We start from the raw sequence: 144,179 nt of genomic DNA, 5'->3' as shown, positions 1-144,179 counted from the left end.
TCTTTGAGGACAGGTACTTTTTACCTCTTATTATATCCCTAATGCTTACCACAGTAACTGGAAAATAGTAGGTGCTTAATAAATGTTTATTGATTGATTTTTTTTAAAGCATGGAAGACAAAGAGAATGTTTCAGTTACCTGAAGAGATTACACTATTTTTGTGTTTCTCTCAGTACCAAGTTGCAGCTACACTTGAATAAATATAGATTGCTCTCTGCAGCAGAGAATGTGAAAGGGTAGAAAGAAAGCAACTCTAGCTCTCATATTATCATAAACAATGAGTTTTTCTTTGAAGAAATGGAAGAATGATTTTAAGGAGGAAATGAAGAATAAAATGAACATAAAGAGACAGTGTAATTCTATAGAAGGAAGGAAAGAAGGACCATTGAATATTTGAACGTGTTAGATTTTTCCTACAGAGGGAGAAGCCTGGACCATCTCAGAAGAAAGCAGCTTCCTATAGTCTAAGGAATGATGAGGAGAATATACAAGGAAAATCTCATGAAAGGACTAGTAAACATAAATGAAGGAAGAGGAATAGTGGTTGTTGATTCTATTAAGGCAGTTACTTGTCAATCTGATATAAACCCATGCAAATTATATGTATTCTAGGTGAATGCATCCAAAGTGTAATGTGATGAATATTTTAAAATAAGTCAAGCCTTATTACCACTATCTATAATTCATGTGGAGACAAACAAGAAGGAATCTAGAAAGCATTGCTAAAGATTATAGAAGTATTGGGCAAGAAAATCCAAAGACATTTTGGGGGTACCTACTTTCATTACTACCAACAGTGGAAGATATGGGGTTCAGAAAAGAAAGGAAGATAGGGAATAAGTGGCCAATAATAAATTGCTAAGAAAATAGGATCTTAACAACTACATACCTCTCAGTTTGGCTACGATGACAGGAAAAGATAATGATGAATGTTGGAGGGGATGCAGGAAAACTGGGAGACTGATACATTGTTGGTGGAATTGTGAATGGATCCAGCCATTCTGGAGAGCAATTTGGAACTATGCTCAAAGTTGCTATCAAACTGTGCATCCCCTTTGGTCCAGCAGTGATATTACTGGGCTTATCTCCCAAAAAGTTCTTAAAGGAAGGAAAGGAACCCACATGTGCAAAAATGTTTGTGGCAGCTCTTTTTGTAGTGGCCAGAAACTGGAAACTGAGTAGATGCCCATCAATTGGAGGATGGTTGAATAAACTATGGTATATGAATGTTATGGAATATTACTGTTCTATAAGAAGTGATCAGTTAGGATGATTTCAGAAAGGCCTGGAGAGATTTATATGAATTGATGCTAAGTGAAATGAGCAGAACCAGGAGGTCATTGTACATGACAATAGCAAGATTATATGAGGATCAATTCTGATGGACATGGCTTTTTTCAACAATGGGATGATTCAGGACAATTCCAATGATCTTGTGATGATGAGAGCCATCTACATCCAGGAAGAGGACTGTAGGAACTGAGTATGGATCACAACATAGCATTTTCATTTCTTTTGTCATTGTTTGCTTGAATTTTATTTTCTTTCTTATTTTTTTCCTTTTTGATCTGATTTTTCTTGTGAAGCAAGATAATTGTATAAATATGTGTGCCTATACTGGATTTACATATATTTTCCATATATTTTACCATGTTTAATATATATTGGATTACTTGTCATCTGGGGGAAGATGGAAGAAAGGGGGGAAATTGAAACACAAGGTTTTGCAAGGGTCAATGTTGAAAAATTATCCTTGTATATGTTTTGCAAATAAAAAGCTTCAATAAAACAGATGGTACCTTAGAACAAGATTTCAATTTCTAGTCCATAGATTAAAATTATAGAGTACTTAGAGGCTCTTGGTCAAGAATGGAGGATTCTGCTTAATCATAATAACATATTTATCTGCGTCTTGTAAGCACAAATCAATATATCAAGTTAAAAAGCTTTAGTACAAACAAAAATAATGCAGACAAGATTAGAAGGGAAGCAATAAACTAGGAAAACATCTTTACAGTTAAATGGTCTGATAAAGACCCTTTTCCAAAATATATAGAGAATTGATTTAAATTTATAAGAAATCAAGCCATTCTCCAATTGATAAATGGTCAAAGGATATGAACAGACAATTTTCAGATGATGAAATTGAAACTATTTCTACTCATATGAAAGAGTGTTCCAAATAATTAATGATCAGAGAAAGGCAAATTAAGACAACTTTGAGATACCACTACACACCTGTCAGATTGGCTAAGATGACAGAAAAAGATGGTGACAAATGTTGGAGGGGATGTGGGGAAACTGGGACACTGATGCATTGTTGGTGGAGTTGTGAATGGATCCAACCATTCTGGAGAGCAATCTGGAATTATGCCCAAAAAGTTATCAAACTGTGCATACCTTTTAATCCCTCAGTGTAACTACTAGGCTTATCTCCCAAAGAGATCTTAAAGAAGGGAAAGGGACCTGTATGTGCCAAAATGTTTGTGGCAGCTCTGTTTGTAGTGGCCAGAAACTGGAAACTGAGTAGATGCCCATCAATTGGAGATTGGCTAAATAAATTGTGGTATATGAATGTTATGGAATATTATTGTTCTGTAAGAAATGACCAGCAGGATGAATATAGGGAGGCTTGGAGAGACTTATGTGAACTGCTGCTAAGTGAAATGAACAGGACCAGGAGATCATTATATATTTCAACAACAATACTATATGAGGATCAGTTCTGAGGGACGTGGCCCTCTTCAACAATGAGATGAACCAAATCAGTTCCAATTGATCAGTAATGAACAGTACGAACTATACCCAGCAAAAGAACATTGGGAAATGAGTGTGGACCACAACATAGCATTTACACTCTTTTTGTTATTGTTTGCTTGCATTTTTGTTTTTCTTCCCAGTTTATTTTTAACTTCTTTCTAGATCTGATTTTTGTTGTATAGTAAGACAACTGTGTAAATATGTATACATATATTGTATTTAACATATATTTTAACATATTTAACATATATTGGACTACCTGCCATCTAGGGGAGGGGTGGAGGAAAGGAGGGGAAAAGTTGGAACAGAAGTTTTTGCAAGGTCAATGTTGAAAAATTACCCATGCATATGATTTGTCAATAAAAAGCTATAATAATTTTTTTAAAAAAGCATGATCAAGAAGGCTTTTATCTTAGAAGGGAGGATAAGGGGAAATTGGTCACATAATTTAACAAGTTTTGTACACTAGTGCAGGTACAATAGGTACAAACAAGAAGTGTAAGAAGCTGAATGGAACCAGTAATTCATTGAAGAAAAAAATCTAAGAAGAAAGACAGTGATAAAATTCATGACTTCAGATTCAAATGCACACAGTAGAAATAATAAACAAAGTGAATTAATGATGCTTAAGAAGGAAGAAAATTTCTCCTCCCAGGTGTGAAAGCATACTGAAACCATCCTTCTTCCCTTTGTTATATTACAATAATAATATTAGGACAGTACTTTGGTCTGAAATCCTTGACCTTATCTGAATGTGAAACCCTTTAACTATCAATTCCAAAACAAAGTCCTACACTGAAATTCTTGAAAAAATATTCCTTATTGAAAGCATATTTAGTTCCTAAAGAGAAAGGTTTAATCAACTTAGGTAAAACTCCTCAAATTTTTTAGTCATAATGATCATAGTTTGAGTAATAAAAGTATTTCTTTAATTTAATTTTAACTGGGCTTAAGTAATACTGTTCAAAGGGATTAGTGAAAGGATTGAATAATTTTAGAAAAATCCTTCTTGTAATGGAATACTATTGGGTTGTAAGAAATAATGAACAGATAGATTTCATAAAAACCTGGAAAGACTTTTCAAACTGATAGAATATGAAATGAGCAGAACAAGGAAAATATTGTACACAATTTCTGTGACATTGTGTGATAATCAATTGTGACTGACTCTCCTTTTCTCAACCATACAATGATCCAAGACTAGAAAAATACTTCTCCAAGGAACTTCTCCAAGTTATTTCTAGGTGTTCTGTTGGATGAATCAATAACTCCTAAATGAATTTACACCTGAACTCTATAACTGTTTCATGTTATTGTGGAATCTATCTCTTGTTTGGAAATACAGTAAATTGTGAGTGGAAATGACTTGAATGAGAGAAATTTACAGAAATATGGGCAAAATCTTTCCCTTTCAGATTTTTCTCTGTTTAAAAAGAGATGCTTAGAATTGGGTGACTTAATTAACAAATATGTCTCTGGCAAATTTATGCCTCCCAAACAGAATAAAAGAATATTTTCTTCCAAACCCATGTCATTATGACTTGTTGGCATAAAATGTGTGACTACAATTGGACTATGGAAGGATGCACCATATTCAAAAAGAGAGGAGAAAAACTAATATACTTTACCTAAGGTAAAGTATATTAGAAGATATATTCTATAAGTAAAATCAGGAAACAGAAGAAAAATGTGATGGAATGCATTTGGGTAAGAACCAAAAGAAAGAAGAAGAAATGTAAGTCATGTAATGCTATTTACCACCAGTGCAACTTTTGGTTTATCATTTAACTACTCCGGGTTTCATTTTCTCACGTGTAAAAGAAGGGAGTAGAATGACACGTCCTCAGAGGCCCCTTCTTTATCTACCATCAATGATCTGTGATCATATGGATTCCACTGGAGAGAAAGAAAAAACTGGATTTTAGAAAATAGATCACATAATAATGACATAATATCATGACACTATAGTGATGAAAAATTTCAACTGCATACATTTTGCCTGGAGTTCTCCCTTTGTCAAAAGGAAACCAGCTAATAAATTCTTCAGCCTTATTAACAATAATTTCATACTTCAACAGGTAAGGAAAGCAACCAAAAAACTGCTGGGCTTGAGTCTGTCCAAAAAAGAAAAACAAGATACCAAAATAGAAATGATGGGACCCTTTGGAGCAAATAAATACCACTTCATGGATTTAATGATAAAGAATGAAAGGACAGCTGAAGTATAACTGAACAACTGATACAAATCTTAGATTTTCTTGTAGATGTATTTCAAATGGCTCGGATTATATATAGATAGAATTGAAAGTCCAAAACATTTGAGAGGAAATTAAACTAAGAGAGATAGGGAACTGTCAAAAATGAAATTCTGAAAGCATAAGCTAAAATTATTCCATTGGAAAAAAAAAAGCAAAGTGTAGGGAATAGCCTAAAGATAACGAAGTGGCTACTCATATTTAAAACATATCAGATTTTTAAAATACATGTATAATAAAATACAACCATTCCTATTAAAAACAGTTGAAAGCATAGATATAAATGGATTTTTCCTTAAAATGGTAACAAGTATCTACCTAAAATTACCAGCAAGCGTTATTTGTAATAGGAATAAGCTAGAAACCTTCCCAATAAGATCAGGAGTGAAACAAGGATCCCCATTGTCACCAATGTTATTCAACATTGTATTAGAAATGCTACTAATAGAAATTAAAAGAAAAAGGAATTGAAGGAATCAGAATGAACAATGGTATCTTATTGCAGATGATATGATGATATACTTGGAAAATTGTAAATATCCAACTAAAAAGTTAGCTGAAATAATAATTTTAGCAAAGTAGCAGAATATAAAATAGATCCATATAAATCATCAACATTTCTATAGATCACTAACAATCCTGAAAGAAGAGATATAATAGATATTCCATTTAAAATAACTTCATAAAATATGAAATATCCAGAAGTGTATCTATTTTTAAAAATCTAAAAACTATAGGGACATAATTATAAAACACATTTTGTGCAGTCAGATTTAAATAATTGGAGAATTATTAATTATTCCAAGTAGGCAGAGTAATATAATAAAAATGACAATTTTATCTAAATGAAGTCATTCAATGCCTTCATGATTAAAATACCAAAAACATTTAGAAGAAAAAAAGGACAAGTATATCAAAGGAATTAATGAAAAATTTAAAGAAAATTTAGCAGTAGCTTAGATCTTAAACTATAAGGCAATAATTATCAAAACTGTTACTGAGTTAGAAATATAAATGTAGATCAGTGTTACAGAGTAGATATACAGTACACAGTAGTCATGATTATATAATTTAACAAATATAAATATTTAAGCTTTGGGGACAAGAATTTAATATTTAATTTTTAAAAGTATAGGGAAAGCTGGAGGACAGTCTGGAAGAAATTAGGCATATACCTTACAATATTTATCAAGATGAGGCAAAATGCATACATGGCCTAGATATAAAGGAAGATATCACAGGAAAATTAGAAAACCATGAAACATACTACCTATGTGGATTATGGATATAATAATTTATGAATAAATGAGAGAGAGTATTGTAAGGTATAAAATAATTTTAAGTAAATTTAAGTAATTTAAGTTTATTAAGTAAATTAAATTTAATAGGGTTTGTGCAAGTAAAAGCAATATAGCCAAGATTAAACGCACGCGCGCGCGCACACACACACATATACTTATTTGTATCTAACAATATCCTTTTCTAAAGTGGGAGCAGGGAGGGAGGGAGAACAAAATTTAAGTGTACAACAAAGAACAAAAGAAAACTTAGAAGCACAAAAAAGCAGAATAGCTTTGAAAATGATGTGTAGTATTTATACATAGTTTTTCAAAAAAGTTAAACAGTGTTAAATGGCAATTTTTGGTTTTATGTTGAATCATCTTTTATGCTATACTGCATGCATAGAAAATTTTTTGTATTTTTGTATTTAAGTTCAAAATGAATGTTTCAAAAAAATTTAAATGTATAGAAAATAGGAGTGAGAACAAATAAACTATGAAGTGCTAGAAAAATAGAGTCAAGAGTATCACATCTTGCAATGAGTTGACTTTGTAAATGAATGTTAAGTACAATATAAATATTTTTATTTTTTAGCTATGTTGGGAACAAGAGGAATAACCATACTTAAAAGATGAGATGATGATAATGGATGACAGTGAGGATGATGCATCACTCATTTCTTCTTTTGCTTCTCCTATCTCTTCCAAGAAGAATTATCAATGGAAGATAAAGAAAACAAACATGTCAAGATAGAATGGATTGTGGACAGCATCAAACACAACAAGAGACATCAAAAACAAATTCATTGAAAAGACCATTGTATCAGACATGAAGGAAATCGGTGATGACTTTGAAAAGTCGCTGTAGTAGAAAGGTGAGTATTTAACCCAAATCAAGGATTTCACAAGGGAATATCATAGAGGCCAATGTGTAATATACTAGAGATTCATTGTCCACATAAAATACCTGTTCTAAAGTAAGCTGAAATTTGTTTCTAATGCTCCCACTCTCCTCTCTGTACTTCATACCACCTTCTGTTCATCTTTCTTTCTCTAAACCTGACTCAATACTCTAATGCCAACTTAGGGTTCCCCCATTATGATACTCTACATAGGCTTCTACTATTGAAAAACAACCCACAGTAGAGCTTCAATAACTCTCACCTCTGTCTCATTTCCATTTAGATAAAAAAAATTCAAGTGGTATATGTGTCCTCTTAATTCATTTAAAATGTCTTCTTCTTTGTTGCTCTACATTCAATGTTATATCCCTTTCTCCTTACATTTGTATTGACTGTTTCCTTCCATGACAGAATAATCTCTCTCCTCATCTCTCCTCTTTAATAGCTCAAGCATCACTTCCTACATGAAACCTTTCTTGATCCTACTCCCAACTACTAGTGCTAACCCCAACTGCACTATATTTATTCTGTAAATAAGTATATGCATATATATAATATTCATTATTTCATCTAATAGAATATAAATTCCTTGAGAGGAGAGATTTCATTCTTTGTATTTATGTCCCAGTGCTTACTTAGCACAGTGCCTGATATATAGTAGGTACTTAATATATGATTGATTGATTCCTATTCTTGAGGGAGCCTTATCCATGCCAGTGACTGGAGCAATCACTATCTCTAAAAATAAAGCTTTCTTCCCTGGGGAAAAGAGGGCATAATGTATAAGTATAAAACTGGAGTCAGCTGGAGTCAGCACCTTAGTTTCTTGGGAATGCTAAATCCCAAGGTGCCATCTTGGAAGCAGAAAGCCAAGGACTAGAGTGGAGATTTCAGCTATGGAAGATCTGTACAGTATCAGAATGTCAGGAATATAGTGGTTTGTTTGACTCATTATCCCTTGCCAAAGCTCCTTCAAGGAGGCAGTATATATATATACACATATATATGTATATATATATATACACATATATATGTATGTATGTATATATATAACATATTATATATACATATAAATGTACAAATTATATAGGGATAAATAAAAATCTGTGATTTCACTGCTATACAATGGCATGCAAATTAACTGGGAGAAAAGTAATATGATTAAATCTGGCATACAATAAATTTTATAACTTCTCTGAATCTTTAAATTTTTGTTATATGCAGTATGCCCTCTTTTTCCTTCAGTTACTTGTTTTTCACAATTTGGCATTAATTTTAGCATATATTTAATTTGTCATCAAGAAATTACATTTATCACATTTGATATTTGTTTGACAAATAGTCTAATTTTTAGAAACCATAAATCAAAATCAAAAAAAAATTAAAGAAGATGTGAAATAGCTCTTTGTAAAAGAGCTTTTTTGTAAATATTGTAAAGGCTAGCTTTCTGGAGGGCCTTGGGATCAGCCTTGGTCACAGCAGAATAATCACCACGAGAATAGTCAGGAATCAAGTCCAAAGTCTTTATTGTCTCCTTCACAGTCTGTGTCTGTCATAGTTTGACCCAGTCTCCTCTGCCAGCATTCTGCTAGTCTGCCACTCTGATCTTAGTGCAGGAAGCAGGAGAGCCACCACAAGGATGATTAAAGATAGAATGTCTTCTTCCAGTCCTTGTTGGCCCTTATATACCTTATTGTAATTACATCATTATAGCATACTGATTATGTGTGAACTTAGAGAACCATTACATCACCATGCTGAATACTAAGTATAAATATGAACTAGAGAATCATCATCTCATCAATTCCATTGAGTTAACACCTTGTTTCAAGTATACTTCGCCAGAGTTCGGCCCTCTACATCTCTTTGGAAAAATAACTGACTTGGGAAATAAATTGTGTAGAGATAATTTTAGAATTATTGGACTACATGAAAGGCACAATTCAAAAAAAAAAGAGTCTGGACATCATATTTCAAGAAATTGTTAAGGAAAATTTCCATGATATTCTAGAACCAGAGGGCAAAAGAGAAATGAAATAATTCACCAATTACTTCCTGAAACAGAATCCCAAATGAAAACTCCCAGGAATATCATAACCAAATTCCAGAATTACTAGGTCAAGGACACAATATTGCAAGTAGCCAGAAAGAAACAATTCAAATGTTGTAGAGCCACAATCAGAATAACATGATATTTAACAACTTCTATATTATTTTTTAAATTTTAGTTGAGATAATATGTGAAATTTATTCAATAAACCCCAGTTCTTTGATGGACAGTCATAAAGGAAGTAAGGTGCTTAGAATATAATGTTATTTTCTCTTTTTTTCTTTTCCCTGTATATTATTTTTAATTAAAGCTTTTTTATTTTAAAAATACATACATGGATTATTTTCAGCATTAACTTTTACAAAACATTATGTTCTAAATTTTTCCCTCCCTTCTCCCTACCCTGTCTGTCCCCTAGATAGCAAGTAATCCAGTACATATTAAACATGTACAATTCTTCTATACATAGTTCCACAAATATGCAGCACAAGAAAAATCAGATCAAACAGGGAAAAAATGAGAAAGAAAACAAAATGCAAGCAAATAGCAACAAAAAGAGTGAAAATACTATGTTGTAATCTACACTCAGTTACTACAATCCTGTCTGGGTGCAGATGGCTCTCTTCATTACAAAACCATTGCAACTGGTGAATCATCTCATTGATGAAGAGATCCATGTCCATGAGAATTGCTTATCATATTATCTTGCTATTGCCATGTATAATGATCTCCTGGTTCTGCTCATTTCACTTAGCATCAGTTCATGTAAGATCTGAAATCATCCTATTGATCATTTCTTATAAAATAATAATATTCCATTAAATTCATATGCCATAATTTATTCAGTCATTCTCTAGCTGATGGGCATCCACTCAGTTTTCAGTTTCTAGCCACTACAAAAAGGGCTGCTATAAATATTTTTGCACATGTGGATCCTTTTTCCTTTTTTACGATCACTTTGGGATACAGGTCCAGTAGAGACACTGCTGTATCAAAGGATATGCACAGTTTGATAGCCTTTGAGCATAGCTCCAAATTTCTCTCCAGAATGGTTGGATCATTTCACACCACCACCAACAATTGTATCAGTGTCCCAGTTTTCCCACTTCCCCTCCAACATTTGTCATTTTCTTTTCCTGTCATCTTATCCAATCTGAGAGGTGTGTAATGATATCTCAGAGTTGTCTTAATTTGCATTTCTCTGATCAATAAAGATTTGGAGCATCTTTTCATATGACTAGAAGTGGTTTTAATTTCATCTGAAAATTTTCTATTCACATCCTTTGACTACTTATCAATTGGAGAATGGCTCTAATTCTTATAAATTTGAGTCAATTCTCTATATATTTTAGAAATGAAATTTCTAAATTTTATTTATTGCTTCCCTTCTAATTTTGTCTTTATAAGTTTTGTTTGTACAAAAACTTTTTAAACTTAATATAATTAAAATCATCCATTTTGTTTAGTAATGTACACCTGTTTTTTTGGGCCGCTGATCCCTTCCTTATCCACAGATCTGAGAGGTAAACTATTCTTGGTTCTTCTGATTTTCTTATAGTATCATGTCTATGATGTCTAAATCATGAACCCATTTCAACCTTATCTTGGGATAAGGTGTTAGGTATGGGTCAGGGCCTAATTTCTGCCGTACTAATTTCCAATTTTCCCAGCAGTTTTTGTCAAATGGTGAGTTCTTATCAAAAAGCTGAGGTCTTCAGTTTTTTCAAACAGTGACAATTTTGTCCTGTGAACCTAACCTACTGATTATTCTATTTCTTAGCTAGTACCAAATGGTTTTGATGACCTAGTTTCTATATTAAAGGATCAGAGGGCTTAGAATATGATATTATAAAAGACAAGGAAGCCAGGATTACAATCAAGAATAACTTACCCAAAAAACCTATGAGTAAGGCTGAGCCAATAGGAAAATATTAAATATTATAATCATATAACAATAAATAATTCAAGAGTAAATATTATAAAATAGCAAACATGACAGTTCTACATGAATAAACTTATTTATTTAGTGTCATACTAATAAAACTTTCAAAAATCATTTTGTAGAGCTAGAAAAATAGCAAAAAACATCTGAAAGAATAAAAGATCAAGAACATCAAAGCAATTAATGAATAAAATGAAAGGTAGCCTACCTATGCAGATTTCACACTGTATTTATTATAAAGTGGTAATGATCAAAATAATCTTGTATTGCCTAAGCAATGGCATGATGGATCAGTGGAATATATTGGGCACACAATAAACACTAGATAATGACCAAAATAGTCTAGTGTTTCATAAATTTAAAGATCCCAGCTTTTTGGTGAAGTACTCACCATTTGACAAAAAAGTACTGAGAAAACTGGAAAGCAGTTTGGCAGAAACTAGGTATAGAACAACATCCCACACCATATGCCAAGATAATGTCAAAACAATTATATGATTTCTACATAAAGAGTGATACTAAAGTAAATTAGAGTGTGGAATAATTTACCTGACAAATCTACAGAAAATTTTCTGAACAAACAAGAAATAGAGAGCATTAGAAGAAGTAAGCTGGATAATATTTATTATATTAAATTGAAAAGATTTTGCACACACAAAACCAATGCAACACAGATTAGAAGGAACACAGAAAATCAAGGGGGGAGGAGAGAATTTATACCAAATGTTTATGATAAAAGTTTCATTTCCCAAATATATAGAGAACTGAATCAAATTGATAAGAATATGAATCAATTGATAAGGGATCAAAGGACCAGGCAATTTTTAGGTAAATAAATAAAAATTATCCATAGTCATATAAAGATGCTCTAAATCACTGTTGAATATTGTTGTTAAATTGTTTCAGTTGTGTCCATTCAGTTGTGTCCTATTTGTGACACTTTCTGGAGTTTTTTTGGCAAACATTGGATTTTTGCAATTTTGCAGTTTTTGCAATTTTTTTTTGCAATTTCTTTCTCTAAATCATTTTTACAGTGAGGAACTGAGATAAACAGAGTTAAGTATTTTGCACAGAATCACACAACTAATAAGTTTCTGAGGCCAGATTTGAACTCATGAAGATGAGTCTTTTTTATTTCATACCTGGTGTTCTATCTACTTTTACTATTGATTAAAGAGTACAAATTAAAACAACTTTGAGGTATCACTTCACACCTATCAGATTGGCTAAAATAACCAAAAAAGAAGGGAAATGACAAATGTTGGAGCAGATATGAGAAAATTGGGACACTAATGTTGTATTGGTGGAATTGTGAAATAATCCAATTTCTCTGAAAAGCAATTTGGAACTATGTTCAAAGGGTTATGAAATTTTTCATGCCCTTTGATTCACTAATACCACTACTAAGTCTGTACCTCAAAGACAATTTTTTTTAAAAAAGTGAACAGAACCTAAATGTGCAAAAATATTTATAGTAGCTCTTTTTGTGGTGTCAAAGAATTAGAAATTGAGTATATGTCCATCAATTGTGTAATGACTAAAAAATTGTGATACATGATTGTGATAGAATTAATGCTGTGCTATAAGAAATAATAAATATGATGCTCTCAGAAAAACCTGAAAAGACTTACATACTTCACAGGAGAACATTATACACAGTAACAACAATATTGTAAGATAATTAACTATGAATGACTTAGCTCTTCTCAGCAACACACGATTTAAGACAATTCCAAAGGACTTTTGATGAAAAATGCTATCCAAATCCAGAGAAAGAACTGATGAAATCTGAATGCAGATTAAAGCATACTATTTTAAATTTTTTTCTTATAAGGTTTGTTTTTAGTTTGTGTTTTCTTTTACAACATGCCTAATGAGGAAATATGTTTTGCCTGACTGCACAGGTATATCAAATCATTTGCCACTTAAGGGAAGAAAGAGAGAGAATTTGAAACTCAATTTAAAAAAAATAATAAATTGTTTTTTACATGTAAATTGGGGGGAGGGATTTAAAAAGGAGTTTGTTTAAGTAATTAGAGAGGAACCAGTAGGTGGGAGACAGAAAAGACTTCATATAAAAGGTAGCATTCAAAGCCAGTTTTGAAGAAAACAAGTTTTAGGCAGAAGTGAGGATGGAATATAATTCAGATTTCAGGGACCACTCAAAGACATGGAGAAGAAAAATAGAATCTCATGATCAGAATGGAAAACAAAGATCAATATTGCTAAAATTCAGAGTCCAAGAAGGAGAAAAACATGCTGCAAGGTTGGAAGGGTAGGTTAGACCAAGTTTTGAAAGCCAAGAAGAGGACACCTATATTTTGTCAGAAAAACAAGAGGGAATCATGAAAATGTATTAAGTAGTAGAATAATATGGTAAGAAGTTACATTGTAAGAAATAAATGATTTTATAGGAAAAGCAGTTATGTGAAGGATGAGTTGGATTAGGAAGAGACTTGGGATAGTTAGGAGTTTATTGCAGTACAGTTCAGAGGTGATGGGGGAATAAGTATATGAACAGAGAGAAGGATGTAGACACTAGAAATGTTGTGGAGCAAGAATTGCCAAGAAATGGCAATTAAATTTGTGGAATTAGGGAGAGTAAGGAGTCAAGGATGATGTCAAAGTTGTGAATTTGGGTGCTGAGAAGAGTAGTGGTATATAGAATATTGTGGTAATAGGTATAAAGACTGATTTTCATCTGTTCGTGTAAGATTTCATGTAACATTCAAGACTTTATTGTATGACACTGGGGAAACAAGTGGATGGACATTCTTTATATCTATTCAAAGATAGTAGAATACTATTCTGAATTTGGGATATAGATTGTAAGGAGGGGGGAAGGAAGAAAGGGGAAAAAAATGCAGTCCTCCCTATTTGTCCAAGAGAGCAATTGCAAACAGGAGGAAATGTGTAACCTTGGATTCTCTAGTCTTGCCAGGTCTAACATGGAGACCCTATTGAGGAGCCTCTTGAACACACCCACTTTGCCTAACACGGAGCCTGCTTTGTTCTCTACCACATGAGTGAGGGTAATCTTTGATTAGCTGCCTGCATCTTTAAAACTCTTTTACTCTCTTCAGCCACTTTTCTCTACCACTCTCTCTCCGCTGCTCTCTTATCAGCTGTTTTCAGAGCATGAAAATCTTACAGTGAAGATTCCATGAACTAAATCAGTGAGAGGGGAGAAAGTTCCTTCCCTGCTCCCTCTCTTTTACCCGGGCTCTGAGAAATGAGACAGAGGTTGTGCCTTTCTATTCTGCATTGTTTGTTCTCCTCAGTTTCAGATGCCAGATTTGATCCTCAAGGAATCTGGGAGTTTGAGATATGGTGACTTTGGAGCCAGGATTGCATGTGGGATAGTGAGCCAGCCAGCCCAGCATGGAAGTCCTCAGAAGCCAGGGTACCCTAGATTCAAGCTTAAAGCATTTTGGACTTGGAACTGGGATTGTGTTCTATGGGAATCGATCTAAGTAATGAACCTATTCCCTTTCCCACCTTTTTTTAGATGGCATAAAGGTAGGAGGATTGTGCCTTCCATATATTGGGGACCTTTATTTAATGTATATGGGAGATAGAAGGGGAGAAGATGTGTTCTCCACAGCAACCTTGTCTCATGGAGTAAATTCAGATTCTAATTCCTATAGATCCAGGGATATTCAAGGAGGAGATGAAGTATACTTTTTTGCAGATCATTAAATGTACTTTCTACTTAGGAATATTCTTAAAGTATATGAGATCAGATATATGAGATATGAGGATCTAAGAATAAAGTAGCAGTAACAGCCTACACTACCAAGAAATTAAGGCAGGTCTTTCTTCCATGGAGTATAGCAAGACCATTAAAGTATGATCTTTATCTGGCTTTCACAGATCCAACCAGAAGTCCCCATAGACCCTCCCACAAGCTTTAGAACTCCATCACCTTATCAAAGTAGTTTCTCTCTGATACAGCAAACATCTGGTTCTAGGTTAGGTACTGGAGGAGGGATCCTTTTTTCTGTATGTCTTGGACTCCTTTGACAGCCTGGGTAACCTTTACAGAGTAATGAGACCCTTTACAGAATAATGTTTTTAAATGATTGAGGAGGATGTTAAATTTTAATTAGAGGTCAGTGAAAAAATATAATTGTTTCCTGTCCAAGTTCATGAGTCCCTGAAAATCTATTAATACAATCTGTGGGAATCCATAGACCCTAAATGAAGAATCCCTGCTCTAGAGAATGGTTCAGACCACTTCTCTTTACTGGGAATGATCTAAGAAGTGCAAGAAATTAATTTTAAAATAGTTTCTCCCTTCCTCTCCTCTCCTCCCCCAGGATTTGTAAGTCCTGAACTTGTTGATGATGATGATGATTGGTCATTTCAGTTGTGTCCAACTCTTTGTGACCCCCATGTGAGGTTTTGTGGGCAAGATACTGGAATGGTTTGACATTTCCTTCCCCAGTTCATTTTACAGATGAGAATACTGAGGCAATGGGGTTAAATGATTTGCCCAGGGTCACATAGTTGGTCTGGAAAGTTCTTGTTTCATGTGTTCCATATGTACACTGGATTGTATGTATCCAGAGTTCCATTTGGTGAAGACCAACAACTCTTTCCATTTTGTCCATCGGGTTGAATATCAAGGATAATAAGACACCAGTTTCAGATGGTGGCAACAATTTAATGCTCTGTAATTATAGCAGTCATAATTCCTTATTCATTTTTTTAAAACTAGTACTAGGCTCCAGTAGGCGAGATGGAAAACCAGAAAGAAAATAAGCAGAATAGTGTGCACATCCACCTGCATTCATTCATCATAGATTTATGGAACCAAATCCTCCAAAAGGTGATCAGTCAAGGCAAGGAATGTTTGTTACCTGCCAGTTTCTGACTTAAGAAATGCGCGCTGATATGTTCTGCTATGGTTATTGCCCTTCCCTGGAGCCAGCCGACCTATCCATTGGATCTAAGGGGAAAGGCCATGTCAAAAGCCTCCTTGGTTTTGAAAAATAAGAAGCTGTTTTTATATTTTAAAAGTATCCTTGGGCTCCAGATCCTTTTGATGGTCTGCTAAAGCCTATGAGCCTCTTCTCAGAATAATGTTTTAAAATGTTGAAGGTAAGGAGGCAGCTATTTGATGCAGTGGATAGAGCACCAGTCAGGAGGACCTGAGTTCAAATCTAGCCTCAGACACTTAACACTTTTTAGCTGTGTGACCCTGGGCAAGTCACTTAACCCCAATTGCCTCAGGGAAATAAAGAAGAAGAAGAAGAAGCAGAAGAAGAAGCAGAAGCAGAAGCAGAAGCAGAAGCAGAAGCAGAAGCAGAAGCAGAAGCAGAAGCAGAAGAAGAAGAAGAAGAAGAAGAAGAAGAAGAAGAAGAAGAAGAAAAGAAGAAGAAGAAGAGAGAAGAAGAAGAAGAAGAAAGAAGAAGAAGAAGAAGAAAAGAAGAAGAAGAAAAGAAGAAGAAGAGAAGAAGAAGAGAAGAAGAAAAGAAGAAAAGAAGAAGAAAAGAAGAAGAAAAAAAGAAGAAAAGAAGAAGAAGAAAAGAAGAAGAAGAAGAAGAAGAAGAAGAAGAAGAAGAAGAAGAAGAAGAAGAAGAAGAAGAAGAAGGAAATAAATAAAGGTCAATGAAAATAATAATGTAATTTTCTTTCCATTCAAGTTCATGGGATCCCTGAAATCTAGCCACAGAATTTTCAAATCATTCCATATGTAGCCCTATTCTGCTAAGTAGGGATTGATTGCCCAGTGACCTGTCTAAGTGGTTTGCTGGGGAAAATCTTCAGCTGAGGAGGTCCCTGATAAATTTGTACTAGAACCCAGAGAGGGCCTCTACCTGCCAAGTCACGATCTAGAGAGCACCAAGAGCCTTCCCATTCATTCATGAGCTTTCTGTGAGGTGGGAAATGTATCTCTGAGCATAGCCAGGTACTCAGAGAATGATTCTAATTGTAACTGCAGCCTTCTGGAGTCCCCTGCTGGGCGGTTGTGATACAGCAAGTATCTTGGCTCTGCTTCCTCTTATTTTTAAAAAAGTATCAAATAATATTATTTCCCTAGAATGGATTAAAGAAAAAAAGACAAATAAGATCTAAGTCCAGTTTCAAAGGAACATAAACCCATTATTGGGCATTTTTAGGAGCTAGGGTTTCTCAGATTTCTAAAATGCACAGGACTGAGAAGGAACTAGACAGCAAAGGGTAGGAACAGAGATCATGGAATCACAGCTTTAGATCTGAAAGGGTCCTTACAGGTCATCAATCTAATCTCCGAATTTTGCACCTGTGGAAAAGGAAAAAATTAAGCAATTCTTTCGAGGGGAAAGAGCAATGAACAGAACGGGACTCAAACCCAAATCCTTGACTCCAAATTCCACATCATTCCGCAGATTTCACAACCTAACAGAATCTCAGAATCAGAATGGATCTCATTAACCATGTAATCCAAACTATAGCCCTCCACCCAAAAATAATCCCCATTACAACAGGTCTGAGAAGGAAGTATTCAATTTTTTATGTCCCTTTTTTTCCTCTGTGGGCTAGACATGATTAATTTCTCCAAAGAGGGAAAAAGATGGGATTTATTAAGTATAAACTATGTGTCAGACACTTAACAAATACTATTTCATTTAATGCTCACCTATGAGATAGGTGCTATTTTTACCCTCATTTCACAGTTAAGGAAACAGAGGCAGAGATTAAATGACCTGCCCAGGATCACACAGCTAGGAATTATCTGAGGCCAAATTTGAACTCCCGTCTCTTGGACTCCTGGCCCAGGATTCTGTGCACTCGGATGCCATCTTTCTGTCAAAGAGATATCAATAACATTTTTTTATCTAGAGGCAAAAACAGTTAGCAAGGTATTCAGGTTGGGTGAAGGATGGGCAATGGTAAAACACAGGATAATGCAACCACAGGCACCCTAACCTTGGGAAAGGGGTCAGTCCAACCTCCATTTCCACAAGGATTATGGACAGTTGAAAGCTGACTGTGCTGGACAACAAATTGGCTGCTGGAGGCAAGTCACAAGGAGAACAGTCACCCCAGACAGGAAGGATGTCCACACAGATGTTGGAGCCCTGAGATAAAGTCCCTTGTTAGTTATACCTCCTGTCTAGTCTTTGGGGGAAAACAAAATTCGCACATGAAGAAAAGTAGTAAATGAGACCAGCTGGTATATAATTAAGTGTTAAATTACATGGCACAAAGTAGCCACAGATTGTATATGTATGCCCTATAAGTCCAAATTACATACAAAGTAATGTGGGAATTTCAAGCTGTGAAATGCCTTTCCCAGCATCCAGAGACCTTTATCTGTCTGGAACATGATATGATTTTAGGGGGATCTTAAAATATTCCTTAGATTGTGAAATTTCATCACCAAAAATCATTCTTTTTAAGCATAACATTTAATGGTAATTTAATAAAATTTTTACATTATTAGAATGCCTGTACACATAGGACAGATAACACATGAAGCCTTTTTCAGATAGTAACAGCTTTTTTGTATTGACAGGTATTTTAGCGACTACCAGATAGGTACCCAGAACAGTGCTAAGAAGATACCAAGAGTTGGGATTCTGGGGCAGCTGGATGGCACAGCAGAAAGAACACTGACCTGGAATTAAGAGGACCTGAGAACAAATCTGGCCTCAGATATTTAACACTTATTCACTGGATGACTCTGAGCATGTCACCAAAACCCCATTTACCTCTCAAAAAAAAAAAAAGCCAAGAACTGGGATTCTACTTGTTGAGTCTTTGCTCAATTTCATTTTTTAAAATGAGTGGATTGAACTCAAGATTCTCTCCAAGATTTTTTTCTAGCTCTAACATTCTACTCCTCTCCAGACTCACTTCTAATTCTTCTGATCTTTCTCCACAAGGTCTCAAAAACCTCTTCATAGTGGAGCTCACTGATCCTCCCAGGGGTCCTCAAGCTTTTTAAATAGGGGGCCAGTTCACTGTCCTTCAGACTGTTGGAGGGCCGGACTATAGTAAAAACAAAAACTTTGTTTTGTGGGCTTTTAAATAAAGAAACTTCATAGCCCTGGGTGAGGGGTATAAACATCCTCAGCTGCCGCATCTGGCCGCGGGCCGTAGTTTGAGGACCCCTGCCCGGGACTAATCTTTTGTATACTAAGGGTGCCCTCCTTGTAGCCTCTTCCTGTGTTTGGCTAGTTCCTCCCAGAACTTCTCATTTAAAAAAGGCACAAGCCACCCATATCTTCATTCTCTCTAAACTATAATCCTGACTCCCACTGGACTTTGGATACACTTTCATTTAATTCCTCTTTTCCCCTTTTTAGCTCACTTTTACATGTTGTCTCTTATGACATCCCCCCGCATACCAATGTAAGCTGGAAAGAAGGGACTGTCTTTATTTCTACTTATATTTATATTCTCAGAGCTTAACCAGTATCTGATATACCATAAGAGATAAATAAGTGTTTGTTGACTTCATTTGTGGTTTAATCAGAAAGTTTGTCAGATTCTCTCCCTTGAATACTTCCTGATGGCCAAAGTCAAGTATTGCCTTTTTCTTTCCCAAAATTATTTTTAATGATAGCTAATACTTATATGACTCTTTAAGACTTGTGGAACATTGTGTATATATATACATATATATACAAAACACATATATATATACATATTTTTATACATTTGTATTATATATACTATATATAAATATATAATTTTATGTATAGATACTATGATATGTAATATATAATGTACTATATGTGTGTGTGTGCATTATACATAAACACTTATTATTTGTATGCTGTATCTTTGTTACATGTAAATAGTATATTATGAAGAGTATCTATATGTAATATAAATTTACAAGTATTTAGTTCAGTATGTATAGCATTTAAAGTGTATATTGTTACATGTATATAGTATATTATGTATGGTGTTTCTATATAATTCTATATAATTGTTAGTGTACACATAGTATGTGTTGTTAATAGGTGTATATATAATTATATATAGAGTAGTAAGTTATGTATATATAACATATATATGTAACATGTATATAGTACATTGTAAGTAGTGTTTCTATATGTGTGTGTGTTTGTGTATAAATCTAGTCTTCAGAACAATCCTATGAGGTACATGCTATTATTATCCCCATTTTATCTGGTCGGGAAACTGAGACTGAGATCAAGATTAAGTGACTTGTCCAGGGGCACCCGGTTATTAAGTGACAAAGGCAGGATATGAATTTAGTTCTTCCCTACTCCAATCAATCAGTCAGAAACATTGGTTAAGTTCTTACTGTATGCAAAGCACTGTATTTGAAACTCAAACTACAAAGAAAAACAAAAATCACACTGTGTTCAAGGAGTTTACATTCTAATGAGAGAGACAACATGAATAATCAGGTATATACAAGATGCATAGAGTATTCATAATGGAATCTTGGAAGGGAAGGTTCTAGCCTCTGGGATGATCAGAGATCTCCAAAAGGTGGTATTTGGACCGAGTCAAGTCAAGTCAGAGATTCTAGGAGGCAGAGATGAGGGAGGAGAGCTGTCCAGGTATGGAAATCAGCCAGAAGAAAGGCAAGAATCAGGAAATGGATTGCTGGATACCTAGGAACAGCAAAAGAGCCCATAGAATTGGACTGCATAGAAGGGCCAGGTCAGGAAGAACTTTAAATGTCAAACAAAGGATCTTTTATTGGATCCTGGAAGTAAGAGAGAGCCACTGGGGTTTGTGAAGTAACAGAGTCAGACCTATGCTTTAGGAAAATTACTTTAGCACTACATGGGAGATGAATTGGAGTGGGGAAAGGTTTGAAACAGGGAGACCAATTAGCTCTTGCGACAGTCCAGATGAGAAGTAAGGATGACTGTGCCAGGGTGACTCCTCTGTGAGCAGAGGAAGAGTACACAGAGGAAAGATATGATGATCACAGAGAGGATAAAATTAGGTAGCAAATTGAATATGGTATGAGTAAGACTGAGCACCCAGAGATGTCCCTGAGGTTGCGAACCCAAACAACTGGAAAGATGATTATGGTCTCAGCAATTGGAGACTTGGGCAAGTGAATGGTTTGGGGGAAAGATAATGAGTTGTATCCTGGACACATAGAGTGTGAGATGCCTATGGGACATGCAGATGGAAATATCGACTAGGCAGCTGGTGATGTGAGAATGAAGTTTGGGGGAAAGCCTGGCACTAGAGAGATAGATCTGGGAATCAGCTGCGTAGAGATGATAATTAAACTCATGCTCATGACCAAGTTAGATGACCAAGTAAAAGCATAAAGAGAAAAAAGGAGAAAGTCCAGAATGGAGTGACAGTGAAATTCAAGTTTGACATGCTCTCTACTATACCAAACTAACTCTCTATCACCTTATATTGATCAGTTACAGAGCTGATTCAGAAGGGACCATCTGCTCCAACCCCCATATTTTACAAATGAGGAAATCGAGACCCAGAGATGCTGAGTGGCTTGCCCAAGCATTAACTGTCACAGGATTTCTACCTGTGGAAGTCCAAGTGCAGTGGTTTTTATCTACCTATTTATATGTGGAATACAAAGAAAAACTTCTTGAGGGAAAAAGTTTTATCCCCCAGTTGTAGTAGAACACTTTACACATTTAAAGGGCTTCATAAATATTTGTTGACTTGACTTGAATTTCCAACAGGACAGCTAAATGAGATCAGGACAATTATGCCGTCTGCTGGTCTTCAATGCAAGATATTCTAAGGAAAAGAGGCACAAAATTCGAAGCTCCTAAGAGCTGGGGCAAATGTGAGGGCAGTGGACTCCCAATGGTAGGCCTGATAAAAGGGGACATAGTTCAGCATATCAAAGGCAGATTCCAATGACTCATTTCACCGATGTTACCTGAGACTTCCTGTGCTCACAGAATGGAGCAAGGGCCTCTGGCTTACTCCAAATGCAATTAAGAATAATGGTTTTAAAAAAATAGTGGATGAGCTAGAAATCCATGCTCTACTATATGCCTTTGGGAAGAAGAAATCTAACAGAGACCCAGATATACTTACACATACACACAAATTGAGCTTAATTGAAGCTAATGGTTATCTCCTCCAGGCTGTATAAATACAAGTATTGAATAGGTGCGGGAATAAATTATTCCAAGACTGGTAGAAACTAATGAGGCAGAATATGGAACACTCTGTGCCATTTTCTTCTGTCTAAAAGATGAGCACCCTGAAAATTACCTAGAGAGAAAAAGCCTTCAGTCTGTGATTTCACAGTCCGTGCTACCAGAGTCCTTGTTTATAGCTTGGTTTCTCAGCAAAATATCTGATACAGGAACAAGAGACAATATCTTGGTGGGTTTAATTAACCTTTTCACTTCCAGAACGTCTATTCAACTGCCTCACTTGGCCCTCTATCTCAGATAAGACCCTAAAACTGTCTCATTTCCCTCCTTACTAAAGGACCATCTTTTCACCCATCAAATATCTTTCTGCTATAGAAGTATCCTCACTCCCTTATTACCACCTTTCCAATTCTCCATTTCTAGAACCATGATCAAATGAACTCAGCCTTCGCTGCTGGAAGGGCTCCTCATTCATCATCCTTTAGCTTTCTGAACCAAAGTGCCCCACTCTTGCCATCACTTCTATTAAATAGTAAGAGCTTTGAGGGCTCCTTATTTTTCATCTGTATCCCAGCTTTTGGCATATAGTAAGCACTTAGTAAATGTTTTTTTTTTAATTTATTTATTCATTTACTCTTAGCAGTACCTTATTCTTTAATCCCTTACTAAGGACTTTTACCCATTTTCCCCATTTACCATGTATGCTCACTATGAATGCTAAAAAGAAATAAATACCATTCACATAGCATTTTAGAATTAGTACAGTGTCTTAGATATTACATATACAGGTACAACAACTATTGAAGTTGAAAGTCCTGGGTTCAAATTTTGCTTGTGATACTACTACTGGACAAGTCACTTTTCCTCCCAATTTCTTCATCCATAAATCCAAGGATTTAGTCTCTGATACTCCTAGATTTATGATATTATTATATTTTACCCTTCTGAGAATATAGAAAACAATAAATGGCTTTTAGTAACTCATTAAAAATAACACAATTCTCTTCCCTCTCTGGTGAGTCCTACTTTCTGCCTTTGTTCATGAGATGCATATTGTCTCCAGATTCATAGACCCATCCTGTAGCTTTGACTTCCTTTCAAGTTCAAGACAACTTCTTGACATTCATCTTTGTCCCTCAGAATCTTTAGCTTCTTTTAAGACTCATCTTAAAGTACCATATCCTGTTGGACATCTTTCCTGATACTCTTAGTGGTTAATGCTCTCTCCTTCCTTAAATTAGATTTTATTTACTGATTTGTGTAAATGTCACAGCCCCCAAATGCCTGGAACAATAAATACCTTACACATAGTAGGTGCTTAACAAATGATAAATGAATTGAATCAACCATCAAAATGCCAGATGGGCCATTTTTAACTTGGCTTTTTCCTCTTTAAGACACAGTCTGTGTTTCTGTTTTAATGCCAGACTTGGGTATTAATTATTCTAATTCTCCATCATAGGGATTAGAAAGCAAGTTGTCAGAACTCCCCTAAAAGGAGCCTTCCTTTGGTTTCACTAGTCATTTGCCTGCATTCATTGATAGGACTATAGGTAAGAGCAAGTGCCCTATAAAGGTAAAAACTAACTAGTTCACACCTAGAAAAAGAAATAGGTCATTCCCTATTTCTCCACTCATATATTTCAGAGAATTCGCTATAACATCCTTTATCATTGCTACTCTTTCTCCTCTTAAGACTGGACAAAACCTTACATCCTACTCTCCCATTCAGGATGTGTTTTTCAAGGACAGGGAAATAAGTTTAGTCAGATATGTAACTCTAGGCTGAATGGAGGGGAAAAGTCCATCATTGCTCAGATTCCTCTAGTGATAAAATAGAAAATAAACTTTAAGGGGCAGCTAGATGGTGCAATAGATAGAGCACCAGTCTTGGAGTCATGGAAGCCTGACTTCAAAACTGGCCTCAGATACTTAACACTTGCTAGATATGTGAGCCTAGGCAAGTGACTTACCCCCAATTGCCTCCTCACCCAAAAAAAAATATGAAAAATATGCTTCATTAGGGCAAGGATGATCTCAATTTTGTCTTTGTATTTCCAGATTCTGGCCCAATGCCTTGTTGTGTCCATGGCTGCTTTCTCTCTGTTTCTTGCTATTTCTTACAATGATACTTCATTTGCTTTCTCAATGACTTTATACTGTCCATTTTCTATGACTGGAATAAATTCCTACCTCTCTCTGTCTAACAGAAATCCTTACTTGGCTTAAGATCTGACTTTAAGTATCACTGCCTTCTTCCTGATCCCAACTATTAATGCTATTCTCCCTAACCACCTTGTATGCAGAAGGATCCTTCAGCCAATTTGTCCCAGCTCCCAGACTGTTAAATTTTGAATGTGAGCATTTATAACCCAGATATTGGCAACCATTAAAAACACCTTAAGTTCTGGCCCAGAATGATGGCGCTGATCCTTCTTTTATGACTTTGAAAGAACAGAATTTCTTTATGGGTATCAGTTTATCTCTAGGTTTCTCACTGCAGATGGAGGGATATGGAGGCATGTGATGAACAGATCAATTTGCCTGAGTTTTATAGATCTGGATCTATAAATCTGAATCAACCCTCTAATTTTACAAATGAGGAAACTGAAGTTCAAGGAGTTGGGGCCATACTTATGGTCACATAGGTCAGTACTATGTCAGTCAGTCAACAATTGCCATGGTTTGTTTATTTATATATATATATATGTTTAGATATATATTTATATATAAAGTTTATATGCATATTATATATTAGTATACACTATTATTAGTATACACTATTATTAGTAAACACTATTACTATATTATAAGAGAAAACTGTTTTTGGAGAGAGGACAATCAGAGGAGAGCAAAAATGATGAAAAAAGATAATACATTATCAATGAAATACTAAAAAGAATTTTAATATAAAGAATATATATATATATATATATATATATATATATATATAAAGAAATATATAAAGAAACTGAGGTCCAAAAAAGTTACAGGGTTTGACCAAAGAACATAGAATTAAATCCAATTCCTCTGACTCCAAAATCAGCTCTTTTAACATCATCTCCTGCTAATTGGCAAACACTACTATTAAAAATAACACAACACTGAAAACCAGATATTAAGGAAAATTTATTAAAGAAGAATTTTAAGGAATCAATGTTTCTGGCCAGAAGCAGGTCCCACTCTTCTTCGGGAAGAGGGAGCACTAAGTACAGAAATGGGGAAATCTTTATACTTGCTCTGTGACGCAGCTCCTCCCTTCAGAGAAGGGATTGGTTTGTTTTATCAGAGTTATAGTCATTCTGATACACTATGTTTCCCCTTAATATGTATAAAACATGCCCCCCCATCATAATCCCATGTTCAAAAATGGCAGAAAACTCCTCCGCTGGGGTGTGTTGTTTAATATTCAATTAGCCTATTAGTAGTGATTTGGTCAAGTCTTGTCATTGACTCCAAGTTTGGGCCGGATTGGCTATTATCTTAAGTTTGTGGTTTTTCTAAAAATCACAAAGCTCTTTCTAATTGGTTGAATCCACCTGTGCCTTGTGGAGCACAACATGACATTTCCACTCTTTCTGTTATTGTCCACCTGCATTTTTGTTTTTCTTCCCAGGTTATTTTTGCCTTCTGTCTAAATCTGATTTTTCTTGTATAGCAAGACAACTGTATAAATATGCATACATATATTGTATTTAACACATATTTTAACATATTTAACATGTATTGGACTACCTGCCATCTAGGGGAGGGGGTGGGGGAAGGAGGGGAAAATTTGGAAGAAAAGGCTTTTGCAAGGGTCAAAGCTGAAAAATTACCCATGCATATGTTTTGTCGATAAAATGCTATAATTTAAAAAAAAAAAAGATTTACATCAACAATAGGATAAAGAAACATTTAAAAAGTCAAGGTAAAAATTGTAATCATGTTATACAAATAAGAGGCAGCGGTAGAATAGAAACAGAGGCATTAGAGGGGGAGGAGGGCTCATAGTTCAGAAAATCTACTCACATCGGGAATAGGTTCAATAGGCAACACTACATATATCTCATTAAGGGTATAGCACCCCCCCAAAAAAAAAGGATGGATAAGGGGAAGTAAAGGGTGAGGGAAGAAGACAAGGAAGGGATCCCTTGGTAGTGGTGGTGGGGAGAGATTAAGTAATAGTAAGCCAAATTATGGATCAGAATTTAATGAAAGAGTGAGCAGGGATAGGAAAGATGTGTTTATTTGGGGTATGAGTATATGAGTATGTGTGTATATATGTACATATAAATATATCTTTTCTTAACTGTAGTTTGTTTGGGAATAGGAGGGGATAAAAAGGAGATATGTGTATGTTTATGTATGTGTATGTATATATCCACATAGGTATATATAAATATATCTTTTTTAACTATAACTTGCTGGGTAGAAGGAATGAGAGGGTAAAAAAAGAGAACAAAAGCACAGTCAACAAAAGCAGAGAACAAAAGAACAGTTTACAAGGAAGTAAAGAAAAGACTGGCACTCATGAATATAATTTATTCTACATATATATATGTGTATATATATATATATATATATATATACTTTCTTAAATTGGTATTTGTTATTATATACCTTGAATCCTCCCTGATGTTCTGCTGTGCACATGATAATGTTCTCTTTTCTTTTGTTTTGTATTGCTTTTCTTTTTTTTTTCTTTTTTCTTCTGCTTCTTCAAATAAAATAAATTTGCAGGGGGTTGGGAAGCAAACTTAGTAAGGCAAGTAGGAATTGCTTTAATTTTGAGCCCACTCTGCCCAGGGACCAATGTGGTATAGAGTGTGTCCCAGTGTTTACTATTTCTTGAAAATAAATATCCCTCTGTAAAACAAGCAAACAACAAACCATACCTAAGTGGTGAAATGGATAGAGTGCTGGGTTTGGAGTTAGGAAGATTTTTCTGAGTTCAAATCTGGGCACAGACACTTACTAGATTGTGATCGTGGGCAAACTAATTGATCCTATTTGCCTCAATTGTCTCATCTGTAAAATGACCTGGAAAAATGGCAAACCACTTTGGTATCTCTGCCAAGAAACCCCAAATGGGGTCACAAAGAATCAGACGACATTGAATAACAACAAAATCCCTTTGTGAAAGCTAATTAATGTTAATTTGCTAAAAGGAACAAGAGTGTTAATTGCTGGAGGTTAACAGTGGGAAGAAACACACTGGAACAGAGGATCAATTAGAGAAATACACTTCCAACCCTAGAACCCTGAGGGGGAGAGAGTGAGTGAAAGTCTCACAACAAGCCTAATAAATGGCACCATAGCTAAAGTTTGACTGCGCTGGAAGGGGGCATGAGTGAGCTGTCCTTGACTATATTAATATGAAATAGCACTTATATAACACTTTAAGATTTACAGGCATTTAGCTTATTTTATTTGATCCACACAATAATGCTTTAAGGGAAGCATTGATTATTTCCCCCACTTTACAAAATTGGGATTCAGAAATACTCAGGAAATATACTAGGTCAAACTTATACTTAAGGATTCCAAATATGAAGTCTAATTTTTGGCACCTTTCACATATCTCTCCTGGTTCTTCTTATAAGGAAGCATGCCTAATCATTCTTAGTCCTAATAATGCTGAACATACTTAAACTGCCATCATCTTCCCTCCCCTCTAAGTATTCTGCTCTAGCTTTAGCATCCTCGTTTCCTTCAACCAATCACAATGTAGCCCATATAAATTCTGAAGAAAAAGAGCTTAATCCCCAATCCTAGAAATACATAAGGATCGTAGAGCAAGGCTATATCTCCCTCCCAGGATTCTAGGGATAGCCCCTGAGGAGTCAGGATAATTTTCTAAAGTCATCAATTCATACTTCCATCAGTGTGCTTCCCCTTCCTTCCCCAAAATCATCAATTGAGTGTCATTTTAGTCAGCCAGCTTTAATTTGCTTTTTAAAATATGGCACAGCATTTCTAGTCATATGAAAACGTGCTCTAAGTACTTATTGATTTGATATGCAAATTAAGATAACTCTGAGGTATCACTTTATTCCTCTCAGATTGGCTAAAAGGATAGGAAAAGACAATGATGAATGTTGGAGGGGATGTGGGAAAACTGGGATACTGATACATTGTTGGTAGAGGTGTGAAATGATCCAACCATTCTGGAGAACAATATGGAGCTGTGTCCAAAGGGCCATGAAACTGTGCATACCCTTTGATCCAGCAGTGTCTCTACTGGACCTGTATCCCAAAAAGAACTTTAAAAAAAAGGGAAAAGGGTTCACATATGCAAAAAGGTTTGTGGCAGCCCTTTTGGTAGAGCAAGGAATTGGAAACTGAGTGGATGCCCATCAGTTGGAGAATGGCTGAATAAGTTATAGGATATGAATGTTATGGAATATTATTGTTCTGTAAGAAATGATCAGCAGGATGATTTCAGAGAGGCCTGGAGAGACTTACATGTACTGATGCTAAATGAAGTGAGTAGAACCAAAAGAACATTGTACATGGCAACATCAATATTATGTGATGATCAACTGTGACAGACTCAACCCTTTTCAAAATTGAGGTAATCCAGGCCAATTCCAATAGATGGAGAGGGTCATCTGCAACCAGAAAGAGGTTTTATAAGAGTAAAAGTTGAAAACTCTTTACATGTATTTTGAAAAATAAAAAGCTATTATTATTATTTTTTAAAGGTGGCACAAGAAAAATGGTAAGTATAAAACATCCCTCCAAAAGTTAGTGACCTATTCTCTTACAAGTACATATAGAATCCAGGGGAAGGTAGACTCAAATTTAGAGAGCACACATAGAAAAGAGTTAACTCAGAGCTTTCTTTTCACTCATGCTGTGCTCAAGAAGTATCCCCTTGATACATTTTCTTTGCTGGGATCCTTGTGGAGCTATGAATCTATTGACAGTAAATACTGTTGTCTACTGATCTGAAAAGGCAGAAAAGCAGGACCCCAATAAGAAATCTAATATCCTCTGGACTCCTAAAACCTCATATGGTCCTCTTCTGATCAAAGAAAAGAGATCTGGGCTAAAGCTAATGCTGAGGTTGAGGCTTGGGGTTTTCCTCCCTGTCCCCAAGACGTTAATCTTCAGGAATTTTACTGCAAATTGTTCTAACCTCCTTAAAAATGCTGGTTCTAAACTAGCTTGATAATTTATACATGACCTATATGGTATGACTAAGTTTCCTAAGAATGATTTTCTAAGCAGGATTCCTTTTCCAAAATTTTCTCATGTATATTCTAAAGTCTAAGGTTGATTGAAACTAAACCCTATGACTGAGATTGATTGATGATTGTTTTCACCTGGCCAAGGATTTAGGTCCTCTTATTATTTACTGTAAGTGGGATGGTGTGATTTGATTAATAACTCGACCACTAATATGATGCTTTTTATATCTGGGGAATAAAAAATTCCTTATATCCAATTGTACTAGTAAAATAGATTTTGCCTTGTTAAAAACCTTGAGGTTTTTAATAAATGTAACACTTGGATACAGTTGGTAGTCAATCATCGGCAGTCCAAATGTGTCCCAAATGTTTAGCTCAAACCTCTCTAGACTACTTTAACTTAGAATAACTATCTGTGAAGCCATGTGAATTTCACAATCATGAGTTGAGAGATTTGTTGTGTTAATTTGGTAGTATCATTGTGTTTTTCAATTTGAAAATCATAAATCACCTAAAAAAACTTAATTAATTATTTTCCTAACTATTAATATGTGCCTGGTCTATCATTGAATAAATGGAATAGAACAGAGAACAATAGGATGGTTGACTAAAGGCCTAAGATGAATTTCTAATGTTCATCACTGACAGAGCTAACAGTCCCAAACATAACTTTTGAACTGAATATGATTATAATCTGGGATATGTAAAATCAAGGAATTGACTCATTTGGGGCATGAAAATAAATAGACAAAGAACTTTAACAACAAAGGATGTATTGAGGATGTATTCTGATGGAAGTGGATCTCTTCGACAAAGAGATCTAATTCAGTTTCAACTGATCAATGATGGACAGAAGCAGCTACACCCAAAGAAAGAACACTGGGAAATGAATATAAACTGCTTGCATTTGTTTTTCTTCCCGGGTTATTTATACCTTCTGAATCCAATTCTCCCTGTACAACAAGAGAACTGTTAGGTTCTGCACACATATACTGTATCTAGGATATACTGCAACATATCTAACAAATATAAGACTGCTTGCCATCTGGGGGAGGGGGTGGAAGGAGGGAGGGGAAAAATCGGAACAGAAGTGAGTGCAAGGGATAATGTTGTAAAAAATTACCCTGGCATGGGTTCTATCAATAAAAAGTTATTAAAAAAAGAATTATGTAATAAATGTCACTCAATTATTCCTACCTTTTGAAGTAGTGAAGAAACTCCTGGTCATATACTATAAAGTAGTCAATAGAAGAAAAAGAGGTCCCATATATCTTTAAAGTATTAATTTGTTGTTGTTGTTGTTCAGTTGTTTCAGCTGTACCAAACTCTTTGTGATCCCATTTGGAATTTTTTGGCAAAGATTCTAGAGTGTTTTGTCGTTTTCTTCTCTAGTCCATTTTATGGATGAGGAAACTGAAGCAAAAAGGGCAGAGACTTTTCCAGGGTCACACAGCTAATAAATGTCTTAGGTCAAATATAAACTCAGAAACATGAGTCTTCCCAACTCCAGGCCTACTGCTTTTTCTATGGCTCCATCCAGCTGCCCCAAAATATTGATAGCAAAATTTTTTATTTTACTACCACAAAAATATTAGTAAGCAGCATTCTTTCCAGTAGTGAAAAAAGGAGCAGGAATGTGCAGATCCACTAAAAAAAAAGGATGGATAGAGGGAGGTGGAACCAAAATGGCAAAATAAGGCAGGAACTCACCTGAACACTCACAAATTCACCTCCACTCAATTATAAATTAATACTTCAAATTGAATTATGGAGCAGCAGAAACAAAAAAATGAAAATGGTGAAACAATTTTCCACTTCAAGACAACTAAGAAAGTTGGCAGGGAAAGGTCTGTCTTATTCAGATAAAAAGGGAACAGTCCAATACAAGTGGTATACAGGGAAGCCTGCAGCAGGCCACACTCCAGCAAGCCAGATGCAAGTCAAGCTTTGGTACATGCCAGTGGCCTGGCCCCACAGCCCTGGCACAGCAGGTCAGTACAAAAGCCCCTTATCCTCCAGTAATGTAAGTTAAAAGTGAGGCCCCATACTTTTGGCACTAGAAGTTTGGGACAGTGTCCTCTCCACTCCAGGAATAGAGCCCAATCTTTAAAAAAAAAAATGAACTGTTGGGAAATGAGCAAAAAAAAAAAAAAAGAAAAAAGAACACATCTATAAAAAGCTACTATGGTGACAGGGAAGATCAAAATAAGTGATGCAAGAAAATCATGAAAAAAAGGACAAAAAATGGAAAAAGATATACAAAAATTCATTGAAAAGAAAAACAACTTTAAAAATAGATTTGGCCAAATGAAAAGAAGGTATCAAAAGCTCACTGAAGAAAAAAAATTCCTTAAAAATTAGAATTAGGCAAGTGGAAGCTAATGAATTCATAAGACATCAAGAAACAATAAAAGAAAACTAAAAGAATGACAAACTAGAATTAAATGTAAAATACCTCATTGGAAGAACAATTGATCTAAAAAACAGATCCATGAGAAACTTTTTTTTTTTTTTTTGCTGAGGCAATTGGGGTTAAGTGACTTGCCCAGGGTCACACAGCCAGGAAGTGTTAAGTGTCTTAAGGCCAAATTTAACAGGAGAGACAATTTTAGAAATATTTGGACTACCTGAAAGTATGATCAAAAAAGGTCCTAGACATCATATTTCTCTTTTCTTTCTTGTGTGTGTGTATGTGTGTGCATGTATGTGTAGCAATCAAGTTTCAGTGACTTGCTCAGGGTCACACAACTATTAAGTGTCAAGTGTGCAAGGCCAGATTTGAATTCAGGTCTTTGTGACTCCAGGGCCAGTGCTTTATCGACTGTGCTACCTGCCCCAATGTCATATTTCAAGAAATTATCAAGGAAAATTGCCTTGATTTACAATCCACTAATCACCCCCTGAAAGATTCTCTGTATGAAAATGATATTCCAGAAGGCAAAGGGTCTAGGATTACAACCAAGACTTGCCTATCCAGGAAAACTGAGCATAATCCTTCAGAGGACAAAATGGATATTCAATGAATAAAAAAGAATTTTCAAGCATTGCTTATGAAAAGACCAGAGCTGAATAGAAAATTGATTTTCAAATACAAAACTTAAGAGAAGCATTAAATGGGGCAGCTAAGTGGTGCAATGGATAGAGCACCAGCCCTGAAGTCAGGAGGACCTGAGTTCAAATCTGGCCTCAGACACTTAACACTTCCAAGCTGTGTGATCTTGGGCAAGTTACTTAACCCCAATTTCCTCAGCCCCCCCCCAAAAAAAAAAGCAGAATTAAAAGGCAAATCAGAAAGAGAAAAGAAGGCATTCAATAAGATTAAATTGTTTATATCCCTAAATGTGAAGCTGATGATGTAATTCTTTAAAACAATGTTACTATTAGCACATATATATATATATATATATATATATATATATATATATATATATATATATATATGGACAAAGAGTGTGGAAATAAGTTGGTTTTTATGGGATGATATAAAAAAATTAAAGGGTGAGAAAGAAGATTGCACTAGGAGAAGAGGGAATAGAGAGATGATATGGGGTAAATTATAAAATATGAAGAGACACAAAAGAGACAATGAAGGGAAAGATGGGCTGGATGGGCATGACTTGAATCTTATTCATTGGAATTGACTCCAAGATGGAATAACACATAAACTCCTTTGGGTATAGAAATCAATTTTACCTTATTAGGAAATATGAGGTAAGGGGAATAAAAGAAGGTGGGCAGAGACTGATAGAAGGGAAAGTAGACTGGGGAAGCAATGGTCAGAAACCAAATAGTTTTGAGGAGGAAACAAGTGAAAGGGAAGAGAGAGAGAAAGAGAGAGAGAGAGAGAGAGAGAGAGAGAGAGAGAGACAGAGAGACAGAGAGAGAGAGACAGAGAGAGAGACAGAGAGGAAGTTAAACAGAGGGGAAAATAGGATAAAGAAAAAACATACATTAATCATATCTATGAATTGTGAATGGGATAAAATCACCCATAAAATGGGAGCAAAATGGATTAAAAAATAGAATCCTGCAACATGTTATTTACCAAAAAACACATTTGAAACAGACATACAGAGAGTAAAGGCAAGGGACTAAAGCAGAATCTATTATATTTCAGCTGACATTTTTAAAAAGGCAAGGGTACCAATCGTGTTCTTAGACAAGGCAAAACCAAAACTAGATCCAATTAAAAGAGATGAAAAAGAAAACTACATTTTGCTAAAAGATACCATTGACACTGAAGTAATATCAATACTAAATATGTGCACCAAATGGTATAGTATTCACATTTAAAAAAAAAAAGAAATTAATTGAATTACAAAAGGAAATAGAGTACTATTGTAGTGAGAGATTTCAACTTTCCCCCTCAGAACTAGATAAATCTAACCAAGAAATAAACAAGAAAGAAGTTAAGGAGACACACACAGAATTTAGTTAGGATAGATCTCTGAAGAAAACTGAATAGGGATAAAAAGGAATATTTCTTTTTCTCAGTGGTACATGACACCTACACAAAAATTGACCATGTATTAGGTATAAAAAGCTCACAATCAAAGGTAGAAAGGCAGAAGTATTAAATGCATTTTTTAGATATTAATGCAATAAAATTTAATAAAAGGTCATGGAAAGAGATTAAAAATTAATTGGAAAATAAATAATCTAATCCTAAAGAATGAGTAGGTCAAAGAATAAATCTAAATCATAATAATAATCAATAATTTTATTAAATAAAACATGCGATAACATACAAAAATTTATGAGATGCAACCAAAGCAGTAGTTAGGGGAAATTTTATGTCTCTAAATGCTTATATTCTTAAAATAGAGAAAGAGCAAATTAGCAAAACATACAACTAAAAGAAACTAGAAAAAGAACAAATGAAAAAACCCCAGTTAAACACCAGATTGGAAATCCAGAAAACTCAAAGGAGACATTAGTAAAACTGAAAGTGATAAAATCGTTAAACTAATAAATAAAACTAGGAACCAGTTTTTCTTTGGGGGGGGGAGATAATAAAATAGGTAAACCGTTGCTTAATTTGATTAAAAAATAAGAAAATAAATTACCAACATCAAAAATGAAAAGGGCGAATTTCCCACCAATGAAGAAATTAAAGCAATAATTAAAAGCTATTTTGCTCAATGATGTTGTAATGAATACAATGTGACATAGATGAATATTTACAAACATATACATTGCCCAGATTAATAAGAGAAGAAATACAATACTTAAATAACCCCATCTTAGAAAAAAGAAATTGAACAAGCCATTAATGAACTGTCTTAGATAAAATCCCTAGGGTAAAGTTGATTCACAAATGAACTCTATCAAATATTTAAAGAACAATTAACTCCAATATTACGAAAACTATTTGGTAAAATAGGTAAAGGAGTCCTACCAAAATCATTTAATGACACAAATATAGTGTTTCTATTTAAACCAGGAAGAGTGAAAGCTACGGATTTATTTCCTAGTGGATACTGATGCAAAAAAAATTTTTTTTAAATACTGGCATGAAGATTATAACAATATATCACAAGGATCATACCCAGGTGGGATTTATACCAAGAATGCAGAGTTGGTTCAACATTAGGAAAACTATCAGAGATAATATGATGATCTCAATAGCTGCAGAAAAAGCTTTTGAGAAAATATATCATTCCTTTTAAAAAAAAACACTAGAAAGAATGGGAATAAATGGAGCTTTTCTTAAAATGACAAGTATTATCTCTTTAAAAGCATCAATAAGCATTATGTATAATGAGAATAAGCTAGAAGCCTTTCCAATAAGGTCAGAGATGGCTATCCATTCTTATTCACTATTACACTAGAAATGTTAGCTATAGCAATAAGGGAAGAAAAACAAATTAAAGGAAATGACAAAAAAACTTTCACTCTTTGTAGATTATATGATGGTATAATTAAGAGAATCCTAAAAATTAACTACAGAACTATTTGAAATAATTAACAATTTTAACAAAGTTGTGGGATATAATAACATAAACTCACATAAATCATCTGTATTTCTATATTTTGCCAACAAAGTCCATTAGTAAGAGATATAAAGAGCAATACCATTTAAAATAACTGTACTCAATATAAAATACCTGAGAGTCTACCTGTCAAGACAAACACAGGAACTATATGAATATAATTGCAAAACATTCACACAAATAAAATCCGATCTAAATAACTGGGGAAATGTCAGTTGTTTACAGGTAGACCAAGCCAATATAATAAAGGTGACAATTCTACCTAAATTAATTTACTTATTCAGTGCCATAACAAACTACCAAATGGTTACTTTATGGAACTAGAAAAAATAATAATAGAATTTACTTGAAAGAGCAAAAGGTCAAGAATATTGAGGAAATTAATGAAAAAAAAATGGGAAGGAAGGTGGCCTAGCTGTACCAAATCTTAAACAGTATTATATAGCACTAGTCATCAAAATAATCGGCTACTGGCTAATAGTGGTGGATCAATAAAATAAATTAGATATACAAAACACAGTAGTAAATGACCATAGGAATCTAGTGTTTGATGAACCCAAAGATTAATTTTTTGGAACAAAAATTTACTATTTGACAAAAACTTCTGGGAAAACTAGAAAACATTTTGGGAAAAACTAGATATAAGCCATCATCTTACATGACTTCGACATAAAAGGTGATAGATACCACAAATAAATTAGATCAATAGCCTGTCAATTCCATGGAGAAGAAATTTATAACCAAACAGATAGAGAGTATTATAGGAGGTAAAATAGATAATTTTGATTATATTAAATTAAAGGGTTTTTCTACACATAAAACCAATGCAAATAACATTAGAAGGAAAACAGAAAGCTGAGAAAAAAAATTTATTTCCAGGGTCTCTGATAAAGGCTTCATTTCTCAAATAGAAAATTGAGAAAAATTTATAAGTATGAGTCATTTCCCAACTAATAATATGCATAATTATGTACTATTAAATATCAGTCAAAATTTGAACCTAAGACTTATGATTTCAAATCCAATTCCTTTTCCACTCCTTCATGTTGTTGACATACAGAAGTGATATTAGGGACAAAAGGGAGGAATTAGAAGGAAAGGACCTGAAGATTTAGAAAGAGGAAGCAAAATGAGACCGTGAACAGTCTCTGAATGAATCGGGATATAGACCCCAGAAGTCTAGATTTATTTTGGCAATTTTATCTGCCACCTAGCCATAGAACCTTCAGCAGTGCAGAGGGGTCTTAAACCTCTATTTCTGCACCCATTTCCTTCCACCAAAGAAAACAAAACCTTCTCAGGATATAAGTCAACCTGAATTTCAGTGCCAAAATACCAGTTTCCTGCTATGTCCTCCATACAGGCTGACCCTCTTCCCAACTGAGAATTGTGGCAGCCAATAGATGCCACAACATCCCAGGATTTTGCTAGTTAAGCAGCTGCTTAAGCTGGAGCTCCAGGTGGTCTACACTCATTAGCAATTGCTTCATCCACGGAAGCAGGTGGTGATGGGGGGGAGAGGGAAGAGGAAAAGGGGTATCATGCCAGGAGTGCTGGCATGGAAGTAGACCTTAATTTCATAGCAGACTTTTTTTTAACCTTAAAAGATTGACTTATACAGCAGTCCAGAGAATAAGTAGAAACCTGGCTTTTGCTTTTCATTATGAATCCTCTAAATCAGATACAATTCTCTCCCCAGGAAAGTGAGAGAATCAGTTGAAGCTGCCAGGATTCAGCTGTCATTTCTTCAACACTCAGCTTCATAACTAGCTTAGATCTTTCCTTTCTGTGTCACAGCTTAGCCTTCTTTTCATTTTCTTTTCTCAATTTGTCCTTTTACCTATCACGCCTGTGCCACAGTTCTTTTCAGTTCACGGTCTTGAGGACCTAGTCTCATTGCCTTTGCTTCTTATCTTTTAGTGTCCCCATTCCTTATTCTCAATTCATATCTGACTATATTTGTGTCCTTTAAGAACTTACGAATGTGACTAAAATTCACCTTTCAACTTAAAATTTTAGGTAGTCCTAGTTTCTTTTTAGGATTAAGAGGGAATGAAGGCATATTTCTCTGGATTACAAATCCTAAAATGACAATCAGTTGTCAAATTCCTATTGAAAAATATTATTAAATATTTACAATGTGCTAAGAATTGTGCTAAATGTGGAAAACCACAAAGAAAAAGAAATGGTCTCTGATCTTAAGGAGCTCACCTTCTACTCAGGGGAGAAAATAAATGCAATAAGGACTTTTCCTGCAGGATAAATGGACCCATATTTATACCTTCTCAATTCAATTCTCCCTAAGCAACAAGAGAACTGTTCGGTTCTGCAAACATATATTGTATCTAGGATATACTGCAACATATCCAACATATAAAGGACTGCTTGCCATCTAGGGGAGGGGGTGGAGGGAGGGAGGGGAAAAAAAAATCGGAACAGAAACGAGTGTCAATATAAAGTAATTATTAAATAAAAAATTTAAAAATAAATAAATTAATTAAAAAAAAAAAAAAGGATAAATGGACCCAGAAATACAGAGGTAGCTACAGCAGGATCGATGGCAAGACCCAAGAATCCTATGCAGGATTGTCAGGCTCAATAGCAGGGGCGAAAAGACTGGAGGAGAAATCATCGAGGCAAATAAGAAGGTTTGGCGATCCCTTATCTTACTGGAAGATTTTTGTTGGTGATTTCCAATTCATACAAGTGTTATAAACATCCATGTTCACTCTATAAAAGAGATCCCAGAGGGGCTAGCTTACCATCACCCTAATGTCTAAGGATTCTGTCTTTGTAACTCCCCCTTTTTCAGTATTACTAGTTCACATAAACCTGGCCATATATTTGTTTGAAGTGGCCATATATTTATCAACTATTTTATTCTTTCTTATAATTTTGTATTTATTTTTGTCTTTCTTCTAAGGAATGAATTGTCAGACTAAAATTGAATGGCTGACTCAGAAATGGCTCCTAAATTGGTGTATCTTCTAAAATGTAGTCAATTTCATTTTTTATCATTTTATTTGATGTTTTGTACTACTTCATTATTCTCTTTGGAAGGAATATTTATGATATATAGGTAGGTGTGTTTTCAAGCTTTTCTCCTTTCTTACTTCTTACTCTTGAACCACATATTCCATCATATTTTTACCATCTTCCTTATGCTACCCTTGCACTGAAGACAACATATATTAAAATATATGTTAATTTAGTCAGCAGGATGCTATCAAGTTCTTCATAGAATTTCTCTACCTCTTTATCCTCTATGGCAAATTTTGGCATGTGAGCTACAATTCATTTCATAGTGGTATTTTTGCAAATCCTTATCATGAATATTACAATATAAGACCAAAAGTGTTCTATCAAACGACCTCAATTTTTTCATTTTAATGTATGTTTAATCCAAATTCTATCAACTTTTCTAAGGAAAACTTGTGAGCCGTCTTTTCCTTTAGCTGAGACTTCATTTTGTCTTGTTTCATTCATGGTGAGAAATTCAAGATTGTGGTAACTCAGTTTCTTCATTAGTATGACTACTTTTTGGTCCCTGAACTTGTATCTTACATTTAGAATATTAATCAGCTGTAACTAGGGACAGGAAACTAAAGACACGAGTTTCAACTAAAGGCCTTCTCATAGTGTTTAAATTCTTGCTTAAGGTAGGTTAACCTTACATAGCCTAGTTAATCAAAAGAAAGTAAACTCAAGCTTATCATCTAGATACAGAAGTATTCTGAAGCAAGTTCAAAGAGCTAAATTTTTAATGTGAGCATTTACTCCTCAAAATCTATACAATTCAGGGCTTGACTTATTGGGTTTTTTTTAACTATTTAGACTTAAGAAAGTGATGAATAAAAATGTTAATATTGAAGATTAAACTTTAAAAGTATCTCAGGATACTTCTCTCCTTGCTCACCCACCCAGAACTGGTTGTTATTAACTTTATCAGCACACCCTACCTAGAATTTGATTGGACCTCTATTATTTTGGATTAAAGGCTTGGAAACATGACCACAGTATGTAGCATCCTTTCTACTGGGAAATATGTTCTAAATTTCAAAAAGCAAGCTTAGAAAAGAAATTTGGAATTCTGCCCTTTTCAAAATTTTGGGACTTTCTTTTTTTATTGTTCACTCTCAGAAACTTTCAGAGATGAAGTAAATAGAAGAAATTTAAAGAAGCTTTAAGTAAAATGATCTAGGCACTGAAGGATAGGAAAGTAAAATATTTTTCTCTGTAAAGACAACTTGCACACATAGGTCTCAAGTATAATCTTTGTTTACAAGTATTTGAAGAATGAAGACAACAGAGAGAAACTAATTACATTGAGGGAAGAGGATATAATTGGAGTAATTTGATTAAAGGGGGAAGATTGAAACTTTTTGTCAGCAGAAAATTCTCAGCAGGGAAATCTAGAAAATAGAGAAAGAAATAGTTTCCTTCAGGAAAAGAGAAAGCAAGCTTGAATTTTGTTTTTAAGGCTATGGTTGCAGCTATAAAATGTTTCTTGTCATGAAGAAGCCAATGAATAGATCCCTCACTTATGTGATTCCTTGAGCATGTTGAGTTTTTCATTCAAGATTATTTAATATTTATATAAAAGCATTGCTTTAATCTCACAATTAATCCCCATGTGCCTGTGCATAAGGGGAAGTTTTATGCTAGGATTGATTTGCCATGTATACAGGACATAAAAGACAAACGTAAGAAAGGCACTTTCTAACAAAGGCATATGCTGGTCATTAAAGTCCAAGCTTATACAAATAAAAATATACTTGGAGAGCTCTGGAATCATTCTTCCAACCCATAATTGTATCAGGACCATTTTCCCTTGGGTAAACTAGAGCAGCAGTGTCAAACTCAATTAGAAATGGGGGAGAGAGGAGACAATGGGTCCTGGAGAGTTCAAATCTAGCCTCAGACATGATCCTTACTAGTTCTATGATCTTGAGTAGTTAACCGAAATTGTCTTGCCAAAAAGAAGGGGAAAAAATGGGATCACTGAATTATACATAAAGATCCCTATGGGTCACATATTGACTGAAAAAAACACATATTAACATTATTTATATTCTATTTTTTAATTTTGGTTTGATAAATATTTCCCAATTATATTTTGATATAGCTTGGGCCCACACTAGAGAACATTACAAGTCCATAATGCAGCCTTCAAAGCACATGTGTGTTTGGGATTGGGGTTTCTTAGTATTATTCAAAAGCCCTATCTGGTATGCTTCCCCCAATCTTAATGACTGTTAATATCTAAAATTGAGCCTATTATTTCTAAAACTATCCTGTTTGTCTGTGTTTCCTTTTGAATGGAAAGCACTTTGCAACTACTTCCTATTCTCCATTTACAGGCTAAATGGTTTATACCTCACCACAATAATGGAACAAAAGACATTATATAAGCCTAAGATTATATCAGCTAAAATTTTAGACACACAAATTATTCTTTAGATATCTTTTTAGATAACAAAATTAAATTACAAAAAGCTTTGCCAATTATTTTCTAGGCCTTGTTGCCACAAATAAGGGTATTACTGAACTGTATGATAAACTTTTATTTTCTTAACTTTAAATATTAGTTATAAAATTCCAAACATAGTGAAGGGAGGAGATAAATTAGTAAAAATCTCACAAGAGCTCTATTTGTATGCATATGTGATATGTATGCAAATGTGATAACATGTTTTCTTATTTGTTTATTTTCTTTTTTAGTTAGCCAGAGATGTTGCAATGCCTGGGTCATACATGTAAAGTGTCTGAGGCTAGATTTACAACCATTACATCACTGAAATTTTTGCTTTTCACTTTCTATGGAATTCAGAAATCTATAGCTAATAAAAATCTCTAAAACCACTTCCTAAACTATCCCTATTTTCAGAAAACCAAAAGTGGGACCTAGATCAATTTACTTTCATAAACTAAACAGTTCCGTTTTTCTAAAAAGAATTTAGATATATTATTTGGTGTATGTTTATTATTGTTATTAGTTCATAGTATGGTACCTGTCAGTAAAATGTCATTTCCCTGGCTCTCTTTTAATTAGATCTATTTTTATTGTTGCTTTGTCTGACATTATGATACTTTGCCTTTTTTACTTTAGTTGAAGTATAACAGATTTTGCTCTATCTCCTTAACTGTTTATCTTTCTGTTTCAGCTCTACTTAGCTCTGGCCTTTTCATCAGGAATGTTGGAAAGATCTCTATTGCATTTATAATCTATTTCCACATATCCCTCACCTCCTCCCCACCAAACAGTTTTACTGGTAAGTTATTCTTGATTGTAAGGCAAGATCTTTTGCCATTTGAAATATCACATTCTTCCTTCCTTCCTTTTTTCATTGTTAAATGTTGTTAAATTTTGTGTGATCCTAAGGTTCCTCACTACATAAATTCTTTTTTGCTTCTTATATATTTTTCTTTGATGAAAGAATTCTGGATTGGGGCTATAACATTCCCAGGAGCTTTCATTTGGGGATTTCTTTTAGGAGGTGATCAAATAATTCTTTACGTATCTTTAAATATCTCTGGCTTCAAAAGATACGGAGTTTTTTATTATGGTGTCTTGAAACAGCATATCTAGTACCTTTTCCCCGTTTTTTTCTTTTGTCATGATTGTCAAGTTAAATGATTCTTAAATGTTCTGATTTTTTTTTCCAAGTCAGTTGTTTTTGCTATGAAATACTTCCCACTTTCTTCTCTTTCAGTCTTTTGGCTTGTTTTTAATATTTGTTTTATGAAGTCATTAGCTTCTTCATTAGATAAAATTTTTCAACTTTTGTTCCAAGCTATTAATGTTTCTTTCAGATATTCAGAAGTTCTCATTAGTTGTGCCGTTTTTTTTTCTATTTTAATTTTTCTTAAATTTAGCTCTTATTAACTTTTATCTCTTATAGGAATTCTGGTTGGATTTGAGTTCAAGCTGTATTTTTCTTTAAGGTTTTGCTTTAAATGTTTTCAAATCATTCTGTGCCTTGAACTTCCCTGTCACCATAACAATTCTTTGTGATAGTTTTTTTTTTTTTTTTTGCTCATCCAGCTTAGATGTTAACTTTGGACTTTGTTAGTACTAGCTCAATGAACTTCCATGCTCACATTCTTGTTTTTACAGCTTAAATTGAGGACTGTTTTTTTAGTTTTCACAAAAGGACATAATCCAGGGTAAACTATGCTTACTGCTCTCCTGGTCTGAACCTTGCAAGTTCCTCACTCTGTTTTGGGTCTGTTTCTGATGTACTTAGTATATTGCTGCTGGAGTCACTACTAGGTCACTGATAGGTTCTGCAAGTTCAGTGACTGATTTGGAACTGCAGGTACCTCTTTGGTCTGATATTCTAGCACTCATTTTTCCCTTGTTTGGATATGAAGAACTGAGTCTTCATTCTGCTTCTAGAATTAGAATCACAAACCTGCTATATATTGTTTCTGAACCTGTTCCTTGTTCAGTACAGTTAGGGTCTGCTAGTGACTGCTTGCTGCCACTCCCATGTGCAGATACTCCTCTCAGTCCAACCTGGGACTGAATGTTGTATGACAGATCTTTTAGATGGCACTTTTTCCTGAACCATGCTAGTTCAGAAATACCCATGCTTTCTGCTCTGGTGCCTAGTTTCAGCGCTCAGTCTGTGAGTACTAGAATGCTCCTATTGTATATTCCTGCACAAATCCTGTTCCCAAAGTCTGTAGAACTCTCTCCAAGCCTATCTAGGCTAGAAAAAATGACTCACTGCAACCTTTTTATTTTTCTATAAAAATTCAGTCTGGTCTGTTTTCTAGATCTTTGTGGAGTTCTGGCACAGAAGCTGGATTGTGTTCCTTTTGGCTGTTCTTCCACTCTGACTCTTCTTCGTGCTCCTTGTCACTGTTGTGGATATTACCAACCCTATACCAGGCATACAACCTAGATGTCATCCTTCATCCCCGACTATTTCCCATCTCTCCTTTATACCTGGCTCTGGGAGGCTCTATCATGCTAAAAGAGTTTTCAAGTATGGTTCCAGTAGGACCAGACTTAGGGTAGCTAGGTGGCTTAGTGGATAGAGCACTGGCTTACTTAGGACCTGAATTCAAATACGCCCTCAGACATATATGTGTGATCTTGACTTTCTTTTTTTTAAGATAAAACTTTTTATTTTCAAAACATATACATGAGTAATTTTTAAACATTGACCCTTGAAAAACCTTGTGTTCCAATTTCCCCTCCTTCCTCCCACTCTCCTCCCCTAGATGGCAAGTAATCCAATATATGTTATACATGTTAAAAATGTTAATCCAACATATGCGTATTTATACAATTATCTTGCTGCACAAGAAAAACCAGGTCAAAAAGGAAAAAAAGAAAGAAAACAAACTGCAAGCAAACAACAAAAAAAGTGAAAATGCTATCTAGTGATCTGCACTGAGTTCCCACAGTCCTCTCTCAGAGTGCAGATGGCTCTCTTCATAACAAGATCATTGCAACTGGCCTGAATCATGTCATTGTTGAAAAGAGCCACGTCCATCAAAATTGATCATCATATAGTCTTCTTGTTGCCATGTATGATGATGTCCTGGTTCTGCTTGTTTCACTCAGCATCAGCTCATCTAAGTCTCTCCAAGCCTCTCTATATTCATCCTGCTGGTCGTTTCTTACAGAACAATAACATTCCATAACATTCATATACCACGATTTACTCAGCCATTCTCCAATTGATGGGCATCCATTCAGTTTCCAGTTTCTTGCCACTACAAAGAGGGCTGCCACAAACATTTTTGCACAGGTGGGTCTCTTTCCTTCCTTTATGATCTCTTTGAGATATAAAACTAATAGAATCACTACTAGGTCAAAGGGTATGCAGAGTTTGTTAACTTAGGTCCTCTGATTCCCAAATCAGTCATCTTTACGTTGTCTCATTAGTCAGCTGTTTTTTTTTTCCTTACTGTTTTTTCAAATAAAATAAATTGAAAAAGAAAAAAGGCAAAATAATTCAAGTAATGTATTTCAAATTTTAAAGGAAGACCTATTTATACTTCCATGTAGTTATATGGTTAAATGACTAATTTGCTATGCAAATAGAATCTCATTTGAGGATTTAAAAAAAATCTCAATTATTTGTTATAAGGGAAGATTCTGAGGAAGGAGGAAATCTAGTTGATGTAAAAATAAAAGATATTTAAAAAAACAATCAATAAAAATCTGTTTAAAAAAGAATGTCAGAATAGGTTTTAAACTTAAAACTGTGGGTTGATGCTGTTAAAAGAAAGCTGTTCTACATTTTCAATTCCCACAGAGATAAAATTTAGGTAAATGCTATTTGTATCTTATTGACAATTATCTTATTGTTTTCAATAGGAGAGGCTTGATAGGAAAACTTTCAGAAAGTTTGTTTTTCAAAGGAAAACTTTCAGAAAGTTTGTTTTTCAAAAACTAGTTACCCAATGTCAAAATGACATTTAAAATAGTCAGGAAATAAATATTACTACAGAAGCATAAATTGAAAAAATACAATAAAAAGCGAAAGCATAGTTTACAACAAACATGAAGCCCCACTTGAAGAAATAAATTTAACAGGCAATAATGAAACTAATAAAACAAGTTTAGGGAAGAGAAATGAGCTCAATGATGTTAGAAAAACATGGATATAGTCACATAAAATAATGCAGCACAAAACGAACAGAAATTGCTTTAGTAATAACTGCACAACTCAGTCATTTTGGCTATTATAAATACTCAAATTAACTATAAAGAACCTATGAAGGATGATGCTAGGAAAAGAACTGATACATATAAAATGGTTTTATGTATATATGCATATTTGTGTCAGATGGTAGCCATCTTGAGAAACAAAGTGAAGAAAAGAAAAAAGTCACATGATAACTTTATATATTTAAAAGGAATAGCAAGTTGTACATAACAGATTTACAGTTTAATGTACTTTTTGTTTTCTTAATCTATTATGTCATGGAAATGCTTGTTTTAGTTCTTAAGTTCAGACTAAAATTAAGAAAAAGAAAAAATAGAAAAAAGTCTACATAGCCAGACTATTTTCTTGTTCTGTTGTTCAAAGTAGCACATCCTATTCTACCCTGTTGAAGTTCTTCACTTTAAAGATTCCTCTGAACAAGGGTTCAAAATTCCAAATGTTTCAAAATGAATATCTGTATTTATTAGGAAGAATGTAATTTAAGGAAATCAAACAGAGAAAAATAAGTTCCCAAGCTATTAAATATTAGAATTCAAGACAATGTTGAATTGCCAAGACAGAAGAATTAATTATAAGGCAACATTTTACTTATACATCCAAGATAACCTTCTATGTAATCTTAAGGTATTTTGAAGTGCATAAGAGAAAAAATGAATTTAAACTATAGTCAAGAAAGGACTATGACAGTTTTGGCATCTAACTTGGTGGTTTCTTTTATTTTTCCTAAATCTTGTAGCCATTCTACTTATTTCATCCAATCAACAACATTTTTCCTATACTAAATGATCTTTCCAAAGGGGAATTAGTTGTACATTTCTATATATATGAAAATATTGGTCAATTCATGTCTGCAAACAAACATAGCAACAATGGGCACTAGAGCTTTTAAAAGAAACATGAAAAATAATTAGCACTGGTATAAGGGCTAAGGGTACAGTGGATGACATATTAATAATGAAAAAATTTGATGTGGTATAGTTTTTTTATTTTAAATTTATGAAAACAAGCAGTTCCCTAACATAGGATTAAAAGGTGATTACACATGAAGCTGCAAATTTATTATGTATAACTTGCTACTCCTTTTATATTTATAAATGTTATCATGTAACTTTTTTTCTTCTCTCTATCCTATCCTCTCCTGCAAGATTCTATATATACTTCTATTTGTCAATTCTTTCCCTAGGTACAGATAGCATCTTTCATTGTAGGTTTTCTGTAATTAATTTGTGTTTTTATATTAGCCAAAATGAGTGAGTTATGCAAATTGTTCTTAAACAATATTGCTATTAAATAATTCAATGTTTTCTTGATACGGGTCATTGCACTCTACATGATTTCATGCAAATCTATCATGTTTTTTCTAAAATCAATAAGCACATCATTCCATCATGATCATATACAATTTGTTCAGTTGTTCAATTGACCAGCTTCCTTTCAATTTCCAGTTGTAACCACAAAAAGAAGTGAAAGTTCTATCAACACACTTCCTTAGACTAGAAATTATTAGATTTTTGAAAAATAACTTTCAAGTAGAGAAACATTAAACATAATTCATTTGCTCATTATGTTTTTGTTTATCTTTTGTATTTGTGTTTTCTGTAATTAGTTTCCTAAGGCAAGTATATTATATTTTCTTTTCTATACCACTGACATTAAAAAATGTTTCTTTTAACTATATCATACAGATTTATATATGTATTTATATATAGGGAGATACAGAAATTACACAAATTTACTAAAGAAACTTTAATATCAATTGCAAGATAAAACATGAATTTTCTGCCTCCCCACATGGGTACAGATTCTTGAAAATGTAAATACAATATATACATTATATGTTTAAAATATTTTCTAAAATCAATGCTTTTTCTTCCTTTTTACACATTGGATAGATGATTCCTCATTTATACCTTCAAAAGTTCATCCAAAGTTCTAACAGAAGATTCATAAAGAGATCTGAAACAAAGAAAAAAGACTTAGTTGTAGAAAAATAAGTGATCACTAAAATGATTAAATGTAAAAATATGAACTAAGAGAATTCATTACAGCACTTTTAAAACATTTGTATTAACATCTTTTGTTTTTACATTACCTTCATTTTTTAATACATCTTTCACTCCTTTCCTACCCAGAGAGCTCTCTCAAGAAAGAAGGGGAGAAAAGACCAGTTCAGCAAAACCAATGAACACAACAATTTTATCTGATAATTAACCATTACACCCATAGTAGTTCATTTCTGCAAGAATGGAAAAGAGATAAATTTTTCCAACTCTTCTCTGGGACCAAACTTGATCATTATAATTATAAAGCTTTCAATTTTGTTTCTTTTTTACTTTCTTTGATTTACATTATTATAGTCATTGTTTCCCCTAGTCCCTTACTTTTTACTTTGCTGTATATGTCTTCTTTCTTTTTCTGAATTCTTTATTTTCATCATTTCTTATCATATAGTAATATTCCATATATAATCATGTGTTTAGTTAATTCCTAATTAAATTATTTTCTTTGTTTCCAGTTCTTTGTTATTGCAAACAGTGCTACTACAAGTGTTTTAGTCTATACGAGTTTTTTTGTCTTTAACTTCCCTATGACGCATGCCTGGCAAAGAGATCTCTAGTCAAAGGTTATGAGCATTTAGTTATAAGCATTTATCACATAATTTTTCAAATTTTTTTTTCAGGAGGATTTAATTAATTTGTATCTTCAACAGTCTTAGCATAACTTTTTCTGAAACATCTTTGATATTAATTATTCGACTATTGTCCTATTTTGTCATCTTTATCAATTTGTTGAATGTGAGATTTGTATTTCTCTTCCAAAAGTGATTTATAGCTCTCATAGTTGGTAAGTTTGCTTTTCTTTTGAAAATTGTTTTTAATGATTATATTCATGCAGAAGGTTTTCAGTTTTATATAATTACATTAACTTACTTTCTTTGTTCTTCAGTTAAGATTTTGGACCATCTTCCCAACTCCCCACTTTGTGAATGGTACCTAATCTAGGTTCTAATGTTACGAAGAGGTATTATTGAGCTCTATATGAAGTCTATATGCACTCACATTTCATCTTTCTCTTTTTGCTTTTTTAAAAGTCATTTACTTGAAATCAAAGAACTTTGAATCTCAGTTCCATAACTTTCCAAGTGTCAATTAGAATACATAATTCAATCACAGCAAATAAATATATTCTTAAGCAACTAATATGTTAAAGGAATAGCATTCTTCCCCCACACATACTTTTCAATAGTATTTTATTTTTCTAATTACATGTAACAAATTTCCAACAAGATTTTGAGTTCCATATTTTTTCCCTCATTCACCTTCCTTTTCCTCAAGAGAGTAAGCAATCTGATACAGGTTACACGTGTACAGTCCTTTTAAACATATTTCCATATTTATCATGTTGTATGAGAAAATTAAGATCAAAAATGAAAAATGAGAAAGAAAAGCAACCAGAGAGAAGAATGGGAGACTTGAAACCCAGGCATGTGGGATAAGCAAGTTGGAATGTCATGTATGAATTATTGAAAAGTTAAGTTTGATTGCATCACAGAGTATGGGAGGGAGAGTAATGCACAATGGGGTTGAAAAAAAAAAGCTGTAGCCAGGTTGTTTAGCACATTAAAAGTTAAACAGAGGAGTTTATACTTTATCCCATAAGTAACAGGAAGCCACTGGAAATTGCCAAGTAAGAGAGTCAGTCATACAGTCAGATGCTGTGCCTTAGAAGTACTTTGGCAACACTTTAAAGAATAGGAGGGTAGAAAAGGCTTGAAGCAGTGAGAGTAATTAGGAGGTGGTTGCAATAATTTACCAAAACACAACACCACTAACCTAAAGTATTAGCTATGTGAAGGGAGAGAAGAGTAGATTTTGAGAATGACAGATGGAGAAAGTAAATAGATATTTCAAAGGAGAAATGATTTGGAAAAAAATACAATGAAATCATTTTTGGATACTTTTAATGGGATGCTTGCAGAATATACAATTTGAAATATCCATTGGTATTAAGTGACTGATGCTTTTGGAAGAGAAAAATCGATTTCTTTTTTACAAATTTTAATCCATTCTGCATATGTCATTTTATTTAGATTATTTAATTCATTCAATTTTAAGTTATGATTAGATTCAGAGTTATTGTTCTAACACAGAAGAGGGATACTAGAACCAAATACTGAAATAGAAGAGGACTCAGGCACTCTGACCTTTATATGTTATATAAACCTATTATGATACAAGAAAGCAATATACAAATCCATAAGAAAATAACTCCAAAAGAGTTAAAAACACAATCTCAAAGAAAAACGCAGCTTGACCACAAGATTAATTTAAAAGTCTAGAAAAAATTAAGAGTTTCAAAGAGAAATTTAAAGTGATATTCTGAATGAAATGACAAAACTAGAGCATAAAACTGAAAAAGAAACTGTTGTCATTTAAAAAAAGACTCAGAAAAAGAAAAATGGTAAAAGGTATAAAATATTACCCAAGTAGTAAGATTCCTTAAAAATTAGAAATGGGCTAATGAGAAATTAATTATTCCACAAGAAAATAGGAAATATTAAAACAAATCAAAAGATTTAAAAAATAAAGAAAAAGATATGACATTTCATAACAAATAACCTAGAAAAGAGATAAAGGAAACATAATAACTAGCCTACATGAAAGTCATGACCAAAAGAGCCTAAATATCATATTTCAAGAAATCAAAAAAAAAAAAAAAAAAAAGAAAGAAAGAAAGAAAAAAAAGAAACCTTGCCCAGACATATCTGAAAAAGAGGACAAAATGAAAATAAATATAATTTACCAATCCAACAATATGTTGCTTAAAAAAAAAAACCAACAACCCTGAAATATAAAAAATTCATGCAGAGTTAAACCAAAAGGTTAGAGCAAAATCAATTATCAACTGAACTCAAAAAAGCAAGCAGCAACCTTAATTTAAGAAAACAGCAAAAACAGACTGAAACAGGAGAATAACATTTTACTGAAAGATACCATAAACAGTAATTTCATTTCAAAATTTAATATATATGCAGCATCTACTTAGATGGAACAACATTTACTTAGAGGAAAAACAAAGAATTCTAGGGAGACAGTAAAACAATATCAAAAAAATTCTAGAAATATGTGCAATGTTCCACACCTGTGGTCTTCCTGTGCAAAAGAATACATAAGTAGGGATGTTTTCTCATCTTTTCTTTAAAGCTATGCTTATTCTTTATAATTATACAATAATCATTTTTGATTATTTGTAGCAGTTATTTCTATTTACATTGTTGTCAATATCTTGTATATGGTTTTATTGGCCGCATCAGATCACTGCTAAATTCTAGAACAAATTCCCAAAGGAGGTTGTGAAAACATTTCCTGGTGAACCACAAAAGTGTGATAGATGTTAGAATTACTATAATATGATTAAGTGTTTGACAGCAGGAATATGTGTGGCCTGAACCTTAGTATCATGATACATCTAGGAGGCATTTAGTCTGCTAGTCTAATTTAGTTTAATAAAAAAATTATTTTTACAAAAGAGGAAACTGAGATCAGGAAAGGTCTGAAGAAGGTCTCACATTTAATAAAAAAGAGTCTTTAAACAGATGTTCTGACTTCAAATGCAGAACTTTTCCCATTACACCTTAATCATAACATTGTACATCATAAACATTACATCATAACAGTTTTGCCAGGCTTTAGTGTAAATTATTTGTTCAAGTGGTTATTTAACTTTTCAAAATAGGTAAATTTCTTGTATGCAATAAACCTAAGAACATAAAATATCTTGAGGAAGAACTTATGTGACAAGGATTGCTTGTTAAACTGGAAAGGAGTGTGGCAAAAATGATTTTAGACCTAAGCTACTTATACCATACACCACAATATAAGTGGATACTCACATAAGGGACATAATTTAAAAATTGGAAGAAAGTAGATAGAAACGTCTTTTACAAATTTGGCTAGATTTCTTAAGCAAACAAAGGAAGACTATAAAAGTGAAAACAAAAAATTATCATCACATGAAATTGAAAAGTCTTTGCATGAATAAAACTAATATAGCTAGGATAAGGAGGGAAACAATCCACTTGGGAGAAAAGTCTTTGCATCAAATACCTTTGATAAGAGATCGTCATCTTGTCATCTAAGATTATATATATGAATTACAAATATATAAGACCAATATATAAAGTTATCTAAGGATATAAGGAAACAACTCTCAAATGAAGATCTGCTAACTATCAACAACTGCACAAAAATTGCTTCAAGTAACTAATAAACAAGAGAAACTCCAACCAAAATAATTCAAAGTTTCACTGCTCATATAGTAAATTTTCAAAAATGAAAATAGATAAATACAGTCAATACTGTGGAGTCTGCAGGAAATCATATACACTTAATATATATTTTGGAATTGTAAATTAATTCAACCATTCTGGAAAGCTTATGAAACTCTGTATGCTAAGAGAGTTTCTAAAATTTCATATCCGTTGACCCAGAGATCTCATGACCAGGATATATGGATTATATATACATAAATATTCATAGCAACATCTTTTCTGGTAATAAAGTCTTGGAAACAAAATAATGTTTATTTTGAGGAATGATCAAATAGAGGTCCATAAAACGTAATGAAGATATTACTGTGCTGTGAGAAATGACAATCATGAAGAATTCAAAGGAGTGAGATACAACTTATATGAACTGACAAAGAGTGAAGTATAAACAGCACAGGAAAATATACAGAATAACCACAATATAAATGGAAATAAACAAAACTGAATGGTGGGTAAAGTGACCAAATTTGTCCCTAGGGAAAAAAGTCGACAAAATATACCTCTCTCCAGTTAATGAGCAAGTAAAAGACTTGGCTTATGGAATATTTGTCATGTCCTCACACATGGCTAATTGTTCTGATTGATTTCACTGAACTTTTTCTCTTTTTAAAAAGATCTTTGTTACTAGAGTTTCTGGACTTAAACACAATCAGAAGAGAATGTAAGGTAAAAATAAAAAGCTATCAATTTCTTTTAAAAATGAATTTATAATTGCATTTAACATACACTTTAACATATTTAACATGTACTGGACTACCTGCCATTTAGGGAAGGGGGTAAGGGGAAGGAGGGGAAAGTGGGAACAGATGGTTTTGCAAGGGTCAATGTTGAAAAATTACCCATTCATATGTTTTATAAATAAAAAAGCTATAATAATAATAATTTTTAAAAATGAATTTATATCAAACATCATAAGGTAAAATGTCACTCCTGAACCCAACTTTAAATAACAACTACAATACATTGTAGTTTTGTCATTACTAAAATAATCCTGAATCTTATACACACTGGCTGTATGATCCTGGGAAAATGACTCATCCTTTTGGTGTCCTCAGGCAACTCTCAAAGACTGTTACAGAGAATATATCTGATAGGGGAAGTTCCTTACTTGTAACTCCCTATACATTTGAAATCAAAAATCTAATAAAAAACAAACAGGACACTAGTGAGAGTGATTTTTTCCAACCTAAAATGTATTCTTCTATTTCTGCTTTGTGGTTAGCTTCAAATAAAGGCATTTTCATCACATTAGAAGTTTTTACCAGTCCTTTTTTTTTTTTTTTTTGACATGTAGTACTCCCTCAAAGAGCCAGCTACAAAAAATAAAGCTTGAAGCTTATTCTTCACTACCAAAAAAAAAAAAAAAACCAAGAAAAAATGATTATTAATTGTTGCTTTATTAAAGAAATTAACTTCTTGACATAAAGTGTTTTTGCCTGAAATTTAGGACTGACTATAAAAAAAGTTAATAAACTCTTTCTACGAGTTAACCCCAAGGAAATGTTAACTGTCAAAGAACTTACTGCTTTCCTATGTCTCACAAATTTAAATTCCTATTGTTTTTTGACTAAAATTGAATCTTGTAGCTACAAAGAACTTTAGAAATCATATAGCTGACCAAGATTCTCTTCTATGACATTCCCAATAAATGGTCATAGAGACTCACCTTAAAGGTTTCCAGGGAAGAGGAGCCCATTACATCCTTTGGCAGCTCATGGCTAAATCTCTCTGCAACTTTAACCCACTGCTACTACTTCTGTTCTCTAGGGTCAAACGATATAAATTTAGTCCCATAAAATTATAATCTGAGAGTTGGAAAGGACCTCTATAGCCATGTAATTCAATCCATATAAGAAAGGAATTCAAGACAGCTATCTTTATTAAGATAATCCTTCATAAACCTGAAGACTGTCATCATCCTTCTATCATCCCCCATCATCCAGTTTTCCTTTCTTAAGGTAAAATATCTACATTTCCTCCTATAGAACATTGACTATAATGGTTTTCAATCTTCTCAAGTTCCAAATTGCCCTTTTCTAAATATGATCCAGTATTAATTCAATTCAGATCTATTTGTTGCAGTAAAATACTATTTGACATTTTTATTATAAACATAAAATATTACTATTTTATTATAAAGCAGATCACTAAATGCTTAGTAGGAACTTGTATTTCAGACTATATCACTTATGTTTAAAGGGCCACTTATTTTAAAATGCATTAGAAAAGAGATATTAGTTAAGCTAACATGCTAGCTCTGCACATAAGACTTTATATGAACATAAACAATTTTTGCATAATAAAATTAAGGTTATTTTGCTGATCCTAAAATGCTAATCAGTCTCACAGCACATTAATACATATTTGGACATCAGCACTTTGTTTTCTCTATGTCTGGTTTATACCTAGTACTGCTAAAAAAAAAAAATTGCACTGGATTATCTTCTCACTAATAATGATAACAATACACATAACTATCTGGCAATTAATTGTTATTGCATTAACAAGTGCATACTGCTTCTCTTGAGGAAATTTGCTCAATTTACAGCATTTTATTCTGAGTAAGGAAAAGTAAATGCATTGAACAGCAAATTTTTATCCAAAACCCAATAGGCCAATCCATGAACTGCCAACTCTGCTGAAAAGAAAATTAAATTACAGTTAAGGAAACATACTTTTTCCCTCCCAATTAATGTCTCATTCCTAGAATGATTAATTATGGATTAATATTCCAAAATATTAATGGATTAATATTCCAAAATAATCCTACATAATATGTATTTATTTCAACTTTATTTCTCAAATAAACATTAGGTTTATTACTTTTAAAAAATTATTTTGGAATAACATCACTATGGAAAAAAGTTGCTAATTATGTTGCCAGCTTCCATGAGAATAAATTTCCAAAGATGCTTCCTCTTATAATTTTTTTTGAAAAGTACTGACAATCACTAGGCATTGTTTTTCAGTCTTCATTATGAAGTATCCAAAATACTAATAAGTTCAACATTAAAAAGATAGTTATAATGAATATGATTGTTGAAATGAAAAAAAACTAAATCAGAAGAAAGCAAATGATTTGAAAAGCTAAACTGTATAGCATCATGTTAAGTGAAATATTAACTATTTACTACTAAGAATCGTTACTGAATGGATTTTTCTATATTTATTTATTTACATTCTTAGGAACATGTATCTAAAGACAAAAATATAAAATTTAAGTTTAAGATTACTTTTCCATAGACCAATGAGATCACAGTCTTGATCTGATGATCAACTTCCCTAATAAAATAATACTTAATAAAGATTAAATTTTATATAGCTACATGGCATAAAATAGTCTAAAGAACATATAAAGCATCAGAAAGACAACACAATAACTATTTACAATTCTTTAAAAACACATGGGATCATCATTTAAGTATCCTAGAACAACAAAAGCTTGCGTCAATTATGAGTGACTAAAAATTTAACAGTAAGATGCTTGGTAAATTTTGCCTGTCAGAAGAACATTGCCATTAAGATATATTCATGTAAAATGACACTAAAAGTATTCAAAAGACTTGTAACACTGGAGAAGTGAGAAGGAAAAAACAAATGGACAATATGTTCTACTGACACCTCCAAGAAACAAATCCTTCATGAAAAAAATCTATAGAAAGACATGGATGAGAATTTAACTTATTTTAAAACCATTCATTGATTCATAACACCAAAAAGTCTATAATTGATCAATCAACAAGCATTCATTAATTAACACGCACCTAATATATACCAGAACTATGCTAGGCACCAGGAACACAGGTATAAAAAAATGAAACTAGCAATCCTTACTCAAAAAGAATTTACATTGTGATTGGGAGGACGTCTATATATGTATGTGTGTGTGTGTACAGTAAGAATATAACATTAATAAATACAAATATAGTTAATCTTCATACTAAATACAAAAGACTTAGAGAGAGCAATAGGTACTGGGGAAATAGCTAGGAAAGATTTGAGCAAAAGATTTCAAGCACATGTTTCTCAAGCTACATCTTAAAAGTAAGAAAGAGAATTCTATGAGGTAGAAGTAAAGAGGGATCGCATACCCTATCTGTGAGGCTTCCATGGCAAAGGCACAGAGAAGGGAAATGGAATGTTGTATAAGAAAACAAGAGAAGGTAAATTTGACTAGATCAAAAAGAGGGAAAATAACATAGAGTGAGAATAGAAAGATAAGATAGGGCCAGGTTGTTTAAGGCTTCAAAAGCCAAAGAAAGGAGTTTACAGTTTTTCCTATAGATAATAAGAAGCTCTTGAAACTAATTTAATGGAAGAATCACATAGTCAGATCTATGTTTAAGGAAAAATACCTTGGCAGCACTTTGGAGGATAATCTATGCAGAGAGACTTGAGGGAAAGAGATTATAATCTGGGCAAAAGGAGTCTTAATGTAGGGTTTAAAAAAAAAAAAAAGGAAAGAGAGAATGAGAGAGAGAGAAAGAGAGAGAGAAGGGGTTGGTTTTGAGAAAAGTTGTAGAGGTAGAATTGGCAAGCTGTATCAAATGATTGCATATGTAAGGTGAGAGTGAAAAATCAAGGAGTATGTCAAATTTGTGAACCTTTGGAAATGAGAAGTATGGTCATGCAAACAAACCTGTACTTGAATAGCAATCAATGGAAATACAACATGCTACTAAGTTAGTTGGATCTGGATTCCATAAAATTAAATCTTTTTATTTTAGCCAGAAATTATACATATGAAGTAGGGAACTAAAAATTATCACTATCCTTTCTGCAGATAAACTTAAAAATAGAATAGAATCTAAGATGTGACTACAGTAGTAATGTCAATCAGCCCAAACATAACCGTCATTTATATTTATATGAATAATGAGTATTACTCAATGTAGTGTTCTCTCTAAAATGTAATGTTCTGTTGAGGTTTTCTTGGGGTCTCTGGAGCATCCTTCATTTCATTTCAATTAATCACCACAAGTGGAGCCAGGCGCTAAAGTCCAGATCCTTTATGGTCTCCTTCAAAGTCTTGTCTCCTTTCACTTGGGGCTCAGCTAGTTTTTCTGGAGGCCTATCTTTCTCCTTGGTTCTGAGAGCTTGAGCTCCCGCCTGCCTTTTCTGGCTCCTGAATCTCCCTGACCGAATCTGACTGAGGCTCCTAACTTATATGCTACACACTGAGTACAAACCAATCACTAGGAAACCATTATTTGTTGTAGGATTAAATCAATCAATCATACTGAACCACGCTAAATTAAATAACTATTGTCTCTATCAATTCCACTGACTTAGTACCTTGTAAGAATCCTTTGTTTCAAGTTCAGAGTTCTGGCCCATAACAACTCAATATAATTTTTTCAATGACAATACAATTGCTTTAAATTTTTTTGGAATTATTTTTTGTGAGATCCAATTGAAATAAATCCTTGATCAAATGGCATGCAAGAAAACCAACTTAATCATGGTAAAATTACAAAATATTATTTCCTTGCTACTGCCCTGCTTTGTTACATTTCCTCTCAAAGAATCATAAACTCCGAGAGATGAAAAGCAACTAATACAAGTCAACAAGCATTTATTAAACAATTACTATGTGCTAGGTCCTATGCTAAGCACTGGAGATACAAAGACTTTTGTTTTTGTTCCTGTCTCCAAATTGTTCAGATTCTAATGGGCTGACAACATGCAAACAACTAAGTAATATGAAATATATTCAGGATTGGAAGTAATCTCAAAGAAGGCATTAGCATTAAGGGGATAGAGAAAAGCTTCTTGCAAATGGTGGGATAACTGAAAACAGATTTTCCACAAGATCTCTAGTTATCACAAGTAGTTCTTCATCCTCTATTCTATCAGTGACATTAACCCTTGTATTTCTTAGTTCCAAGTTTCTACTCAGCACTGGCCTTTTCATCAGGAAGTTCTCTATTTCATCAAAGATAAATTTTCTCCCTTAAGGATTATACATAAGTTTTGCTAGATTATTTTTTTATTTTAAGCCTAGATATTTTGCGTTCTGGAAAAATCACATTCTAAACTCTCCACTCCTCTTTTATTAGTGGCTGCTAAAATTTTTCTCATCCTGACTATAGCTCTTTGGTACTTGAATTCTTAATTTTTAGCTGTTTACAGTATTTTCCATTGATCTGGAAGTTCTGGGTTTTAGTTATAATGTTTTGGTAATAAGGTTCATTTTGGGATTTCTTTCAGGAAGTGATGACTTGTGGATTTCATTTTCTATTTTCACTTTTCCTTTTAGTTCTAAGATGCCTACATAATTTTCTTTTATGATTTTGGGAAATACTTTCTGGGTCCTTTTTGTTTGTCATACTTTTCAAGTAGTCCAATGACTATTAAATTATCTTTCCTTGATCTGTTTTCCATATCACTTGTTGTTTATATGAATTATTTAGACTTTCTTCAAATTTTAATAATTGTGATTTTATTTTAACATTTGCTGTTGTCTCACGAAGTCATTAATTATTTTTTGATCATTATAATTTAAAAGATTCTGTTGTTTTGTAGATTTTTAGATTTCATTTTAAGCTTCTAATTCTCTAATTTTATCTTCTCATTTCTTTTCTAAATTGGTCCTCTAGTACTCTCATTTTTTTCCCCAAATATTTCCTCGAATGTTCTCATTTTATTTATAAAATAATTTTTAACTCTTTCTTTTAAACTCTTGCTTTCACTGAGTGGAAGTCCATTAGTTGGGGAATGGTTGAATAAGTTATGGTATGTGAATGTAATGAAATATTACTGTTCTATTAAAAACTCATCAGCAGGAAGATTTCAAAAAGGCCTGGAAAGACTTATATGAATTGATGAGAAATGAAGTGAGTAGAACCAAGAGAACATTGTACACAGCAACAACAAGATTAGGTGATGATGAACTCTGAAGGACTTGGCTCTTTTCAACAATGAGATGGTACAGGCCAATTCCAATAGACTTGTGACAGAGAGAGCCATTTGCATTCACAAAGAGGACTATGCAGATTGAATGTAGATCATTCTCCTTTTCTGTTGTGGTATGCATGCTTCTTTTTTTTCTTTCTCAATTTTTTTCCTTTTTGATCTGATTTTTCTTGTGCAGCATGACAATTGTGAAAAATGTTTAGAAGAATTGCACATATTTAACCTCTATCAAATTACTTGCTGTTTAGTAGAGTGGGGTGGGGATAAAGGAAGCAGAAAAATTTGCAACACAAGGTTTTGCAAGGTAAATACTGAAAACCATCTTTGTGTGCATTTTGAAAATTAAAAAGCTATTATTAAATTTTTTTAAAAAAAGAAAAAGAGTTTAAAAATAAATAATTAAACTCTTGCTTTCATTTCTTCTAAGAATTCCAGTTGAACTTTTACCCAACGTATGGTTTTCTTTGAACTTTACTTGTATAGGTTTTGGTGCAATTTTCTTCTCAGTGTATCAGCAATATCTTTGTTCTTATAGTAGCTCTTTTTGTTTGATCATTCTTCCAGCTTTATTTCCTGACTTCAGAATTCGAGTCAGGAGCAAGCTATGCACATATCTGGAAGAAATGTCAGGATTAAGTCTAGTCTTTCACTATGACTGCCCTTTGATAGTGAATAAAAATGTGTGTGTGTGTGTGTGTGTGTGTGTGTGTGTGTGTGTGTGTGTATAACTGTGCTTGTTTTAAAGAAGAATAAAACAACTTAAACCTGTTTCTAATAAAATTGATTCAAATAGATATAAACATGATAACTATGTAGAATTCTAAACTTAAACTTTCTAATTTTTAGTAGCAGGGACCAATAAACTAAGTTACTCTTATTTAAATATAGTTAGATTATGAACTGAATTTTGACAATTATTGTTTCTGTCAATAAATATTATTTTATTTTACCTTTCAATGCTATCTTCTTCCAAGGTAATTTCCATGTATTTGTTCAGTATTCTTTGAATAGTGGCAGCAGCATCCTTAACCTTTGGATCTTTATGTTTACCTATTTAAAGAAGTTGCATTAAAAGAGGCACAATAAAACATCATAAAATGTATATATCTCAACATCTAGATATTTAAAAGGATCAGAAAGATTGTGATCTTTCTTATCAGAGTAGATGCCCGGCTATCATGGAAAGGACACTGGATTTGGAGTCTAAGGACCCTAGTTTAAATTCCAGCTCTATTACTTATTCTGTTTGACCCTGAGCAGGTCATTTTGAATAATTCTGAGTCTGTTTCTTCATATGTAAAATAAGACTGAATTAGACAACTCCTAATGTTTCTTTTAGCTCTAAACTTGTGGTTCCATCCATTTTTTTATATGTAAAGACCAATAAACAAACATGAAATTTCAAGGACTGCATTCCTTATGTTCTTAAAAGTTTGATTCTTTTACAATTCCAGATAAAAAGTTATATGCTTATCATTTGTACATTCTATAAAGTAATATTGTGAATTCCAGATCACTTGCACTTTATCTAATTAAAGATTACTAAATGCATATGTGTGTATATATTTTTACATATATATATACATGCACACACACACATACACACACAGAGAGACACAACTTTAGAAATACAAAGATGCAAAAAACAGAGCCCCTATCCTTAAGATACTTAAGAATCTACTCAAACACAAAGAAATAGTTAAAATTGTAATAAGAATAAAGGATAGATATATTCAAAGGAAATGTGAAAAGTGAAGGAAAATTTGAAAAACAGAAAAATTTGACTGGGGAAATTAAGGGAAGGATGCAGAGATGGAGACAGTAACTGCGATGAGCCGGAAGGAAGGGAAGTCTCTTAAAGAAGAGAAAAAAAAAATAGTATGTTTCACTGAAATGTAAGCTCAGTGAGCCAACAGTATGACACTAAAGACAAAAAAACTAATGTGAGGGAAGTAATAATACCACTATACTCTGTTTTGGTCAAGAGAGGTAAACTGTACCCCTTCTGAGCACCATATTTTAGGAAAAACATTAAAAGATCAAAAGAATCTAGATTTTTCCTCACTATAATATTTTCATCTATAAATGTAATATGTATTTATGTATGTATGTGTGTGTTGTGCATATGTCTTGTGTTTGAAGAAACAACAAGAGAGGAACACACTGAGCTCTTAGGCAATTGTCTAAAAGATTGAGAGGTTAAATGACTAGTCCTGGGTTACAGATCCAATATATGCCAAAGTTAAGATTTGAACTCAGGGCTTTCTAACTTTGAGGCTGGCACTCTATCTACTACACCATGCTGCAAATGAATTTCAAAGTCCTATATGTTATGATGTCACAAAAAAATCAAGGAAAAGTATTCAACTTACCTTTACTAATAATCACAATCATACAAACAACTGCTGTGAGGCAAACAATGCCTTCAATTTCTTCAGAAGCTATGCATATTGTCAATTCTTCTAAGAATGATCTGTTTAAAAAAAATGTGTTTATAAATATGCCCACTATGGAAATACATAAATTAAATTGGCGTGTGTGTGTGTGTATGTGTATGCATTTGTGTGTGCGCGTGTGTGTATGCATTTGTGTGTGCGTGTATGCATTTGTGTGTGCACATACTTTAACAACGGTCAGAGATGATAAGAACAGTTAGTTAAATAATTTATGTGTGTGAATTCACTGTAAAAATGAAAATTATTCATTAACAAAAATGAAGTATTTAAAAGGAAATCATTATATATTAAAATGTAATAGCAATTATAGGTCAGACTTAGATTTTATATAAACCATATTTATGGTATAAATGTGCAAGAAAGAAAAGAAAGTGGCCCATATTAAAACATAAATACAGCAACAAAAACTGCTAAAGATTTTATTCTTAAAGAAAAATGAGTCTTTGAAATTTTCAAATGAGAATAATGAAATATGATGACTGAAAGATGTGATAAAAATTTCAAAACAAAGTAAAAATGTTTTACCTGATTACATTTAAAGACTTCATTATGACTCCCATTAAACACCTTGAGAATGGTGGAAGATCAGAAAGGCATTTGGGTATTACAAATTCTTCTGTATCTGAAGTCTAATAGGAAAATTTTAAATTAAATATATTAATTAATACATAAACAACAATTTATATGACTAAAATGAGCCCACTGCTTAGCTAATTAATACTACTTTTCAGCATACTTTGAAAACTATCCCCTATTTGAAATAATTTTCAATTTTTATTAAATAAATTGCTATATTAGATAATATAGCACAAAGAACATATAGACAGCATAACATATAAAACATCTAGCATAAAGCATATAGGACAGGTAACTATGAGAATGCATAAGAAAGAAAAAGTCTTTGCCAAAAAACAAATACTATCTTAGTTTGTCAAACAAGTCTTTGATACAAATTCAGCAAATGCAGCAGAACCTAGTTCAGATCTAAGGTCACTCTCCAAATTGGCATTAGTTTAGACTAAAAGATGAATGATTGGAGAAGAGGAAAAAAGAAGAAAAATTTCAGAACCAATCTTTGAATGGGAATACACAAAACAACTGTTTTTTGTAAATTTGAATTTCCTGTTTTATGTTGCCCCTTAATCCTTCTTGGCCTCTTTTGTATTTTTGTCTACATATATTCCTCCCCAAAACTATCTTGGTTACTTCAGCTCTCTAACTTTCCAGAAGGGAAAAAAAGTGTAAAACATATATGCTTATTTTTAATCATGTAAAGCTATTCTTCCTCTCTTCTAGTATTCAGGGAAAAGGTATTCTGTGAATTTTCTCTAAAAAGGATTACAGAAAAGATAGAAAAACATTCTATAAACTGGTACAAAGTTATGGGAACATAACTACAATATAAAACAGTTAAAGTATAAACTTTAAAGACAAACAGCTCTGAAAGAACTAGGAATTCTGATCAACAAAATGGAACCAATCAGTTAGATAGGACTATACATGAAACATGCAACCCAGGAAGAAACATCCTTCCAGGCAGAAAGGTGATGAACTCAAATTGAGACTGAAGCATATTTTTCTGACATGGCTAATGTGGAAATTTGTTTTGCTTTGACTATACATATTTGTAACAACATGTTATATGTGTTTTTCTTAGTAGGTAAGGGAGAAGCAGGTAGAAAAAAAATTGAACTGAAATTAAAATAAAAATTATAATTTTTAAAAAATGTAACATCTTGAGATCAAGAAGCATTTTCCAATTTAATTGTATGCTAGTTCTGGCACAGTTCTTCAAACCTAGCTGCTTAAGCAGTCACCAAAACCATTTGGTATTGGCTAAGAAATAGATTAGTGGATCAGTGGAAAAGGCTAGGTTCACAAGACAGAATAGTCAACTACAGCAATCTAGTGTTTGACAAACCCAAAGACCCTAACTTCTGGGAAAAGAATTCATTATTTGATAAAAACTGCTGGGATAACTGGAAATTAGTATGGCAGAAATTAGGCATGGACCCACACTTAACACCATATACCAAGATAAGATCAAAATGGGTCTATGACCTAGGCATAAAGAACAAGATTATAAATAAATTAGAGGAACATAGAATAGTTTATCTCTCAGACTTGTGGAGGAGAAAGAAATTTGTGACCAAAGATGAACTAGAGACCATTACTGATCACAAAATAGAAAATTTTGATTACATCAAATTAAAAAGCCTTTGTACAAATAAAACTAATGCAAACAAGATTAGAAGGGAAGCAACAAACTGGGAAAACATTTTCACAGTTAAAGGTTCTGATAAAGGCCTCATTTCCAAAATATATAGAGAACTGACTCAAATTTATAAGAAATCAAGCCATTCTCCAATTGATAAATGGTCAAAGGATATGAACAGACAATTTTCAGAGGATGAAATTGAAACTATTACCACTCATATGAAAGAGTGTTCCAAATCACTATTGATCAGAGAAATGCAAATTAAGACAACTCTGAGATACCACTACACACCTGTCAGATTGGCTAAGATGACAGGAAAAAATAATGATGAATGTTGTAGGGGATGCGGGAAAACTGGGATACTAGTGCATTGTTGGTAGAGTTGTGAACGAATCCAACCATTCTGGAGAGCAATCTGGAATTATGCCCAAAAAATTATCAAATTGTGCATACCCTTTGATCCAGCAGTGTTTCTATTGGGCTTATATCCCAAAGAAATACTAAAGAAGGGAAAGGGACCTGTATGTGCCAAAATGTTTGTAGCAGCCCTGTTTGTAGTGGCTAGAAACTGGAAAATGAATGGATGCCCATCAATTGGAGAATGGCTGGGTAAATTGTGGTATATGAATGTTATGGAATATTATTGTTCTGTAAGAAATGACCAGCAGGATGAATACAGAGAGGACTGGCGAGACTTACATGAACTGATGCTAAGTGAAATGAGCAGAACCAGGAGATCATTATACACTTCAACAACGATATTGTATGAGGACATATTTTGATGGAAGTGGATTTCTTTGACAAAGAAACCTGAGTTTCAATTGATAAATGACGGACAAAAGCAGCTACACCCAAAGAAAGAACACTGGGAAACGAATGTGAACTATCTGCATTTTTGTTTTTCTTCCCGGGTTATTTATACCTTCTGAATCCAATTCTCCCTATGCAACAAGAGAACTGTTCGGTTCTGCAAACATATATTGTATCTAGGATATACTGCAACATATCCAACATATAAAGGACTGCTTGCCATCTAGGGGAGGGGGCGGAGGGAGGGAGGGAGGGAAAAAAAAATCGGAACAGAAACGAGTGTCAATATAAAGTAATTATTAAATAAAAATTAAATTTAAAAAAAAAACCTAGCTGCTTAAAGTATTGCAAAGCCTATATATATGTGTAGAAAGATCATTTTGATTATTATATATAAAGATATTTCTCATAAAGCCTATATTCAATTAATTTGAAATTTACTTGAAATCCTATTTTAAAAAGTTGAAGGTTCTTAACTGTACTATGATTTACAAAGTTAAACTGTAGGGAAAATTTTCAAATTTGTTCTTAAACACTGTTTACATTCTGTTTCTACCATGTCCTAATTTGAATTAAACAAATTAAATTCCTTGAATGTAGGGACTGTTTCAGTCTTTGTATTTGAACTCAGTCACTTTTACACAGCCTAGTACATATTTAACACATAGTTGGCACTCCATAAATGCCTACTGATTGTCTAGGAGGATATTACTGATAGCAAAGACTAAGCATATATACATAGGATGATTTAAGTATAGCATAATTAAAATGTACTGAATAAGTAAATGAGTAATTATTGCAAAAAGTGTAAAAGATGGGATATTCCTGAAGATGTTTGGTGCATTCTTAGACATATCTGAACTGTTTTAAATGTAATATTAACATAGTTTAGCAAAAAAGGGGGAAAAGGAAATTTTTAATGGAAAAATATATAGAGGGAACAGTAGGATAGTAAACAGAGGCCAGTAAACAGAATGGCAAAGAGTCTCAAAGACATGTAATGAGGCTTGACTAAAGAAGCTGGGTATTGGAAGAGAAAAGGATAATAAAAGGGAGTGGTCTCTGTGGACACTGGGAGAGACTGATTGCTTTGCAAAATAGTAGATCAGCAGAGAAATCAAAGCCACTCTTAAAAAATGCCAGAACCTAACAGGATCTGGCTGTACCCACCCAAAACCGGAAGTGACTCAGCACAGATCACAGCACAACTGTGCAGCCCTAACCCGCAGTACAGAGCTTTTCCTTGGGGCAGTTATGAACCTGTACGGCAAAGGGGAACAGCCCAGGATAGCCTCTAATCTGCACAGTGGGGGGCTTGGCCTAGGGCTGCAGTGTGCCACTTGCTTCAGGGCAGAGACACTTCCAGTCTGAGTGATGCTATTCACTGGTCAGCCAATAATACCCACAGCACCACAGGGGGCTTTGGCCTCGGGTAGTGACACTTTCACTGCTTAGTCTCTAGCCTTAGGGCAGTCGCTAAATCACACACCGGGGTTCTCCACTGGACACTGCTAAATCACTTCCAGTTGGGGAGGGGGGGAGAACCTTTGCCCAGAGCACTCCCATACCTTAGTTCCTGAAGCCTATTTATATCTCTCACTGCTTTGCAGAAGAAACTGGTAACACCCTTGCCCTGAAGGCAGACCCTAAAGGCTTTAAAAAATGAGTAAAAAAATCAAAAGGATGATCAATAGCTTCTGTACAGAAAAAGAGCAGGTTTGCAACCCTGAGAAGACTAATAGCAAACAGTCTCCAGACAATACCTAAAGGGGAATGTTACCTGGCCCCCTTTACATAACGCTCTCCTAGAAGAGACCATTAAAAGTCTCAAAAGAGAGTTAGAAGTGAGGAAAGAGAAGCTTTGCAACAAAGTAACAATTTCCTGAAATATGAATTGGAAAAAGTAAAAAATTCCCAGGAAGTGCAGGGAAACAGAATTTGTGAATTGGAAAAGGTAAAAAAAATCCCAGGAAAGTAGGATTTGTGAATTGGAAAATATAAAGAATTCACAAGAAAGTAGGATTTGTGAATTGGAAAAAGAAAATAATTCACTTAAAAAAAAAATTTAGTAAATGGAAAAAAAATCCATAGAGCAAAACAACTCATTTAAAAACTCAATTGGACATATACAAAAAGAAGGGGGGAAAGCTAATGAAGAAAATAACTCATTAAAAATCAGAACTGAACAAATAGAAACCAATGATTCATTGAGACAGCAAGAATCAGTCAAGCAAAACCAAAAAAAAAGATAAATTGGAAAAAACCATGAAAAATCTACTTGGAAAAATGATAGACCTGAAAAATAGATCTAGGAGAGATAGTCTGAGGATTACTGGAATTTCCGAAAATTATGATGAAAAAAGAGCCTAGATACTATTTTATAGGAAATCATCAAAGAGAACTGTTCAGAGGCAATAGAATCAGAAGGTAAAATAGGCATTGAAAGAATTCATTGAACACCTTCTGAAAAAGACTCTAAAATAAAAACTCCAAAGAATATTGTGCCCAAATTTCAGAACTATCAGATTAAGAAAAAATATTACAAACAACCAGAAAAAAAAATTCAAATATTGAGGTACCACAATAAGGATCACCCAAGATCTGGCTGCCTCCACATTAAAGGATCGAAGGGTCTGGAATCTGATATTCTGAAAAGCAGCAGAACTTGGAATGCAGCCAAGAATAAACTACCCAGCCAAGCTGAGCATTTTCTTCCAGGGAAGATCTGTTAATGAAACAGATGAATTCCATTCGTTTCTAAGGAAAAAACCAGAACTAAAGAAAAAATTTGATCTCCAACCATATGACTCAAGAGAAACCGAAAAGGTAAAAGGAACTCTTGAAAACTCTATTTCTGTTGTGTATATACAAAAAGACGACATGTATAATTTGATTTTACTGATATAACATAAAAAAAGGGAAGTAGAAATGGAAAGGGGATAATGTCAGAAAGGGGGGATAAAAAGAGGGAAACTATAAACCACAAAGAAGCAAAGGAAACATCATATCTGAGGGAATTTAGAGAGGGGGAGGAACAGTGTATGAATCTTACTCTCATCAGAGTTGACTCAAAGAGAAAATAACTGATATATTTATTTTATAGAAAATCTTCTCTCACCTCATTAAAAAGGGGGAGAGGAAAAAGAAAAGAGTAATAAGGGAAGGGTACAAGTAAGGGGAAGAGATTTAAAAGAGGGAGGGTCCTAAAAAGGGTGAGCGGGGTGATACAAATGGGGCACTTAAGTTTAAAACTGGGAAAGATGGTATGGGGGGGAATAATAGGATGGCAGGAAATACATGGAATTAGTCATTTTAACAGTAAATGTGAATGGGATGAACTCTCCCATAAAGTGGAGGCGAATAGCAGACTGGATCAAAAGTCAGAACCCTATAATATGTTGTTTACATGAAACACATTTAAAGCAGGGAGATACATAGAGAGTAAAGGTAAAAGGCTAGAGCAGAATCTATTATGCTTCAGGTGAAGTCAAAAAAGCAGGGGTAGCCATCCTTATCTCAGATTAAGCAAAAGCAAAAACTGATCTAATTAAAAGAGATAAAGAAGGAAACTATATCTTGCTAAAGGGTAGCATAGACAATGAAGCAATATCAATACTAAACATATATGCACCAATGGTATAGCATCTAACTTCCTAAAGAAGAAGTTAAGAGAGTTGCGAGAAGAAATAGACAGCAAAACCATAATAGTGGGAGATCTCAACCTTGCACTCTCAGAATTAGATAAATCAAACCACAAAACGAATAAGAAATTAAAGAGGTAAATAGAATATTAGGAAAATTAGGTATGATAGATCTTTAGAGAAAACTGAATGGAGACAGAAAGGAATCTTCTCAGCAGTTCATGGAATATATACAAAAATTGACCATATATTAGGACATAAAGACCTCAAAATTCAATGCAGGAAGGCAGAAATAGTAAATGCTTTCTTTTCAGATCACGATGCAATAAAAACTACATTCAACAAAAAATTAGGGGTAAATAAACCAAAAAGTATTTGGAAACTAAATAATCTCATCTTAAAGAATGATTGGGTGAAACAGAAAATTATAGACACAATTAATAATTTCACTCAAGATAATGACAATGATGACACATCATACCAAAGTTTGTGGGCCGCAGCCAAAGCTATAATAAGGGGAAATTTTACATCCTTAGAGGCTTACTTGAATAAAATAGAGAAAGAGAAGATCAATGAATTGGGCTTGCAACTTAAAAAGCTAGAAAAAGACCAAATTTAAAACCCCCAATCAAATAGTAAATTTGAAATTCTAAAATTAAAAGGAGAAATTAATATTGAAAGTAAAAAAACTATTGAACTAATAAATAAAACTAAGAGTTGGTTTTATGAAAAAAACCAATAAAATAGATAAGCCTTTGATAAATCTGATTAGAAAAAGGAGAGAGGAAAATCAAATTAGTAGTCTTAAAAATGAAAAGAGAGAGCTTTCCACCAATGAAGATGAAATCAGATAAATAATTAGGAGTTATTTTGACTTTATGCCAATAAATTTGATAATTTAAGTGAAATGGATGACTACCTCCAAAAATACAGGCTTCCCAGATTAACAGAGGAGAAAATAAATTGCTTAAATAGTCCCATTTCAGAAAAAGAAATAGAACAAGCTATTAATCAACTCCCTAAGAAAAAATCCTCAGGAACAGATGGATTTACATGTGAATTCTACCAAACAGTTAAAGAACAATTAGCCCCAATGCTATATAAACTATTTGAAAAAATAGGGAATGAAGGAGTCCTACCAAATTCCTTTTATGACACAGACATGGTACTTATACCAAAACCAGGTAAGTTGAAAACAGAGAAAGAAAATTATAGATCAATCTCCCTAATGAAGATTGATGCTAAAAAGTTAAATAAGATATTAGCAAAAAGACTATAGAAAATCATCCCTAAGATAATATACCATGATCAAGTAGGATTTATACCAGGAATGCAGGGCTTGTTCAATATTAGGAAAACTATCAGCATAACTGGCCATATTAATAACCAAATTAACAAAAACCATATGATCATCTCAATAGATGCAGAAAAAGCATTTGATAAAATTCAACATCCATTCCTATTAAAAACACTTGAGAGTACAGGAATAAATGGACTTTTTAAAAAAAATAATCAGTAGCATCTACTTAAAACCATCAGTAAGCATCATATGTAATGAGGACAAACTGCAACCATCCTCAATAAGATCAGCAGTGAAGCAAGGGTTGCCCACTAGTACCATTACTATTCAATATTTTATTAGAATGCTACCTGTGGCAATAAGAGTGGAGAAAGAGATTAAAGGAATTAGAGTAACAAGAAAACCAAATTATCACTCTTTGCTGATGATATAAAGGTATACTTAGAGAACCCCAGAGATTCTACTAAAAAGTTATTAGAAATAATCCACACCTTTAACAAAGTTGCAGGAGACAAAATAAACCCACATAAGTCATCAGCATTCTTATATATCACTAACAAAACCCAACAGTTAGAGTTACAAAAAGAAATTCCATTTAACATAACTACTGATAGTATAAAATACTTAGGAATCTATCTGCCAAGGGAAAAAGAGAAACTTTATGAGCAAAACTACAAAACACTTTCCACACAAATTAAGTCTGATCTAACTAATTGGAAAAATATTAAATGCTCTTGGATAGGGAGAGCAAATATAATAAAGATGATAATACTACTTAAACTAATCTATTTATTTAGCGCTATACCAGACTCCCAAGAAACTGTTTTAATGACCTAGAAAAATAACAACAAAGTTCATATGGAAAACCAAAAGGTCAAGAATTTCAAGGGAATTAATGAAAAAAAAAATCAAATAAAGGTGGCCTAGCTGTACCAGATCTAAAATTATATTATAAAGCAGTAGTTACCAAAAACCATTTGGTATTGGCTAAGAAATAGATTAGTTGATGAGTGGAATAGGTTAGGTTCAAAGGACAAAATAGTCAATAACTTTAATACTCTAGTGTTTGACAAACCCAAAGACTCCAGCTTTTGGGATAAAAATTCACTGTTTGACAAAAATTGCTGGGAAAATTGGAAACTAATATGGCAGAAACTAGGCATTGACCCACATTTAACACTATACAACAAGATAAGGTCAAAACAGGTTCATGACCTAGGCATAAAGAATGAGATTATAAATAAATTAGAGGAACACAGGATAATTTACCTCTCAGACCTGTGGAAGAGGAAGGAATTTATGACCAAAGAAGAACTAGAGATCATTACTGATCACAAAACAGAAAATTTTGATTATATCAAATTGAAAAGTTTTTGTATAAACAAAACTAATGCAGACAAGATTAGAAGGGAAGCAATAAACTGGGAAAACATTTTTATAGTCAAAGGTTCTGATAAAGGCCTCATTTCCAAAATACATAGAGAATTGACTCAAATTTATAAGAAATCAAGCCATTCTCCCATTGATAAATGGTCAAAGCATATGAACAGACAATTCTTAGACGAAGAAATTGAAACTATTTCTAGCCATATGAAAACATGCTCCAAATTATTATTAATCAGAGAAATACAAATTAAGACAACTCTGAGATACCACTACATAACTGTCAGACTGGCTAGAATGACAGGGAAAGATAATGCGGAATGTTGGAGGGGATGTGGGAAAACAGGACACTAATACATTGTTGGTGAAACTGTGAACACATCCAGCCATTCTGGAGAACAATTTGGAACTATGCTCAAAAAATTATGAATAAAATAAAAGAAAATCAAGATAAAAAAAAAATCACCTATTCCAATTCCCACATTTTACCAACCATCAAATTGAGACCTTTAGTGGTAAAGTGATTTGCCCAATTTAACAAAAATTTTCTCCTTCCTCTATGCATTTCCACAAGTTGATGAGCTCTCTCTTCAGGCTTGGATGTCATCTACACTTGGCTCAGGAAAGTATGAGACAGACATATGCATCTTCTTTTAGGACAAGTTCCATAATATTGCATTATACCTTTTTAAATTGTTGCATCTAAAAGAATCTATCAAAAAAAATGGCCAAACTACAAGTTATGAGATTAAAGGGAATACTGTCTCTAAACTAGTTAATCATGTGGGTTTTGATTAAAAGCATAACAAACACCAGGGAACTTTCAATCTTATTTTAGTTAAGATGGATAAGGGACATGACAGTGCAAAATGAGGTTATGAAGAAAATAATTTTAGTAAATGCATAAACATCTCTGTGGCAGCAGCAGGAATTTGTTATTTGTTTTCATTTGGTAATGAAATCTTAACTAGGCTAAAATAAAATCAAGAGTATCACTAAGTATAAATATTAGTAAGTAATATGGTCAGAATTTTCAAAGGCAGAGATCAAAAAAAGGCGTCAAGAATGAAATATCATTAACCATTTTTATGATGAATTACAGGAATTTGGTTTTTACTTATAAACTATAATTCATATACATAGATATATATATTCCTAAAGGAATTTTGCCTAATCTTTCCAATGTTACTTCTATATTCTTTCTTGATCTATAAAAAATTCAAATGAATAGCTCAACTGGCAACAAGAGATATTTGGACTCCAATGATAATCTTCTCAAAAGCTCAAACCTAACATTTCTATAATAATTTGTCATGAATCTTTATATGAATTCTTTTTAAACTGTTTTTAATTTTAGTTCCAAAAGATACATTCTATAAATTTTAATAATACTTTCTCTTCTTTGCTCTAAAAGCTATCTCTTCCAAAGTGTAAACAGATGACTCTTAATTCTAACAATCTCCTACTTTGTGAACAAGTTTCTATATTTATTATTCTATGCATCTCAGTCAATGGATTTTAAGTCAAAGGATCTTGATTCATTTTATGGATGTTTCTAACTAGATATCTAATCTTGTAATTAGCTTCAGACCATTTATTATTTTCTGCATCTTTCACAACAGAACTAAGGCAAGTTTACCACTCAAAAAAATCGATTAAATGAAGTTGTAAATAAATGTCTTTTCTTTGTATGCCTAAATGAATATAAATTAAAGCATTACTTAATAGTTGTAAGGAAATCCTGTAACTCAAAACTTTACCAAAAATATTCCTTAAAAGCAGCATACTCAAAATTTTGTGAGCATTCTTCTTTAAGCCTTCCAAATAAATTACTACTGAGAAATAATGAACCATATATGAAAATCACAATATCTGTGATATTTTCTGGAGTAGCATACTTTACCTTTCGTAATTTGTGACTTATTTCAACCACTACTGCAGCTAAGAGAGTAGAAAGGACTCCTTGGTGTACTGATGTATTCATATGCCAAGACTGGACAGCACTTATAAATTCATCAAGAGGCACTTGAATAGAATTGAGTAACTAATTAAAAAAAAAAAAAAGAACAGTTATTTTAATAGAGCTAAAACCATATTTAATACTACTTCTGGAAACAGATAAACATATTAAATAGCTCTCAGGATCCAAAATCTGATTAACAAATACATGAATTTCTCCTTTTACTTTTCGTTTTTAGCTCTTCAGCAATTTCAGCACTTACTAATTCCTATGAAGAAGCTATTTACAGAAAGAAAAGCACAGGGGTGTGTAAATGCCAATATCTCTGGTGAAACATTTAAAAAGGGAAAATGATTTATAGAACAGTTTTAAAATCATCTTATTACATCAATCCATGTTATTAATGCTATGTATTGGCTAGAACATCAAAATCTATGCTACAGCAGATTTTTTCCCATCAGTCTTTAGAAAATTTCTACCAATCTGGATTTTTAATTCTTTAAACATAATGAAAAAAGAACCGGCATTATATTTCTCCTCTTCTCTTGTTTCTCCTATCCCTTGCTTCTTTTCACCTTAGCTCTCAGTCTCTCTTCTCTTCTCCTACCAATTCCAGAGTCTCAGAAATATGGCAGCCTATGGAAGAGTGATCCATCTGCCACTGGATGACATTGAGTTGTTTTTCAGTTATGTTCAACTCTTCATGACCTCATTTGAGCAAAAACATCAGATCATTTTCTTAGCTCATTTTACACACGAGGAAACTGATCCAAACAGGATAAAGTGACTTGTCCAAAAAAAAATACTAGACAAAGCTAGTATTTGAGGCCAGATTTGAATTCACGAAGATGAGTCTTCCTGACTCCAGCTCTGGCATGCTATACTGTGCACCTAGTTGCCCTAAAGTAGTTTACACTATAATGTGAATTGGAAAATGCTGACATAATAGAAATACTAAAGCTATTCCAATGTTTTATGACTGTTAGCAACAATTCTCTTCCTAAATTTCTGATTTGTAAAATGATATTACAACAAAAAGATCTTCAAAGTCCATCTTGATTTTTTTTATGAATTTGGAAAAAAGCAAATTTTCTTCTAGCTGTGTGACCATGGCCTTCACAATCTAGATCAGTTTCACCATTTCTTTAAGAAGGGAATTGGGAAATCCATGGACTGTAAGGTCTCTTACAAGTCTAAATTCATACAATGAAAAACCAAACAACTTATTTCTTTTAAATATTTAGCCAAACAAAATGAAAGATATTTTCCTAACACTATGTATAATCTTAAATTAGTTTAAACTGTATAAAAATTAGAATACATAATTTTAAATATCTGGATTTGATATAACATTTAGAGCCAGTGAAGGCCAACAAACCACAAATGAAAATTCAATTGTCTTTTAACCAAGGGTAAATGAAAGAACAAATAGCAGAAATACAGTGCATCCTCTATGATTGTTTAAAAAATTTTTTCTAGATATATTCTTGACTTTTCAGATGGATAAATGGACCTGTTTATTTACTGATAATGCTCAAAGGAAAAATATAAGAGTAAATACTCCAACATATATTGTAGAACCTCTAAATTGAAGTTAAAATAAAAGTTTAAAGTATAAAATTAAAAAATATATAGTGATGGAAGAGAGAAAAGGAGTTGGCAGAATATGTAGGAAGGAGAGCTACAGTCTAAGTCAAGTAAGTAAGCACTTATATAAATGAAATAACATCATTCAAAATTTAAATGCATAGTTTAATGAAGTTTTATTTGAGGGCTTAAAATGGTGCAAGTCATTTTCTACATGACAAACAAATTACCTCTATTTCTGAATTTTAATAAAAGTATATTTTGTAATGTTTGATAAGAAACTTGTATATTTTACAGAATATTTTTATTACATGTTGAAATCTTCTTCAAGGTAAAGCTACACCATAACTCATTTCTAGTCATGATCTTATGGGTCAGTGGTTCATCTAATCTCAAATTTTAACATAAAATAAATTATAAAAGAAAGCTACAGAAATACCTCTAGGCCTTCTTCTTCTTGTTTTTTGAAATTGTATGCAACACATTCCAACATTTTCTGGAATACCTTCTGAATCAAGTCAAAAAAAGTTTCAACTTCTTCTTTTGAATTATATATCTGAATTAAAGAACTTGATGTCATCTCTTTGAGAATACAAAGGAGTAGTGGAATACAAAAATACCCTTTTTCTAAAAAACAAGGAAAGGAAGAGAAAAAAAATGACAAATTAGTTTCATTAACATATTTTAATTGAATTAATACTAGTTTTTTGATCACTTAATACAACTATATAACTAGCATTATGTTACTTAAATTGTCATAAAAATTCTACTCTGATCCTTTGGTGCAAATATGTTCCAAAGTTATATAATTAAAACAATTTTGCCCATTAGAACCCTGCTCATAATGTATCAGGGCTCCCTTTTGTTTCTATGATAAATTACAAATTGCTCTGTTGGCATTTAAAAGGCCTTCACGATCTGGATGGCACCTACTTTTCTAAGATTATTCCATACTATTGCCTTCACATTTCCCATATTTTAGCCCAAGTGCTTTACTCAAAATTCCACATGCCTTTTCATAGGATGTCTTTCCTATTGCTGAAAGGCATGTCTTCCTTATTTCTGCTTCATAGAATTCCTACAAAATGGAATTCTCATGTGACCTCTTACATTAGACCTTTTGTGACCTCCTTTACTGTAGTTGCCTTCTCAAAATTATTTTGTGCATTTTCTATGCATTTTGTGTGTAATTATGTGTATACATACTGTTTTCTAAAACAGATTATAATCTCTTTGTGATTATAAAACAGGGCCCAAAGGCTAATAACACAATGTTTCTAATTGCACATATTTAATCTATAGAAGAGTAATTGCTGTCTTGGGGGAAAAGAAGGTAAGAGAAGTATGGAGAAAAATAACAAAGTATTATAAAAACTAATGTTGAAAATTATCCTTAATGTATTTAGAAAATAAAATATTATTGAAAAAATTTTAAGTGCTTCCTGATCAACTAATACCTATTTTATCATATCTTCTCAATAGATATGTTACAAGAAAGCTTGTATGGGTTTTAACAAGATAGAAAGATTCCGAGCATTATTTTCATTTCAAAGAGGGTGGCAGAAAGGAGGGAGGCTTTTTGTTTTCTTTTTGTTTTTTTTTAACTGTCAATTAACATAGAAACCATGTTTATTTGTGCTTATGAGTGTAGGAAGATTAAGTTAGGGTTATGCCAGTATAATTAGATAATTATTTCATACTGACATAACAAATTACTAAGCAAAGTATGGTGGGAAAAAAGTAAAATAAAAAACCAAAACCAAAACCACTATAGCCTTAAATGGAAATTGATTTCCCTTCTCTGATGCAAAGGAAATGGTTTATTTGAATAGATTCAAAGATATAATGTTATGTTGCCTACTAGAAATAAAGATAATTCAGAAAAATACTGATTCAAGGACATAGGGTTTAAGCAAATTTAACTCGACTCAAGAAAATCTAGAATTATAGTAATATAATATGACAAAACTAAATTCAAATGAGAAAAATGGGCAATGATTACCAAAGGAATTAATTATAAAACATTTACAGGATATCACTGACAATGAGAAAATATTGAAGTTAAATGTATACTCAATGTTATAGCAACTAAATTTATAAAAGAAGTTCCAAAAAAAATTAGAAAATAAATGCTTTTAAAACACAATAAATCCATAAATATTTATTAAGTGCTTACCTTGTTCCAGACAGTATGCTAAGCTCTAGAGATACAAAAAGAGCCCTAAAAAACCCAAAAAGAGCCAAAAGACAAATCCTTGCTTTTAAGGACCTCGTAATCTAATGAGCAGACAAAAAATAAAAGTATGAAATTAGCTATCTGAAGAATAAATAGTAAATAATAAACTGAGGAAAGGCACTAGAATTTAAGAGGCACTGTAGAAGAGGAGATCTTAGTTGAGCCTTAAACAAAGCGAGGAAAGATGTGAAAGTAAAGTGGCCTAGTCACAGAAAATCTCAAATTGTATTACAAAGTGATAATCATTAAAACAATCTAATACTGGCTAAGAAATAAAGTGGTGGACCAGCAGAATAGATGAGGTACACTTTACAAAGTAGTAAATGACCATACTTATCCAGTGTTTGATAAATGCATAGATATAAGCATTTGAGATAAGAACTCACTATCTGACAAAAATTGCTAGGAAATGTGGAAAATAGTTTGGCACAAAGTAGATAAAGACCAATATCTCATACTAGTTAAGGTCAAAATGGGTACTTTAGATTTAGATGTAAAGAGAGATATCATAAATATATTAGGGGAAAATGGAATATCTTATCTGTCAGATCCACAAATAAATGAAGAGCTTAAAACAAAAGAAGAGATAGCATTAAAAAGAATCAAAATTGATAATTTTGACTATTAAATTAAAGAGTTTTTGCACAAATAAATCCAATACATCCTAGATTAGAAGAAAAACAGAAAGCTGGGGAGAAATTTTACAGCAACCCAGTCTGATAAAGGCTTCATTTCTTAATTATATGGAGAACTGAGTCAAATCTATAAAAATATTAGACCCATCTCAATTGACAAATAATCAAAAGATATGAACAGGCAGTTTTCAGAAAAAGAAATTAAAGTTAACTAGAGTTTCTTGAAAAAACTGCTCTAAGTGACTATTGATTATTTTTGTTCAGTAACTTTACAATCATGTCCAAATCTTGGTGACCCCATTTGAGATTTTCTTGGCAGAGATTCCTTCTTCAATTCATTTTACAGATGAGGAAACTGAGGTAAACAGTTAAATGATTTGATCCAGGTCACATAGCTAGTAAATAGCTGAAGTTAAATTTGAATTCTACAAAATGAGTTTTCCTGATTCTAGATCTGATATTCTATACACTGTATCACCTAGCTGCCCTTACTACTGATTAGAAAAATGTAGATTAAGCCTGAGGCACTACTTTGCACCTCCCAGCTTGGCTAATACAACAGAAAAGAGAAATGGCAAATGTTGGAAGAAATATGGAAAAACTGTGACACTAATGTATTCTTGATGAAGTTGTGAATTAATCCAAACATTCTGGAGAGCAATCTGGAATTATGCCCAAAGGACTACACTCTTTGATCCAGTAATACTATTATTAAGTCTAAAACACAAAGAAATTTAAAAATAAAAGGAAAAAAAACCACTATATACACAAAAATATTTGTAGTAACACTTTTTGGGGTGGCAAATAACTATAAACTAAGGGGATGACCTTTAATTGAAGAATGACTGAACTGTGGTATATGACTGTAATAGAATACTATTATTATGCTAGAAGAAATGAAGAGTGAGAAAAATATAGTAAAACTTATATTAATTAATGCAAAGTGAAGTGAACAGAACCAGGAAAACAGTGTGCACAATAACAACAATGTTGTATAGAGAAAAATTGTGAATGACTTATTTATCTTAAGCAAAATAATGACCCAATACAATTCCAAAGGTCTTATGATGAAAAATGCTATCCACTCCAGAGAAAGAACAAAGTTTGAATGCAGATCAAAACATACTTATTTCTAAAATCTTTTATGTGAGTGTTTGTTGTGTGAATGTCATAAAAAAATAGACATAATTTCCGGAACACAATGATAGATCCCAAGAAGGGGATTTCTTTCTTCATTATACCTCAGTGGAATACTGCCTTTTTGGGCTCTCTTAAGATTCCACAACCCTTTTCATCAATGGATATTAAAGATCTCAGGTTTTTAGACGCATTTGCCATGTCCAGGCAAATGAGTCACATGGACAAATAAAGCCAAACTTTAAGGAACATGTGCTTAGTTAAAACTATTAGTAAAATCTCTCAGATCCCAGAACTACTCCCAATATGAGCTTTGGGGAAAGTTTTTTTTACCTTCAAAAAACCCCAAAAATATGTCTCCATTTTTTTTGCAACCAAAAAGCAAAAAGATTTTTTAAAAAATTAAAAAAATTTTTTAAAGGAATTTTGTTTCCAAAAGGTTTGCTAAAATGGATAATACATGCCATTAGTATTTAATAAAACACTGGATATGTACTTGTAGGAAAGCTACATCAAAAAATAAATTGTACTTGTACTCTATTAAAAAAAAAATGAAATACCTGTTTGCAAAATTCCAAGAGTTATTTTTAAAAATTGCACATGAAACTTAGAATCTCCAAAGCCAATCATTACAGCATCTTTACACACTGTGACATAGGCCTACAAAAGAAAGAGATCAATTGACAAGGTGTGATGATAAAAATCACCATTAAAATAAAAATTTATAAAAGTTTAATAAAATTCAGTCTTTCTAACATTTAATAGACCAGATCCTTTCTGATTTATATAAACATATTTGAAATACTTCTATAAGAATACAGCTTTAGATACTGTTTTCCCAATTCACAAATACTATATTTTTACCTTTTAATCTTTTCTTAAAAAAAAAAAAGTCACAAGAAAAAAGTATGTGAATTAACAAAATAAATTCTGGTCACTTATATTGCTCTATGGTTTATAATTCTCCTTAATACTATGTAAATCTTAAGCATATAATTTTAAAGTGTATCAATAACAAAATTCAAAACTAAGCCAATTCACACTGAGAAAAAATGTTTCAAACAATAAGCATTTATTAAGTGCCACCTGCTCCAAGCACTATGCTAAGCACTGAGGATATAAAGAAAGGCAAGATAAAGTCCCAACCTGAATTGTTTTCTGACAAATCTCTCTACAGGATTTCAAATGTTCTTCTTGTTGATGAATAATAGGTAGTACTTGGTTTTCTATCCAAAATCCAGTTTCTTCCAAAAGAGATAGATAAATCTTTTCTTCTGAGCAAAACTATTTAACAATCAAAAAAACCAAATCAGTAACGAATTTTATTTGTTAACATGATTTTTATGCCATTGTAAAACTATATACCTTGTCGTGGAGATGAATACATAATCGACAATAGATAGTAAAGGCTCGTACAGCAGTTGCTTGATTGAAGTTAGGTGACTTTATATCAGATGACTGTATAACTGACACAATATCTTTCTGAAATACAGTGGCAAATGGTTAAGTGACAAGGAATTTAAGTCTCATTCTCAAATATATGCAACTACACTAATCTTAGAAAATTACATCAGATAATGCAATTCCAGTGCTGCAATCAAAAAGTCACCTTGGATTTAATTATATTTAGGCTTGTGAATTTTAAGTCCAACAAAGCTCTTTGTAAATTTAGCACTAGAATAAAATAAAATAACTAAATATGGATTTAATTTCTAAAACACAGGGATGAAGATACACTCCTAGAGTTCAAAAGTCTTGATATACTAATTACTTAATTAGAATTTTAATTCAGTAATCATATAAGATAACAGCTGTTATCTTATATATATATATAAGGTATTGCAATGTAAAAAGAAAAATCTAAACAGGCTACAATAAAAAAGTAATCAAAAGAAAAAGAATTAAATGATTACTAGAACAATTGATAACTATGTCCTACATAGAATGGGCACTTACTTATAGAAATATCTAAAAGAAACCAGGTCAGAAATAGAAACTTACATGATGGATAGAAATCAATAAATACTAGGTATCATTAAATAACAGATATGAACAAGTTTTGCTAAGTAAAAAGCACCCCAAAACAGGTGATAATTAAAAAGCACTAATCAATCAGTAAGCATTTAAGTGCCTTAAATATGCCTGATATTATGCTAGACTCTGAGGAAATAAGAACAAAAACAAACTACAGATTGAACTGACTGTATATTTTTTAAAAATTGTATAATACAGAAAATTTGTTTCATATATATTTCTATCTTTCTGTTCTACTGTGTATATGTGGAAGTACCCTTTTGATGTTGAAGTTCAGAATTAAACAATGATGGGGAAAAGATGGTTTTTAATTCTGTTATGTTTCCCTATCACCTCCAGTCTATTTCAACTCCTTTGCCAGACATTTAAGAAAGATCTTTTTCTTCCTTTTCATCTCCTATTCATCCTTTCAAACTGTTTTTATTCAGGTATCAACTTCTTCATGAAGTATTCCTCTAGCCATTCAGGAAAAATTCTCTTCTCTAGCTAGATCTCATGAAATTCTTTGTTCACTCTATACTACACATGTTTATTATATATATATAAATATCATGATTTCCCTTACTCCTGGTAAATGGCTAGTTTCTCTCATAACAAGTTCCATGAAAATAGCAAATTATTAAACTTTCTACATCCTAAAATTAGTAGCAGATATCTGTATGTAATACTCAAATATATTTCTTGACTCTTTCATTTAATTAATTAGTTGTCCACTGAACAAGGTAAACATAGCTCTATGTCTAGTAGTATGTACTACAGTTCCTCACTAGACATTTTTGAAAAAAATAAGTTACTTAAGGTTTAAAAAAAAAGTTTCCATCAGCCTGAAGAACAATATGATGTCTTGTTTTTTGATGTTGGCTACTAATTTTTTTAATTCCTTGAAACCTGTGCCACAGAATAAGAGGTACTTTTCTGGCATATGCTATTTGCTTTCAGCCCCTCCTTTTCATCATTCTCCCTTATGAAAAGGAAAAACTAATTGTGTTTGTGTTTAATACATTTCCATTACTAATCTTGATTCCAAATTTCAGCAATAGAGTCAAGATGAAATAAGCAACAGTGGGAACTTAAAACTTCTTAACTCCTTAATATATAATACTCAAATTCATGTCATGTCAGTTTCTACCAGTGTTCATGCTATTAACCCTTCTTGAAATATCCTTCACTCCCTTATCTATATACTCCCCATCATCTATTGTGTAATTCAAGGTTTAGCTGCTTCATGAATTGTTTCACAGGTGGTGTAGCCTAATCCTGATCTGGTCTGTCTTGAAATTCATAACATACTTATGAATTTTATTACATAAGGTAACCAATAATTGCTGGTTTCCTTGTATTGGTCACTGGTTTTTTCACATTTTAACCTTGTCTTCCCAATTCATTTTAACCAAGATGCTCAGAAGATCAAGGTTCTCGTAAAGGTTTTGCCACACACTAACATGTGACAAAGGATCTTAGCAACTTTCTGGACATAAATTTCCTCATCTGCAAAATGAGGCAGCTGAACAAGACAACCTCTATGAATATTTTAAGCTCTGATAGTCTACTGATAAAACAAGTATGAGAAATTTGAACATTCTAACAGTAGCTAATCCTAATCAACATTTGGTATTTTTATTATGAAAAAATTACCTTTGAAGTTTCAAGTGCTTTCAAAAGACTGTTTAGTCTCTTTTCCGGGAGAGACAACAGAAAATCTCTATTTTTATTATGAAGCAATAAGTACTCCAGATAATCCAATGCCAATTCAGGTTTTGCCTGACGCGTATCTTGAATTCGTACTTGGCGTTTAGAAGTTGACTTATTCTGAATGAAACGAAAGTACACACGAAATTTTACAATCAATAGTGAAAACAAGACAAATTGTAATTCAAGAATTTTCATGTAACAAATTGTTACATAAACATACTATTAAATAAAAGTTTAGAATTTGAAAATTTACATACTTTCTTTTTGGCCTCTCCATCTGGCAACCAATCACAAATAAGTTCAAAGATATGTCCTACTTGTCCCCAAGAACAAAGACAATCTATTAGGGTGTGACACTTGTTTTCTGTAGATCCCTCTTCTTGATTCCTCAATACAGAGATCACACCACAGCTGAAAATTCCAAAAACATAAATATCTATTTAAGATGGTAACAGAAATCCATTGTTTCTAAAAGATGAAAAATGCCCAAATCTATCAATTCTTGATACATGGGTTCATATTACAGTACTTACTTGCAATTATTTTTTCAGTGCAAGATAAGTGCTTGAATAAATTACAAATAAGAGATTATCATACACACATTTTAGCAAAATTTTTAACATTTTCAAGGAATGATCCTCAAAACCTTACCCTCACAAAAAGTTACACTAATTGATTTTCATGAAATTAAAAGATGGCACAGTAGATATAACATTGGATTTGGAATCAGAAAATTTATTTTTGTGGGCTCAAAACCAACTTCAGATACCTTCTAGCTTTGTAACTCTGGATAAGTTACTTAAACCCTGTTTGCCTCAGTTCCTTATATGGAAAGGCTAGAGCTAGAGAATGGGCTAGAGCTAGAGAAGGAAATGGCAAACCACTCCATTACCTTTGCCAAGAAAACCCCAAATGGATTCACTAAGGGTTGGACATGACTGAAATGACTGAACAACATCAAAAAGAGGTAGAAAAACTATTTATGGTTCTCTTTCTTTTACAGAACCGTATTTTCAAATTTTCATTTTAAAGTTTTTGAGAATCAAGTTAAAAACATAAATATATTGACTTTCACTACAAAACAACTTGCAAGAAATGATTATGTGTTCTCTGAGACCTTCGTGTATATTTATGAAACAGTTTAAATATACACTGTAATCAGTCTATAAATATGTAGATACCTTCGAACAAACTATAAACTAATGGGGTGACCATAATTACAAAATAGTTTAACAAAATACAGTAAAGGAACATAGTAGAATATTATCATCCCAGAAGAAATAGATGGTTTCAGAAAAACCTGAGAAGACTGAATAAACTAATATAGAGCATGGTGAGCAGAACTAGCAAAACAACTTCTACAAAAATAACAAGATTTTTCAAATGAACAACTTGGAAGGACTTAAGGATTCTGGCTGTCCAATCATAATTTTAGAGGACAAATAAATATACTTGCTACCCACCTCGTGAGAGGTGATGGGTTCAATATGCAGAATGAGATATTTTTAGAGATAATGTAGAATTTTGTTTTTATTTAGAAGCGTTTTCTTTTGTTCTTTTTTTTCCCCAGGGAGTGGAGGCAGGGAGCAGGAATGGGGGAATGTATAAAAAAAAAAAGCACATGCTTAAATTAAAAAATAAAATTCAAGAAAATGACATAACTATCTTAATTTTTATGCTGTACACTCACCATTTATATCTTCCTTCAATTCTCTTCTTTAAAAAAAGTACTGTTTATATGTAAGAGGTTTCATTCATTTCTTAATAGTATTATATTTTTTCTAAACATTTTCCACCATCCTTCCCTCTGCCTATTTTCCCAATTATGCCAAATATTGAAATATATCTTGACTTTGTTTCAAGGATTTATTACGTTTGTTATGTTTCAATTAATGCATGCTGGATCTACATAAATGCTTACAAATAAGTTGAAATTATCTTCATAGTGGTCCATTTATTCAATTTTATCATGATTGTCTTAAGCAAAGATGACCAAGACCCCTAGAAATTCATGCTTTTTATTTGCCTTTGAGCTCAACATAAAAAAATATTTATACACATACAAAATTATACATATCCATTTTTACATAGATATATAAATACATTCTCATAAATATTTGAATGCATTTTTACACACACATACATATATGCATGTTACACATTTTAATTTTTTTATGACAAGAGCTGAAAAAAATTCATCAGCTGCTAAACAATTTTCTAGTAATTAAGCTATCTAAACTTGTTATTCGATGTTTGACATACAGTTGTCCTATCACTGAAATACATAAGTCTTTTAGTCTGATATCATGTAATAGAACTTTCATTTCACTGTACCAGCTTTCAAGATCCCAAAATCATCTACACACTATTGTGAGGTCCTGGAACTTTAACACTAAGAGATAGATATACATATACATACAAGTATCACAGAGTTTAGAACATAAGTAAACTTAATTCTGTAATATTATCTGTGTCTTTCCTTACAGGTTAAATAAAATTAACTAATTATGCTCTGAGAATTTGTCACCACCACTTGAAATAAACTTTAAAAAAAAGTTTGAAAATTATGATTTTGGCTCTATATATTTCCTTTCTTTTCTGTAAAAATCAAGGGTTAGACTGTGTGATGATCAACTGTGATGGACTTGACTCTTTTCAACAATGCAGGAAATTCCAACAGATTTGGGATGGAAAGTATGATAGACCTCAAGAAAGAAAACTATGGAAACTGAATGTGAACCAAAGCACAGTATTTTCACCTTGTTGTTTGCTCATTTTATTTTTCTTTTTTGTGTTTTTTTTTCCTTTTAATCTGTTTTTTTTACGCAGCATAATGTACATGGAAAAATATTTAGAAGAATTGCACATGTTTAACCTATATTGTAGTACTTGCTGTCTTAAGGATGGGGAAGGGAAAGAAGGAGGGAGAAAAATTTGGAACACAAAGTTTTGCAAAGACGATTGCTGAAAACTACTTTCACATGTAGTTGGAAAAATAAAATACTATAAATCAAGGTGCATTCTCCCTACCTCCTTCCATGGGGAATAATGTAGATAACAGCTAAATGATCAAGGTCTTTTTTTGTCCTTTAATATTTACTAGGCTATTTTATTAAGTTTAGACTTCTAAAGAATCAAAAATAAATAAAGGCAGGAACAAGTTATCTAAGGGTCCCTCCATTTAAAAAATTAATACAGTACCTGAATGGGGGTACTGCTGATGCTGGCATAAAAGACAGTAACATAAATAATGGAATCTTGCAACGATCATCCTAGAAATAAGAGGAAAAAATGTATTAAAGAATAATGTAAAATGCTGGATGCCTCCTTTCTAAAGATCAAGTTACTCTTTAATTTTTGCAAAGAATAAATATGATATAATATAAAGTAAAAAGTTTTATTATAGGTATATAACACATAAAAATGGTTTTTGGTTGTTGTTGCTGTTTCTGAAAAGCAATTCTAAAATTGATAGATATCATTCATTGAAAAGGACCTCACTTAAAAAGAATCCCCTTTATAACAGAGGCAACAGTTGATATTCAATTTGATACTCACTGTAAAGTGCTTAAGGTACTCTGGAAGGACAGAAGCAAATTTGGTGATGGTGTAAGTTTTTGCTTCTTCATTATGTTCCAAAGTTTTACAAATGCTTTGCCATAAAATTACAATGACTTCCAATAAACCTGCCATAGAAGGTATGTCATTTATTGACAATGTATTCTCCATCACCTAAAGATAAAATAATTTTGTTAGGGAAAAGTAAAATCAAAAGGATACAAACTATACTGCAACATATTTAACATATATAGGACTGCTTGCCATCTTGGGGGGGTGAGAGGGGTGGAGGGAGGGAAGGGAAAAAACGAAACATAAGCGAGTGCAAGAGATAATATTGTAAAAAAAATTACCCTGGCATGGATTCTGTCAATACAAAATTATTATTAAATAAAATTAAATTAAAATAAAAAAAATAAAAGGATACAAACCCCTAAAAAACAAATTTTCAGAAACCTAGAGCAAATTCCTTAAGAAGTTATCTAGTCTACCATCTCTATACCTCTAGAAAGATATTATCTCAAAAACATAAGAAATTATTCTGTTTTTAGGACTCTCAATATTGAGCATAAGATTTTTAAAAATCATACTTTGATTTAGTAGAGCTAAAAAAACAAAACAAAAAATCACCAAAAGCTGAATTTAAATCATTTCTTTATCCTACTTTGAAGATCAATGAAAATAATGTTATGAGAGTAAAAACTAATTTTTTTTCTTATTTTTTAATTGAACTAAATATAAAATAAGAAACAAAATAGAAAAAGACAGAAGTTGAAAATAATCAAAACAAAACAAAACATTGTTATGTGCCCAGCAGAATATCAAGGAGTATTCAAAATATATAACAATAAATTTCCATTTCAAGAAGGTATATATAATAATATGAGATTATATTCATGACTCTCCATCTTTTCTTTGCTTCCTTGTAGGTTTTTCTTTTGTTCTCTGCTGTGTACTTTTTACTTTATTCTTTTTTCCACTTTCATCTCCACTACCTCCCCCAAGAAGGCTACAATTAAGCACAGACATATACATATTATATATATATATAAACAAACACATACATACACAAATATACACATATATATAAATATTCACTCACCCACATATATACATATATCTATATACACACATAGATATAGCTACATGCTTACATATCCACATGCACTCACATATATATATATTTACACCCACACACACATTTACCAATATATAAACATTCATCCAAACATTAATATGGCTGATATAAAAAATGCAGATTTCTCAACTGACTCTTTTAAATGTGACTTTAAGCTCAGTGATTGCCACTCTCTTTTCTTCCTAATAAATTCTACTTGTGATCCTTGTTACAGTGATTGTATATGTTTCTCATTTCCCATCCCCGCTAACTCTTCTACTTTACTTCTGCTCCTTAACTTACCTTGCTAAAGGCAAACCTACCCTCATCCATGGGTCCCTCCCTAATTTTCTTCCCCAACTCTTTCCTTCCATCTTTATCCCATTCCTATTAATCTACACACCCTGCCTCACTTCCATAATACTATATACATTTTTTCTACATTTTTTTTGGTGAGGCAACTGGAGTTAAATGATTTGCCCAGGGTCACACAGCTAGGACATGTTAAGTGTCTGAGACCAGATTTGAAACTCAGGTCCTCCTGAAATCAGAGCTAGTGCTCTATCCACTGCACCACCCAGCTTCCCCTCCTTAATTTCTTTATAGATTTTAAAGGGTGCTATATTCGTCATGGTATATATGTACATGTATATGTGGTATTCCCTATTTAACCCATTCCCGATATAATTAGATTTTCAGACCTACAAGCCCTCCTCTACCCTGAAATGTCTATCAGTTCTTCCTCTACACCTCATTTATGTAGCACAATTACTACTTTTGTCTTTTCCTAGGAAATATTGTTTTTCAGAATGAGACCATACTGAGCTCTGCCCCAATTTTTCTTTTGAGCTACCCAATTACTGATGGCAATCTTAATAATATGGCATACATTTCTCTCAAGTTGAGGTTCTTAAAATTAATTTTTGATATTGGCGCTTGGATGTTAAATTTTTTATTAAATTCAGGTTTGAGATACAAAGTCCTAAAAATCTGCTAGTTCATTAAATGTCCACTTCTTTATGTTTGATGTTATAGATAATTTTGCTGGATATGACATTTTTAACCGCAGGCTTAGTTCTCTAAAATTGTCTCTATGTGTGATTCCAGGACCTGCAGTCTTTTATTATGGCTACTAAGTCCTATATGATTCTAATTGTAGCTCAAGTATATTTTTTCTTGTTTCTTGCAAATTTTTCTTTGGTCGAGGGGTTTCAAAATTAGACAATAATATCCCTATGTGTTTTCCACAAAGGACCTCTTTGAAATAGCGATCAGTGAATTTTTTCTATTTCCACTTTTCCTTCATATCCTATCACTCCAGGACAATTTTCTTTTATTATTTCTTGCATTACTGTATGAAGGTTCTTTTTCTGATTGCAGTTTTCAGATAAACGAATTATTCTTATATTTTCTCTTTTTGATTTGTTCTCCAGATCTGTCGTTTTTCTTATGTTTCACAATGTTTTATTGTTTCTTTATATTTTGTTTCTTGTTATTTCTTGGTCTCTTATAGTCTCATTGGTTTCTTTCTGGCCAATTTTTTTTTTTTTGGTTTGTTTTTCTCAATGTCTCTTATTTGATTTTTAAAGTCTTTGGAGTTCTATAAATTCTCTCTGAATAAACAGCCATTTAACATTACTCTTTGAGATAGAAGTTTTTTTTAGTTCACTATCCCTCCTCTGAAGATGAATCTCAGTCTTCCCTATTTCCATAGTAAGTTGGGTTATTTCTTTTTTGCTAATTATTTTTTTTTAATAATAACTGTGAGTGTAAGCACTTCTAATCATGGAGTAGGGAATGGTGCCTCTAACTTCACGTCCGCTCTCCCCTATAGCTTGTAATCCTAAATCAGAAGCCCCGCCGTCCCGCAAGTACTGGCAGCCAGCAGAGTCTCTACCTCACTGCTTCTGCACTCACCAGGGGTGCTGGTTCCTTCTCGTCCAGACCCCATCTCAACAGCACTGCTGGGCCTGGTGGAGCTAATCAGCCCTCTGTCTTCCTAGATTCAGAAGCCCTACTCTGCATGCTGTCTGAAAGTTGAAAGTTCCTATGATTCCTGACTGAGGCTCCAGTCAAATACAGCCAGCCCTAGGGATCCCCACTGAGTGTTTTCCACGAAGCTAGCCTAGAGGTGTTTGTACTTCACACAAGTTAATCCTAGTCCTGGGATCTTTCTTCTCGTCTTCTTGAGTTGTACTAAGCAAACCCCTGTCTTTTCACCAGTCTATGTGTACCCTGAATTGCAAATTTGTTGTGCTTATGGGAGAAATCTGAAGGGCTTGAAATTTATTGATATACTCTGTCATCCTCCCAGACTCCTCTCCCCATCTTTACTTCTACTATACTAAATCGCTTATATTGCATGTATTTATGTTCATTATAATCTTGAATTATAATATATTTACATAAAGAACTATGAAATTTCATATACTTAAAATTTTACCTGTCCTCAAATGCATACACAAAAAGTTAAGGTAGTATAAAACATATGTGATTATATGAGGGAACAGTTTCCCTAGAAGATTTTAATTATGAATTTGACTATTAATTACTGATCATTGAACATTACAAGCAAAAATTGATTCCTTGAACTCAAAGAATGTATACTCCATTGGGGAAGACAACCTATAGAAAGGAATAGAAAGAGCTGAAGGTACCAGGGATAAAGGCATGGTTTATGAGTTCTGAAAAAGTTAGGAACAAGGTTGGGTGAAGAGTGAAGGAAGGATGGTTTCTCCATAAAATGAAGGCTAGAGGAATTTCACCAATAGGAGAAGAGACAACCCATGCAAGAAGACCTTCAATGATAAGTATGTCACAGAAGGCTATTCCTGAGTGCAAAAGCCACAAATATTGAGGGAATTACATTAGAATATGAGCTCTTTGTGAAAAGGTTCAGTTTCACTGTTTGTATTCCCTGGTACATAGCAGATGTTTAATAAATGATCCCTATTTGATTCTCTGAGGTGAAAGGGAAGGAGTGAATTCCAGTCAATATGTAATGGTCAATAGGTAAAGAGATAAAAGAAAGGGATACCTGTGTTAGGAACAAAAATAAAGTCACTTTGGCTATATTACTGAGCATAAGAAAGGGAAAAAGGAAACTATGAAGAACTTTAAAGACTAAATAGAATAGTTTACATGTGATTCTAGAAGTAATAAGGAAGAAAGCACTAGAATTGACAGTAATTGAGTCATATGTTAGAGAAGCAATATCTTGTGTGAGGAACAGAGATTTGTGTAAGGTAAATCAGGCTAAATTACGAAGTGCAAAAGAGAAGAAATATCCACAAAATATGAACAAAGATTGGAAGCAGGTTAAGTAGGGCTTTAAAAACCCTTATACCAAAGGAGGTTTATATTTGATTTCAACAAAAATTACATCTATATAGTAGGATTTAAGGTTTATAAAGCACTATACAAATATTATTTCATTTGATCTACACAACCACCCTCTAAGTTTAGTGTTATTCTCCCCATTTTACAGATTAAGAAACTGAGTCAACTTACTTGCCCAGGATCATAAAGCTATTGTCTTAGATGAGTTTTATACTAAGATCTTTCACTGCTCTTAACCATATTATCTCCTAGCTGGACAGTTAATTAGAGAGGAGTCACTTGGTCAGATCTATGCTTAAAGAGAATTAGTTTGGCAGGAGAACATAGGATACACTGAAGTGGAGAAAGACTTGAGGTAGGAATGCCAATTAGATAGCTACTTCAATAATCTAAAGGAGCAATAATGAGGATCTGAAATAAAATGATTAATGATATAAGATGTCAGAAATGTTGTGAAAGTAAAAAAGGCAAGATGGAGAAACTGGTTGGGGTAGGATGGGGTGAGGGAAGAATGAAAAGCCAATCTTGTTAAGATTATCTATTTGGGAGACTAGATGAATGATGATGTCTTTAACAAAAATAAGAAAGCTTGTTAAAAGGAGTTTCCCAATTCCTTTAATAACTATAGTGTCCTCTACCTCATACCCTCTAATGTTTAACTATTTTGTATTTATTTATTAATTTTCCTTTCATGCAGTCTATAAATACTTATATTCCTTACTTTTTCTCCCAAAAGAATTTAACAAATTTGACAAAAATAGGAAAGTTTGTTAAAAGGATAGGGTTTCCTGATCCTTTTAATTACTATAGTGTCCTCTATCTCATACCCTCTAATGTTTAACTATTTTGTATTTATTTATTAATTTTCCTTTCATGCAGTCTATAAATATTTATATATTTTCTTACTTTTTCTCCCAAAAGAATTTAAGTTCTTTGCAAAAAGACGCTTCATTCTTCATATTTGTATGCTCAAGACTTAGTATACAGTATCTAGTGCATCTAGTTTGATAAATGCTGATTAATTCATACACTGTACAGTCTATCCAAACTGGTCTTGCTTTTCCTCACAAATGATACTCTTATTTCCCATCTACCTGCCTTTGCACTAACTAAATCTGGCTCTGCCTAGAATAAATGCTTCTCCCAACACCACCTTAGAAGTCCATGTTTCCATTGAAACTACGTTCAGGTAATATCTACTTCACAAAGCCTTTCCTAATCCCTCCAACTTCTAGTGCCTTACCCACAAAAAAATTTATTGCCTATTTGTGTGTGTGTATGTGTGTGTGTGTGTGTGTGTGTGTGTGTGTGTGTGTGTGTGTGTGTGTTTATGTATCTGTTTTCTCTCTGATCGAATGTAAGTTCCTTCAAGTCAGGGATTTTTCTTCATAATTATCTTTGTATGCCCAGGGTCTCAAAACCACATAGTAGCCACCTAATAAAAGGCTTGCTCATTGACTGGTTAAACAGAACAAAAGTTAACATAGATGCAAAATCCATATGTTATAAATGACATCATATCTTTTAACTTCTATCTTTCTCTAAAAAGAAAAATAGAAAATCAACAGAAATCATCAGAACAACAGAAAATATCAATCTTACCTTTCAATTTTCTACATAGTTCCACTTAAAGGGCACTAGAAAAGAGTAGTTACATTTGATAACTAGGCTAAGATTCCATTCTACTTACAGTTATGTTCTCTTTTTCCATTTCTTCATCCTCTTCCTGATACTCTTTTACTGCCTTCTGGATACAGGCACTTAAGCAGTGACGAATAACGTGAATTAACTTTGCTATAATTACAAAGACAGGCAATGTGATTGACACATATATCTTTCTGTTCAAAAGAAATATTCTGAGAATGAATTATAATCTGAATAGGTTAGAATTCATCTTAAGATGGGATCACAGGGATGAAGTACATTATTAACCATTTACCACCACTCTCATTTCTGTAGTAATTTAAAACTCCACATAAATGTTTCCAACAACAATCCTTTGAGGTAGATACTATCAGCATTATTCCTATTTTACAGATAAAGAAATTAAGATTTGCTCAAGATTATATACTCAGGTCTTTCTAGTTCCTAGACCAGTCTTTCCCCATTTTTCAACACTATTTCTTCAAAGCAATTCATTCAAATACTGAATGAAAATTGCTGAAAAATGTACAACATTAATGTTCTTATTTTAACTTAAAAAATAAAATAAAATTTATAGAAAAAAAAAAGATGTATCACTTACCTATGTTTGTGGCAGCAGTGTGTTCGTGAGCATACTTATAAAACTTTCTGGCTGCAGCAGGATTCATCTGTATTAATGTAACACAGCGTTCACACCACACATCCTCTGGCTGATTAACAGGCAAGAAAGAATTAAAGAGAAGATGAACAAGGCGCTGAGATACAGGGCGTGAATCAATTTCCAAACGGGTCAGAAGATGTTCCATACTGCATATCTTCCAAAACTTTAAAAAGAAAATAAATGGGGGTGGGGGAGGAGAGAAACAGCTTATTCTATAAAGACAGATCAGTTTGTATAGAATTATAGAAAAAAAATCTTAACTCCAATAAAAATATTGTTCATATATTTTCCTAAGAAATTATTTCATTTGAAATTACCATAACAATATTTTTCATAACTGCTATCTTGAAACAATATATCCATATATATAGTGTCAATTTTTATTTAAGTTAGTATAGCATTTTGGGTTCTTAATAGAATGTTCTTAAATTATAATAACAAATAATGTTCTTTATATAATGTTCTTTCTCTTCATACTTTTACATCTTTAAAACATGATTCTCTGCATTAGCCTATTAACCCAGAAAATAATTTCTAAATATTCTATTACATTGGAGGTGAAGAAGGTGTACAGTCAAGTCACAATATATTATATCCATCTTAGATGATCACTGTAATTTCATTTACTTCCTAACATTTAATGTTGCTAAAAATTATATTAAATCTTCAAGGAAAAAAATTTAATTGACTTAAACCAGCAGGGGGAAGCATTGTAATTAATTTTACAATTCTTTATCTGCTAAAAGCTACCATATCCCAACAACTAAAATTTTATTTTATTTTATTTTATTTATTTTAATAGCTTTTTATTTACACGTTATATGCATAGGTAATTTTACAGCATTGACAATTGCCTTTTGTTCCAATTTTTCCCTTCCTTCCCCCCAACTCCCTCCCCTAGACAGCAGGTTGACCAATACATGTTAAATATATTAAAGTATAAATTAAATACAAAATAAGTATACATGACCAAACCAAACAACTAAAAATTTAAAGCTAGAGACTACAATTGTCATATAGGATTAGAATGGTAAATTCATCTGACCATGTAAGAGTGCATTTTCAGTGCAAAATCAGAAGCATAACCATCAAAAATTTATTACTTAAAATTTAAATCTAAGTGGATTTTTGATGGATTATGCTAGTTAGATAAGACCGATGATAAGTTTGACATTTATATTACACAAAGATTTCTAAAACACTTTACATATATTCTTATTTGATATTGACAGCATTGTGAAATGGTATCATGTATTACTTGATTTTTTTCAGATGAAGAAACTGAGACCAAAGGATCAAAGGACATGCCTAGTTGCACAATTAGTGAATATGATTTGAAACCAGATGTCTCTATTCCACAAGCACATACATATTCTCATTTCTCATCTAGCTACATTACTTTGGATCTTCGCTGACAAATTCATCATGCCTCAGAGGAAGCTTGTTATTAGGAAAAGCTTTCGAGAGACTTGTTACATCACCCTCAGTCCCTCTGATTAGAGGTAACCATCATCTCCAAAACCTCCATTTAAGAAGGAAGCTCAGAATTTGGAACTATGCTCAAAAAGTTATCAAACTGTGCATACCCTTTGATCCAGCAGTGTTTTTACTGGGCTTATACCCCAAAGAGATACTAAAGAAGGGAAAGGGACCCGTATGTGCCAAAATGTTTGCGGCAGCTCTGTTTGTAGTGGCTAGAAGCTGGAAAATGAATGGATGCCCATCAATTGGAGAATGGTTGAGTAAATTGTGGTATATGAATGTTATGGAATATTATTGTTCTGTATATGACCAGCAGGATGAATACAGAGAGGACTGGCGAGACTTACATGAACTGATGCTAAGTGAAATGAGCAGAACCAAGAGATCATTATATACCTCAACAACAATACTGTATGAGGATGTATTCTGATGGAAGTGGATCTCTTCGATAAAGAGATCTAACTCAGTTTCAGTTGATCAAGGATGGACAGAAGCAGCTACACCCAAAGAAAGAACATTGGGAAATGAATATAAACTGCTTGCATTTTTGTTTTTCTTCCCGGGGTTATTTATACCTTCTGAATCCAATTCTCCCTGTGCAATAAGAAAACTGTTCGGTTCTACACACGTATATTGTATCTAAGATATACTGCAACCTATTTAACATGTAAAGGACTGGTTGCCATCTGGGGGAGGGGGTGGAGGGAAGAAGGGGAAAAATCGGAACAGAAGTGAGTGCAAGGGATAATGTTGTAAAAATTTACCCTGGCATGGGTTCTGTCAATAAAAAGTTATTTAAAAAAATAAAAAATAAAAACAAAAAAATTGAAAGAAAAAAAAAAGAAGGAAGCTCAGTTCAGAATTTCCCATTTCTCAACTGTTTACACTATTTGGGAACTTCTCTGACTTTTTCATGGTACTATTCCATTTTCTATTACCTTCCTAAACTTTCTACCTCATTTTTTAGTTTCCTTTTGTGTGTTTTCTTCTGTCAAATTGTAAGCTCCTTGAGACCAGGAGGCGGTTTTTGGTTTTTAATTTGGTTAATATAGTGACCAGCATATAGGAGGGGAGGCACTTATAAATATATGTACACAAAAATATATATTATCTTATTTGAACCTAAAAGCTCTATAAGGTAGGTGCTATCATTATCCTAATTTGACTTATAAGGAAACAAATTAAGTGAAATTAAGTAACTTGCCCAGTCTCACAAACCTATTAAACATCTTAGGCAAAATTCAAACCCAAGTCTTACTAACCCGAAGTCTGAAACTCTTCCCTAAAATATTTCTTTCTAATGAGAAGGTAAATAAACACGACCAGTAATTCTAATAGCTCTAATGAATCTATTTAAACAATCTCACTAAAGTTGTTTTAAAGTAATCTGTTAATTTTTAGAAAATTCCACAGCTAAAAGGAACTCAAAGACCCATCTATGTGAATACCCTCATTTTTAAAGACAAGAGAATTATTTATTCAATATAGAAGAGTTGCCAAAGTGAGCTGCCTACCAAACACTTAACTGAACTGCAAAATAAGGATAAAAGGCATTTCGGGGCCTGCCTACATCCACCATTCACCTTTTCATTGCCCTTTGGATGATAATGAACTTAAGTTATTTAGTAATTTGTTACTTTACTGCGATTCATTAAAACATAACTAGATAATGGTATTAAAAAGATGGCCTTTTGTTGACAGGAGAAACTTGATGTTACTCAAAGAAATAGTATTTCCCAATGTCAATCCAGCCTGCTCCCCTGATTATGTCCCATCTCCAGTTTAAACTCATGGCCACTTGTAATTTTTTTTTTCCTGAGAGATATATATTGATGGGATGAACTCTATAGAATATCCATTTACCTGAAAAATAAGAGGATAAACAATGGGCATTCTTCATTCTCTTGAGTTAATTTAAATTAACTATTTAGGAAACTGTTTTTACGTATTTTGATGTAATCAAGTACTATGGTATCCATAAACCATTGCATCTGTGAGACTTCATCATCTATATTCCCCTCTTGAACTTGAAACTTTGAAATGCATGACAGCACAAGGATGTTCATCAAGTTTACAATTCCTTGTTTCTTGCTTCATTTTATATTAATAATAAAAGTCAGTTATTTCATACTGCTTTTAAAGTTTCTTATGATTTTTTTTTCACTTATGCAAGGCAGACACTATTGGAGGGGCCATTAAAACAAATGTTTTATTAGTAAATAAATTAAGTACTGTGAAATCTTATAGTATCTACATTTTTCAGCAAATTATGTATCTTTATCAAATGTTTTCAAGAATTTTTCTAATTCTTCCTCCTTTGCAAATGATCTTGAAGTATAACTCAGAGCAATGAGTAGAAACGTCAAAAGGTCAGAATTATGGCTGATGTAAGGAAAAAATTCCTAATAATGAGTGCCTTCCACAACAAACCTTAAGATACTTGAGATACAGTATACTTTCCTTCACTCAGTCTCTTAATGAAAAGGCTCAATGAAGAATTGCCAAGTGTATGTTAGATTAAATTCTTGTTCAGTTACAGATTAGACCAAAATATTGCTGAGGTTCTTTATCACTCTAAAAAGTGTCTGAAGAAAAAGGAGGGAAAAAGTCATTGCTCCGAATTTCATATTGCCTTGTATATTTATAAAGCCTAAAATATCCTATATAGCTATAAATCCCTAGAGAGTTAGTTGCTCTGCTGCTTAGAATACTATTCAAGATCTGATAACAGGCAAACCTATTAATTAGCTACAATTTCAATTTTGGTCTATATATTCACAAATATATTTCAATATATTTCACAAATAATTTAAGTATATTTTATTTTAAGATATCAATTTTAAATAGTTTCCCTTTTCTTGGATCAGCTAATAATTAAAACCATAAATTAAAAGTACTAAAACTGTAAAGGCGATATTTAAAGTGTTACAATTTGCCATGATAAAGGCAGAAGCTTTACTGGGAACTTTCACATAGAATATTTTCTATAATATTCTCAACAAGACAAATCTGTTGGAATATGTACTTTTTTTAGTGAAATGAAGAAAACAAAATAAAATTGCTTCACTTCAAAAAAGTCAAACTATTTAGTGTAAAAAACAATACTTCCTTTGGTTTTTCTTTTTTTAATCAACAGTAAAACATGGAAGAGTGAGGAATTTTAAAGAATGAAAACAAAATATTCTGAGAAGACTAAAATGGTTCAAAAATTCGTTTCTTCCCTTCTTACTTCCTCCCACAATAACCTACTCCCCTCCTCATAGCCACTTCTCATAATCTGTCTTCCTTGAAGATTCAACTGAAGTATCACATCCATCTCAGTATGGCCTGATTGCCTCTATGACGTTTTCTGTCCCTCTTCACTTAATTGTCCCTCACTTCAGTAAGATCTGAGGACAGTAACTGGTTTCACTTTTGCCTTCATATCCCCCCAGTTTGAGAAGCAGTATGGCATAATGGAAAGGAAGCTAGCTCAGACACATAACAATGGTATGCCGTCAGACAAGTAATTTGATCTCTGCAAGCCTATGAGGACAGTGGCATCAAACTCAAATAGAGGATCCCTACTTCAGCACACTGACCTAGAAAATCACAAATTAACATTATCGATATATTATTGTAACCTTATTTGTTTTGTTAAATATTTCTAAATTACATTTTAATCTGGTTTAAGCCACACTGAGGAGTGTTAAGAGATCTGCATGCTCCCAGAAGTTTGACACATATGCTTTAAGACTCTTAAATTTTTAGAAAGTTTACTTACCTGAGAATTCTCTATATTAATGAAATCCCAATCTTCAGAACCAAGCACAATATCTTATGTGTGGTAATAGGTAATTAATAAATGTTTATTTAATTGAAATGAAAATTCATATATAATCTATCTAAAACCATCAAAAAAAAAAGCGGATTCAAACATTCCCCCCAATGCCCCAAGATGACACAAATAACTGGCCAAACAAAATAATGATTTATTTATTTAAACTGAAAGAATAGTTAAATATTTGGATCAGAAATACTAACCTATTACATAAAGTTCCTTTGACTTTTTTGTTTGGTGAAATATCGATAAGTCTCAACAATTATCTACTGAATTACCGTAAGCAAGTTATATTTATCCTACCTTTGCAGCCCTCACAGCTTTAATTTTCAGCAGAAGATCAACAAAAGCTACTCTCACTTTTTCAGAATTGTCATGCAGACTGTATTTTAGAGTTGGCAGAAACTGTTCTAGTAAGGGGTGGCTTAGTCTATTATCCAAAAGTATTGGCAAACACTGCAACAAAACAATAATAAAATACACTTCAAAAAAAGAAAACTCTACAAGAAAGTCAAATGAGAAAAAAATTTCAAATTATTATTAGAATTATCAAGCTAAATTACAGATATCTAAAAACCTAGTATTGAAAAGAACCTTAGGTATCATTTAATCACATTCTCTACAATATCCAGACTGCTTTGAGCATTCTGCTGACTAAGAATGTAGTAGCTGGTAATTCTAGATAGATAACAATCTCATTTTTTTTCATTTGAAAAATTAGAGGTTTAATGTAAGGGTTCTCTAAATTTCTTCCCAGTTCTAAAACCTCAAAAAACAGCCCGTTACATTTAATAAAATCTGCTTCCTTCTAATGTCCCATCATTTGTCTTAAGTGTACTCTCTGTAGTCACACATAAATATAGCATCTTTCCTACAAAAGAATCCTATTATTTAAAAATATCTATCATATATATCTGTTTTTTCATATAAACATATTCAATATTTCAACTATTATGAAAATGACATGGTTTTAAAGACCTTCACCATCCTAGTTAACTTCATCTAAATGTAGCGTATCAAAGTCTTTCTTAAAATACAACATACAGAACTGAAATCAATGTTTTTTTTATTTCTAGCAAAGAAGTAAAATGTGATTATTACGTGTTCCTTGTTATACACAATACACTTCTATTAATGTAGCCTCACATAAAAAATAGAATGTTTTTAGTGGCTTCATTACATTATCTATTGACATCATTGAGCTTACAATCCACTAAAACTCCCAGATTGTCTTCATGTGAATTATTACATAAAAATATCTCCAGACCAAGGCCATTACTAAACTTATGCAAACAGCTCTTTCAATCTAAGTGAAGTACTTTAATTTTATACCTATTAAACTTGACTTTGTCAAATTCAAATGATTGTTCCACTCATTCTGTTATCTTAAAAAAAAAAAATCATCTTTTTATTTTTATTTTTTTACCAGTATTGTGTCACCTGAAAAAGTGGTAAACAGTTCTTCATTCAACATTGTCACTTTAAAAAGGTGAATAAAACTTTTTTTTATAATGTAAATTTTTATTTTTATAAATAAAATCAAGAATTGAGTATTATGGCATACAAACTGTGACCTCCTTCACATATCCTTTAGTAAAATAAGGAAAAAAAATTTTTAAGAAAGTTTTAAAAATACTCAAAACACCAGAGAATAATTATATTTTTGTTCCTTCTAAATAGATTTCTTTTAGAAGAGGCATAAAAAATTTTCAGGGTGCCATATAATGAAACAAAAAAAAACTGTTTAACTTGAACCATTTCTTCAAATATCAGTGTCACTTGCAGCAAAACTTCCAAATTTCTGCTATTCAGTATCAGTTTTTCTAACACTAACAAGCATGTCACATTAATACCACCTTACACATATGCATACATACATGTCTATATGTACACACACACACACATACATCTGTGTGTGTAACTTTGTTAACATCTCCATTTTTCTACCTAGACTTATTACCAAGTATAATGGAAAAAATGAAGAAACTTGACTAGTTTTCATAACACTTAGTTCAAATTAATTAGGAAAAGTCAAGATTCTACTAATGGTCACCTTGCAATATGCTTAATTTTTTATTAGTTTAGGAAGAAAGTACCACTCAAAAGTGAAATAATGAAATAAAACATTTACTATAAGACATTGTTTTAGGCAAAATACAGCTTCTTGGTCAGGAAACACTCTAAGTATATGTTCAATCAATATCAATAATATCTTCTTTGCACAAAAAGGTCATCTTTATTTCTCCATTTCCTACTTTTGTGAAAATCTTACTCTGATGCATGCCTATAATTGTGGTTTTAGAAGATTATGCCAATGTCCTATGGACTGGAAATATTCCATTTAAACAGGACAGAGGATAACAGGGTCATAGATTTAGAGGGGATTGTCTAACTTCTTAATTTTTCAGATGGGAAAGCCCTCAAATGACAATGTCTTGTCATCTTAGTAAAAGCTAAATTTAAAGAGGTTCTTCATCAAAGAGTTGGCCACTAAGGTGCTTTGATTTTTTTTTGATTAACCTAAGTCATGAAATGTAAGACAAGGGAACTTTATGATCTATAAGGTTAAGAATATTCACAATGATAAAATAATGGATCTTTTGAATCTTTGAGCTATTATATTAAATTAGATTGTTAGAACTGTCCTATTTAAAAAACATATGAGGAATGAGAATTAATTTAATAATGATAGTTTTGCTTTCAAAAATATTACCTTAAAAACAGAACAGCGAACATCAGCTGAACTTGTATCAAAAGCTAGATCTCCAATTACTTTCCTTAGAAGGTCAGTAAGTATCACTGGAGGCATCATTTCCCAGTATTTGGAAGTAATTTTACAAACACCAAGAATTCCTGTTGAACGGACTAATGGATATGGATCTTCCAAAAGACTCTATAACAATCAAGAAAGAAAATATCATTTTTATTAATATAACTTTCAGAAAGCACCAAGTAATTAAAAATGCTTTATCCTTCTATCATCAGCCTGGCCCCAAACTCAAGACCTCAATCTGAACCATAAGGTAGGTCCAAGGGTTGGATTTCTGCTTGGCAGATTCTTCCACTCCCAAGTGGTCCCTTTAGAGAGAGAATCTATTTTGCACCATGTAAGACTGAGGAAGAGCTGGACTTCATTGAAGTTAATACCTTAAAGATAAATCACCCCTCTATAATCAACCTAAATACAGGATTCCAAGGAGGATAAACTATGGGGTTCTAAAATCCCTAGCATGATGTATTAATAATATAAGAGATATATCAAACTCATCCTAAACTTAACCCTTACTCTGAGATAAGCTTCAAGTTATTCTGTATGTATTTTGTTTGCATGTTATCCTTGAACAGAGACTATTTTTATATTTCTCTCTGTCTCTACTATTTAGCATAGTGCCTGGAGCAAAACTGCTCAATAAATCCTTTTGACTTTATTTGCCAGTTCCTTCTCTCTAATCACATCACCACTACCTTAATTCAGGTTTCTCACCTACATTATTACAAAAAGCCTCCCTAACTGGTCTACCTGCCTTAAATTCTCTCTCCCCGGTCCATCCTATACATTGTTGCCAAATTTTCTTTTAAAGTAGGCATAGGTATCACCTTAGTCATTTCCAAGGGCTCCCTATCATTTCTAATATAAAATATAAAAACTATTAACTTTTAAGCCTGGCCCCAACCTATCTTTGCAGTCTCAGTGGAGATTATTTTCCCACTTACACTCTGTATTCTGGCTAAACTGGCCACCTGTTACACTTATTTACACTTACAATACACTCTATATCCCATCTCCATGCCATGTACCGGATATTCTATATACCAGCAATGCATTCCTACCTCACTTCCACCTAATGGAATTCCCATCTTCATTTATAAAATAGCACGAGCAGCACTTTTTTACAAGAAGCCTCTCCTGATCACACCAAATGCTAGTGCTTTCCACTACCCAATTACCTACCTTGCATGTATTTGTAATTATTTATTTTTTATTTATTCCATATATAATGATCTAAGTCCCTGCAGCCTTCCCCTTTAGAATGTAAGCTCCTTTCAAACAGGAATTGCTTCATCTTGGTAACTGTATTCCCAGCACCCAGAACAGTACATGGCCTATAATGGGTGCATAATAATTGTTAAAATCAGTTGAATGAGGGTGTTAATAATGCAGCTGAAAAGAAAACAAGCATAACTAAACCAAAGTAGTTTAGGAAATGGTTTGAATTTTGGGGAAAGAGTTTCATAGACAAGATGAGGGCTGAACTAAACCCTAAAGAACAAACAGAATTTTCCCATTCTAGGAATAAAGCAAAGCAAAAACCTAGGAATGAATTAGGCATGTTTAGGAAATCAACCTGGAGCAGCCTAACCATAGCTTTAACAGGTAATAATTCATGTTTGTAAAACTTACACAGTTATAATTCCTCTTTATAAAACTTACATAGAGTTCTTCAAACTGCTTCTGAATTTCATCATCCATGTCTACATTATTAAGGTTAGGATCTCTAACAGGAAATGCTTCAACAAATAACAATGCTGCATTTGATCGAACTTCAGGATTTCTAGCCTGTTCAATAAAGATAAAAAGTCAGTGACTTAGTAATCAAAAGGAAAATTGCCCAATTACTTCAACTGTGGAAAAACTAAACATTTCTCTCATTTTTATGGATGAAATACTAAATATTCCTAAATTCCCCACTAGCTAATTCCCTTCACCATAAAAAGCCATGTAGAAAAATAAAACATTTCTCATATATACACATGCGCATACACATATACATCCAAATTTATACATAACCATATATACACATCTCCCTCACGTAATTAAGGTCCTTGAGAACAATGAAAATGTATATACAGTCGGTACTTAACAGATGAATGCTTATAGACTGATTGATATAGGATCACTGCATATTTTATGTTTTGGGGTCAAGTTAAGAAATGAAGATCTGTTTGAATTTTGTTTTCAAGAGTAAAATAGAAAATGCGAACAGCTGAGGTACAATGGATAGAATACTGGCCCTGGAGTCAGGAGAACCTGAGTTCAGATTTGACCTCAGACGATTTGACACTTACTACTTATGTGACCTTGGGCAAATCACTCATTTCCAGTTACTCACAAAAAGAGAGAGAGGAAAAAAAGACAGAAAGAAATAGAAAATGAATTTCATTCAGCCTAACTACATTGTTATCCAGTCTTGCTCATCCTAGAATCCACAGCAAAGAATGGTTTCAGAATTTGAAAAGCAAATTTGGTGAGATATTTTTCAATCCAGAATTTTTTAATTTTTGAATTCATTTAATAATTTGAATTCATTTAAAATTTTGAATTTTCTTCTTTTAAGGCTACATAATTTTACTTTTGTTAAAAAGAAAAAAGTAAAATTGTTTAATAGTATGGAGCTGGAATTGTCAACATCTTGATTAGAACTCAGTATTATTTACTGAGATTCAGTAACATTAAAAAAACACACACACTGGCAGGAGAAAATTTTGTGCATATATTTCCATAATCGGAAACTGGCTCATACATTTATCTAGAAATGTGATTAATCCCAGAAAAATCTGAAAAAAAATATTATTCTACCATTAAAAAAAAGCACAGTACCAATACATCTGGAAAACCTTAAGCAATCCTAGTGAAGCACCTCAAAAAATAATTTAGAAGACTAGATATGATTTGGAGAATGCCAATGCATAGATAAGCTGAATTTGGTGAGAACTAGAAAAAATTTCAAAGATTTTCTAGTTCAACAATCATATTTTACAGATTAAAAATTTTTTAATTAGGAAATTTAAGGTCACTGAGGCTAACTCTAAAGTTTACTAAAGTTTGTTAATAAAAAGAACAAAAAAGAAAAAAAACTGGTAGTCAATATATTCCCTAGACCGATGAAATCACAGGTCTGGTAGGAAAAAATGGAAAATAAAGCTTAATAAGCATAATATGAAATGTAAGTAATTAAAGAGTAAAATGAGATCAAAACCCAGCTATTAAATAAACTAGGAAATCTAATTTAACAAAATAAATTTATGGAACTATGTCAAAAGTTACCATTGTGGTGTAGTATAGGGGGCAATGGACAGAGCTTCAATAAAACTAAATTTAACACTAGTTCTGTTACCACTTTGACAATAAAAAGGAAGTTCAGGAAAAGATCAAGTGTGGAGAAAGTGGGAGGAAGGGAAATAATGAAGTTTGTTTTGGAATTTTTTGATTTTCTAAAGAGTAAATCCATTTCAAAAAATCCAAAAAGCAGTAGATAATATGGGACTAGATCTTAAGAGTTGAAAGGAGCACCTGGAGAGAAACATTCCATAAATTTATCATATTGCATCATATTCAGCTTCTAACAGTTTTATTTTGAAAAAAAATTCATGCAGATTCACCGGTTCAAACTATCATTTCATATACTTTTGATTAAAGTATTCAAAATTAAGATGCACGGTTAACATATCTAAAACATGTTTGGATGATTTAAAAGGTGGATTACCTTTAATCCTCTCCAAAGAATGGGTTTATACAATCTATGTAACATTTCTTCTACTCCTTGACGATTTTTTTTTTGATCATGAAAATAACTTAGCACCTGTATAATCAAAAGTAAAATTATGGTTGTTATTATGTAATAAAAATTTTAGAAATCCTTTCAAAGAAAATCAGCAGAAAAAATCTATTCTGATCCCTTTAAAGCAGAAACTGGTAGTTAGCACATTATGACTTTATATGACATTTTTGTGACTCTCAAAAATCATGTTCAATAATTTCTCAAATGGAGGCAGTGGGGGAAAAAAAGAGATTGAATCTATTTACTAAAAGGAAACAAAATCAAGAGAAATAAAGAATATGAAATTATGAGTCAGGAAACATCCATTCTAATCTTATCATTAGCTGTATAGCTTTGGGGGATGTTATTTAACTTTAGTTCTTAGGTTTCTAACTGTAAAATGAGGCTAGACTAAACTGTCTCTAAGCTCTCTTACAAATTTAAAATTCTGCCTTAGATCTCAAAACTCACATCTAATAACAAGCAATGGCTCCCTCTTTTGTCAACCAGGAAAATTTCTTACTATTTAGTAATTCTGGTCTTTATGACTCTAAACAAAAAATGTTTCCAAACAAAAGGAAAGAGAAATTCTTGTTTCTTCCCCTGCTTTTTTCCCTACTCTCTCTTTCCCTTATATTTACATCCTTCCCAGGTTCTTCCCTAAATTCTTCACTAATTGATTAATGAAACAAAGCACCTTTTTTTAAAAAAAAAATTCTCTTCAAACACAAAATCATATTATTGAAAAAAGAGAAAAATTTTTTTTTAAAAATCCATCTAACATGGGTATCTCAGATTACAAAGATAAAGGGATAGGGGCTTTTGTTTTCAAAATGACTTTCTAACAGCTCCCTGTAAGGGAGTTTCATATATTCAATGATTATGCATCAACCATAATCCTTCAAGTGAAGAATCTAGAGCTGTAGTAAGACTTTACTTGTGAGCATCAAAGCAGTAAGGAAACAATATGAAAACATCTTACTTTCAAATGCAATCCCTTTTTTACTTTTTCAATTTTCTTTCAGTTTTTAAGAAACAATTTAACAGTAGCCCTTTAAACATAGTATGTCTTAAGACAATTACTTAGGAGACAACACTACTGAGAATGAAGTATGAAAGAATGAATGAAGCATTTATTAAGCATTTTATATGTAAAAAGATGCAAAGAGAAAAATAAAACAATTCATATTCACAAGGAGCTGATTTTCTAAATGGAGGAGACAACACAAAGATAAAGTTCCAGCTCCAAGTCAAAAGTCCTTAGAGAGAAGCAGCAAAGCAGATGGTTACTATAGCTCATTTAATGTTATTCCCAATAATAAAATATATCAGTTTCCAAGCTATGTAACAGCATTAAAAATTTTGGAGTTTCTGTGCCTTCAGGAGCTGTGAATCTAGCATGTCTGGGAGGAACTGAAAAGCATCCCAGGATGATATCTCTGGACACTGAGGTAGAAAATAATGCTAGTCCAAAAGCTCTAAGAGAGATAGTGATCAAGTGGTAGTGATGGTTTTACTAGCTTGGCATATGTTGCTTGCTGTCTTTCTTCAGGGTTCCCTGCTTTTCAACTAGTTTACTTCTCCACTCCATGAGTAGAAGTCAGGTGGCTACTAGTGTCGATAGCTGGCCCCTCTCCAAAAAGGATGTTTCCCCAAATAATGGTTGTAAGGGACAGGGCAGAAGCAGGAATGGTAATCCAGGGGGAATGCTGTTGTTATGCATTAAGCAAATAAGATCCTTGAATACAAGAATTACCCCTGTTCAACCTGGAAAATAGAGTTCCCATAACTACTATTTTTAAAAGTTTCACTTTAATCTACATTGCTAAGAAATTGAATTTATTGCATGAAACTAATGATGACTTTGATCCACAAAAGCTTATATAGCTATCAAGAAATAGAGATTATATACATGTGAAGAATACATTGGCTTATATATATGTAGTTCATGAAATGACCACTACATGACTTTATTTTCAGGCTTTTTAATTTTCATCTTTTTAATGAAATTTTGTGGTATAATTCCTATTTAAATAGATGAAATCATAGTACAAAAAATAGAAAAAACTAGTGACTTTAAGAAATTTTCTATCTCATTCATCCTCATGTAATTCAAATATAAGCTTCAATAACCTAAGATTTAAATAATCTTTTCATAAGATATAGTATTACTCTAAGTCCTATTTCTATTCTGTATCCTATTCTGTAAACTAAGGAGGATGAATTGGTTGTGTTAGGTATAAAAATGAGCAATGTCCGCTAACCTATTTTGTGAAATCATGACTGATAAAGACTGACATTAAGATAGTAAACCCAGTGGACAAGGTTTCTGGTAGCTAACATCTGCTTTAATATGCCCAGACATAACAATGGACCAGATTTTCAACTACTTTCTGCCAAGTTTTTTATGATCAATTAGACACAACTCATAAAAAAAAATGACACTTAAAAAGCAGTGTTTTAAATAAGTAATAATATCTAGATATGAATAAGATGGTAATATTTATGTATGAATTCTACGCTTAAAAATTTTCATGGAAAAAACATAGACTGTGTGCCTGGGAAAGATAAAATTGCCAGACAACTTGTGTGATTCTATAATTTGTGGATCAGTTATTACCACAGGATGAGTAAATAATGAAAATGATCTTAACATAAAACTAAGGAAATAAATCTATAATATTCTTAAGGCTTTTCTGAAATTCTCAATTCCTAATACAGATTTTAGCTCTTTATTCAGGATTTGAATCCTCTTTGGTCTAAATGATTGTTCAAATCTATTTAAAATACTAAGTACGTAACAAAAGAGAATTTTTTAAAATTGCATCTATAAGACAGGATTAAGAAAACATGGTAGCAAAAAGCAGATGATAATTCTAACTATTCATAGACATGTTCCATAATGACATTAGAATTTATTTGAAGTACATTTTATACTTTATATTATCATCAGGGAATTAAATTTTAACCACCCATTGTATACTGAAAACTGTGGTGAAACTGATAACTTTAAAAAAAAAAAAAATCCTCTAACTTAATTATCATTTGACTATGAGAAAGATCAATAACATTAAAGATTTTTTAAGAAATCATGAAGTTAATTAAATTTGAATTTAAAAATCAGTATAAGAGAACTGAAAAAGAAAAATGTCCTTTACCAAAATATATTTTGTAAAATAAATCACATTATTATGATAGGTTCTATTTACCTCTCGTACTTTGGAATGCACTGGAGAACTCCTTGGAAGATGAATTCCATGATGCATGAAATCCTGAATACAACTATCTTCAATTACCTGGGAAAAAAATGGAATAAAAAGAGTTTGTATTAATAAATATTAAATATCTAAGACAGTGAAATAATTCTAAGCAATAACAAATCTAATTTTTTCATCTAATGCTTTGTTGTAAAAAAGATTGTTTAAAATATTAAAAACTGGTTATGTTTGAAAACCCATAGATGGATAAGGATAATTGGGAGGTAGCTGTTATTACTATGACCATTTTACAGTAAATAAGGCAGACATAACTTTAATGACATGCTAGTAAGTGTAAGAGGCCATATTTGAATTCAGGTCTTCCAGAAAGCCAGGCTAACTGCTCCATTCACCATGCTATCTAACATTTTCAATTCATCCACCTCTATCCAAGAGAAAAAAAAAAGTCTTGGAATCAAAAAGCACTAGAGTAATGACATTTTAACAGGAAGTGACCTAAAATGATTCCAAATGGAAAGTTTTTTTCTTGTGTTTTGATGAGAATAGTTGTCTTACATGACAGTGATTAATTTCAAAAATAGGTCTTAAGTGATTTTTAATGAAGAATCAATTTTTTAATGGTTCTCAAAATTCTTAAAAAATATGCACCAAATAAGAATCATGGGTCTTGTGTTAAAAAAATGAGTAAGAGTATCATGTAGTGACTTATAGATATCTGACTAAAGAATCAGGGTTTATTATTATTATTATTATTTTTAGTCTTTAATAAGAGAAAACATCATAACCTGCTCTCTAAAATTCAACAATAAATGGACTTTTTCTTTTTCGAGAGGGAATAAAGAAGAGAAAGAAAGAGGAAGAGAAGTGGGAGGGAGTCCCTTCCCTATTGACCAATTAAATAGGGGAATGCCTAGTGAGGACATTCTGTCAAATTAAAAGCAAATACCTCCAACATTTTCCCTGAAGCCTTCTTCCAAGCTCTGAAATAAATTTCAGCAACATGATCCATCAGAGATCTGTACAAATAAAAAAAAAATTATAAAACTGAGTTAATACTGAAGTTCTCTCTCTCTCTCTCTCTCTCTCTCTCTCTATATATATATATATATATATTTTTGTGTGTGTGTGTGTGTATTTGAGTGTGTATGTGCACTTCTTTTGTGTGTGTGTGTGTGTGTGTGTATATTTCAATTATTGCCCCCAAAACAAGGGCTATCAGGGTAATTAAGGCTAGTATTTTATACATGAAAAAATATTAAACAGTAATTTTAAAGTTCTGAAGTAACACAATACTGAAAAATTTGTTTTTCTAATATTTCCAAATTACATCTTCACTATACTTTCATTATTTTCTAAAAAAATTTTAAGCACTCCTAGAACAATAAATGCATTCAAATGCAAGTACAAAAATATATTGCAAAAAAAAAATTTTGAAAAAGATACATGCTTTGGATAATCCATTTTACTAATTTTTTCAACTACTAGCATTTATAAAGCACTTACTATATGCCAGGCATTGTGGTAAGTGCTTTACAAATAGTATGACATTTTACCCTAATAAGTCTATGAGATACATGTGAGGCAAATGATATCATTATCCCCACTTGAAAGTTGAAGGAATTGAGACAGACAGAGATTAAGTGACCTAACTGCCACAGATGCCACAGGGATACATCCCTGGGCCTAAAGTCAGGAAACCTTGAGTTCAAATCTACCCACCAATATTTACTAGCTATGTGACACTAGGCAAGTCACAACCTCTGTCTGCCCCAGCTCTCTCAAGAGTAAAATGGGAATGACAACAGTACCTACTTCTGAAGGTTGTTGTAAGAGGAAAAAATGAGATGTTTGTAAAGATCCTAGAACACAGTGCCTGGCATATAGTAGGTACTTGATAAAATGTCTAATTTCTTCCTTCCTCTGAAGAAACAGTGAAAGTTAAAAGAGGAGTTCTGTCCTATCTAAACATAAGGGAGATAAGTGAACAAGGTTTCTAGATTAGTTATGTTAGTGATGCACTTTTAAGGTACCATTGTTCTTAAAGCATAATCTAAACCTTGAATTCTTGCATAAAAATGACCAAGGGGGCAGCTTGGTGGCACAGTGGATAGAGCACCAACCCTGAAGTCAGGAGGACCTGAGTTCAAATCTCATCTCAGATACCTAATACTTCCTGGCTGTGTGACCCTGGGCAAGTCACTTAACCCCAATTGCCTCAGTAAAAAACAAAACAAAACAAACAGACAAAAAAAGTAAAAACAACTAAAGAATTTTGTCATCTGACTGAGAATATTGTCAATTATAACTCCAAATGATTTCTGTTAAAGGGCTCTTGATTTGACTCCATCCACAGGACGAATGTGAGGGAGTCCATGAACTTGGAGGGGAAAAAAATTATTTCTCTTTTCATTTCCTTCAATTACTTAAAAATATAATTCTGAAAAGGATCCCTAGACTTCCCTAAACTGCCAAAGAGATCTATAATCCAAAAATATATTAAGGACACCTATATTAAAGAAATTTTAAAAGATATGGAAAACTGTCCATTTTTGTACCTCTACGCAAAAGATGTTTATAATTAGTTTACATAATTAATAAAATTGTTTCTGCCAGGTTTGTGTCTGCAACAGTCTACAAAATTTTCTTCTACCAAACAATTGACAGTGAAAATTAGTTACTCACATCCAGCCATTCTGGAGAGCAATTTGGAACTATGCTCAAAAAGTTATCAAACTGTGCATACCCTTTGATCCAGCAGTGTTTTTACTGGGCTTATATGCCAAAGAGATACTAAAAAAGGGAAAGGGACCTGTATGTGCCAAAATGTGGCAGCCCTGTTTGTAGTGGCTAGAAGCTGGAAAATGAATGGATGCCCATCAATTGGAGAATGGTTGAGTAAATTGTGGTATATGAACGTTGTGGAATATTATTGTTCTGTAAGAAATAACCAGCAGGATGAATACAGAGGGGACTGGCGAGACTTACATGAACTGAGGCTAAGTGAAATGAGCAGAACCAGGAGATCATTATATACCTCAATAATGATACTGTTTGAGGATGTATTCTGATGGAAGTGGATCTCTTCGATAAAGAGAGCTAATTCAGTTTCAATTGATCAAAGATGGGCAGAAGCAGCTACACCCAAAGAAAGAACACTGGGAGATGAATATAAACTGCTTGCATTTTTGTTTTTCTTCCCGGATTATTTATACCTTCTGAATTCAATTCTCCCTGTGCAACAAGAAAACTGTTCGGTTCTGCACACGCATATTGTATCTAGAATATACTGTAACCTATTCAACATGTAAAGGACTGGTTGCCATCTAGGGGAGGGGGTGGAGGGAGGAAGGGGAAAAATCGGAACAGAAGTGAATGCAAGGGATAATGTTGTAAAAAATTACCCTGGCATGAGTTCTATCAATAAAAAGTTATTAAAAAAAAAAAAAAAAAAGAAAATTAGTTACTAACTTCTAATGATCTAAGTAATAACTATGAAAGGCTAATCTTCAAGACTACTTTGAAATTAAGTTCAGTTTGTACAAGTTAAGGCAATAACTACATAATATTAGCTACCTGTAATACATACTTTTGTAAAACTTGCAATTGCTTTTTAATGACCTCATGGATCAGTTTAATGAAATTTATATTCCAGCTGAATAGAAAGCTGAGAAATCTTCTTCCCTGTAAAGAAAAAGCAAGATGTGACATAAAAATAGTAACTGGACAAAACAATTCCAATGACAAAAAAGAAAGGTAATTGATTATTTGGTAATATCACAGCCCATAAGTAGAAAGAATTATACTTTTAAAAATTAGCTAAATTTTAAATATAAATCTTAATATAATATTTCCTACAGACTACATTCTACAAATTCCCAGTGTTTCCATGACATACACCAAGGTCTGAAGGGGAGAAGGAAAACATGGGAACAGATGAGAAAAAGAGTAAAATGTAGCATCTTAACATCTTCTTTACTTGGTTGTTAATTAATTTACAATCACTATTCAATTCTCTTTTCCTAGTTAACTAAAGTCAGGGCTCACAATACAAGGAATTAAAAAATGCTTTTAAAAACAATTCCATGATACTAAGTTAGATCTTAGAGATTGTTTAGTCTCATTTTACTGCCAAAACCAGATTAAAAAGCAATTGTGAAATGTTTAACAGAATAAATAAAAATATAATAGAACATAAATATATATATATATATATGGAGTCAAAGATACAAATAACAACTTATGACATTATTAGTACATCTCAGCACTTCAAAGACTTATAAGTACATTATTTATTATGACATGGAATTTATATAATCTGGTAAGGTATACAAAAATCTCGGCATACATTATCTCATTTAAGCTTCACAACCATGTGAGGTGAGTACTACTACTTTTATTATTTCTATTTATAGATGAAGAAACTCAGACTCAATAGTTAAAAGTCTCGCCCATGACGAAATTTGACACGTTCTACTCTATTTAGCGCCATCTGCCTTTTAATTTGATTCAATTTTATTTCTTTATGTCAGTGAATTCTGAAACCTACACCTACAGAACAATAAAACAAAAAATGAAAAGCCCTATTCAAATAGCTCTTAAAATTTTGTCTCTTAAAAATCTTAGAAGCAAATTCTTTGATACAGGTATGACCACCAAGATATATTTAAAGAACTGATTCAAACATGTGACAACAACTATCCCAATAAATAAATGCTAAAAAGATATGAACAAGTAGTTTTATCAGTAGCAGTATAAGAATATGCACCAAATCATTAATAGCAGGAAAAAAAAGTGCTCCAAATTACTAAGAGTAGAGAATAAGTGTTCCAAATCACTAACATTAACAGAAAGATCAATCAAAAATGAGGTTTCATCTCATACCTATCAGACTAATAAAGCTGACAAAAACGGAAAATGACAAAGAGGTAGAGGATTTTTTCTTTATGCTCAACAGTAGAAGGATGTGGGAGTATAAATCAATATTTATTTTAAAATAATATTTAATTTTTAAAAAATACACAGAAAAGGAGAAAATACAGAAGGAAACAGACTAGCAAGCCAGCTTTGACACCTTACTCCTCTCACTTTATATAACCAAGCAGTTGCAAAAGTGAAAACCTTTACAATATCTCTTGAATACACTTCCTTCTTTCCTCCGGTATTACACAACAGTCTAATAGAAGCTCTCAACACAACTGAACTATTACAATGGACTGCAGGGTTTGCCTGCCTCAAGTCTCTCCCCATTTCAATCTCTCCTCCAATCAGCCACCAAAGTAACATTTTCAGAAGGCAGGTATGCTCATGTTTCCTCTTCATACTACTCAAGAAATTAAAAGTGGCTTCTCATCACTACAAATGTTCTGTAAGGCATTCAAAATCTTTCATAATCTAGCCCCCAATACCTTCTACCTTCCTTTCTGAAACTTTCTCTTCAATGCAATAAAAATGACTTCATGAAATGTTCCAGGAACAAGATACTTCATTTCTGTCAGCTCTGGGAATTTTCTCTGGCTATCCCCCTCACCTGGAATGCACTAACTTCTCGACTCTGCCTAACTACCCTGGCTTCAAGTACCAACTAAAATCCCTTATTTAATGGGAAGTCTTTACCAAATCCTCTTAAATCTAGTACCTTTCTGTGGAGGGCCAGAACTTTGGAGAAGTATACTTGAAACAAAGATACTTACAATAAGGTGTTAACCCAGTGTTATTGATGAGATGATGGTTCTTTAGTATACATATACTTTAGTACTTAGCATGGTGATGTAATGGTTCTCTAGTTCACACATACTTAGTGTGCTGTAATGATGTAATCATATCAAGGTATTTAAGGGCTGAGGACTGGAAACAAGACACCTTCTGGTGGCTCTCCTGTCTCCTGCACTACTGGTCCCGAGATCCTCCAGAAAGCTAGCCCAAACATTCTTTATATATTTATATTCTGTATATAGCTTGCTTTGTACAGATTAGTTTGCATATTTTCTCCCTTATTAAACTATAAGCTCCTTGAGGAGAGAGATTACCTTAGGCTTCCTTTCATAGCTCTACTCACAGAGTACAAAATAGATACTTAATAGATGTTTACTGATTAATTGATTGAATTTTTATACAATAAAAATCTTGCTATACACAATAAACATGTGAGGTTCATATATAAACCATTTTTTCTGTTCTACTTCGTATGCAGAATTATTCCTTTTTATTTAGGTACTAAAAAAATTCAAAAATCAAAGGTCAGAATGTGAAAATCAAATTATAAATCTAATAAAAAGATTTTTAAGAATTTTTCTTTAAAGGAAAAGAATACAAAAATTGCCTCTCCCCACTTCTACAGTTTTTTTAAATATACCTTTTCCAAGGTGAGATAATTATACAAGTTACATTTTTTGCTGGACGCTCAAATTCCTCAAGATCTGAGACTTTTGTTCATCTTATAACAGTCCTTGGTCTATAGTATAAGCTAAATAAATATTTGTTGATGAATTAAGAATTTTTGTGATGGAGAATTTTGAATGGAGAATTCATCATAACATATAAATAAGCATTAGCTACAGAGCATATGTTTTAGTGCTTAGAAGGAAGCATTATTTTGCTCTCACATTTTTAGATTTATTGAATACGTGGATTCCAGAAAGAAATGAAGCCAAGATAATTAAGAAGGCCGCTATGCCCTTTCAAATCAGTAAAGAACCAGCTAGCTTCTCTCAGTTCTAGACATAGATATTTGGAAAGATCTTAAACTTTATATTTTTTAATATCTCCTCTTCTTCCATCTACCTTCTATGGGTTTCCTTTAACTTACTATACATATTCTTCAAAATATTACTTTTATAATCACTGACTGAGAGCAGCTAGGTGTCAAAATAAATGTGCTGAACTTGGAAGTCAAGAAGACTCATCTTAAAAAGGTAAAATTAAAATAATAATAATAAAAGACTCATCTCCCTGATGATCAAATGGTTTCAGGCACTTATTAGCTGTGTGACCCTGAATAAGTCACTTAACCCTGCTTGCTTTAGTTCCCCATGTATAAAATGAGTTAGAGGAGGAAAAGGCAAATCATTTCAAGATCTTTGCCAAGAAAACTCCAACTGGGAAACAAAGTATCATACACAACTAAAACAACTCAACAACAAAATCACCAACAAAAATTTGTCAGCTTCTACTACATGTAGGGACTATGATAAGGAATTTCTCTACCTAAGAGTTCATCTAAGGGCAGCTAGGTGGCACAGTGGATAGAGCACCAGCACTGAAGTCATGAGCTCCTGAGTTCAAATTTGACCTCAGACACGAAACATTTCCTGTGTCCCTGGGTAAGTCACTTAACCCCAATTGCCTCAGCAACAAAAAAGAAAAAAGTTTATCTAATCATATTAAAAACTTCTTCAGGTTGATATTCAATATTCTCTAAAATTGAATCCAGCTTTCTTATTCAGTTAAACTAATTTAATCTTTGCTTTTCCCTTTTGCATAGTAACAATTTCTGCCTACATACTCTGCCTCATATAATTTAATCCTTTCTTCTTTCTTTATGCCAATTTAAGTGATATACTTCTAAAGCCCAGTATAATTTGTTTCTTGAAAACTTATGACCCATAAGTTCTCTCTAGATGTTTTATATTTAATTCTTATCTATATAAGCAGGATCAAGGATAACAGATTTAGGGGGAAAGACTTCAGAGGAAAAAAAGAAATAAGCATTTATTAAACACCTACACTGTGCTAAATGCTTTACAAATATTATTTAATTTGATCCTCAAAATACTCTGGGAGGTATGTACTATTATAATTCCTACTTTACAACAAAGGCAACTGAGGCAGAGATTAAGCGATTTGCACAGGGTCACACAGCTATTAAATATCTGAGGTTATCAAACTCAAATGCAGTAAGGCAGAAATAGTAAATGCATCCTTTTCAGACCACGATGCAATGAAAATTACATTCAACAAAAAGCCAAGGGAAAACAGGGCAAAAAAAATAATTGTCAACTAAATAATCTCAAATTAAAGAATGATTGGGTGAAACAACAAATCGTAGACATAATTAGTAACTTCACCCAAGAAAATGACAATAATGAAACGTCATACCAAAATGTATAGGATGCAGCCAAAGTGGTAATAAGGGGAAATTTCATATCTCTAGAGGCCTACTGGCATAAAATAGAGAAAGAAAAGGTCAATGAATTGGGCTTGCAACTAAAAATGCTAGAAAAGGAACAAATTAAAACGCCCCAGTCAAATACTAAACTTGAAATTCTAAAAATAAAAGGAGCAATCAATAAAACTGAAAGTAAAAAAAGTATTGAATAAAACTAAGCGTTGGTTTTATGAAAAAACCAACAAAATAGACAAACCCTTAGTAAATCTGATTAAAAAAAGGAAAGAGGAAAATCAAATTGTTAGTCTTAAGAATGAAAAGGGAGAACTTGCTACTAACGAAGCGGAAACTAGAACAACTTTATGCCAATAAATTCGACAACTTAAATGAAATGGAAGAATATCTTCAAAAATATAGGCTTCCCAGATTAACAGAGGAGGAAGTAAATTTCTTAAATAGTCCCATTTCAGAAAAAGAAATAGAACAAGCTATTAATCAACTCCCTAAGAAAAAATCCCCAGGACCAAATGGATTTACATGTGAATTCTACCAAACATTTAAAGAACAATTAATTCCAGTGCTATATAAACTATTTGAAAAAAATAGGGATTGAAGGAGTCCTACCAAACTCCTTTTACGACACAGACATGGTATGATACCTAAACCAGGTAGGTTGAAAACAGAGAAAGAAAATTATAGACCAATCTCCCTAATGAATATTGATGCTAAAATCTCATAAATCTACTAATAAAATAATAACAAAATAAAATTTAATAAAATATTAGCAAAAAGATTACAGAAAATCATCCCAATACACTATGACCAAGTAGGATTTATACCAGGAATGCAGGGCTAGTTCAATATTAGGAAAACTATTAGCATAATTCACTATATCAATAATCAAACTAACAAAAACCATATGATCATCTCAATAGATGCAGAAAAATCATTTGATAAAATCCAACATCCATTCCTAATAAAAACACTTGAGAGGACAGGAAGAAATGGACTTTTTCTTAAAATAGGAGCATATATTTAAAACCGTCAGTAAGCATCATATGCAATGGGAAAAAACTGGAACCTTTCCCAATAACATCTGGAGTGAAGCAAGGTTGCCCACTATCACCATTATTATTCAATATTGTATTAGAAACGCCAGCCTCAGCAATAAGAGTCGAGAAAGAGATTAAAGGAATTAGAGTAGGCAGTGAGGAAACCAAACCATCACTCTTTGCAGATATGATGGTATACTTAGAGAACCCCAGAGATTCTACTAAAAAGCTATTAGAAATAATTCATTACTTCAGCAAAGTTGCAGGATACAAAATAAATCCCCATAAATCCTCAGCATTTTTATACATGACCAACAAAAGGCAACAGCAAGAGATACAAAGAGAAATTCCATTCAAAATAACTGTCGACAGCATAAAATATTTGGGAATCTATCTACCAAAAAAGGAAAGTCAGGAATTATATGAGCAACATTACAAAAAACTTTCCACACAAATAAAGTCAGATTTAAATAATTGGAAAAATATTAAGTGCTCTTAGATAGGCCGAGCGAATATAATAAAGATGACAATACTCCCTAAACTATTTATTTAGTGCTATACCAATCAGACTTCCAAGAAAATATTTTAACGATCTAGAAAAAATAACAACAAAATTCATATGGAAGAACAAAAAATCGAGAATCTCAAGGGATTTAATGGAAAAAAAAAATCAAATGAAGGTAGCCTAGCTGTACCTAATCTAAAACTATATTATAAAGCAGCAGTCACCAAAACCATTTGGTATTACCTAAGAAATAGATTAGTTGATTTCACTAGGTTCACAAGACAAAATAGTCAACTGTAGCAATCTAGTGTTTGACAAACCCAAAGTTCCTAACTTTTGGGATAAGAATTCATTATTTGACAAAAACTGCTGGGATAACTGGAAATTAGTATGGCAGAAAGTAGGCATGGACCCACACTTAACACCATATACCAAGATAAGCTCAAAATGGGTCCATGATTTAGGCATAAAGAATGAGATTATAAGTAAATTAGAGGAACATAGGATCGTTTATCTCTCAGACTTGTGGAGGAGGAAGAAATTTGTGACCAAAGATGAACTACAGACCATTATTGATCACAAAATAGAAAATTTTGATTACATCAAATTAAAAAGCCTTTGTACAAACAAAACTAATGCAAACAAAATTAGAAGGGAAGCAACAAACTGGGAAAACATCTTCACAGTTAAAGGTTCTAATAAAGGCCTCATTTCCAAAATATATAGAGAATTGACTCTAATTAATAAGAAATCAAGCCATTCTCCAATTGATAAATGGTCAAAGGATATGAATAGACAATTTTCAGATGATGAAATTGAAAATATTTCTACTCATATGAAAGAGTGTTCCAAATCACTATTGATCAGAGAAATGCAAATTAAGACAATTCTGAGATACTACTACACACTTGTTAGATTGGCTAAGATGACAGGAAAAAATAATGATGAATGTTGGAGGGATTTTCTGGGAAACTGGTACACTGATGCATTGTTGGTGGAGTTGTGAACGAATCCAACCATTCTGGAGAGCAATCTGGAATTATGCCTAAAAAGTTATCAAACTGTGCATACCCTTTGATCCAGCAGTGCTACTACTAGGTTTATACCCCAAAGAGACACTAAAAAAGGGAAAGAGACCTGTATGTGCCAAAATGTTTGTGGCAGCCCTGTTTATAGTGGCTAGAAGCTGGAAAATGAATGGATGCCCATCAATTGGAGAATGGTTTGATAAATTGTGGTATATGAATGTTATGGAATATTATTGTTCTGTAAGAAATGACCAGCAGGATGAATACAGAGAGGCTTGGAGAGACTTACATGAACTGATGCTAAGTGAAATGAGCAGAACCAGGAGATCATTATATACTTCAACAACAATACTGTATAAGGATGTATTCTGGTGGAAGTGGATTTCTTTGACAAAGAGAAGATCTAACTCAGTTTCAATTGATCAATGATGGACAGAAGCAACTACACCCAAAGAAAGAACACTGGGAAATGAATGTAAACTGTTTGCATTTTTGTTTTTCTTCCCGGGTTATTTCTACCTTCTGAATCCAATTCTCCCTGTGCAACAAGAGAACTGTTCGGATCTGCACACATATATTGTATCTAGATATACTGTGACATATTTAACATGTATAGGACTGCTTGCCATCTGGGGGAGGGGGTGGAGGGAGAGAATGGAAAGAGAGAATGCAAAAATCGGAACAGAAGTGAGTACAAGGGATAATGTTGTAAAAAATTACCCAGGCATGGGTTCTGTCAATAAAAAGTTATTTAAAAAAAAGAAAAGAAAAGAAAAGAAAAGAAAAGAAAAGAAAAGAAAAGAAAAGAAAAAAGAAAAGAAAAGAAAAGAAAAGAAAAGAAAAGAAAAGAAAAGAAAAGAAAAGAAAAGAAAAGAAAAGAAAAGAAAAGAAAAGAAAAGAAAAGAAAAGAAAAGAAAAGAAAAGAAAAGAAAAGAAAAGAAAAAACAAAAAAAGTATCTATGAGGTAAGCTTTGAATTCAGTTCTTTCTGAGCTATCTCATTCCATCTTTTAGATGTTACCTATTCCAACTTTCTCATTTTATATACATGGAAATTAAGGTCCAGATATTTTAAATATTTTGCCCAAGGTAACATAGGTAGTAAGCACCAGCGAGAGAGGATTTGAGCCTAGAACCTATAATACTAAATTTAATGCTCTGTTCATTACTGTTGCATCTGTAGATCTTACTGTTTTCTTTGCTGCAAAATTATCTTTGAATAGGAAAGGAACAGAAAATGATTAATACCTATGATCTCATGGAGAAACAGCACAGAAACATAGCAAATGAACCCAAAATGAAAACATTATTTACCTTTTCTGTCTTAATACAATTAATATTCATGAAGCATTGAAGCAACATATCTTTAATTTCATTACTTTCCTCCAAATTATAATCAAAGCAAAGTAAAGCCTGATGAATATTCCAAAGCCGACAAATGTCTGCGCCCTAGTAAAACAAAAATAAAATAGTAAAATTAATTTCTCTAACATTTTAGATATTTGAGAGAAACATTAGATAAAAGGAATAGGCTTAGATGACAAATAATAATGAATGTACTTATAAATGTTATAGTTATAAATGCAAAAAAGTTTAAAATGGCAATAAATGTATAGATTTACAGAGGGAAATTATGGCACCAGCATAATTAATATTATAAAAGCAACAATGTAAGGGAAAATAAAAGTTTAGGAATTCTGATGAATGCATTGAACAGCTACAAATCTAGAAGACCAATGAAGAAACAGGGTACTGTACTTCCTTTAGCTTTTACTTGTGTCCCTTAATGCTTACCACCATGGACCAAGTAGATAGTAAGCCTTAATAAGTGCTTATTCAAAGCATCTGAAAGGGCAGAATGAGTCATATACTTCAGGATATAATAATGCAAAATGTGTTTTGCTTGATTATGCTAACTTGTTATAAATATTGTTTTTATTTTCTTTATAGGGGAAGGCTAGAGATCTGAATGCTATCTCATAAAACAAGAAGAAAAAAAGTAGCCACTGAAGAATTTTTTTTAAAATGTACAGTAGAAAAGGAAGTTCAAATGATGATAATAAATTAGCAAAACAGCTTTGAAAGTAATATCTTGAATTTATTGCACATATTTCTATATGGCTAAATAAAAGATAATAAATATGTATTAATTTATATAAACATATAAAATAAGCCAGTCAAAGTTCAATTTCAATATAGGAACATTTTATTCTATTAAGAACAGAATATTCTATTCATTATATGTATATATAAAATGTGTAATTTTATATAATACATATTATTTTATATTAATAAATTTTATACACATTAAATAAAACAGACCAATCAAATTTTAATTTGAACATAAGAATATTCTCTAGGAAAACAATCTCATTCAAATTTATCAAAAAATTGTGAAGTTCTAGTCAAGAAGTAGTAGATATAAAAACCTCTGCAATAGCAGAGAATCATTTGTAGCTTGACAATTTTACAAAAACAAGGAAGGCTACATATGTTGCTGAAATTTAGAAAACAAAGGAAATAAAAGTCAAAAAGAAGCATAAGATTATTCAATTAAAAAAAGGTAAAGGTTAAGATTGAAGGGAGAAACAAAGAAAGCTACCAAAAGGGAAATGATTAAAAAAAAACCAAACAGTTGGGGAAAAAAAATGCAGTAGGCAAAGTAGTAAAAAGGCAAGGATTTTTAACCTAGAGTCTATGGATTCTGAGTTTTTTTGTTAGCCCCATTATTGTAGTTCACCATAATTAGTTTCCTTTTAAAATCTAATGTATTTTATCTTATGCATTCAAAAACATTATGCTAAGAAGGAATTCATAGGCTTTATCAGTATCAAAAAGATCTATGACACAAGAATGGTTAAGAACCCCTAAAGCAAACATTGGATACAACCTGGGCTAAGTAGCATTAACTTTACTACCCCCAAAAACAATAAAATAGATTTTAAAAATTAAAATACATTTCAAAGATATAAAAAGGCCAAGAACTTCTCTAGTTCTCAAACACAATAAAGTAACAAAGAATGGTAAAAACACATCATCAATTTTAACATACTGTTTTAGTATTAAGACTCTTTTTTAATAGCATTATAAAAGCAGTTTTTCCCATATCTTCTTTGGCCTCTAGGCCTTTTTCCCACCAAGTCACACACAGGTGATGTATGGAATTCTGTAAATTTCTTTCAGATTCTGGCAGGGCATGTATAATACCTAAAATAAAAAGAAAACAATTTTAAATACAGCAGAATGTCCTTAATTCAAACACATTAAATTTGGTACTAACCCCTAATGGTTGTATAATCCTAGCAAACCATTTAACTTCTCGGGGTTTTAGGCAGTTTTCTAGAACAAGAGGCAGAGATGGTTCAGACTTGCTTTGGTAAAGAGAATTTCCTTCTTCAGTAGACTTAGACCAATAAAACTACAAGTCTAGTTCCTATCTCTTTAATTACTCTCATGTGAAATTTATCTTTGTATTTGAAGGGTCTGCTAAACAGGTAATGAGTTTGCACACTGTTGTTTAGTTATGTCCAACTCAAGTGATCCCACTTAGGGTTTTCTTGGCAAAGTTATTGAAATGGTTTGCCATTTTTTTCTCCAATTTATTTTACAGACAAGGTAATGAGACAATAAGTTAAGTAAATGACTTGCCCAGAGTCATACAACTAATAGCTTGAGGCTAGCTTTGAAGTGAGTATCTTTCTGACTCTAGTCTAGGGCATCTATGCCTGTGTCTCTTAGCTGCATGCTAAAGCCATGTAAATTTTTTTTTAAAATTTAAGCAAATGATGCTATTAACTATGAGTGTTATTTTTTTAATTAAAATAGACCTAATAGATCATATAATTTTAAAGCTAAAAGAGATTTTTAAAATTATCTGCCATGTTAGAGATAAGGAAACTGAGAGTCCTTGAATTTAATGTAATTAGTGGTACAGCCAAGACTCCAAGAACAGTACTTTTTGCACTCTATCACAATGTCTCTTAATAGTCTTGCTTGAGTGTCTCTACTGGTTCTCTATCCCAAAAAGATCATAAAAAAACCCAGAAAAGGACCCACATGTGCAAAAGATTTGTATATATTTAACCAGGATTGCTTGCTGTCTGGGAAAGGGAGGTGGGGAGGGAGGGAGAAGGGTTTGGAGCATGGGGTTTTATAGGAGTGAATGTTGAAAATTTTGCATATATTTTGAAAAATAAAAGGCTATTATTAAAAAAAAGTTTTGCATATCTATCTGACATGCTTATTTAGCAATTAGTTTTTATGTGAAAATACAATTATTTGCACCAAGTATTTCTTTAAATGCTTTCTATCAGGACATTTCACTAATTCCAACTAGTCTTTCTCCTATATTATCATTTACTAATGTTTTTCTGGATAAAAGTTGGTAGTACCAACCCATCTTTCAATGTTTATTCCTTGATATCAACTACCAAAAATAAATTGGGGAAAGAAATCAGTGTTTCCATTTCTTGGTTAAATTCATGAACTTTTGCTCTTACCAAATTCTTATTCATAAAAATTATGAATTATATTATGAATTATTATTCAAATAAGTAAAACAATAAAATGCAAAGGCTGTCATTGGCCATGATCTTTCAAATATTCACTAAAATATCATCTTAAACAAATTCCACAAATCAGTACCATTGTTTCAAGAATAAACTAAATTCATTTAGTATAAATCCATAAAGAAAAATCTTAGATTAACTTTATATATGAAAAAAAGCTATGTCCCCTAAAAAGCTATATTCTAAATCAAATAAAGAAAAAAATTTCGCTGGTTCTAAAGCAAATCTCTTTCAAGGCATAGTAAAGAATCTGATATCCTTTTAAAAATATATGACTCAAAAAACCCCCCACAACTTACCATTTAATATGATTGCACACTCTAGCAGAGCTTTGTAGTTTTCATTTTCATTTATTACAGATAATGAAATAATAATCACATGTGTAACTGCATAGATGATTTTAAAGGTTTGTTTCTGTAAACAGAAAAAAGAAAACCATTAAAATCACAAAAGTATTTTCAATTTTTGAAGAAATTAAAGCATTACTAAATTTTTGAATATTCAACTATGCCTCAAAAATGAAATTATTTTAATAAATTCAGAATTATTTTTAATGCTGAAATACAAGTTGATTTAAAGATAATTTATTCTAGCTCACTATCATAATACATACAAAATTCAATCTTTAGGATTCCAGATTTTTCGTCTATATATTTCCTAAGAGTTTCAGTTGTTAAAAGTCATTTACATTTTTGAAAGGTGTATATTACCATGTTTGGCCCATTTTCTATTTCCATACGATCTTCACACTCTATTTCATGTCTTTGCCATTCATCCACTGGGGTCTCTAGCAGCACATCTGTTAATAAATTCTTTAGCCTTTCCCATAATTCTTCTTTCTGTTTCCTTGGTAACTCCTCTAATAATTCATTTAAGTTGAAAGGGTCAAAGGCATCTTTCTGTAAAGTTATCAGAATTAGATAATTTTTTAAAAAGGAAAACAGCACTTCCCCTTCCTATAATTTTTCTTAAAGAATAATTATTATAAGTTTTATTTATCTTTAATCCTTAACCAAAATAAACAATATATACTTGGCTGTAGCTTTCAAAAAACATTCTACATGGAGGAAAAGACAAAAAATAAATAAGTAACAGTGGGATAAAAAATTTATAAGCAAAAATTTATGCTACTGTATTATAACTGAATAATTCTAATATCTTGGCTCAAAAAAATTTATTTGAACCATTCATACCTGAACAAATAGAAAAATATTAATTATTCATGGGTAAGTTGAGCTAATATAATAAAAATGACACTTCTACTTAAATTAATTTATTTACTTGGTGCCATGCCTATCAAACTACCAAAAAAATTTAATACAGCGCTAGTACATATAATGACAAAATTCATCTGGAAATACAAACTGCCAAGAATACTGAGAGACAGTGTGGGGGAATGGAAGGGAAGGTGAAGCAAGATGTCCTAGCCATTCCAATCTCTAAATGTACTAGAAAGCAGTAATCACCAAAATAATCTACTACTGACTAAGGAGTGGGGGACCAGGGAAATAAGTTGGTGCACAGTAAAGAGCAGTAAAGGTACTAGTAGTAATCTAGTGCTTAATAAATCAAAAAATAAAAGCTTTGGGGACAACAAATCATTATTTGACTGGGAAAACTGGAAAGCAGTTTGACAGAAACTGGGTATAGACCAATATTTTACACTGTATACAAATTCAAACTGGGTTCATGATTTAGGCATAAAGGGAGCTATCATAAACAAATCAAGGGAGCAGGGAATATCATCCCTGCCAGATTTATGGGTAAGGGAGAAATTTAACCAAAAAAGAGAGAGAGCATTTTAAGAAGTAAAATGGTTACTTCTGATTACATTAAATTTAAAAGATTTAGTCCCAACAAAACCAAAAAAGCCAAAATTATTAGGAAAGGAGGAAACAAAGTTTTATAAGTTTTTCTCATAAAGGCCTCATTTTTTCAAATATAAAGAGAACTGAGTCAAATCTATAAGAATAAAAGTCATTCTCCAATTGATAAATGGCCAAAAGATATGAACAATTTTTAGAAGAAATCAAAGCCATCTATAGTCATTTGAAAAAAAAAATGCTCTTAAAAAATGCAAATTAAAACAAAGTACCACCTCACACCTACATCAAATTGATTAATATGACAGAAAAGAAAAACAGCAAATATTGGGGGGGGAATGTGAAACAATTGGGATACTAATGCATTGCTGGTAGAGTTGTGAATTGATCTTGTGAATTGATCTGTTTCAGAGACAAATTCAATACATCTGAAGTATTTTTTAGGAAAGGAGAGAGGGAGAAAAGGAAGAAAACTTACATTAATTTTTTTTTTTTAAATCTTCCATCAAATTCCTTGGCAATATCCTTTTCTTTGAAACTATAAGCAAATTTCAACTAACCCATAGCATTATTTTATAACAAATGTCATAATATCAACCTACTAAGTCTGGACTATGTTTGTTTATTAACCTATACATGTTTAATTAAAATCACTATCTAAAGACAGAAAAAAAAAGAAAAGAAACTGTTTGCAAATAACTCTTTGAAGTTAGGTATTTTTCATTTTCTTATATGTATTTCCAATGCTTAGCACAATGTCTAACATATAGTAGGTATATATTAAGGTAAATTGAACCAATCACAAATTGTAAAAATGCATGCATAACCTAGTGGTTAAAGTGATATATGTAGGGTTCACCACACAAAAAGATGAATTTAAAGAGTATTAGATTTGGGATAGGTAGGTGGCACAGTGGATAGAGCACCAACCCTGAAGTCAGAAGGACCTGAGTTCAAATCTGGTCTCAGACACTAAACACTTCCTGGCTGTGTGACCCTGGGTAAGTCACTTAACCCCAACTGCCACAGCAACAAAAAAAAAGTATTAGATTTGAAATTAAAGATCTAATTATAAATCCAGCTCAGCCAATTTGGAATTAGGCAAATAAAGTGGCTAAAAAGTTCATACCCTTTGTCACATAAATTCCACTGCTTAGGATTATACCCACCCAGAGCATGCACTCTAGAGTCAGGAGGATCTGAGTCAAATTCTGCCTCAGTCACTTAAAACTTACTAGCTGTGTGACCCTGGGCAAGTCACTTAACCACAACTGCTTTGCACAAAAAAAGAGGAGCAGAATAAAAGTCTAGACTTGATATTTACTATTTGACCACCAGAGTGATACGAGCAAGTCATTTCCCCTTTTCTCAATCCTTATTCTCTTCTATAAAATAAGTTGTACCAGATAACTTTTAAGATCTCTTAACTAAATTTATGATCTCAGGACTTCTAAAAACAAAATCAAAATCCCCAAACCATTCTCCAAAATTGCAGATGTAAGCAGAATAAAGCTCTTCTTTATACAATCACAGAATCAGAATGTAAAAGACCTCACAATCCAGCCCATCTAACCCATACTCCCACTATAATATGTGTAGCAAGTAGTGATCAATTTCTGATTAGAAAGCTCCAATGAGAAAGACCAATTACTTCCTAAGACAACCTTTCCACCAGTGGACAACTCTGTTAAGAAGTTCTACCTAGTATCCAACCTAAATTTGCCTCTTAGAAACTTCTACCCATATGTTTATGTAGAGTAGAGTAGAAACTTCTACTCTTTGGATTCAAACCGAACAAATCAAAGACCTCTTATACCTGAAAAACCCTTCAAATATCTGAACATAGCTTTGTGGTTTCTTCCCATATCCTTATCTATTTAGATATATAAAGTTCAAGTAATCATTTTCATTTAGACTTTGTATTGACAGCTGAGCTCAGTTTCAAGAAGGCTCTTGATTTGTTTTAACTAAGAATCCAGTCTGTCTGATAATTCAGATCCCTAACTCGCAGAAGCTTCCAGTATGGCAGACATACTAAGTATATCACACCTGACTGACCACATGTGAATTATCAGGATAAATGAATAAAGACCATGGAAGGGGAAATGGAATAACGAATAAGTAGTTGCAGGTTTTTAGCTATAAATGCCTGTTTTAGCTTTTTATTTATAAAAAGTAAACTTTTAAAAAATTTATTAAAAATCATTTTTCTTCTTTTTTCTTTTCTTCTTTGTAAGGATGTTTGAAATCAATTATGGCTAATTTGGAAAAAAAAAAGATGTGTAAAAAGTCCTAGATATTTCTTTTACAGAGATTGGCAATTGGGCAAAGAAAGGTTTTCTAAATCTACACATTGATGATAAGTTTAAAATTGGAATTTAAAGCGATACTACTCCCCCACTTCACATTCTTGCCCTCCCTAATACTTAAGACATCATAATATAGCGAATTTGGGGTCAAGAAGATCCGAGTTCAAATCCTGCTTTGGACATTTAGTAGTTGTATAACCCTTGATAAATTGTTTAATCTTTCTATGTCTTAGTTTCTTTATCTGTAAAATGAAGGTGTTGGATTCAATGTCCAGTAAGGTCCTTTCCAGCACTAAATTTGAACTCTATACCTTTCCTGGCCTTTACTTACTGTGTTGTCTGTCATTATATATTAAAATATAAGTTGCTGTCTGTCATTAAAATATAAGTTCCTGGGCAACTAGATGGCACAGTGAATAGAGCACCAGTCCTGAAGTCAGGAGGACCAGAGTTCAAATATCGTCTCAGATACTTAATACTTCCTAGCTGTGTGAACCTGTGCAAGTCACTTAACCCCAAATGCTTGGGGAGGAAGGGGAGGGAGGAGGGAGGAGGGGGGAGGGCGGCACATGTAAGTTCCTTGAAAACAGCTGTTTCCCTTTTATATGTATTTATCAATATCTAGTACATGACACAATTAGTTACTAAATGTTTTTTCATTCATTTACTAATTAAGAGCAATCAGGCTCAGGAAAATCATCTGACCAAAAATTATAGATGGGCTTCAGGTCCTCAACCATTGGAAGGATTACGAAAGTAGATATTTTTACCAAAAGTTATTTAAATATTCGTAGTAAAAACATAGAAACATAGTACTTACATCAAGTTGAACAAATTGAAAAAAGTCTTCAATACATTCCTTAGATACAGCTTGTAAAAATGTCTTGCGTTTTTCCATGACAAAATACTTTTCATGTGTTATTTATTTTTGTAACTAAAGGAAAACACAAGTTATATTTTTAACTTACATGTGAAAAGATTTGCATGGAATTAACATTCTAATATTGGAAAAAAAAAACCCATCAACCCATAAATGTCTAAAATATATATATATCATCAGAAAAAAAAGGGAAAATAAGTTCCCCATTACCATTCCTGAAATTTCGGATGACATGTAGAAGCATTTCCCCCCCATATTAGCATGTAAATTACGGAATGGATTATTAGGTTATTTCCTTACCTCAAATCACAGATAACAATGACATTATGGTCAGAAGGAAATCACTATGTATAGGGTCCAAATTGTGGAAAAATATATATTTTATACAGAAACAATGAAAAGTAATTTTCCAGAGAAACGAAGGCATTAGAAAATAGAAGAAAGAAAATCAGAACAGTCATTCTATCCAATCTTTATCTAACAATGGTTCTTAATCAAATTAGTTACTTCTCATTTCAAAATAACTCCTGGAGAACTATTCTTACAAGAACAACTTTGAAAGATGTAACAACTTAAAGAAGCAACTTTGAAAGATTTAAGATCTTTTAATACAATGACCCACAATTCCAAAGGTTCAAAGATATAGCCTTCTCCTGGAAGAGAGGATGGAAAATAAGATATTTTTGGATGTGGCCCAAGTAGGAATTTGTTTTGTTTGATTATGAATATTTGAATGAATGCTTGATTAGGTAAAACCAAATGTTTGGTTTTTCTTTTATTTTTCCCGTGTAGGGTACGGGAAGTGGTGATGGAAAACGGGGGAAAATTTTTTTTTAAAAGAAAATAAATGCCTTCTACTTTAGTGCCTAAATCGAAATCCCTTGATTTAATTTCTATTGCAACTCAGCTGTAAACATCAAACTCAACAAAAGAATATTTTCCAGAAAAGTCCATGAAAATAAAGTTTGGAAAACTGGTTGAACTGATATTTGTGTTCTCTGAAACCCTTACAGCACTTTTGGTCCATTACTCAATATTATTAGCCGAAGAATGTCTATCCTTGAGCCTATGTTCTGGTCTCACAAAAAGACCTCTATCGATAGAGAAGCACATAATCCCAGATGACTGACAGGTGGAGGAGGGAGAGGACAAATAAACCAGCAACTAGAATGAAGGTGCCTAATCAAGGCGTCTTAATGGGGGCAAGAGTGAGAACTAGTCAAACAGGGACTGTTCAGAGTGGGGCATCCTAATAAATGGGTGAAGGGAGAATTTAGATTCGCCCCTCTAAATTAAAATCCTTTTTCTGGAAGACCCCGAAGCTTTCCCTCAATTCGGGAAAGGAGAAGGGTCAGGAAGGCTGCCAGCCGGGGTGAAATGCGGGACAAGGCTGTGGGATGCGAGAACGTCGCAGGCAGAAGGCCTCTCACTTTCCGGGTTTAAAGAGAGTCCAGGGCGGAAGGGAGGGCGCAGGATTCAAATGGGACGGGCTCCCGTGGGGACCGAGAACGCTACCCCATCCCGACCCCCGTCACGACTGCTATCTCTATCCCACCTGAAGGTTCAAAGTCGCCTCCCTTGACGTTCTCCTCCCTGTCTGCCCGCCGGCCGCTCCTTTCTGGGGTTACTACCTCGCCTCACTTCGTCTCCCCCAAACCCCCCGCCTCTAGCTGGCGGGAGAAAAATTCAAACAAACCCGCCAGTGACGCCACCGCGCCGCCGTAATCTCGCCATCAAGAATGGAGTAGGCGGGCGTAGGAAGCTCTATTCTCGCGACAGCCGAGCCGATGACGCTTCTCCTCCATGTGGGCGTTTGTCCATCTCTAAACGGAAATAAAGCCCCACCTCCCCTTCGCGTCTAAGAGAGGGTGTTTTGGACGGATGTTTGTAGTTACGGTAACCAGGACCCGAGGGAGAAGCGGCCCCGCCCTGAAACTGTCAGATTATTCTCGCGAGATGTGAGAATCATTTTTGGGGCCCACTCGCCCACCTCTAGGACGTTCATTTTCCGGTTTCCGGTTAAGCTATTGGCAAAATTGTGAAATCGTTCTGTGAGTGAGCTGCGTGGTCTAGTTACCATGACAGCCTTGGCTCTTTCTAGTCCAAAACAAAACAGGAGGAGGTTGTAAAGGAAATAGCCTTCAAAGATGGATGTAAATACTCTGAGTGATGTAATCATAATACTTATGTAAGTTACCTTTATGCTTTGGCATGCTGCCACCGTTGTCAATAACTCAATAAATAGTGTGCATGGGACTAGGTCTGGAAGCTGCTTCCCCCTTTTCCCCAATGCCTGTAGCGATGATGAACCCCTTCGCTTCTCCTACCCGTGTCTTCTTTCACCTCCCGAAATTCAAGTGGGACCCTTTCCAAGGCAACGGACCTGACAGTTGACGTATTCAGCAGGCTTTCGGGGAGGCACGTATCCCCAAGCTATAGTCCTCTACACCCGGACAGAATTGTTGGTCTTGGGGAGGCAGTTCCGATAGAGGTCCCCGCCCCCATCCCTAGCTAATCTGGTTGCTATGGTTGTGGGACTCCGGGCCTGACAGTTATCATCTATTCTGGAGCAGAAATGGAAAAGCTAGCCTCAGTTATTGCCCATCTAATGTTGCTCCAAGGCTGGATGGCTCGAGGGAACCCAAACCATTCTGTAATGGAGTAAGTAAGTGCTGCTGTGCGGGCTCTCTGGCATTATATGGGGGAGCCCCCCTTCTCCCCCGAGAATGAATAAATTGACAGTCTTATGTCAACCAGATACAGGTAGTCTGGGAAATGGACATGCAGAATGCTGTTTAACCCGAATACCTGGACCCTAGGTGAAAAGCTGTTAACACGCTACATGAGGGTATCGGGGTACTTTGATAGTACAAAATGCCCTTTCAGGTCTCTGATAGTGATATTGACTCCTTATATGGGCTGCTCAGTATATGAAGTGATCGCAGTTAAGGTGAAGTTAAGGTACAGAGAAGGAAGGTAAGGGCCCACATCAAATGAGTCAACCAGAATCAGGGAGAACAGCAGTCTAAGAAGGAATTCCCTGTACCAGTGACCCACATGCAGATGTAGACTGATCTGCTGGCCACAAGGGTAGATAGGGACAAGATTAATCAGAAGCCCAAAGCATATCTCCTGGAAATGTGGCAACAATTGCTCCCTGAACAGCAGCAGGACAAAGAAAAAACAGGTTTAGGAGATAAGGCTGGAGGATTTTATGGGCAGACAAGCAGACCCAATTGTTTACCTTTGAATAGGGGCAAAGCTAAGGAACTCAAGTATCGTCCTGGAGGCCTTTTGTAGAACTTGTTGGCATATATTTACCCTATAACAAATGCATCTTGGGCATTGATGTCCTGGCCAGATTGTGGCTGCAAATCTCAGTGGAGGAGTTCAACCTCTGGGTCTAGGTTATAAAAACCAGTTACCCCGAGGCAATACCAAGCACTTCTTGTGGTGCTGCCTTTTCCCCAGAAGATAGTAAATGTAAAGCAATATTGGCTTCTAGGAAGCCACCAGGAGATCATAATCAATATATGAGTTGTGTAAGGTGGACACACTCCAGGAAGCCCAGTAAAGCCTATATAACTAGTATAGTGTGGCCAGTTCAAAAGCCAGACAAGATATGGCAGATGACTGTGGACTACCAAGAGTTGAATAAAGTGGTAATCATACCTGTATGCTGCTGTTCCCACAGCAAGGACTTGGTGGACCAGCTCACACTAGAGACAAATCAGTATGTGCTGAATTTGGCTTATGTGTTTTTCTCTATTGTCCATGAGAAGTCCCCGGACCAGTTCACCTTCAGGTGGGAAGGCAGACAGTGAACATTTATGGTCCTGCATATGGAGTATCTCCATAGCCCCAGAATTTAGTTTAGTGCTACAGATTTTCAGGAGTGGAACAGGCCAGAAGTTGTAGGAATGTTAATGATGTCTTGCTAACATCTGATTCTTTGTCAGGATTAGAAGCCTTAGCACCCAATGTGGTCATTCACTTGCAGTCATGTGGATGAGGAGGCAATACTGCCAAAGTCTAAGGTCTTGGATTATCTGGCAAGTTCTTGGGAGTTTTTAGGTTGGGTAAGATGCATAGCATGCCAAAAGCGGTAATCTCCACTTATCTCCACAATGGCCCAGTTGCACACATACTTGGAAAATCTTTTGGGATATTGGTGGGTATTCATTCATCATCAGCATCATAGTCATCAACATGACCGGGAAGGGGGCAGTATGAGACTGGACTGAGGCTGCTGAGCTTGATTTTACACGCAGTAAAACAAGTATATACCCTGATCGCAGCTGGCTTTGGGTGCCCATTTGAGTTAGACGTGTAGGTAACATCACAGGGCTATGGATATGACCTGTGGCAGAGATCTGAACACTTCTAGCAGTTTCTGGGGTTTTGAAGTCAGTGATGGAAGGGAACAAAACTCCAATATAGTCTAGTGGGAAAACAGCTCAATCACAGCCCAGACCATGGAGCCAATCACCCTCCAAACCCCTGTGGTTGTGAGAATCACATACCTCCCAAGGGGATGGGTGCAGAGCTGGATTTAACTCCCCACTGCTCAGTCCCCAATATCGGCAAAAGAGGAAGCTTTTTCTCCCGCCAGCAGTCCTTTGAATTCAGAATTGCAAACTATTTTGGGACCATTAAAGTTCCAAGACTGTCAATTAATGGAACTGCCCCATATGGCCCTGCCCTGCGGCAAGAGGGAGGAGGGGAACCCATATAGAAAAGAGAAGGGAACAATACCCAAGTCTGCTTTTATACAAAAGGGTCCAGTTCTGGTACCAATGCTGTGCTGATGGCTGTGGCCGTATGACCATTCTCCAGCAATCCTGTGATATGAAGCAGGAATAGGGCAGAGCAATCAATGGGCTGAGTTGCAGGCTGTGTGGTTTATAATGAGTCAAGAGGAGGGCCCCCTGACTAGGCACTGACAGCTGGATAGGATAACAGGATCTTAGTCTGTATATCCATATAATTGATTATCTAGAAAGACACCCTGTTAAAACCTAAAATGTGGATGCAAAGTAATATATTCCTGCCCACCCTCTCAAGCCTTTTCCCCTGACACTACCTCATGGCTGGAATGGTCATGGATTGTAAAGACTCCCCACTTGTGGTAGCTTGGGCTTCTGGCTTCTTGGGGCATAGGCTTGGAGCAAAAAGTGACTGTCACCCCTTGGGTCATAAATGTCCGACCATTACAGGTCCAAGTCAATGTGCCCTCCATGAGAAAGTCCCTGCTGCCAGGGACATCTATCCTGTGTCATTGTGAGCTCCTTGGTGTTTTTATTCCCAGTAGAACAGCCTGAAGCCCTCCGGGGCAGGGGAGGGAGCAGGGGTTGGAGCGGGACTGGGTATGGTATGCTAAACCTGGTCAAAATCCTAAAGCCATGACTGTTGTCCCAGGACTCAAATTCGGGATTTGCTCTTGCTTGTGCTGATGACTGCCCTCTCGTATCATCCACCCCATTGGGGAATGGGCCTCCACCTTTGCCTTGTTGATGAATCGCACATTGAGGTGGTCTGTGCCGAAATCTTGTCCATGGATGCCTAGGCATCTAGTTTGCTACTATTTCATTTTCAGTCTCCAATAAATGCTGCCAAAACTGCAGTAGGACAACAATGCAACCACTCTCGCCCCCAGGAGATGTTAGCATATGAAATGAAGGCTCCCAACTGGTGACAGAGGCCCTAGAAGTGCCCTGGGCTGCTCCTCTGTAGTGGGAAAGCCCCTGTGATACAAAGGAGGTGGAGGGGCTCCCTGCACCAGATGCCAACAGGTAATCTCAGTTAGCGTCCCACTACTAGGACAAACACGTGGGCATCATACTGCCGTGGAGCCCTGTGGGCACGCAGGAACAGTGAATGGGCTCAGTTGTGGAAAGGGCAATCACCCTTGCCTGCCTGGCCGTATACTGTCTACCCTGCTTACACAGCTCACAACAGCCAATTAATAGCTTAATATGCAAAATACTTTTCTATTAACTTAAGGGAAAGCACCATATTAAATGATCAATGTACTTAAATTTCAGTTGACTATATTGCTTTACAGTTATCCCTTCCATATCAAGACTTTATCCACTAAGATTTCAAAATACCTTGGATTGGCATAAAAAATTAAATAGGAATTTGGGAAGAGTTTTGAGGCCTGTAGATAGCACAAAAAATTTAGAAATTCAGAAATGCATAAAATACATGTATAATATTATCAACATTTTTTATCTTCTGATAACATAATTATTCAGACTTCTCTCTTAATGGAGGGCCAAAAATTTTTATAGGGGTTTTCCACATGGGATATGGAGGGCAACTCTTTCTTAACTTATTCTCATCCCTAACCCTGTGTAAAAAAAAACAAAAAAAAAAACCTATATTTTAAACAATGTATAAACTAATCTTTCAAAGCAAAGAATTTTTTGATGGTACTTTCTTTTCTAGTACAACTGGCACCCTGGCCATATTCTCACAAAAACTGCCAAATATTTCATTTTTAAATCTATATGTTGAAGACTAATAACATAAGCAGAAGATAAATTTAAAATACTGGAAAACAGCTCCAATCCTGTAAAGAATACCAATAAGTTTCTTTTTTGTAGAACATTTGTGATAGTCTGTAATGGTCTCAAGATGGTTTGTAGCATGTATGTGCAGTGATTGTGGTTTTCAAGCAACCTGACATTTGTATTGCAAGAATCTTTAAAAAAAAAAAAAAATTCCATCTCAGTTAATTTGCATTAATGAGGTTATTTATTCTTGTTTTAAATCAAAATATAGTAATAAACTCAATACAGAACCAAATTTAAGATTATCCAGTATTAAGCTAAATACTGCAAACCTGTGTTAAAATTATGTTTATGTATTCATGTGATTACACAGCTGATAAAGTACAATTTTAAAGTAACAGGAAAGAGTGAGCTGTTCTGGTGTGTTTAGAAGTTTTGTGGTAGAATACCATTATCTAATGGTAGTCTACAGATAATGTGGTGACATTGAGAAATGCTAAAAATGTGTTGAGCTTAGTCACTGAAAATAACACCAAAATCGTGCACCATGGTCATATATTTGAGTAACTATTTATTGCTGTAAGGGCCATTAAAGAATTTTTTGTCTGAATGCCTTGGAACAATATTGAGAATCAAAAAGGGATTTACAAACTAGTAAATGGAAACCATTGATTTAGAGCCTGTTGAGTGCAGATCCCTGCCGCAAGACAACCTTTACATAAGACATGGTCCCCAAACTTGATGGAGTGTAGACTATTCTAGTAATGTTCAGATAAATCAATCAACATGTATTCAATAAGCACTTAATATACAAAAAACATTGTGCTAGGTACGAATAAAAACTAATAAAGAGTCCATGGAAAATAAAGTGCTGTGTGAATAAGGATCAAAGGTTCATGAAAGAATCAGAAGAACAGTTTCACGGAGGAGACATTTCAGTAAGACTTTAAAAAATGAATAGGAAAACTTTAGACCCATATCATTAATGAATATTGAGGCATAAACTTTAAAATATTTGTAAAAAAAGTTACAATAACACATCAAAAAAGATTGCACATTATGATTAGGTGGGATTAATATAGCAGAAATACAGATTTGGTTCAATAATGGGAAAACTACCAACATGATAAAACATTAATAATAAATCAGATTCATTTAATTGCATTAAGATTTAAGTCATATATCTATGTTTGATGATTTTTCTTGCTATATAGAGTGAGGCATAAGTTTAAATTTAATTTTTTCCAATTTTTTAAATTAAAGCTTTTTATTTTCAAAACATATGAATAGATAATTTTCAATGTTCACCCTTGCAAAACCTTATGTTCCAAATTTTTTATACTTCCTGTCTCTCCCTCCCCTAGACAGCAAGTAATTCAGTGTATATTAAACATGTGCAATTCTTCTACATATATTTCCACAATTTTCAGGCTGCACAAGAAAAATCAGATCAAAAAAGGAAAAAAATTGGAAAGAAAAAAAGCAAACAATGAGAAATACTATGTTGTGATCCACATTTCGTCCCCACAGTCTTCTTTTTGGGTGCAGATGGCTCTCTTCATCACAAGACCATTGGAACTAGTCTGAATTACCTTGCTATTGAAAAAAGCCACATCCATCAGAACCGATCATTGCATAATCTTGCTGTTGCAGTGCACAATGTTATCTTGGTTCTACTCACTTCACTCAGAATCAGTTCATGTCTCTTCAAGCTTTTCTGGAATCATCTTGCTGATCATTTCTTATGGAATAATAATATTCTAGAACATTCAAAAATGATCACTTATTCAGCCATTCTCCAACTTTAATTTCTTTTTATTTCTCAATAGTATTTTTCCAATTACATGTAAAAATAGTTTTCAACTTTCATTTTTGTAACATTTTGAGTCCAGATTTTTTCTCCCTCCCTCAATCTAATAATGGTTATACAATACAATAAGCAATCGAAAATAAGATTATACATGAACAATCATGTTTCCATGTTTATCATGTCTAAACTCAATTTCTACCAGACTGCTTTCCACTTTTCCTAGTAATTTCCACTAAGTAATGAATCTCAGTAACTTAGTAACTTTGGATTAATCAAATGCTATGCTACAATATTGGTTTGCTTTTGTGCAAAGATGCAAGAAAAGCTCTTGACAAAATACAGCAGCCATTTCTGATATAAAACAAGTGAATCTTTTCTTAATGGAGTAAGTAATATCTAAAACATAAATCCAACATAATATATTTTGGAGACAAACCAGAGCCTTTCCAATAACATTAATAGTAAAGCAAGTATTTTCATTTAACTTTTCTTATATAACAGTGCTAGAAATGCTGGCTATTGCAATAAGACACAGAAAAAGAAATGGAAATGAGCATTGGCAAAGAAGAAACACAATACTTTTGTGGATAATTTGATGGTCTACATAAAAGAATTCTAGAGGATCAATTAGAATATTAGTTGAGAATGTTGAAAAATATAAAATAAACCCTTTAAAATGATCTGCCATTTCATAAAACACAAATAGTGCAAGAAAAGATGGAAAAAGGAATTCCATTCCAAATAAATAGGAAATGTATAAAATATTTAGGAGGAAACCTGCCAAACACAGAAATTATTCCAAATGCAACTACAAAACACTATGAAAATAGATATATTTCTCTTTTTAAAAAATTATTTTTGTTGTTTATGATTTTTAATTTATTTTAAAAAATAAGAAAAAAGAAAAACAGAAAAGGAATACTAAATCAAAATAGAACATTGTCATGTATCCAGCAGAATATCAGGAAGGAGTTAAAATATATATATATTCATAAATGTCCATATTTACTTTCTTGTAAATTGTTCTTTTGTCCTCTACTGCACACTTTTTTACTTTATTCTTTTTCTCCTTTTCATTTCTCTTTATCCCCAAGCAAACTATAGTTAAGATTATTTATGTATACATATATATATATATATATATATACATACACACACATCTTTCCTATTTATCCCTGCTGACTCTTTGCTTTAATTCTGTTCCTTAACTTGACTTTCTATTACTTAACCTATCCAAGGATCCCTTCCTTGTCTTCTCTTCACTCTTTGCTTCTCCATCTACCCATTCCTCCCCCCTCCCCTTATAGATTTTGGAGAGTGCTATATCATGGTATATATATATATATATTCCCTTTTGAACTTCTTCTGTGAGTAAATTTTCAGAACTATGAGCTTTTCTCTTCCCTCAATGCTTCTGTGTCTATTCTTCTTCTGCATCTCATTTGTCCAATATAATTACTATTTTTACCAAAATTCTGCCCCAACCTTTCTTTTGACTTATTCTATTGTTGTCAATCTTAAACATGGTATACATTTTCGTTATTAAAAAAAACATAAACATGTCCATGTTAAGTTCCTTGAAATCAATCTCTGATATTGGCTCTTATATGTTAAATTTTCTATTAAATTCAAATTTAGTTGATAGTCCTGATAATCTGCAAATTTTTGAATGTCCATTTTTTCTAATTCCATGTTATAATTTTGCTGAATATGATATTTTTGGCCACAAGCCTAGTTCTTTTGATTGTTGGTAAATATGATTCCAGGACTTGTGGTCTTTATTGTGACTGCTGCTAAGTCCTGTAAAATTCTAATTGTACAATTACAATTACAATTCATAATTGTAGTACAATAATTGTACTATTATAATATCTGAATTGTTTTTTTCTTATTTCTTGCAAAAATTTCTCTTTGTGAAATTTGGCAATAATATGCCTATATGTTTTCCACAAAAGATCTTGTTTTGTTGAGGTGGTGATTGTTGGATTTTTTTTTTCTACTTTTACTTTCACCTCATATTCTATCACTCCAGGACAATTTTCTTAATTTCTTGCATTATTGTGTCAAGGTTCTTTTTTTGGTCACAATTTTCAGAAAGTCCAATTCTTATATTTTCTCTTCTTGATTTGTTTTCCAAATGTCATTTTTCTTATGTTTCATATCATGTGTATTTTTTTTTATTCTTTATATGTTGTTTTGTTATTTCTTGGTCTCTCATAACTTCACTGGCTTTCCTTTGCTCAATTCTAATTTTCAAAGAATTATTTTCATCTTTGAGTATCTCTTTTTCTAATCAGTGAACATTTTTTCATAATCTTCTTGTTTTTCTTGGATGGTTTGGGTTTTGGTTTTTTAAGTTTTTCCTCAATATTTCTTATTTTTAAATTCTATTTTGAGTTTCTCTATAAATTCTCTTTGGAGGTAGAAACTTTTTACTTCAATGTGTTCTTCTGAAGAGGAACCCCTATCTTCCCTGTTCCCATAGTAAGTTTCTATGGTGGTTTTTTTTTTTTTATTCTTTGCTGGTTCATTTTTTTTAAAATAAAAAATATTAGTGTAAGCATATAAAGTGGGGGATGATGCGTTAGCTTTACTTGACCAGGAACCCTAATTAAGAGCACCCCTCTCCAGCAAGTACCACAGTCAGGCATGTCTCTGCCCTATTGCTTCTGCACTCACCTGTTCCTTTTTGCCCAGGATGGCATCTCAATAGAACAGCAAAGCCTGACATTCCTAGTCAGTCCAGACCCCCCAGCTCCTCACACTGAGGCTGCAGCCACAATCACTTTATCCCAGGGGTCCCTACTTGTTGTTTCAGAGAAGCTAGCCTGGAGGTGTTTGCACTCCACTCTGGTTAATCCCCAGCCAGGGTCTTTTTTCCCATCTTCTTGGGTTATAGCTGGAAGACCCCATTCAGCCTCAAGTCTTCCTCCCCCTATAAGTGAAGAGGTATTCGTTGCTTCTGGTTGAACTATGCCAATATAGCAAAAATGATACATTAGTTAATTTACTTAATCAGTACCATACCAATCAAACTACTAAAGAATTAATAGTACTTTGGTTGATTCATCTATATTCATTAAATGACAGAATTTTGTGGCTCATTATTTTCTTCAAAATTCATTTAATTTACAACAGATGTTAAGAATAAAACTTCTAGTTCCAGGCACTATCCCTCTCCCAGAACCATTTGTTCGGATAATTTATACCAGTTTGATTCACTTGCTGACCATGATGTTTAAAGTATAGTCAGGCATCCCTTTTGTAAGAAGTTTAGAAATAATGTCATTAGAGAGGATTTTCTTGGAACTTCACTATCATCCATGGTATAACTAATTTCTATCTGAAGTATCATCTCTGATTTAAAGTTAGAAACCTGTACATATTCCTGTATAGGTGCCTGGGAGCAAGATCCAGCCACTCTCATCTCAGATAAAGAACATATCCATAGGGTCAGATATGCAGTACCATTTTCTTATAACCAGTTCTCAGAAGGCACAAGAAACAACTGAGCAGTTCCAAGGAAGGAAGCTGGAAAGAACTCAGTACTGAGAGTTGGGACAGTATTTCCAGGGTCCACTTTGGAGCCATGGCAGGAAGGAAGGAAACAGGGAGGAAAGGAGAAAGGAGATGGGGGAGGAGGAGAGAAAGATTGAGATTCTTATATTTGGAGGAAGAGTGTAAAGCAGATTTATAAGAAAGATTTTTTTTCTTACTATACATTTCATTAAATGCCTTTCCTTTGAGCAGTTTATCTGTTCTGGCCATTAAAAGTAAATTTAAGTATAGATGTATATATTTTATATTTGCACACATGTATATATGCAAAATATATGTATGTATGATCACAGGTGCATATATACATATAGACTTATTTTTTATTATAGCTTTTTATTTACAAGATATATGCATGGGTAATTTTTCAGCATTGACAATTGTAAAACCTTTTGTTACAATTTTTCCCCTCTTTCCCCCCATTCTCTCCCCAAGATGGCAGGTGGACTAATACATGTTATATATGTTAAAGTATTCATATAGACTTATGATCCAGAATTTTAGGGTTTAGACTCAGAATACATGGAACAGTAGTCAGTTGTCAGGGATTTATCCTGAGAAAGATATGAGAAGCCTGTCTTTCTGGTTGGTGGAAGCAAAGATTGGTGGTTTGTATTAATTACTTGTTTCCTGCCCTCACTTTACAAACTTGGGCCAAAGTAATGTGTCTTAAAAAAATACAAAATTCCTCCATTTGTAACAATTCATTTACCAAAATTCCTCCATTTGTAACAATTCATTTACAACTTTTATGCCATTTATCCCTGCTATTTTTTTAGCACTTGGAATATTACAAATTACTTCATCTAGTAATTTTAATTCCTCAGATAATCTGACAAATAGAGGATAACATCCAGATTTTCTGTTCTCTTTAGGAAGAAATTGGGGGGTATAAGCAACACTTGACCTGAACTCAAGAAGACCTCATTCTGAAAAGAATCCACATGTGCAAAAAAAAATTGTGGCAGCCCTCTTTGTAATAGCAAGAAACTGTAAACTGAGTGGCTGCCCATCAATTGGAGAATGGTTGAATAAATTATAGTTTATGAATGCTATGGAATATTATTGTTTTGTAAGAAACGACCAGCAGCATGAATACAGAGAGGCTTGAAAAGACTTACGTGAACTGATGCTGAGTGAAGTGAGCAGAACCAAAAGATCATTATATGTGGCAAAAACAAGACTATACGATGATCAAGTATGATGGACATGGCTCTCTTCAACAATGAAATTATTTAAATCAGTTCCACTTGCTCAGTGAAGAGAGCCATCAAGAGAGAGATCTGTGGGAACTAAGTGTGGAACACAACATAGCATTCTCACATTTTCTGTTATTTGCTTGCATTATGTTTTCTTTCTCGGTTTTTTTCTTCTTGATCTGATTTTTCTTGGCAACAAAATAATTGTATAAATATGTATACATTTCTTGGATCTAACATATATTTCAACATATTTAACATGTATTGGACTACCTGCCAGCTAGGGGAAGGGGTAAGGAGGGGAAATTTTGGAACAAAAGGTTTTGCAAGTGTCAATGTTGGAAAAAATTACCCATGCATATGCTTTATAAATAAAAAGCTTTAATAATAAAAAAAAAATTTTTTTAAAAAGGCCTCACTCTAGATCTTAATCTCAGATGCTCATTAGCTTTGTGACCCTAGAAATCACTTTATTTGTTTACCTGTTTCCTCATCTATAAAATGCAGATATAGCTCCTACTTCTCAAGATTATTGTAAGCATCAAATGAAATTTTATAAAGCACTTACTTCAATATCTGGCACATAATATTATGTAAATGTTAACTATTATTTCTGGTGGCTGCTCTTTATCCTTCTTAACTTCTTTTCTAAGGATTGGTCTGTTTTCTAGCTTTCAGCACAGATCTTTTTCTGGAATTATATTAAACAAAATTAAGGGTATGTAATTGGTTACTATTTATCATAAGAAATTTATACTTTAAAGGCCCTATCCTGTACAATGGACAGGTATAATGTTTACCATTGGTTAAATGCTGTGATTTTGAATATTTGTGTTAAAAGTTGGTCATTTGTTATTTGTTCAGATTGTAATATATTATTTATATAATTTGATTTACATTGTTTTAACTTATTTCTATGAATTGTCTTTTGAGTGAGGTGTTTGCAAAGTGTATAATTCTAATATTTCTAGCTTCATTTTTACAAAACAAGCAAATACTGTAATACTTCTTAGACATTGTTTTATATACCCGCTCAAATTAGAGTATAATATTAATGTTAACATTTTCTTTTTTTCAGTTATGGAAATGGTACAGAAAAAAATGAAATTGCTATAGATTTCTGAACAAGACAAATTACCATTTTGTTTTTATCATGTCATATGTTAGTTATTCTTGCTGAAAGGCATATATAGATTATGTGTCATTTCCTTAGGATAACACTTGATTCTAAACAAACCCATGTATAGGAAAATACTGCGGGTAGAGAAATATAACATCTATTCAGTATCATTAAGAAAAAAATGATCTATTTTATATACTATATGTGAAGTTTCCAAGTATAGATTAGAAAGTTAAAATGTAAAACAAATGTCTTTTATATATAAATATCACATTGTGTATATACATGTATGTTCATTTATTCTCTCACATATTTCACACTTTGAAGGAGTACAATGGCAATCTAAATAAAAAAATTTCCTTAACACTGTGCTACAATGAATTCCAAGGGATGAATCTGTTCAAATTGTTTTCTGATACCAATATTTTGTTGTGATAATTACTGCTTGAAGTAAATAGACCACCGACTGTAACTTGGGAATCTTGTGTGAAAACAGAATTTTTGCAGCAATTTATAGTCAATTGGGATCTTGGGAGCAAGATATTTGGAGGGATCTCAGAGATCCAGAACCTGGAAAGTATAGGGAATTTCAAATCATCTGATGCATTTAAATCTCCAAATTTATTTTTAAAATTTATTTATTAAGTACCTACTACCTTAAGTACCTACTACCTATCTTCTATAAAATGAAACCCAAGAATTGTAGAATTTTAGAGCTGTAAAGATTCTCAGATAGTTTACATAAACCCTCATTTTATACATAAAAAACAAACAGATTTAGATTATCTGAATTGCCCAGCATCACATGACTAAACTAGGTTTCAAAGTACAATACTTCAATTCCAAAATTCTGTTACTTAAATGGAAAAAACACTGAATTTTAAAGTCATTACTCATTATCCTAACAAGAACTATCCAGTACATTCCACACACCATTTTTAATAATCTTTAATATACAAACTTTTTTTTGAGGAGGCAGTAAAGTTTAAGTGACTTGCCTAGAGTCACATCTCTAGTTAAGTATCTGAGGCCAAATCAGTTGTGCCACCTAGCTGCTCCTAAAAAATGTTGCTGTGTTCCAGAGTAAGTGCTAAAATATTTTTTTCCAAGGCATTCATTTAAATTTGGAAAGCGCAACATTATAGGCTGAACAAACGTCAAATGTCTTCACATACTCTATATAAAACCTGTCAATAACTCCGGCCAGTTAATAAATTTTTGAGGTTTATTTTTCCATTTCCATTGTTTTCAGCAATTTTATCAAGTTTTTAAAATCTCCAATATCTCTCTCCTTTTATCCCTCCCAAGAGAGCCAGCTTTTGTAACAAAGAATGAAAAACAAAGAGGTGGGGTGAGGGAGGCCAGAAATAGTTCCAAAAAACCAACACATCAAACAAGGCAGACATCATATACAATATTCCACACTGATAGTCTCCTATGTTGGCAAAGAGGGAGTTGCATCTTCTCTCTTGATTTTTGATTGGAGCATTCAGTTTTGTTTTTGTTGTTAGTCTTTTCACTTATATAGCTTTATGAAAGCTAGGTGGTTTGTTCTACAGATGATCCATAATTAAATAGAAAATTAAAGTGATAATTGCTAAAGTTAACAAATAATGGCTGTAAATTGTATAGAATGTTTACAATTTCTTGTCTTCATGGATTTAGAGGTGCCATATACATATAGACACACATATGTGTGCATATCATCTAGATATATGTATATTTGATATGTAATATTTTGTATTCATGTATATATTTTGTATATATATGAATATATATACAATTTTAATAGTTCTTTTTAAAAGTATAAATTGTTGTATCATGAACTCATCTTTGAAAGGCACTGGTCGTGCTCAATTGGGAAATAATAGACTGAAAAGGCTAAACTTCATTACTCAAGGCACCAACTCCTTGCCTGCTAATGGCTACAGAAATTACATTTATGTAATTTTAAAGGAACATGCCTTGAATCACTTATCCTATTCCAAGGACAGTGATAACCACAAAAGGAACTAAGATGGTGAAAAAAAAAAAAAAAACCCAGGAGTAATTTGAGTGATACAGTACTAGAATTGATTCTATTTTTACTTCAGATGGTCTTATTTGAGACTTTGTACTAGAAGGGGATTGAGAGATGACGTTTTGCAGAAGGTAGAGTTTTGGCTGAAGGAAACCAGGGAAATCAAGAGGTGAAAATGCCCAGATAAGGAGATGGATCATTGTTTAACAGGAAGAGAATGCAGGTGAGTGTCACTGGATCCAATATGTTGTTAGTGGGGGAGGTGGGAAGAGTTGCAGGGGTCCTCAAACTTTTTAAATAGGGAGCCAGTTCACTGTCCCTCAGACTGTTGGAGGGCCGGACTATAGTAAAAATAAAAACTTTTGTTTTGTGGGCCTTTAAATAAAGAAATTTCATAGCCCTAGGTGAGGGGGATAAAACTCCTTAGCTGCTGCATCTGGCCCGTGGGCCGTAGTTTGAGGACCCCTGAGTTAATGTGTGAAAAGTCTGAGATTATAAGAAGGGCCAGGGCTTTGAAGAACTTTCAAAGCATGAGGATTTTAATTTTATGCTACTGATATTTGGAAGCCATTGCAGTCAAATCAATGTTTGGGAGAGGGATAGGATGTACAACATGGTCAGGAAGATCACTTTGCTGAATAAAGAATGGATTGGACTGAGAAATAAAAAATATGTTCAGGAATGTGAAAGACCTTTTGCACTAAAAGGTTAGGAAATTGGATGATGTTGCTTTAGTGTTTGTGTATATATGGTATTAGGACAGCTATTAAGTAGTCTTGGAGGTACATGAAACATTAATACCATCTTACTTGCCTAAAGACAGTGCTGGACCTTGGTGTAGTCTCTAATAATACTCAAAG

The 144,179-nt window shown here is 33.1% G+C and overlaps 1 protein-coding gene across 1 annotated transcript; it reads right to left on the bottom strand.

Annotated features, from left to right (window-relative positions):
* Positions 1–43,542: 43,542 nt before the first annotated feature.
* On the bottom strand, positions 43,543–129,790 carry NCAPG2 (non-SMC condensin II complex subunit G2). The gene is made up of 28 exons (XM_052000220.1): positions 128,656–129,790; positions 127,041–127,154; positions 122,799–122,987; positions 122,388–122,502; positions 120,573–120,727; positions 118,835–118,969; positions 110,419–110,513; positions 107,779–107,848; positions 106,824–106,910; positions 103,561–103,656; positions 101,508–101,633; positions 99,789–99,968; positions 97,379–97,531; positions 91,714–91,936; positions 91,159–91,262; positions 85,013–85,186; positions 84,656–84,726; positions 81,712–81,865; positions 81,398–81,571; positions 79,094–79,210; positions 78,875–79,012; positions 78,289–78,388; positions 74,160–74,347; positions 72,077–72,217; positions 61,347–61,450; positions 60,738–60,838; positions 59,316–59,415; positions 43,543–47,078 (listed from the first exon to the last, which is right to left on the bottom strand). The coding sequence occupies exons 2-28, from the start codon at positions 127,116–127,118 to the stop codon at positions 47,027–47,029; spliced, it is 3,420 nt and encodes a 1,139-aa protein (XP_051856180.1). The 5' UTR covers positions 127,119–127,154; positions 128,656–129,790; the 3' UTR covers positions 43,543–47,026.
* Positions 129,791–144,179: the final 14,389 nt, after the last annotated feature.

This window comes from Antechinus flavipes, chromosome 5 (genome assembly GCF_016432865.1).
Source record: "Antechinus flavipes isolate AdamAnt ecotype Samford, QLD, Australia chromosome 5, AdamAnt_v2, whole genome shotgun sequence".
Classification (NCBI taxonomy): Eukaryota; Metazoa; Chordata; class Mammalia; order Dasyuromorphia; family Dasyuridae; genus Antechinus; species Antechinus flavipes.
The sequence above is the reverse complement of the archived record's forward strand: the minus strand, read 5'-3'. Positions and strand labels throughout refer to the sequence as shown.

What these genes read in the sequence shown, in the direction of transcription:
- NCAPG2 (XM_052000220.1), bottom strand. Translation starts at nt 127,118, where the DNA reads ATGGAAAAACGCAAGACATTTTTACAAGCTGTATCTAAGGAATGTATT. An exon ending in GTGTGCAATCATATTAAATG is followed by an intron (nt 120,728 to 122,387) that starts GTAAGTTGTGGG and finishes TTTTTATTTTAG; the next exon opens with GTATTATACATGCCCTGCCA. An exon ending in AGCAGTTTGAAGAACTCTAT is followed by an intron (nt 99,969 to 101,507) that starts GTAAGTTTTATA and finishes TGATTGTTATAG; the next exon opens with AGTCTTTTGGAAGATCCATA.